The 144,179-nt window shown below is 33.9% G+C and overlaps 5 protein-coding genes across 12 annotated transcripts in view; 2 read left to right on the top strand and 3 right to left on the bottom strand.

The window, feature by feature from the left end:
* Positions 1-97,968: 97,968 nt before the first annotated feature.
* Positions 97,969-106,768, top strand: LOC132699229 (phenoloxidase-activating factor 3-like). The gene is made up of 8 exons (XM_060665835.1): positions 97,969-98,105; positions 99,935-100,113; positions 101,924-102,113; positions 103,421-103,514; positions 103,567-103,763; positions 104,726-104,818; positions 106,082-106,290; positions 106,393-106,768. The coding sequence occupies exons 1-8, from the start codon at positions 98,021-98,023 to the stop codon at positions 106,498-106,500; spliced, it is 1,155 nt and encodes a 384-aa protein (XP_060521818.1). The 5' UTR covers positions 97,969-98,020; the 3' UTR covers positions 106,501-106,768.
* A 657-nt stretch (positions 106,769-107,425) lies between these two features.
* LOC132697485 (serine protease grass-like) lies at positions 107,426-112,000 on the top strand. Its single transcript, XM_060663100.1, has 8 exons — positions 107,426-107,465; positions 107,541-107,630; positions 108,465-108,521; positions 109,319-109,427; positions 110,444-110,625; positions 110,681-110,782; positions 111,393-111,515; positions 111,786-112,000. The coding sequence occupies exons 1-8, from the start codon at positions 107,426-107,428 to the stop codon at positions 111,989-111,991; spliced, it is 909 nt and encodes a 302-aa protein (XP_060519083.1). The 3' UTR covers positions 111,992-112,000.
* Positions 112,001-112,337: 337 nt separating this feature from the next.
* On the bottom strand, positions 112,338-132,131 carry LOC132706302 (protein FAM161A-like). 5 transcript variants are annotated; one of them, XM_060677579.1, is made up of 9 exons: positions 131,813-132,131; positions 131,284-131,477; positions 130,481-130,717; positions 129,409-129,555; positions 127,408-127,641; positions 126,999-127,287; positions 113,088-113,224; positions 112,749-113,004; positions 112,338-112,686 (listed from the first exon to the last, which is right to left on the bottom strand). In XM_060677579.1, exons 1-9 carry the CDS (start codon positions 131,996-131,998, stop codon positions 112,453-112,455), a joined length of 1,914 nt encoding a protein of 637 aa, XP_060533562.1. In that variant the 5' UTR covers positions 131,999-132,131; the 3' UTR covers positions 112,338-112,452. The 5 variants fall into 5 exon arrangements, 2 of the variants coding, with proteins under 2 accessions (XP_060533562.1, XP_060533570.1); XM_060677587.1 differs by lacking the exon at positions 127,408-127,641; XR_009619577.1 differs by lacking the exons at positions 112,338-112,686; positions 112,749-113,004; positions 126,999-127,287; ... (3 more) ...; positions 131,284-131,477; positions 131,813-132,131 and adding exons at positions 117,090-117,387; positions 117,441-121,908 and having other exon boundaries at positions 113,203-113,224.
* A 766-nt stretch (positions 132,132-132,897) lies between these two features.
* On the bottom strand, positions 132,898-138,685 carry LOC132701693 (uncharacterized). 2 transcript variants are annotated; one of them, XM_060669810.1, is made up of 8 exons: positions 138,645-138,685; positions 138,111-138,307; positions 135,368-135,513; positions 135,122-135,315; positions 134,310-134,424; positions 134,082-134,257; positions 133,295-133,514; positions 132,898-133,122 (listed from the first exon to the last, which is right to left on the bottom strand). In XM_060669810.1, exons 2-8 carry the CDS (start codon positions 138,281-138,283, stop codon positions 132,932-132,934), a joined length of 1,215 nt encoding a protein of 404 aa, XP_060525793.1. In that variant the 5' UTR covers positions 138,284-138,307; positions 138,645-138,685; the 3' UTR covers positions 132,898-132,931. The 2 variants fall into 2 exon arrangements, with proteins under 2 accessions (XP_060525793.1, XP_060525802.1); XM_060669819.1 differs by having other exon boundaries at positions 138,111-138,341; positions 138,645-138,666.
* A 1,039-nt stretch (positions 138,686-139,724) lies between these two features.
* LOC132703264 (uncharacterized) overlaps positions 139,725-144,179 on the bottom strand; it is a 5,266-nt gene continuing 811 nt past the window's right edge. For all 3 annotated transcript variants that reach the window (XM_060672416.1, XM_060672432.1, XM_060672424.1), the window contains exons 3-7: positions 143,493-143,693; positions 141,804-141,962; positions 140,617-140,776; positions 139,972-140,109; positions 139,725-139,829 (exon numbers count right to left, since the gene is read on the bottom strand). In XM_060672416.1, coding sequence (XP_060528399.1) covers positions 139,763-139,829; positions 139,972-140,109; positions 140,617-140,776; positions 141,804-141,962; positions 143,493-143,693 — 725 coding nt within the window. In that variant the 3' untranslated portion in view covers positions 139,725-139,762. The remainder of the gene's footprint in view (positions 139,830-139,971; positions 140,110-140,616; positions 140,777-141,803; positions 141,963-143,492; positions 143,694-144,179) is intronic.

Below are 144,179 nucleotides of genomic sequence, written 5' to 3'. Positions count from 1 at the left end.
GTGCATAACACTGCTATTAAAGGCGAAACTGGTAAACCACGCTGGTTAAATTTTAATAGTTCTGGTTCCACTAATTTAATTAAATGTTCCATAACTACATTTTTACTGAATCTGTATCGACGTTTAAATTCGAAATCATTGTAAAATTGAACTGGGTTTTGCATATCTCTAATATATCTTTTAGGCATTCTTAAATTAATGTCATCATTTTCGTCGATTTCTGCATTTAGTCGGATAATATTATAAAGGTTTTCCATAACAGTTATAGCAAGTCTATGCTCTTAAATTCAACTGGCGAGTCACCCGGAGAATGTCGGGACATGCTCCAGTCGCCCGACGAAAGACAATTGGTTTAGCTTAAACAGCGCATGTGTTCTTTCCTCGAAATTCGACTATGAAACGAAAAAAATAAACTTATCCAATCGCCCGCCGGCGAGAGCTTAAGAACTTCAAAAGACCGTTCTGCGCAGGCGTCATTCGGAGGGCGCTCGACTATGAAATAAGAATGAACATTTTCAGGAAATCTGCAACCAGCGGGCGGCTGGCGCTCGACTATGAATACGAGTGATACACTCGTATTCATAGTCAATATAGCCAATATAGGCTTCACTGCCCACTATATCCGAGCCCCCTTTGATGCTTCGATGATAGATACAGAGGAGGACGAGCCCGCAGTAGGGGCTTGGCCCGGTGCCAGACTACCAAAAACTGAGTCTGGGCTGTCGGGTATCTCTAGGGGGGATCCTGCCCTAAGAGATTCGGTGGCGGATCTGGGGGTACGATATCTGGATGAGGTTCTGGGTCCAAGCATGTGGGAGAAGGGGTGGGGGATGATGCTGGGAGATTGTACACCTTTTCTTTCAAATAACCCCAAAGAAAAAAGTCCAACGGTGTCAAATCACATGATCTTGGCGGCCAATTGACATCGCCATTATGTGAGATAACACGACAATTGAATTTGTTGCGCAAAAGAGCCATTGTTTCGTTAGCTGTGTGGCAAGTGGCACCGTCCTGCTGAAACCACATATCGTCCACATCCATATCTTCCAATTCGGGCCATAAAAAGTTCGTTATCATCTCACGATAGCGAACACCATTCACAGTAACTGCCTGACCGGCCTCATTTTGGAAAAAATACGGCCCGATGATGCCGCCAGCCCATAAACCGCACCAAACAGTCACTCTTTGGGGGTGCATTGGTTTTTCGACAATCACTCTTGGATTCTCATTCGCCCAAATGCGGCAATTCTGTTTATTGACGAATCCACTGAGGTGAAAATGTGCCTCATCACGTCTAACAGCGCCTTGTTGCCGTGTCCTCAGGTGAACTCATCCTAGAGAACGCTACATAATACACTCGTATTCATAGTCGAGCGCCAGCCGCCCGCTGGTTGCAGATTTCCTGAAAATGTTCATTCTTATTTCATAGTCGAGCGCCCTCCGAATGACGCCTGCGCAGAACGGTCTTTTGAAGTTCTTAAGCTCTCGCCGGCGGGCGATTGGATAAGTTTATTTTTTTCGTTTCATAGTCGAATTTCGAGGAAAGAACACATGCGCTGTTTAAGCTAAACCAATTGTCTTTCGTCGGGCGACTGGAGCATGTCCCGACATTCTCCGGGTGACTCGCCAGTTGAATTTAAGAGCATAGACTTGCTATAACTGTTATGGAAAACCTTTATAATATTATCCGACTAAATGCAGAAATCGACGAAAATGATGACATTAATTTAAGAATGCCTAAAAGATATATTAGAGATATGCAAAACCCAGTTCAATTTTACAATGATTTCGAATTTAAACGTCGATACAGATTCAGTAAAAATGTAGTTATGGAACATTTAATTAAATTAGTGGAACCAGAACTATTAAAAGTTAACCAGCGTGGTTTACCAGTTTCGCCTTTAATAGCAGTGTTATGCACATTACGATTTTATGCATCTGGAAGTTTTCAGGTAAAGTATTTACTAATATCTATTATAAATATTAACAAGTTTTGAAATATAGTATTTCATCTTTTCGTAACTTAAAAAAGTTTCAGTTTTCACTTTTTCTTTCTGTTTTTATTTTTGTACAGTAAACATATTTAAATAAATGTATTTTTTTAATTGTATTAATATTTAATTTTTGCAGCTTACTTGTGGGGATCTTGGAGGAATCTCACAGTCAACTGTGAGTAGAATAGCAAAACAAATTTCAACAATATTTGCAGCTCAAAGTCGTAATTCTATTAAGATGCCCACAACACATGCAGAAGAACAACGTATATATGAACAATTTTACCAGATTGCGCACTTTCCTGAGGTAGTTGGCTGTATAGACTGTACGCACATACCAATCAAGAATCCTGTTGGTTTGGTTGCAGAATTATACCGAAATAGAAAACGTACATTCAGTATAAACGTTCAAGTTGTTGCTGGACCATCTATGAAAATTATGGACATTGTTGCAAGGTGGCCTGGAAGGGAACATGACAGCATGATTTTTAATAATAGTTCATTAAAAGCCAGATTTGAAGTTGGGCATTTGCATGGATATTTGTTAGGTGACAGTGGGTTCCCTTGTTTGCCATATCTTATGACTCCTCTACTGCACCCAGAAAACGACTCCGAAATTTTATACAATTCGAGCCAAATTAGAACAAGAAACGTTGTAGAAAGATTATTTGGAGTGTGGAAAAGACGTTTCCCTTGTTTGGCGAAAGGGCTAGGAACTAAATTAGAAACTACTTGCGTGATAGTAGTGGCTTGTGCGGTTTTATATAATATAGGAATTGATTTCGGAGAGAACCTAGATGAAGTTTTGGTGGAAGAATGAGATGCAAATATACCAGAAAACTTACAAATAAGGGGAAATGCGCGTCACTTTACAGAATGAAATAGTTTTATTATATTATGCTATTATACATATATAACTATATTGAAACCTATTAACTAACCAAAACTAACTTTATTACTTAAATATATGGCATATTAACAATTAGGCATTGCTTAATATAATTTAGAATATTTTTTTAATTAATAAATTGATAATAAATTAATCGTTTTTTAATAAAAGTTGACGTAATTCCTCCCTTTTTATTGATAACTCCACTTGCGCTATTTGACTTCTAATTTTCGCCTCTTCTCTTTTTTCAATAGCTTCTTGTTTGTTTATTTCGTGGATGTCTATTAAATGCTGTCTTTCTAATTTGGCATTAACAATCCTCTAATTAAAAAGAGCATTCAAGTCGCCACTCGATTTAGCAAAAACAACTTTATCTTTTTGCTTATTTAATATTTTTTTCTCATCCGGATATAGCCTTTTAAGAGAAATAGAATCGCTGCTTAAAGGTGTTGGAACTTGTATTTCACGTGAAGCTAGGCTAACAGATTTTGTCTGGATGGTGGAGGATGTGGATGGTGCATTATTATCTTCTGGTAATAATGACTGGTCTTTTGTTATTGTATGTGAAGGTTCGGATATAACTAAAAATATATGTAGTCTAAATTCGATTTTTTTAAATTATTTTGAATAAAAATAGTTGCGCATAATGAATTTAGTTTTACCTAGAAGTGTATAATCTTTTTCTGGTGATTCAAATTTGCCATCTGAATCAAAAGGATTTTCCACATGTTTCGTTAAATGTTTCTACTATTTCGGTTTTTGGAAGTTGTTCCTTGGCTTCTGGTGTTGGCTGTTGATTCGGTGTTTTTTTTTTCTGTCAGTTCGGTTGGTTGTGTGATTGTTTTTTGTGGCCCTTTGTTTTGCGGTTCCTGTGTGGCTTCTGTGGTTTTTGCTGTAGGCTGCGGATTTGGTGGTTTTTGTTTCGTGAGTTCTTTTGGTTTTTGTTCTACTGTTCTTTGTGGCTTTTAATTTTGCGGTTCCTGTGTGGATTCCGTGGTTTTTGTTGTCGGCTGCTGTTTCGTGGTTCCTTTGGTTTTTGTTCTACTGTTTTTTGTGGCTTTTGACTTTGCTATTCCAATGTGACCTCTGTGGTTTTTGTTGTCGCCTGCTGTTTTGGTGGTTTTTGTTTCGTGATCTCCTTTGGTTTTTGTTCTATTGTTTTTTGTGGGTTTTGATTTTGCGATTCCTGTGAGGCTTCTGTGGTTTTTGTTGTCGGCTGCTGTTTTGGTATTTTCTGTCCTGTGAGTTCTTTTTGTTGTTTTTCTAGCGTTTTTTGTGTTTCTTCGTTTTGCGGTTACTGTTTTATTTTTAATTTCCGCTTCTGTATTTATTGGTTGTATTTTTTCGTGGTTTTTTCTTTTCTACTGTTTTTTAGTGGTTTTTCTTTTGGATGCAATTCCTTCACGAGTTCTTCTAAGGTTGGTGAAGATTTTCGTTTTTCTCTGTTGTCCATTTTGTTTCACTTTAAGCACGTTCTGTTGATAGTAAATAAAAGTTCTTGTAAACTTTAACATGATTGAACCCAGAAGTCTCCTGAACGTCTTTGAATTGATTAAAGTTCTATACGAATCACCAATTCCCGTTTGTCCAGAGTTTCTAAAATTTCACTGGACATCTTGTCACATCGTCCTGCCTCGTTAAGCAAATTAACAACCCTTGACAAGCAACGCCTGCATTCATTAGATTGCGCATGACATAAACTCATTTATAAAATCGGTCCGTTGATTTTCTGTTTCTTCAATCATTCTCCTTAAAAAAATATGTATTTTGAACTATATAATTACAAATTATTTACAAAAAATAGTAAACGAATTCATTTAACCGATAAATAATCAAAAACAAAAATTTATTAATTTTTTAAAATTAAGAAAAAATCTTTTTTTCTTTATTTACAGTATTTTTCTTTGAAAAAGTGATTTCATTTTAATTTTTGTCTTTAAACTAAAAAAAAAATTGAAATCTTTTAATGACAATTTTATTACATATATGTAATTCCGCGTGTACTAATTACTAACACAATTTACCTTTAAACCATTTTTTATTATTTTTAATTACAATACGAATCGTACAATATGCGCGATACACACAATTTAAAAAAAAAACTTTTTATTCGTCCGTAAATTTAAATTCCGGATAATATTTCTCAATCTCCTTTTGAACTTTTACACTTTTTACTTTCAATTCCCTCGGTTGCTTTTCAATGGCACATTTGACAATTCCTAACCGCCGACAATCCGGCTTGTCATGGTCGAACAATTCTTCTTTTATTGACGCCCAATTTCTACGACCTCTTCCCTTCGTGGATTCTTATCAGTTAACCTAATCATCTTAGCTTTTACCCAAGCGCGGCCTCCTGTTTAGCCAGTTCCAGGTACCTTAGGCACCAAGGGCGCCTCGTCGTCCGAGTCGCTTCTTGACCTTTTGCTTGTGACCAATATAGGCTTCACTGCCCACTATATCCGAGCCCCCTTTGATGCTTCGATGATAGATACAGAGGAGGACGAGCCCGCAGTAGGGGCTTGGCCCGGTGCCAGACTACCAAAAACTGAGTCTGGGCTGTCGGGTATCTCTAGGGGGGATCCTGCCCTAAGAGATTCGGTGGCGGATCTGGGGGTACGATATCTGGATGAGGTTCTGGGTCCAAGCATGTGGGAGAAGGGGTGGGGGATGATGCTGGGAGATTGTACACCTTTTCTTTCAAATAACCCCAAAGAAAAAAGTCCAACGGTGTCAAATCACATGATCTTGGCGGCCAATTGACATCGCCATTATGTGAGATAACACGACAATTGAATTTGTTGCGCAAAAGAGCCATTGTTTCAAATTGAGTAAGTCTGAAATAGAGAAATGTCAAATAAAAATCGGAAAAAAACTTGGCGTTTAGGTGTGGTTCACATTCAACATCGGCCCTTACAATTTAACCACCCGATATATATATATATATATATATATATATATATATATATATATATATATATATATATATATATATATATATATATATATATATATATATATATATATATATATATATATATATATATATATATATATATATATATATATATATATATATATATATATATATATATATATATATATATATATATATATATATATATATATATATATATATATATATATATATATATATATATATATATATATATATATATATATATATATATATATATATATATATATATATATATATATATATGTGTGTGTGTGTTCGAAGTGTTTTCGGAGCGCGAGCATTGAAGATGCCAAGTGAGATTTTGGCGAAACGTCTGCAGGATTCCAGTCGGATGCAGGATTTACAGGATTCCAGTCGGAGTTCAACGAGCGAACGGATGATATCCCGGAATATAGTGTCATCATATATATATATATAGTAAGTTTTCCATCATGTAACATCATCAATGAAACAAGAAATAAAATGTGTTTTGTGGTTTTATTTTACGCAATCTATATTCTGCAACTGTGCATTGACGGCTGTTCAAAGCTATAGAACAAATGGTTTTAAAATAATAGGAGAAAGTCAACGACAAAAGCATTGTAACTAGAAGGCAGATTTAGAGATTATTTCTCACAGAATCCTACCTGACACTAATGGCGATCGTGCTCAAATATAACAATGCAGCTATCAATAACTGCTAATTTATATTTGTTTATATATGTTTCTCAGTGACAGCAAATACATATTTTTATAAGCGGGCATACGCGAGTCTAATAAAACCCTTTAATTAATACCGCAGGTAATTTATATGAAATAGCTATGCCTACGTGTTTTATTTAGATACAAATACTGTAAGTAGAAATATTAGGATTATTTTCCTTTTTTCACATAAAAAAAGTGCAATAATGAGTGGATATGAGTATTCAGAAATTGGATTGAATTATTGAAACACATGACAAAAAAAAAATGTACACACAATCGTGTATTATATATATGATAAACAAGATATTAGTCACGAGATTGTTTAGGCACAAGCGGAGCGAGTGTTTAATAAACGACTGCTATACCATTAGGTCGCGCAGGTAACAGTTTCCTGACACTGTCAACATTAATTAATCAGACAGTAATAATTTCTCTATGATTCTTACTGCCATTATTAATCTCAAAAATGTTTTTGTTCTCTACAGTGTGTCCCACGTAAGAATTGTACACTCTTTTAAAATCTTTGATTATGGTTTGATTTTGATAAAAAAAATTGTTGGATAGATCTCTCAAAAACTCACTAAAACCTTACGTTGCTTATTACATCAACCTGAAGTGAAGTGAAGTGATAAAAATCGAGAAGGGTATTAGGGATTTCTTAAGAATAAAGTATCAACGATTATTCAGAACTGCATTGAACCTAACTATACTAACTTCCATAAAACTCGAATACGGGGTGCTCCAAATATCGCGGGTGCCTCGTTTACCCACTACTACTGTAGAATTTTTTTATGGCTCAATTTTGATTTTTTTTCGGGTAGATTTTACTGAAAATTTTGTTATCAAAATCCAACCGTAATCAAAGATTTTTAAACGGGGCGCAAACGATATTTGAAACATTGTAGAAATTGGTATAGTTGGGTTCTAAGTATTCCCAAATAAGAATTTGTCAATTTATTCTTTAAAAAATCCCTAATACTACTTCTTCTTTCTGTTTTTTATTAAATAGTCCCAGTTGGGCATGAGTTTAGGCTGAAACTATAAGGAAAACAAGGTGTCATCGAACATCCATCTATCCAACAAAAAAATTATCAAAATCGAACCATAAATAAAGAGTTTACAATGGTGTGTGGTTCTTAAGTGGGACATACATTATATTCTTATGGACTTTTATTTAGTTTTATTGTATGTTTTCAAAACACATTTTCAACACAATTTTCAGTAATACCAAGGTTTTTTGGAGTTCATTTTTGACAAGAGACAAAAGAAACATCGAAGGAAAATTGAAGATATTAGATACAGCCCGAGAAATTATCTTCGAAGGAAAAATAGTATTGCATCTTTAAACATATACTTCGCATATTATGTATTTTTCATAGGTACTTTTAAACAAAATATACCTCGTGTTGTAACTACGCCGTTCCAAGAAACCGTAAGCAGTCATAAAACTTATAACCGGGCCAATTAAAACGATATAAAAATCTACAAATTGGGCGCATGAGACTTGTCGAATGAAGAGAAAAATGATGAGGTGCAGGTCTCAAATCTCTCACTATGTTTATGTTAGTATCGCGCCTAGAGACTGATGTGTGGAATGATATGCACTCCCGAATTCTGCGTATGTAAACTATACCTTCGACACATAGTCAGGCCGATGTACATGCTTTTCTTTTAGGAAAACTAATATCATATATAAAGATTATATATAAATTTAATAAATACCCTGCATTAGTAGCGCAACACCCGTGTTACTGGCCAACGCCGGGGTCCCAACCAAACCTTGATTCCTATCGACTGATAACTCATTGTTGTAGCCGTGTGAACAGTACGTTATCGTATATTTTGTGTTCAAAAGATGCCTAAAAGAAGTTAAAAAAAAAGAGACTCTGATAAGAATTAAAGAAAGTTAAGCATATTTTCAGAAAAACTTTAAGAAATTGACTCTGGTAAGTAAGGATAATATTAATGATTATTATTATTATTACTATGGTTGCCGTTGATATTAATATTGTTATTGCTACAATTCGCAATGCTTAGTGAAATAATTAAAATCGGAATCTACATGGCACCTCCCGAATTCCAATGTTGGTCATTCGGTCAACCCCTTGAGTTCAAACGGCTGATCTGACGTGTAGCTCAAGCGCGGGTATTAGAGGTATTTCTATTAGTAATGCAGGAAAATAATTTTTTCTCACCGCCTCCCGAACCCTAACATAGGATATGTTTTGTTAGGTTAAACTCTTGACTACAAAGGTGAACTGTTTCATGCCTAGCTCAAGTGCGGGTATTAGAAGTATCTATATTAGTTACGTAGGAAAATTATCTCTTTCCGACTGGGTTGAAAAGTACCTCCCGAATCGCTACTTTGGGCTTTTTCTGGGGCTTTCGCCACCAGAACTTAACTCAGAGGTGATTGGTTGTATTACGGAAATCCAGATTAAGCAAAACAATTTTGAAATTCAAGAACGAGTCACTACTGCAATATTTGGATTGGCGATACAGTTGAACTTTTAATTTGTGAAGCCTTCGGAGGCAACAGTCTTCGAGTTACAAAGTTTAGCCGATGCTATAAAACTATTGAGTGACGTAATATATTCGTTACCGTTACACAGAAGATAGTCATTTACAGGCCTATAGATAATTTTTTGTTCGGAGCAGATTGAGTTTGGAACTATAGAAAACACCTATTCAAAGCCCAAAGAATAAAACCCGAGGACCCTCGGCACATCTAAATAAAAATGAAATGAAAAATTGAAATGGAAAAAGTACCAGCGCCGATTAGACTACAGAAGAACAGATTCCTGGAAGATAAAATAGAGGCAATCTACACCGGCCAAGGCGATAGGTTCTCCGCAAACTGGCAATTACTCACCAACAATAAATTCTTTTTAGAGTGAGTCAAAAGAGACTCATGAAGCCGGTCAGGAGTTTTTGAGTTTCGGTATTATCTCAAATAGCAGTACAGAGAAGCGACAATTCTTTACTGTAGTGCTAAAGACCTCACACAGGCTTTCTTTGTAAGATTGACTTGAAAAACTCGTATTACTGAATTAAAATAACTAAGAAACATACAAAATAGATAAAATTTCAATATAGAGGCGAATATTTTTCGTTTAACTGCTTACCCTTTGGCTCCCTATGTATTTAGCAAAGTATTAAAGTCAGTAATTTAATATTAGTAATTAGTAGTAGTAGTAATTATATATATATATATATATATATATATATATATATATATATATATATATATATATATATATATATATATATATATATATATATATATATATATATATAATATATATATATATATATATATATATATATATATATATATATACATACATATATATATATATATATATATATATATATTATATATATCTGTGTGTGTGTGTGGGTGTGTGTTGTAAATTCTTCTATCAGCAGAGGAAAACCTCCACTTGGAGTCAGCCAGACTAGCGTTTCCTATTTCCTATGTAAAACTTTGCCAGTATGACCTTGAGGGTCTTAGCAACGTTCCTGCAAAATTTTCTAATGAAGTCCCAAGGTCGACCATTTATCCGTACAATGTCCACTTTTGTTCAGGCGTAGATCGTTGGCGCTCGCATCGCAATTCGCAATGTAATCTTGGTATGACTGTCGCATGTATTGACTTCCCTTTGAATCTCCGCGGCAAACCATACGTTAGGACTTCACAGTATGTTTAGTTGTAGTACTTTATGGCTTTAGAGTATATTAAGATAGCAACCAAGATATTATATTCAATAGGCTTCAGAATTAATAATCCAAAAAGCACAATACATCCCGTACATCAATGTAAATTTCTGGGATTTTTAACCATGCCCTAGACAAAAAATAACAGTCATGAATTTTTTACTAGAGTGCTATTAGCTATTCTTATGAGTATTTTGGTGGCAGCAGTTCAATATGGGTGGGCTGATATCAAACAATTAGAGAGAATAAAATTTTTAGCTCTAAAAAACAACCATAAAAAATTAAACTGATGGGTAAGCAATCACAATTACCCAGATCTCACTATAAGTGAACGCACTAATGATATAGAGAAGGAGAAGAAGTGCATATAAACACTCGAGTTAAAAGCATGGCTGAATGCACTTAAATCGTTTATAAAGAATTCACATAACATCAATGTTGTAATTGGTGTAGCTAATACTACAGTTCTTGCGTACATCAACAAGATGAGAGGAATTCGCGGAAATCCTAACAAAATTGCCCAGGTAATCGGGAACTATTGTGAAGAACAAAACATATAATATCTAATATATACATATAATAACATTGTAGAATTTGAGTAGAGCAACTTACACAGTGAAAATACCAGTAATAGATTTATCCGCGTCTCGATTAAATACTAAATGTAACATATATGTTTCGTGGAAACCGGACCCAGATTCCATCAGCGTAAACGCCTTCCTCAATTCATTGAAAAAAATGTTTTTTTACGCCTTTCCACCTATAAGTTCAATCAACAGAAATATAAAAAAAAGATAAAGCAACTGGAAACATTGATCCAAAATGGCCAAGTCAACCTCGGTAGTCTATTTTCAAAAACTTCTCATTTGTAACCCTATATATTTTTTGCCGGAAAGTGATCTTTTTTTTTTCCTTTAGGAAACCACACGCTATGTACCAACACCTTACCCAGGTAGGAGTCAAGTAATCAGGAGCGCTTTTGTCGTACGACAATTCCCAGCAGCTGATATAAAAGTAATCTTAAATTCTATAATCAAATAGCATGATACTTTAAGGATCCGAACTAAATTCACCGCAAAGTAAAGGCAACTAAAAATGCTGCTTGTGTATTTTCTTTTTATGAAATTCTAAATGTCAAAATTTTCATACACATTGAAACAAAGCATTTTGCTATTTTCACCCTGATTTGGAAGAAGAAGTCATATTTTGATTTAACACTGAACGGTACTAAAAATGAATTATTGATATATTAGAGGATGTTACCGTGAGTTAATTAGAATCTGCCAAATATTCATTAAATAATATTTATACATTTTTAAAATGAATTGCAAAGATATGTGGTAAACAGCGGAATTTTAGTTTCAATGAGTTCGAATACGTTCTACATGATACTGACAACAAAATATGTCTCAAACAAATATTAATTATTAAATATGTCTTTGACTTTCACTGGGGATGTCCAGAAAATACATGCTTTAATAATTATATAAACTAACATAGTCAGTCGTGTATAATTATTATCAACTATTATCAAATCCCAAACTGTGCTAAGAAGTTTCGCACACTGGGACCGCGAAGCTAATGTCGCACATAATATTTCCGGCCGTTGCCGACGTAGGCTGAGGCAGGGAGACGTAACGGAATTAAATGTTTACAATGCCGTTTTCTCTTTAAAATAACTCAAAGTTACTGGATAGTTTTTTATACAATGTCTACTTATAATAATCTGAAATATATTCTTGAAACTGCAGTTTAATGTTTATTTACTTGCACGATTGGCTCAAGGAAATAAAAGATTTACGGGAAGTTAAACCTTTTATTCAGAGTGTGCGATAAGGGCTTATAATTAATTAATGCATTTTTGTACGGAATTTCCAACTAAACGATTCTTGTTATTGAAACTTTTTCGAAGTCTGAATAGTAATTCATTCGCATTCTTTGGTATTTCTGGTGAAAAGATATATTATCTAAATACGACAAAAAAAAAGTTCGTATATACGATTACGTCTATTAAGATCGTATTATAGAAAATAATATGCTAAAGTGATGCCACTACTTGTAAAATATGATGCACCGGATTAATTTAGCAAATGGATCCAAGATGTCTAGATTAGTTTCTTACATAATGTAAAACATTTTTTCTTAGACTTCAACGCATACACTTCAGACATTTCATACATATGAAGTTTGTTTTTCTTAAAATGAGCTCACTTTAGTATTGACATAGCACAAAAAAAAAGCACCCTGTATTGGGCTTTAATGAATTTTGTCCACTTTCATATGGCTATTCGGGGTTCATCGATTTTCGCACAAAGTAAAAAAACACAAATAATTAATGTTCTATTTTCTCTTCTAACTTTGGAGTGTTTCCTCGAGCCGCCAGGCAACTTTTCCGTTTATCTTTCTGATGGATATAAAAATATTATATTACAGCTTATTAATCGTCGTAATCGTTTGCTGGTCAGCAATCTTTCGCCAATCTGAATGCATATTGTAGATTTCGCATATCCATATAATAGGCCTGTTATTAACCTTTCCAAGAAACTGACTCGGCCTTTGGTATCAACTTGCAATTCCGGACGAAATGTTATGAATAATTTCATTATTGAAATAAACCGCACTAAGCGTTTGTATTCCTATATTTTGTATAAAAGAGCAAAAATTAACAGTGTGAACAGAGAACGATCTAACGTTGAGCAAATGGAGGAAAACATTTTCAATTTCCAATTAAAATACTTCCACATTGACGAGGAAGCTATTTACGGTAAAAGTAAAGGTCCCGTTAATTTATGTTAGCTATATTTATACGTATCCTTAATTTCGTATTATTTTTTATTAAATTTCCCGCAGCTATTGCAGAAGTCATATTTCCAAATATTAAAACTATTACAGTCTGAAATGAAGACATATTGATAAATTACTTAATATAAATTAAAAAAAAAACTAAATTTAGGGATTTCCTACACATACCAAGATTTTGGCAAAAAATTATCAAACCGATCATAAAAAAATTTCATTGCAATATATTGTATTGTATTTCGTCGGATTGATTAAGCAATTAAATCTCTTAACGGAAAAACAAGACACAGTAAATACACCGTGTCTTTTAAAGAATAAGACATTAAATATTTAAGGGAGTTTTTGGTGTGATATGTGATAATTTGAGAAACTCATTTTTTAGATTTAAAATTTTATCAAAAACTATTCTTGTTTTCAAGGACCCCAAATTTTTTATTTAGATTTTGCATGGGTATGTGGGCAGTGAAGTTTATTTATTAAAAAGATAAGAACTTTAGTAATACAGTGACGTCATGTCTTGTAAAAAGGAACATACAGTTTATGATCAAATTTTGCAGATGGGGGTTTGAAAGGTTATCTATGTGCAGTCTCTTGAAAAATTAATATATATTAAAATTCAAGGATATAAAAAAATCATTACATCTAAATTTTGGAAGTGCAAGTGCTTTAGGGCTCACAAGAACCGGTATTCCGTATCATTTAAAAGAAAGGATGTATAAAAGATTCAAATAATATATAGGACTTTTCAAAAAAACATTAAAATGGCAAAATGGGATTCAAAAAATATCTTCGACTAATCAAAACTAAAAAAAAATCCTAAAGTCCATAAACTTTCACGTTGAGTTTTTTTGATAAAAGTAGTGTGTACACATGCTAAGAAAAAAGTGTAAAACATGCCGGCCTCCAGCAAATTCTAAATATTTTCGTACCAATGGTAAAACATTATTGGGTTAGTTATATACGAAAATTTTGGGTATATAACTTCGATATTTGCTGCTATTTCTGTCGAGAACACATAAACATACAACGAAATTAAAGGAAAGAGGAGCACATAATCTACTTTGCCGGAGTGGCCATTTTACCGAATAAACTTTAGTTGAAATGTATATTTTTATTGCTTTGTACACCACATGCAGCATAATTAATATTTCTCAAATCAGCAAATCGATGCGCATCAAGACACACACCATTAAACTTAAAACGCCAAATTGTTAGTCAAATCAATCAACACTTTGCTAAAACGAATAAAATATGGTATGACGTCGAATACGGAGTATTTTTGAAAGGAGACATACACTGACACATAATGTCGAACAAAACGAAAAAAAATTTCTAGTTAGAAGTAAAAGTTAAATTAGAGAAAAAAATTATCTTTTTAGAAGGTTAAAATAAATCTATTTAATGCTTAGTGTTTTTTTTTATTTCTTCGTGTTTTTTATTAATGTATTTTTGAAGATTTCGCCTTTTCTATTTTGACATAATAAATTTAAAACGTTGGAAAAGTAGATAAGAAGGAAAAAGTAAAATATACGTACAAATTATTTTCAAATCAACCGGAAAAAACTATTTTCTTGACTGATTTGTTATTTTTTTGAAGTATGTTTCAACAGTAGAAATTAGTTTACATTCTTTATGCTGGACGACTTATTGGGGGTGTGACGATTAGTATGAAAAGAGTCGAAATAAAAATAAACGCAAAACTCAGTGCACTTAATTGAATGTATAAGAGAACTCGGTCACAAGAACAAACCGTAAAATATCGTCTTCATCATTAAATATAATTTTTCTTAAAGCGCAACTTCACTAAATAAGCTGAAATACCTTTCCAAGCAGCAAATAACAAAGGCAAACACCGGCTGTCCATGATAACTAATACTTTTTTAACGTCTCTTTTCTTTTCTAACCACCAACCCATTTCACTTAGTTGCGATGATGCCAAATGTTTCGCTTACCTCGATATTTAAAAAACCGTCTTGTGAACTTGAGTTACTCAAATTTTGTGTAAACTTTTGGTAAGTACATTTGTATACATGTGAAGTATGCATGCTACCTGCGGTGCAACCTATACCACTAAGTTATGTTAGTTAAGTCGTGTCAAGTCAGCACGAACAACAATATTATCAGTGAAAAGTACATACATAAACTTCCTTGGATATCCATGTCACAACCGCCTAGATAGCTTAGATACCTACAGCTTTTTCATTGTGTTTTGGTAAATAGGCCGGCAAACATTAGACTATATGTCGTCGTTCTAATATTAAGCCTTAAAAATGATACCCACATGATAATTATAATATAACTGATTTTATTAAGAAAAAAGCAATTGAAAATGTTATGAAAATGAACTTGTTTTGTTGATAAATAATAATCAAATTACTTTGACCACAGTGGAAAAACTATCAAGGATGAGTTAAATGATGCAGTAACAATAATTATTATGCCTACTAATCAGCGTTAGAGCGTTACACTTAAATTTGACGCCCTGAGCTACCCTATTTCAGATAGATTAAGATAATACTCTCAAAGACCGTGTATTATTTTGACAATCAATAACTTTTTAACATTTTTCATTAAAGAAACATAAAAAAGTGTTCAGGACTTTCCAAATATAGCTTCCGTGAAAAAATGTTACGTTGATGTCATTTTTGTCAATTTTCAACTTGATTTTGACCTGATTATCAGTAATATTATAATATGTCAAAAACTACCTTTAAAATAGAACCTGAGTCCGTTCCAAAATACGCTTTGTGCTTTTATAGTTGCAAATTTAATACAAAAGTAGTAGTTACAGCCATACCGCAATATCCTTACTAACTTAAATATGGCCTGTAACAAACCAAATTTAAGAATTTACAGTATAGTTTGAAATAAACTCTGAAACTGAGTAAGGAGATTATTATTTCCGAAACGAAATTATGATTTTGGCAATACGACATGAAAATAAATTTCGTTTATAGCCCATATACATAGGTACGAAAAAAATTCTGATATCTTAAAATTACACTTTGGCATGGATAATTTCCAACAACTACCGACGATAATATACTACAGGAAAAGTGCAAAAAGTCATGAACGGTCGACCAGTACTGCCAGCGGCCATTTTGAACGCCACAATTGAAATGACTCGCGCATGTGCTCATTTTTTAATGGTCATTACTAAAGGAACTTATATTCAAATTACCTAGTATTTTTATGCTTTAGCCACAATACAACAAGAAATGAAAGTGTCTAGCAGCCAAATGTCATAAAACTGTTGCCAGGGCTTAAAATATTCTCGTCCCAGGAGGACACAATCGCTTTGTAAAACCTAGAAATTCGTCATAGATGATTCATGTGTTCGGACAACGCCTTGCTGTTTTGCCCTCCCTCCATTTTTTTTTATAAGCTAGCGCAGGTATCTTTGATGCCTGATGCGGCATCATGAGGTACTTACGGGATTTCATGTTATTGCACGAGAACACTTGTGGCGTAGTTTTTTTTGTTTAGTCAAATATACAATGATCACCTCAAGATATACCTAGACGATATTAGCAAGAGCTTTTTCTAATTCCCACTGATTTCTTTACGCCATAATACGACCTTGCCAACCTAAAAAAAACTCTATATATATATATATATATATATATATATATATATATATATATATATATATATATATATATATATATATATATATATATATATATATATATATATATATATATATATATATATATATATATATATATATATATATATATATATATATATATATATATATATATATATATATATATATATATATATATATATATATATATATATATATATATATATATATATATATATATATATATATATTCATATAGTAATATATATATATATATATATATATATATATATATATATATATATATATATATATATATATATATATATATATATATATATGTATATATATATATATATATATATATATATATATATATATATATATATATATATATATATATATATATATATATGAACACTTCGAAGTGTTTTCGGAGCGCGAGCATTGAAGATGCCAAATATATATATATATATATATATATATATATATATATATATATATATATATATATATATATATATATATATATATATATATATATATATAAATGTTTTGTTTTAGTCCTTCACGGATGGAACTATGTGTATTGGTGGTAATCCGGGTGTTTATCCGTTCGTTGTTTGACCCTGGAGTAGGATCATTTGCCTGACGTTTCGCCAAAATATCGCTTGGCATCTTCAGAGGCTGCGCGTCCATGTCACTCGTACTGCGTTTAAGTGCGGATATATATATCGTGACAAAGTGTGACACCTTATTTCAAGGGTGAAGGTAACCAATAAATAAATAAATAAATAAATAAATATATATATATATATATATATATATATATATATATATATATATATATATATATATATATATATATATATATATATATATATATATATATATATGTAGTGGGTGTTTTTTTTTTCGATGTATAGAACTTTAAGTTGGCATTACAGTTCAAGATGGCGATCGATTTAACAGCTGTCAAGTGATTTATTCTCATTTTGGTTTGGCAATTCATCATGAATAGACTCATGCCTGAACAACACTTGCTAATAGTGCAATAGTGCGGAATACGTATCGCGCACTACGTACATTTTATCGTCGACAAAATCGTCCAGCAGAGCAGTTAATTCGCATCCCCAGAAACGCCGTACGGTGCGTACAGAAGAAGCTATTGCTGCTGTAGAGCATTGAGGAAGAGCCGAATGAGCCCATACGCCATCGAGCACAGGAATTGGATCTGTGTCCATCCACTTTATGGAAGATTTTGCGGAAGGATTACGTTTACGTGCTTACAAAATCCAACTCGTGCAAGAATTGAAGCCAAACGATCATCAAGTAAAGCGTAGATTCGTCGAATGGGCCCAAAACGAGATTGCCGTTGTTCCCGACTTTCATAAGCGAATTTTGTTTAACGATGAAGCGCACTTCTGGTTGAATGGTTACGTCAACAAACAAAACTGCCGCATTTGGAGCGAAGGTAATCCTCAAGTGTATGTCGAAACACCGTTACATCCAGAAAAACTGACTGTTTGGTGCGCTTTATGGGCTGGTGGAATCATTGGTCCGTACTTCTTCAAAAACGATGATGGCCAGAACGTTACAGTCAATAGTGATCGGTATAGAGCTATGATTTCTAACTCTTTCATTCCTGAATTGAATAACCATGATGTCCAGGAGATGTGGTTTCAACAAGACAGCGCAACATGTCACACAGCTCGTGCCACAATCGATTTATTGAAAGACCCGTTTGGTGACCGCCTAATTTCACGTTTTGGACCTGTGATTTGGCCTCCAAGATCTTGTGATTTAACACCGCTAGACTACTTTCTGTGGGGCTATGTAAAATCATTAGTCTATGCGGATAAGCCACAAACGCTTGACCATTTGGGGGACAACATTCGCCATAAGATTATCTTTCGGATAAATAAAATTCATGTCAATCGAATAATCCATCGTTGTTTTATTGCAACTTAAGGTTATATACATCGAAAAAAACACCCCTTATATATATATATATATATATATATATATATATATATATATATATATATATATATATATAAGGGGTGTTTTTATATATATATATATATATATATATATATCTTTATATTTATATATATATATATATATATATATATATATATATATATATATATATATATATATATATTCTGATAAGGGCAAATAAATTTTAACAAATCAGGAGCGTTTACGCGTGGACTGGCAAAAATGAACAGTTGTTTCACATAGATTCAACTTCGCTATTTAAGTTTCGAATCGGCAACACTGTGAGAAACAACCGACTGAGCCTGTCTTCGACCAGCATGCCGATTAACAAATATTTATAAATCAAGTTTAGCCGAGACTAAGTGGAATGTCTTGTCAGGCGTTTGTTTCACCCGGTCAAACGAACTTTTTGGTTTCGTTGGTTATTTAAGAATAAATTCAATCATGGTAACCACTTCTTCTTAATGTTAATTGAATTTTTTATTTCGACTGTGCAGTGAAAACGGGGGCAAATCGACAGTGGACAAGCGGTAGTAAAACCGCACGAAACGAGTATAATATTTTAGCAAATTTGATATGACAAGTCTTAAATTAGTTGAAAATGGACTTGATCTACACTGCAATGGACCCAGAAATTCAGATAATGTCAGTTTTGCGAGACATATTTAATTTAGATATAGACGGGTAGTAATGAGTGGATTCTTTTCTTTGTCATACAGTGGCAGATAAGTGTAATAAGACCTTGTTTTACATTACTTCTCAATTTTCCTATACCATTTATAATTATATACTAGGTTCATAAAGAGTGTCAAAATTTTTGCTTGTGTGCAATCAACGCTTTCAAGACCCAGAAAAGTATTATTATGTGCATTCTCAACCTGCATCCCTGCAAACCGTATTGAGATACTTTAGGCATCCTTACTGTTCCTTGTCTATATATCCTGTCCCTGGTTATGTTCACGAAGAAAAATCTGAGTATCTTAACCAACAACTCTGACTTTTTTATCAACTCAGTATCCCAGTGCACAACTCCATATTATCGGGCAGTAAAGGCATATCAATCTGTATCTAGCAGCATAGTTAGGGATTGTCTATTGTAATCTTATCCTATTAGCTTATTTTTTTTAATTGTTAGGAACCTGTAAATGTTTAATTATGTTAGACCAAGTGATGCATTGATGACGTTTGTGCTTATTATTTAGAAATACCAAATAAATCAGAATTTTGGTATTTTTTATTAATTGATTAAGTTGTAAAATGTTAAAAGGACAGTTTAATATCTTTCGCTGCTTTAAGAAATAATAGTACAAGCAATAGAGTAGTCTTTTAAATCTTGATTTGGGATTGCAATTAATAATTGTTCTAACTAAATTTCCTTTCGACCCAAAATATTGCAAACCCATTTTAAAAAATCGAACTGTGACTGAACGCGACATTCGATTTAGATTTCACCATTCGATTCAGGGCAAAAAAGACACCGTCTAAAAAAATTGTAAATATATTTTATGAACGGAAATTACAAACCAGATCACCCCCTACGGAATATCTTATCCGGCCTTGTCTTGCAGTGAAAAAAAAAATAAAAAGCTTAAAACTGAATAATTTTTGTATATTCAACTTTAGTTAGTTAATTTGTTCTGGTTAACGATTCGTCAGATATTTTTAAATTAGCTGTAGCACTAGAGATTATAGTAAGAGCAAACCGGTGTCAATAGCGCGGATATCGTATCCACAAAAGAGTTTAATCAGCGAACTAAGTCGGAACCGCCGTGCTCGTAATGAACGAAAATTTAAGATTGGGCTCGATGCCCCTGGGGAGGGTTATTAATAAGAGAACCGCCCTCGTGAACAGCTGCAAATAGAGGGTTGCAGTTGGAAAAACGGTAATAGGAAGGAAGAATGTACGAGACATTTTTTAAAAGATATTTTTGTTAAGCTCATATTGTTTTAATATTTATTTACATTAATGTTTTTTTTTAATAATTAAATATGTCGAGTAATAAACGCAGTTTCGTTGTTGTTAGCTAGTTCTTTCGAATCAATGAAAAGACATAAAGTACATAAATTTGTTCAAAGTTTGGTTACAATGGTTTTTTTGTTTGCAAGGAAAAAGTTCACTATGGGTACTTCGAACTGACACATTGCGCAAGTGAATAGGTGTATTTCATTTTTTTTATTTTCGCAATTTAAAAGTATTTACTTCAAAAATGTTTTGATGCTACTGAAGTCTCACTACCTATGGTATTTCTATAAAAAGAAGTTTTATTTTGTTTTTTTGTATGAATCGTTTATTTCGGTGAATTTTTGAAATTGCTTCTCTTTTGAAATAAACAAAAAGTTATATTATGGACTAAAATATAAATTCATTAAAATGTAAAACTCCGTTCCCGACATAAAAAACTAAATATGGAAACTCTTTTATTTATTTATATGATACTACATTTGCACATTTTTGTAAACAAATTGTACAATGAGTCATGACATTTTTTTTGTATTTCATAATACAAATATGAGAGATAGGTATCCAAACTAAAAGATAAAAATTAAGATACTATATATTCTATATATATTCTGTAGATATTTGATTGATCTTAGATCAGTCAAAAAGGTTACGATTAGAGAAATTGTCAATGTTGCATTATTCATACAAAACTATGTTCTCTGGAAGGATATGTCCCAACTTTAGTGGCATACTAATATTATTTTTTTCGATTTATCACTTTAAAAATACTATGCAACAAGTTTAATGAAGTGAAGTGTGACGTAACCGTCAGAATTGGCAAATGTAAGGTACCGATGACTAAAGTATCGCATATGTCCGCAGTGGTACGCGACAATGGGTAACGAAGCTGACGTCTTGAAGTGACGCTTTCCACATGTTTGATCCATGCATAATAGGGTATTTTCGAGGAGAGGATAGAGAAAATATATTAACAATTACACAGTCTTTTTGAGATACATATTGTTTTCATTATTAACCTCCAAAGAAACGTAATATTTTAACAGAAGAATGTGTCGATAGCATATAAATAACATATAGTATAGCTATTTAAAAAAAACTTATATGAAAAATAGGAATATCATGGAAATCTAAATTAGTTACGGGCATAAAATTCCAGGGAGTATGCCAATGAATAACAATAATATTGTATTCTGGGTAATAATCGCTTAAAAAGAATGACAGAGGCAATAAATCACATAGTTTATTGGCCAATTGGATACGGTGGTACCGATGAATGGATAGTGCGTGCTTATGAGGGAGGATTTCTTAATGTCTGGTTATTGTTATGACTGATTGATGAGCAACTTTTATCTTCGTTCTTAGATTAACTTTTACATAAGATAAACTGTTGCCGGTTTGTTACACGGAGACCAAAATAACTCGTTTCAGAATTATTCTGTAGCCATCCTTTTTGCAAAATTTAATTATAATTATTTCGGTCAATTGACACAAAAAAATTTAAACGGGAAAATCCCAAAAATTGAATGAATGCACTCAACTTGGCCCTAACTGGAGAGATCCCAGTATTGAGAGTCGAATTTCAAAGACCCGAGATATTAACGGCAGTAGTCGAGGTTTGAATTAAATTGTTGCAAAAACCAATATTCCGATTTAGAGTTTTTTTATTTAAGTTTTTTTAAAATTAAATTTAATGTTTAGTGTGTAAATTTATTCGGAAAGTGTAAATCAATAATTTTGAAATATATACCTAAAAAACAAAAACGAAAATCTTCAAGTGGAGGCAAAAACCTCCTCGCCTGGTTCAGAAACCCAAAGAACCCTACGAACGACACGAACGGCGCTTTAAGTAGGTACCGGTCCGCTATAATAAAAATAAGAAGGATCCATTTGGGTTCGGGTTTGTAATTGGTACCGACAAGTCAAGGAACCGAAATAATCGATATAATTAATAATATGTATAACAAAATCGTATGAACTTCTTTGCAGTTATGATCCCAAATTAAAAATATTATTTTTATTTCTTTTTATTTCGTGGTAATAAAAAACCAACAGTCTTTAGAGGCTTGTATTGTAAATAACCTTTCTAGAGGTTCAGAATTATTTTAGGTACCTTAATTATCGATTTTTGTACCTACGTAATTCTGAAATGCATTTAGGTATGAAAAAGATGCTAATTTAATTTAATCAATAAGCCGTATATAGTAGTATATATTAGCTAATTTAAGAAACCCTTAGATGAAAACTTTAAAAACTTTATTTGCATTCCTAATAAAATTTATATATTCTATGTTCTTTTCTTCTTTCTATGTTTTTCCATCATTATATCATTAAAGTCCTTGAGTAGTTGATTAAAAAATACTATACTAATTCCTTCCATATTGCGTACAGAGTTTCTTCTTACAGTTGCACCAAAAGGTCTCCAATTTAGGAAATGTTTTTACAATTAAAAAGTTTTTCGATGGACAACAAAATTTTACTAAAAATTGAAAATCAAAATTGTTATATAAGAAAAATTGTTGATAAAACTACATACATATATGCAGTCGGACATTCTCTATAAGTAATCTTAGATTGTTCTGTAAAAGAAAAGTAAAGAAAAAAAAATCACACAAACTCCTGAATTTCAAACAATCAGAATGCGAGATAAACCACATCCCCAATTGTAAAATTCCAATCGTACCAAACTATTTAAATAAGCATATTTAATTAAAATTTGTGCCTTTGCGGGTGCGACGATGTGTACGAAGCAAAACATTTCTTCGAGTATGAGCGCCATTAGCTGTTAACATGTCTCATTAGCGCACTTTTACGCTATGGTCTTGAGCTATTCTTGGATCCGTTCACTTCTTAGGAAACCTTAAGAGCGATATAACAATTTTCAACAGAAATGTTCCGTTTTTGAACGAACGAAATATTGTCTGTGATGAAAAAATATCCTGCCTTGTATATCGGAGAACCTAAACGTACCAACCCAAAACACGCGTTTGAAAGTGGCGCGGCGGCATTTTCTCACAGGTCCGTTATCATTATAGTACTTTGGAGACCTGTTAATTTCATCTCTGAAAACATAAAAACCTCGCAGCTAATCCGACAAAGTGTCCAGATCTTAAAAACCTCAATATTCTTTATTGTTATTACTCTAACCGCGTTGAAAATACCTGTTAGCATTCTTCTGTATCTGGGCGGCCTTTTTGTGCCCTTATAGGTTGCCGACCGAAAACTACTTTTATACGGTGGCACCAAATATAGTGTGCATACAAATCAAATGGTTCAACATTTGAGCGTATATTTTGACATATTAACCGTGTGTGCAATAAATTAAAATCTCATTATCTAAATTCGACAGTAATAATAATAGATCCAACAATATAACGCAATTAGCTATTATCGCTTTGTTATATACAATACGTCAAAATATTGGGAAAATAGCTGTTTCGCTGTTCACAGTGGTTTGTATATATCGGCTTCAGGTTTTAGTCAATGCAATTTTTGTTGTAACCTCTTGGGATATGTCACATCTTTTACTCCATACAAAGTTTATTACATTTTTTAAATCCATTTCACTAAAGGGTCTTAATAAAATGAATGTATAAATAATAGAAATACGTACCAAAGTAGTCACGATACCCTTACAAATTGCTAGGAAAACAATTGAGTATAGATTCAAGTTCCATTTAATTTAACAAATCTTCGGTGGCGTTTTTGAATTTGACTGAAGCCAAGAAACACAAAATTTTTAAAATTTGTAAATAATACTACAGTAGTCTGTGGAAGTTTCTTAAAAAAAACATATCATGATAAACAACATATGATATTGTGTGGGCCACTATATAAAATAGCGGCATCTTTTAATGAAGGGCCTTATTTAGTGGCACCAGAACACAAAAGAAAATCTCTCTTTTTCTCTTGTCTACCTGTCTAAAATAAACGTGGAAGATGCATTCTTGCGCATGTCCCGTGTAATAACGCGTTAAATACATCTGGGTAAATCTCTAAACTTGGGATACTTGTGCGAAACGTGTATGAATAGATTTATTTTCCACCTTGTGAAATACTTTTATCCTATAAAATTTTGCTTTGCTTAAACTTTCTTTCATTTCCTTGTCCACTAGTATTTAGCAAATGCTACGGAAACAGTGCTTGTATGATATTGCAACAGTCAGGAACAAATGCAGAACCGTCAGAAATGGCAATCGTCAAAATAGCATCAAATCAAATCAGCATCGAATTTACTGAAAACTTTCGATCGTTCCTAAGCCGTCACTGAAGTACCAGAAAGTGGCTCGCGACATTGTTGAATAATGCTGACATTTTAGAGTGACACTTTGCGAATGCCTGGACAGTGCATAATTGACTATTTTAAAGTAGGGAGTAGAAAATATTACATTTTGCAACAAGTTTGATAAACGTCACTTTAGAGGAGTAAGTAGGTTTAGCAAGAGCGTAGCGAGTGTTTAATGAACAAATGATTCAACGTCAACGTGTTGTACACTATACTTTTTCTACAGTCATTAATTTTTGGGTACATTTTGGCAAAACATTATCAATATAATCATACATTTACTGAGTGACGTGCGACGCGACCATCAGAATGAACGACAAATATCAACATACTAGCGGTGGTTAAAATCTGCCGAAAACATTTGATCGCCCCCAACACTAAATTAGTTTGTAAGTAGTGGTAGAAATTCAACAGATTAGTGATTCGAATATTTTATTCGTAAAAAGAGGAACTGTTGGGAAAAATTACCTAGACTTATTAAATTTAAAGACTTGAGGTGAAAAGCAGCTCCCGTCGTAAAAATGAATAATGTTTTTAGTATTACGCCTTAACGTGTTTATTTCGATACATGAATACCACTAGTAAATGTGTGTGGCCAGGATCGTAAACGGAAAGTTGTAATCACCGCCGTTTTCCCCACACCATCTACACTGAACTTTCCTTTCAGAATATTTTGCCCCCGATGTTGATAAGTTCAAAGACATGCGAGATGTTTTCCCGATACGTGCGCCTCGAATACTGATCAACTTGACTGAATGAATTAAATTTAATTTAAAGGCAATTTTAATTTTGTTAATTTTGGCAACTCTTACATGTACCATTGGGTCATTCCGATGTAGAAATCAAATAAGATAATAAAAGGGTTTATTCTCTACCTGGTAAATACAAAATTAATATAAGGATTAACAACGAAAATGAAGACAGAAAATTATGAGTAATGAGCAATTAGAGACTAAAACTAAACCACAAACTACAATGATCTACATAAAATTTAATAGTTTCCGTAAAAAAACCGTAAGGAAGGAGGTGAGCAGAACAGCGCGTTCCATCCCACCTCGGTTAATTAATTTTTACTACAGAAATCGGGGGCATCGTTATCATTTGTTGATAACAGAATAGGAAATTTTTACGTTGTGTTATATTTAACAAACGCATAGAGATTGTCTCCGATTTAGAGAGTAAACACTATATTAATTTCTATCCTCTTTTCATTGGATTTTACAATTGTGCAGATAGGACTTCGTATATGCAATTGTTGGAATAAAAGTGACTGTCTTTGCTACTATAAAATTAAACGGTCCTTGTAAAGCATATGTACCTGGGTCAACAGGCGATTATTATTTCATAAAAAAAAACTTTGTGGATTTAAGGATTTTCGACGGGAATTTTATTTTTTTTTTTATCGTCATTCAGAATGAATTTCGACATTTTACATTACTAACCAAATGACAATGGTGCCCCAATCAGATGTAAATATGAATGTCCAGGTGAAAAATGGCACGATTCCGGTCATAAGCATTATTCGTAGGTTGCAGAAATAATTTTAAATGCTATTATGAATGAACGAACCGCTAAAACGCGAGATTGTTGAACTCTTTATGTTTTGGTAATAAAGTTTAATCATTATTCCGCTATAAAACCCATAAACTATTAAGAGCGTTGTAAATTTATTTGATTGGATTATTTGTGATGTTACCAACAGACAATTATAAACTAATTTAAATTATAATACGGCGTTTGCTTGACTGACGAAACCCTTTCAACAGCAGTTTAGAGGCTTTGCTCACTTTTGACCTAGGTAAATCCAAATCATTTTTATTAATGTTTTAGCCTTTAAAACTGGCTTTACACTCTTTCAATCTGGATGTTGTCTAGTGTGAAAACATTCAAAATGATCCACAAAATGTGTTAACGGAAACTTAAAATTATTGTTTAACACAAATCAGATGTGTTTTATTTTTCAAAATTGTAGGAAGAACAAAAAGGAGAAGAAACATAAGAGATTTTTCAAAGAAACTTCCATAGGGTACTGTAATACGATTTACGAATTTTCTGGAGTCCTCCTGCGACGATTGTTTATAAATCAAACTTGCTGACGTTTCACCAATCATCCTGTTGGCTTCTTCAGAGCTAAATTGAAACTGGCTCGCACTTTAAGAAACGATTCCTTCAGTGATTTCAAGACGAAAAATTCATAGAATCATAGGTCCAAGAATGCATATTTTTCAAGATATTCTTAAAGAAAAAAATGGCACGTCACTCCTTTTTCTGAAAACCAAAAATCCCCATTCAATTTGGAGCAAATTTGGTGCATGAACTTGCTTTCATACGACGCACGGTTTCGCTTAAAAAAATAAAAACCTTTTAAATGCATCTGCTATAAACCAAATCGCAATTTTGCAATTTTAATTTTTATGTAAAATCCGCTCTATTTGAAAGTTGGCACGTGTAATGGTATGACTAGTGCCCATAAAAAGAAATAAGTATAATTTGTGATAATCTAGTGATTCTTTTTTCACGGTCATGTCTTTTTTATCTCCCGTACTTGTTTTGCGACGACACCTATGATATCCGCGGTCCATTTTAGCTTTTTTTATTTATTGAAACTTGCTATGGCATCATCATTTTTAAATGTATTTTTTTTTATTCTCTCTCTCTCTTGAGGATTTCGAACGACAACAGTCCTCTATTACAACGATTTTGGCCAATGTTGAAGACGGGAGGCTAGACGAGCACAACGCCATTAGGAAAAGGTTCGATGACGACTATTATGAAATTCAAGCAATTTATTCTGAATTATTCGATAATACGCAGTGTAATACTCGTCAAATTAAACCTGATCCGTCTCCTAGTCATGCACATTTGCCAAAACTGGAAATAGGGAAGTTCGAAGGAAACTTCAATAATTGGAAAACATTTATTGACCTATTTAACTCCATGATTTACACTAGTAGTCAGTTGACTAATTCCGAAAAATTTTCCTACTTAATTAGTTGCTTTCAAGGTCCTCCGCTTGCTCTCGTCAAATGTACACCTTTGACCGACGCTAACTACTCCATCGCGTACGAATCGTTAGTTCGAAGATATAACAACACGCGGCTCATCTCAATAAGGCATTGGCGGGCAATAGAAAAGTCAAAAAGACTAACCAACGAAAACGATGTAGACAGCTTCAGATCTCTTATCGATTGCTTTTCGGAACATCTAGCTGCCTTGCAAAACTTAGGATACCCTGTAAAACAATGGGACTTTATATTGTTTTACCAATTATTTGATCGTCTTGATCCCAATACGGCTACACGATTCGAACGTGAATGCGGTAATGCCTTAGAGCTTCCCACGAACGTTTGAAAAAGTTTCACCATTCTCGAAGAATTCCTAAGAAAACAATGTCTCGCTTTAGATGCAGTATTCTATGCTAACCAAGCCAAGGGAAAAACCGGCCCTCAAAATTTCCCAAGTACCTTTAAAACGAAACCAGATTAACTGTCTCGGAATTAAACATAATTTTACCCAATGCTCCTCTCGAACGAAATGTAAAAAGTCTCAGAAGGCTCACCACTCTCTTTTGCATTTCGAAAAAAATCCAGAATATCAACAAACTTCAAATTCTCCCGAACTCACAACAGAACCTCAATAATCAACCTTCTACTTCTGTAGTGTTTACGAATTTGATTCCTATTAAGCACACCGTCCTCTTATTTACGGCTGAAGTCGATATTCAAGACGCGTTTGATGGTTACCAAAGGGATAGAGTTCTTCTCGATAGTGCAAGTCAGGCAAATTTTATAACCAATAAAGTCCGCAATAAGTTGGGTCTCACTCTTTCATCCCTATCATTGCCGATAAAAGGGCTAGGAGAAATGACTTCACACGCGTCTAATTCTGTTGTCTGCACTATGAGGCCTAAAACTTCAAAAAATCCTTCCTTCACGCTTGACTTTGGTGTTTTATCCAAAATATGCGAGGATATGCCTAGCTCTCAAATCTCTGAAGAACTATTTTTCAAATTCTCACATCTTAATCTCGCAGATCCTAAATTTAACATATGCTAATAGGAGCAGACATTTTTGCCCACATTTTAGAAAATGGAAAATTCATAGAATCAGTTAACGATCCCGTGGCCCAAAACACTTGCTTTGGTTTTATCATCTCTGGTCCCGTAAGTAACAATTACGCTAAGTCAATTCATTCACTCCACGTTTCGTGCGATTATTCCTTAGATGCTTCGATAAAAAAAATTTGGGAGCTAGATAACATTTCGTGTGCGTCCAAATTTTCCCCTGAAGAAATAGAGGCCGAAAATTCGTTTGTCGACACGCATACTCGGGATGAAATTGGTCGTTACATAGTTTCTTTACCTTTCCGAGATTCAACCTTTCCTACTTTCAAAAATTCCCGCGAAATCGCAATTCGAAGATTTTATAATCTGGAACGTAGGCTGCTCCGCAACCCTTCACTCCATACGCAATACTCTAATGTCTTATCCGAATACATTCATATGATCCAACCAATCTCCATCAGTATTATCTTCCACACCACAGTGTTCTACGTCCGGAAAGTTCAACCACTCCCTTACGTACGGTGTTCGACGCGTCCGCAAAAGACGCAAATAGCCTCTCGCTAAACGACACTATGGTAAATATTCTTGGGCTTCAATGGTCTCCAGCAATTGACAGTTTCACTTATAAAATTAACCTCCTCGAACAGGCTTGCACTCAAAGAAATTTATTGTCCCAGCTAGCTCGCGTCTTCGGCCCCCTCGGTTTTTTAACACCTGTCACCGTCTATATAAAACTCATTATTCAAAAACTCTGGTCTCTGGGTCTCGAATGGGATCACCCTGCTCCCCAAGAAATCGTCACAAAGCGGTCACAGTATAAAACAGAACTTCATCACCTCTCTTCTTTGTCGATACCGCGGCGAATGTCCGTAGCAAACATAACGTCATACCAAATGCATGGTTTTTGTGATTCATCTGAAAAGGCTTACGCCGCCGTCGTATATTTCCGCACGCAGACGACAAATTCCACAGTCAAGGTGCACTTTGTATGTTCAAAATCTAGAATAGCCCTTTGAAGAAAATCTCTATACCGCGCCTGGAACTTTGCGCTGCTGTGTTATTAGCTGACTTATTGCATTACATATTAGATAGTTAACATACTCCTCGCTAGGGTTTGAACAAAAATATCCCATTCTTTTAAAGGGTTCACATAGACTCACTACCCTACTAATTCTATACACCCATAATAAATATTTACACCCCGGATTGCAAACTACGCAGTATCTGCTAACTCAGAATTATTTGATAACATTTCCAAAACGCACCATACGAAAAGTGTTATCCTCCTGGTACCGATGCTTTCGCGACAAACCTCTCTCGTCTCAACCCTTAATGGGAGATTTACCGACAACTAGGTTAAATCAGATCAAACCTTTTTCCAAGGTAGGTATCGACTTCGGAGGCCCTTTTCGTATCACCCTGGGGAAGACTCGAAGCGTCAAAACTCTAAAATCTTACATTTGGCTTTTTGTCTGCATGGCTACCAAAGCTATCCATCTGGAGTTAGCCACAGAACTTTCTACTGATGCATTTCTCGGCGCCCTCCGCCGATTTTTATCATCGATTTATCGATTTTTATAACTTCGTCGGCGCGTCGAAACAAATTTCAGACACTTGGAAATCGATTTGCAGCCAAGAAAACATTAAGTGGCATTTTAACCCCCCAGCTGCTCCTAATTTCGGTGGTATTTTGGAGGCAGGTATTAAATCTGTCAAGGCTCACCTGGTGTGACTAGCGGGGGACCAAATTCTCACATATGAAGAATTCTATACAGTGCTTGTGCCCATAGAAAGTGTTCTTAATTCGCGCCCATTATGCCCAATAAGCTTGATCCTAACGATCTCAATGTGTTAACCCCCGGACATTGTCTTAATCTCAAACCTTTAAACGCGTTTCCTGAACCTAATCTGTCAGATATTAAATTAAATACACTTTCTCGGTGACAGTTAATGAAGCGCTTGCACCAAGATTTCTGGCGTCGCTGGCATACGGAGTACTTACATACTTTAATGCAAAGAAGTAAGTGGTACGATCCGGCGGTTCCAATCCAAAACAATACTCTTTTCCTGGTTAAAGAAGAACTTTTACCCCCACTTAAGTGGAAGCTAGGATGTATAATCCAAACACACCCCGGTCGCGATGGTGTGGTTAGGGTTATAACCATTAAAACCGCAACAGGTGCCATAAAAAGACCTGTGTCAAAGGTTTGTCCTTTGCCGCAGTGTTAAACCCTTTTTCTCGTCTCTTCTTTTTTCTCTTTTTTTTTAATTACGTTAATTTAGTTCTTAGTGTATATATTAATTTCAAACGTGGTGCTAAAATGTACCATTTTGGTGGGCGGTATGTATCGTCCCGATAAGGGATTTATGGGTTATGCAAACTCTTTTTTAAAATTACTATACATAATATTTCACGGTTTTTTCGCGCTCAAAATAATGACGACTCTTTTTCCTTGCGGCCGAAGACAAAGGTCAAAACTTTAACGATACAAACGGATTCTTTCTCTGATCGACCGTCGAACCGAACGCATCACGGACAATTCCAAGTGTAAATAAAGCAATTAAAAAAGTGCCGGTACGTGTAAAACCCGCGGGTGCAGAGAACCAGCAACCCCCTTCAAGGGATCAAGGTAGGCCGCACCCTTTCGGAGTCGTCATTATACCGTCGCTCTCGAAACTTTATTAAAGGGAAAATCAAAACATAGCAACCAGTCCAAATACAGTCCAATCAGATTTTCGTACTATATATATATATATGTATATATATATATATATATATATATATATATATATATATATATATATATATATATATATATATATATATATATATATATATATATATATATATATATATATATATATATATATATATATATATATATATATATATATATATATATATATATATATATATATATATATATATATATATATATATATATATATATATTAAAATTATATATATTCAACGAGCGAACGGATGATTGATATCCCGGAATATAGTGTCATCACATTTTTCCATCCGTGAATCAATACGTGAGAATATATATATATATATATATATATATATATATATATATATATATATATATATATATATATATATATATATATATATATATATATATATATATATATATATATATATATATATATATATATATATATATATATATATATATATTTATATATATATATATATATATATATATATATATATATATATATATATATATATATATATATATATATATATATATATATATATATATATATATATATATATATATATATATATATATATACACATCTCAATATAATTAGAGCGTCTTGGACAGGTAACATGCTTTGAGCGTCACCTTCGTATGTCCTTCCCAAAGCCCGCCATATAGCGCCAGTACACTTGAAAAACATTAGGGCGTCACTGGTATACTTTTTTCCATATACTTATTCGTTTTTAAAGCGTCAACAGCGTTGCCGCATTTGTTCTTGCAATAAGTGCCTACATTTTTTAGATATTCTCGACGTTCAACTTGTAACGTATTTATATGAGCTCCAGTTAAAAAATCCCTCCACAGAGTGTTGAAAATGAAATTTAGCAAAACTAAATAATTTTTCAAAGAAAATTCCAGAAACTACAACATCCTATTGGCTTCTTCCTGAAACTGGCTCGTATTTTATTTACTCTATACCTGCTTATAAATTGTTTGAGGGGTGGAGGAATTGAAGGAAGGGTATGAACAAACGTAATTTGGTCTTTGACTGATATAAGAGATTTTTGGACATGTGGTAAATCTAGTTTTGACTCTATATTTCTTAAAAACTTTTGATATGTTATCAGTAATTTTTTGAATGTGAAAGTCCGAAAGCAACCCTACACTTGCCGTTGTTGTCGTTCCTTACAACCAAAACATCCCTGGTCACATATTAAAAGTTAAGAAATATAACGTGAACTCCGGTAAATCGAGTTTAACATTTTTAAATTTTAATTAAAATTTTCATTCTGGAATTGGGACATCCAATTTTTGGAGTCTATTTAGATTTATAAGCATTACTTTTTATAGTTGAATAGCAGCTCACTTTAAAGAACACAACAATCGAAAAGTATAATTTTTAAGAAACACTAAAAACTAGTCAACGAAAAATGGAATGTTTTGTTGGTGCCAATAAGTATTTAGTATAGTTGTTAGTTTTTGGTTTTTAAAATGAACGATTCAGTAATTCGACACGTTTCAGTTATCTCAGGTGGCCCCCAATGAATGCACCAAAAGCCAATCCTAAATTAAACTCGCAAAAATAATGATTTTGAACCAAACGTGCTCTAGGAAAATGTCGCTCACTGAGTGTTAAAGTTTAGTTATCGACAGCAATTTTTAAAATATCGACAAGAAAACTTGGATCCGGAGGTTTTTCGAGAAGGTGAATAAGATCATATTCCAGTTTCTAAGATGATATGTAGAGAACTTTAGTTACAGTTAAGTGGTATAATGACGTTATTTTATCACTCATCTCCACAAAAAATCGGCAACAATGCTGTGTCACTAACTTTTATTATTAATTTGATTTGGGTATATACCAGGTGATACAATTTGCTAACAAATATTTTTATTATCCCTATGGCATATTAATCAGTGGAAGTAAGTTTTTATTCAGTTTCAAAAAGTATCTTTTACTTTAACTTATGCAAGTCAACGCTAATATCAATGTGAATGTGTTCATTTCTTCATTGAAGATTGAAAAAGGGAGAAAAAACTAATAGTGAATTGCGTTTCGGAAGCTGGACCTGCTTGCCGGAAAGCCGAAAGAACGCTCGGTCGTACCGGTCGCGTACTTGCGGATCGTATATTTAAAACATCTGAATTTTAGGCAAAAGTTTTGAGACAATATATTACAATAATTTATCCACACATACAAGTAAAATACCGCTTTCGATTGCTTTTTAGCGCATTAATTACGGACCACCCTAGATGGCAAATTATACTATTTATAAATCATTTTGTAATTGTACTAATTGATTTTTTTAATTTATGTATTATTTTATGATAACTACCATATTTTTGTTCCTTATTAGTTTAAGGGGAATGCTTATAGAAAAAGAATTATAAAGGAATTATGTGGCATTCCGTGGGAATCAAGTGGAATTCAGAGGATTTCCGAAAATTTATCACTCGAAGAAGAATTTTGGTGTACACATAAGGATTTTTAAATATATTTTTCAAAATCTTGAAGTTATACATATGTGTAGCAGAATAGAAAAAATTGTTCCATTTTGTCTGTCATTAGCGCTTGGCCTATTCTGGTTATTATATTTATTCTTGTGATTTCACACATCACACAAACACACACACACACACACACACATTAACTATTGAAACTAGTACTGTTCCACAAAAATATTATTTATTAGAAAAAAAACTAAAGCTAGAGACAAAACAAAATAAAATTTACAATTCCTTCATCAGTGATCTATCCATCTATAAAAGCATTTGCAAACAAAAAAGTTGCGATTTTACTTTAAACTCCTTTTCTTTATATATTCATTTTGAACGAAGGCTTCGATTTTTGGCCAGTCTTTATTGTCGAACAGTCCTGGATATTTTTCTTTCAGTGCTAAACATTCAAACTATTTGGGAGGTTGACATTTTTTTTAAATGTTTGTAAAAGTAATGAATGACTTCCCTTTTTTCTCAATTCTCAAGAAGCAAACTTTGTCCTTTCGCTTGGTGTAATTTATCCGATGTTCCCATGCATTTTTTCCTGTGACGCCAAAGCTGCTTTGAGGCAAAAAAACTTTGTCTATTATTGATATTTTAAAATTGTTTTAATTTTTATTAATTTAAAATTCCGAATATTTCGATTATAGTAGCACTTTCTATATATGATTGGTTACGATCTGAAAGTATCAACAAAAAAAAAGATTTTTATTTATTTATTACAGCAGTTGGGAATATACGTTCTTTGCGTGTAGATCGGTGTTTATTTTATCTTTTAAAAGTACCGTTCATACAAGATGTTCAGAAAAACAATATTTTTGAGCACGGCTAAGATTAGAGTAACACAGCTAAGCAAAGGTGTACTTTTGGAAAATAAATGACAATTTTTGCAGAATTATTTCTAGTATCTGTACAATTTTTTTTTCCAAAATTAACCATATTTTTGTGTATTCTGTATACAATTTTAATACAAACTTTTTGTTTTAGGTGATTTTGGGTGTGCTTGTGCCACCCGCTTTATTTATAAAAGACCAAATAACTTTTCATGTTTTGGGGTTTTTCTACGTTTCTCTATATAACAATTTGTTGTGTTCAAAATATGAAAGCTGCAAAGTACTGCAAGCTAAAAGCAAAAAACGAATAATTCTCTATATTTTTTTCAATATGCGGGTGCCATATGAAAGTGGGAATACGCCATAACTTTTAAAAACTTTTAAAACTTTCAATTTTTCGACAGTATGTAATTTTCAATTTTTGAGTAGCACACCTTATAATTTTTTGAAAGTTACTGTTTACCGAGCCACTCGGTGCTGGAGAAAATTCAATTTTTTTTTTTTTGCTTGACGATAACAAATTCGTCGTAACCGGCACTTTAGAAAATAAGTTCATAGGAAGAAGGAAACTAAAAACGTTTTCACACACACACACACACACACACACACACACACAAATAGTTGTGTACTTACCAGACCATTTACTTAGAAATCGCTCTTGTTCGTTTCTATCGGTGTCTTGTGATTGATATTTAGGAATTTCTAAAATGTCTAAACAATCACTATCAATCTTATTACGAGCAAGTATTATAATTTTGCTACTCCTATTCGTTCTAAAACAATCTAGAAATAGAACAGAAAAATGCCAAAAAATCACGACAATTTGAAAAGTCCCCATACTGGAAGAAAATTATACGTACCTACCACCTATTCGTCTTTAGACTTGACGCTTGCTACACTCAACGCACACCAGAACTGGCCATAATAACCGAAATAATAAAATAAGTTAATAATGACGCTTCATACGCGAATAAGTATATGATTAAAACAGATTTGTATATCTTTTACCCTTAACATTGATGCCAAGATGTGTGACGCTCTAGACGCGAACAAGTATCCATACAATATACTCAATGTAAATATACACATAATCTTCGGTAGCGCCCCGCACGGTCTACGCTAGGAACTAAATTATACTTTTCACGTTTATTCAGTGTTAAATATGGCGTCTTCGGATTATTCGTTCAATCTTCTTTTCATAGTGTAACAGTTGCGTTAGCAATGTTAAAACATCGCTAAAGCTTAGAGCGTTAATATACTGACGCTCCTTGCACACTGACGCTCTAGTGAATGTAATTTCACATAAGGATAGTAAGATAAATATATATATATATATATATATATATATATATATATATATATATATATATATATATATATATATATATATATATATATATATATATATATATATATATATATATATGTATATATATATGTATATATATATGTATATATATATATATGTATATATATATGTATATATATATATATATATATATATATATATATATATATATATATATATATATATATATATATATATATATATATATATATATATATATATATCCTTGTCCGGATTTTGTGCCACTTTTTTTTTGTTTTTGGTTTTTGTTCCTTCAAGTTTCAGTTTCTGGATTCCATATATTCGGAAAACCCCAGAGTTTGGTAGTCAGTATATATATATATATATATATATATATATATATATATATATATATATATATATATATATATATATATATATATATATATATATATATATATATATATATATATATATATATATATGTCAATTCAAAGGATATCGGGTAGCGGTCCGTGGTTGAGAGAAAAAAAAAACAAAGAAATAGAAAGCTCCTTTTTTCTTCAACACTCAATATTTCGTCAATTTATTTGTTGACTTGTTCAGGAGTGAACTAAAATTTAATGAAAACAACAGGTCAAACTATATAACAGACAATTAAAACAATCGTGAGAAATACTTACAAAATTAGAGTCTACCACATAGTTCCTCAAAAACTATACTTTACAGTTAAGGTAAATGAACGAAGCGACATAATGAAACAAACGGATAAACACTTAGTATACAATTCTTAATAATGGTAGGCAAAAGTTGCGCTAACGGGGGTAGCGAAAAAAAAAAAAAACAAAAAAAAAACAATAAAAAAAAAGAAAAAAAAACAATCGATCTAAATAATGACAAAAAAAAAGGCATCAAAATAACCTACTCCGTGGATCAACAGCGCAACGTGAATACGCTACTCGGTGGCCGAACATTACATTATCTGTGGTTTAACTGAAAAATGTTACAGTATATATTGCTTATTTGTTGTGTATCAGACTTGTAATTAATTGAATCTTTGTTTTTGTTAATATGCCACATTTCAAGAAACAATCGGGCTTTATAATTATTGACATATTGCAAAATTTTTGGATTGCTGTAGTCAAATTCATGTCCTGTTTTTATGTAATGCTCAACCACTGCACAAGTATTCTTATGAATACGGCAATCACTTTTGTGCTGTGTTAAATGTTGTTTTAACCACTGTGAGGTCTGTCCAATATAACAGCCTTGACAACCCAAACATGACAATCGATATATGACATTACAGTTATATAGTAGCGGAGTTGGATCTTTCACTCTAGAAAAAAGTTTAGAGACTTTTTCAGTATTATATTTAGCAATTTTTATTTCCTTGAATTCCCTGAAAATATTTATGATAGATTCTGTGAGGTTTTTAATATAAGGTATCTTTCTGTAACACATCCGAGCGTCTGGTTCCTCTGTTGAACCGTCAAATGTGTTGGAATTATAGATTAATCTCTTAAGTATATGTTTTGGATATCCGTTATTGACAAAAACGTTGAAAATTTTTTTCAGGTTATTTTGAACAAAACTGTCATGGCTCAAATGTGTAACTCTGTTTTTTATGCCTATAATTGTGTTATATTTTTGGTTCTGTGGATGAGAGGAATAATAATTAATAAATCTACCTGAGGCAGTTTCTTTCTGGTACCAATCCAAAATAATTTCATTTTTGTTAGTTCTAATAAGCTTGGTATCTAAGAAGGGGACATAGGAGTCTTTTTCATGTTCAATTGTGAATTGTAGGTTGGTGTTGAAAGAATTAAAAATACTCAAGGTTATATCTGTTTGGTCACATGGTACCGCACAAAGAAGATCGTCAACATATTTATAAATAAAAGGTAATTTGAAAGGTAATTTGGGTATAATTTGATCTAGTAAATGGTCCAATACTAGGGTAGCAATTATTGGACTGATGGGAGAACCCATTGGGGTACCAAAAATTTGTTTGTAGAATTTTGAATTGAAACTAAAATACGTGTCATCAAAAATAAATTTTATAAGTTTGAAAAAATTTGTCTTTGTAAGATTAGTGTGTTCTTTTATCTTTTTCCATTCATTATCCAAAATCTGATTTACCAAATCGAGAGGAATATTAGTAAAGAGCGATACGACATCCAATGAAATCAAAACATAATTGTCAGGGAGTACGTAACCGCTGATCATGTTGGCAAAGGTAAATGAATCTTTTACATTATAGTCATTTGTGTTTGTAAACGTAGTTTTAAGGATATTAGCCATAAATCTCGATATGTTGTACGTAACAGAGTTAATCGAGCTTACTATTGGTCTCAGGGGGATATCTGTTTTATGGATCTTAGGCAAACAGTACAACTTTGGAAAGGATGAATTATAGATCGATAGTTGTTTACATTCACTGTCAGAAAGCTCTCTCTTTGTTTTTAATGATTTAATTATCCTATTGTAAGTTAATTGTATCGAAGTAGTAGGGTCGCGGATAAGTCGTGTGTAGGTGGTCGAATCGTTTAATAATTCTATTGTTTTTTGAATATATGTGGTTTTGTCCATAGCAACAGTGCAACCACCCTTGTCCGCTTGCAGTATGTACAAGTCAGGATGTGCATTCAAAAAATGTTTAACTTCTTTAAACATTGTGTAGAAGCGAGAAGAACCATTACTATTATTGTTGTGCATGTAGTTTGTGAATGCATTTGCAACTTTTGCCCTCATAATATCTTTAGAATTGTCCGGTACAACATCAATAATATTTTCTATGTCAGCCAAAAAATTTTGATTTAGAAACTGATTATTATTGGCTGGTACGCTAAATTTGGGACCGAGTGATAAAAAGTCGGATATATTTTTTGGAATTTCAACACTAGAATAATTTTGGAACTATTTTTCATTGTTATAAAGTAATACACTTTGCGTAGATTGACATTTAAGAAGCAAATTGAATTTTTTTATGTTAAACTTTTTTACTTTATTGAAAACCTTCTTGTATATGAGTTCTAATCTACTCTTATAATCTTGTATAATATTGATAGGTATCAAGTTAGTTATAGATTGCTTTATATTCTGGATTGATTTGTTAATTTTCGAAATAATGTTACATGTCATTTTTATCTCAAGGGACAATATTTTAAAACTAATGTCAGATATAAACCTGTCTATCCTGTTTGCTGTCGATATATCATTACCAACAATTAATAGTCCATGTATCTTCTTTCCACTATCTTGAATGTGTCTAGGTGTCAATCTAGATTTTCTGCAACGTAAGAGGAAAATTCTTCTATTATTGTTCCTTGCTAAAACCGATATCCTTTGAATTCAAATAAGTTTAGTACGGTCGATATAAGAAGAAATTCCAACTGTATATATATATATATATATATATATATATATATATATATATATATATATATATATATATATATATATATATAAACATTAGCACAAACAATATTATTTTTCATTCCATTTTGTTTTGCCTCTGCTGGTTGAAAAATAATACGCAAATTGTTCACGGATCTCTGTTTGCTTTTCTCTCAATTCTCTTTACATTTAAAAATTTTCCTAAGGCTTATTGGAAATGGTTTCATTAAATTCTCCGGTGGAGGAAACGGATCGTCACACACAAACAGAAAAGGTATTGTTCTGTATTGTTGTCTTGGAAGTAGTTTTGCAGGATTTGCAGGATCCCACATTCGCATATAAAAATCTATATTTTGAAGATGCAAAATAAAATAGATATTAATGCCATAAAAGCAATACTGAAAGCGCCCTTGTAATTATAATATTCACTTCCACTTTTAAAAGGGGCTTGTAGTGCGACATATTTTCCATCAAAATTCCATAATTAAGGGCAACTGGAATCCACTCCTCGGGTGGTCTTTTGCTTTGACACCCGTCTAATAAATATAATTAACCGTTTCATGTCTTTATACAGGGTATTTTTATTTATATCTAACAGGAAGCCGATTAAAAAAGGACAGCTTTGCCGTATATGGCGAACACGTAGCAAATAAGTTAAGAACATGTAATAAACGTAAATAATAAAATCAATTTCCTTCTCCTTGACGCTGGTATGGAATTGCTCTCTACCAATCACAACAACAGTTGAAACAAAGGTCAACTTATTTGCCATCAGTATATCTAGTATAAGTTCCTCATCGTACCTATCATCATTTCCGTCGCTACATCCATCACAAAGCGTTCTACGTTCTGTGGAGCCGTAGTGACACTCTACTAGCATTTCAAAACCAACAGGGAGATAACTTTGATTTTTTTTTATCTGGATCTGATCCTTAAAAACTTCTATTAGCGCATCGCATACGTCCAAGATTATAGTATCAATTGTATTGTAGTTGTATCCATTCGAGAGAAGTTATTGAACATGTCGAACATGTGTTCTCTGTTAGCGAATGTATGTCTTTGCCACCACTTTCGATTTTTACGGCCTCTTCGCCATAATTTAATTTTTGTTAAATACGTACACGCCAGTACATCATCTTTTTCGTCACTTATTTTGGCCAACGGCAAACACCGATCAAACATTGGAGAAACTAGGTAGGTCGACGTTGACAAACAGTTTGTCGTGTTAAATACAAAAGATGTTTTTTATATAGGACATCTTATATCTATCTCACAGCACCTAACTTTCTTATTTTAAATGGAACACCCTGAATATTATTTAATTTGTGGATTTCTGAGAAAATTTCATGGTAGTTTCAAAGGAACATGCAGGGTTTCCCTATACTTAGTCGCAATAGTTTCTTAGATATTTTGATTAACTAAAGACTTTTTTTTAAGACGAAACACTAAAATTTTCTTTTGAAAATTGATTTATTGCTTACAGGCTGTCCAAAATTTACCAACTAATTACATCATTTTCCAAGAAGCAAAACTCCGTTTTTCAAAGATAGCGTATGTCATTATTAGGTGTGATGCACAATTTAATTATACATTTGACTTATTATGCCTTTGACTATTCTTAATTGTTTTAAAGGTTTTCTTGTTTTTTCGTGTTTACTATGAAAATTCAATGAAACCCAAAAAGTCCTTTCTACTTAACATTGATTTTGAACAAGTTTGGCATATTATTGGCTTTATTTACTTCGAAAGGGTTAAGGAACTCCGGAACTGTAGCTCTTAGATTTTCCACTACAAAGAACTAGGCCCGTATAAAATAGAGATTTGCGGATTATTGAATTTTGTTAAATCCAGTGGTGCAGGTTTATTATCAAAATAATACTATAGTTTGTGAATTGTTTGAACAAACATGTGGTTATATATAATGAATGAAGAAATACAAAAATAAGGTAGACCAAATAATTTAATTTTAATTTCTGATCAAATTTTGAACACCCTGTTTGTACGTCTTTGTATGGCACAAACAAGGCCGATCGATATATAATTGGATTTTGTATCACACCAGACAATATGTACCTTACTGCGTTTAAAATTCGCAGTACAAAAAATACAAATTATAAGTCAAGTATTTTATGTGAAATTTTTATAAGCTGCATCACACGTAAACAAACCAGTTTGCGGAAGAAGTATGTGAGTGATGACGACAAGACGGAAGCGTGTATGATCGAAATACTCAAAATCATTAATTGTTGTTAGAAAGAGTAAAACATAAAAAATTAAAGAATTAGCGAAAATTGGAAAAAATCAAAGATTCGGACATATGTAAGATATTTCTTCATTGATAATGTTCTCCTTTGTCTTCATTTGATTCAGGATACCCGGTACAAGCGGTGTTCTGATTTTGAATTCTGACAAACCTCGGGAACTCCATTGGTGTACACAAAATAAACCTGCAATATAGACACATGAATATCCATATATGTATCTACTAACTACATATGGCAGTAGTGAACTAAAAAAGCAGATCTATACCCGAAGCTAATGAAAACAAAAGTTACGTCTTATCTTTTTTTTAGAAAATCACTACGTGTAAATAAGGCTTAATATTAATATTCGAAAGAGAGGCTATACATCAAACAGAGTATCCCAATAATGTTCATCTTTTTACAAAATTCTACGAGGTTATACGAGTAATTTCCTAGGGAAACTTTTAAAAAGGACACTCAACGCGAATCACATTGTACAAGTAAAATAAGACATTTAAGTAAATATATTGTGCCTCTATATGCTTTTGCCACTAAAAAAATTTTACTTTCCGTCGCCGTCAGATAAAAACGTATCGATAAACTCACCAACAGTTCTTGTATATGTAGAAACAAAACGATTTCAATTAGCGACAACGCAACCTGTAGATTATAATACTTTGCGCATTAAAATGTTCTTCGGAAAGTCTGTACCGTTCAGCTGTGTATTTTTCTTAACTTACCACCAGTCGGCTTCAGCGACCTTCCAAATCATCATCCAAAGCATTAAAGCGGCTTTAGCTGCGACCTGAACGTCGCGGCTCTTCATTGGCGCCGTCGCTATGGCCACCAAACTCTTCGGACTTGGTGTCGACAGACGATAGTTATGGTTTCAATAGAAAATCACCGTAAATACTAGGTCACACCTTGTCTCAACGTTGCTACTTCCGCGGACCGTTTAAGACTGAAGTTGGAACGTTCGACGGGGGACACAAAAAGCGGGGGCGGTCCCAAACCCCGCCTTTTGGCAGTGTGGTGAGGCTAAGCGCCGCCCGAAAACCACGTGTTGCAGCGTCGTGACGCCGTTATTCTAATCCAAGTAAGTTAGTTAGAGTTAATGCACAAAAGTTTTGATAAAGCACGTGATCAATTCGCATATCTGTCGGGTAAATAGTGACAGAACCAAAATCCTTTGGTTGAATTTTTTTGGTATCAGCTGGGTATATACAACAAGGCGCTCAGTAAGAAAGTTTATAAATATACAAAAACGCTCCCAAATATTGTTAGGCTGTTTTTCTATAATTTGAGTTTATATTTGGATGTTTAAAATAATTAATGAGCCATTTTTGCGTATTGTTATTGTAAATTAAAATTTTTGTAAAGTTAAACCTAAATCAAAAAACAAATTTGCTCCTTGTATAACATGTAATAAATAGGTACATCATAAATTTCCGTTATTGGTCAAAAAATGTCACACGACAAACATTCTATATTTAATTTACCATATACAAAACAATGACATAATGTCTGTGTGGATTATAGATACTTTTCTCCGCCCAACTTGTTTATTAAATCCCTGTTTTTAAATATTTGGTACAGGTTTAACTAATAACAAAAAAATACCTTTGAAAGCTGTTATAAACAAATATGGATCACATTAAACTAATATACATATGTTTTAGAGACTAAAAACAAAACTAAACCGGATAAATTCGACAACACTTTTGCTCCATACCTAATTGGGAAATCGTTAGTACAATAATGAATTTTTCAACGAAACTTCCACAAGCTACTGTAATACCATTTATAAATCTTCTCGATTTCTAATGTATCGGTTGTTGATGAACTGAACTTGCTTTTCATCAGTTAATCATCAGGAGTTACCCTGTATATTCCACAAGAGATTATTTAACAATTTGATTTTGTTTTATTTACCACGATACATTGACTTCGGTTTCATTAATGCTTTTATAAAGACATCTATGCGTTCCCAAATTCATGGAAATTGTAAATGTTCGACGTATATCACACCGAAGCCAACAAATTCCTAACGTTTGGGCGGTGCTTTGATATTTCTCTGATTATTTAACTATGCAAGGGCTTTGTGATGTTTTGTTTGACTTCTTTAAGCTGTTTGCTCATAAAAACGGACAGATGGGATATGTTCGTATTTAGATTCGATTTATTTTTTGTAAAGCGCTATCATGACATCCCGTTTATTTTAAAGTATTTGTAAACAACCCTAATAAATTTCAACTATTAGAACAGAGATTTATTTGTTTGTTGTTGTTTGATTTTATATTCGAGACAATTTTTGCCATAAAACTGGAACTCATTGAAAAAACATAAACCTTTGGAAGTTGGATGCCAAAGCTACTGATGGCAAAAAATTATTGGAATTGACTGTGGTGTGATTGGATTTGATGGGACAGTATGTATTTACATATATGTATATATGTTTATTTAAACTCCAATTTTGTTTATATTGATTGCTTAGAAATGTAGAGGCAACCAACCAACATAAAGAAAAGTCTCGAAATATACTGTACATCAAATGTCCTTAACATTTTGGATTAAGTGAGAGTATCCCGCACAAGCGCATCTATATTTGTAATGGCAATCGAGTGGCTATCCAAGTTCTCGACGCCGGAAAGATGAACTCAGGACTTCTACTTAACGGCCGAGAACATTGAGCAGGCTAGCAATGACAAGGCAGAGTTTTCCGTTGGAATGGCAGACAGCGGGTTGAATAAATGGATTGGAAGGATAGTTCTTTCTGCATTAGTAAATTTGATCGGGATTGAGCCAGTCGAAGATCATCTCTACGCTTCAGAGCTCAAAGTTGACTGTCACGAAAGCTTCCATATCGATATCATGGGGGTAGGGGAATAAAGTTAAAAGTCCATGGATCAAAATACAGTAAATTCTAGTGCTATCTGTAGTTTGTCATCCACAATAATATTTGAGAAGTGAAAAGAATTGTGTACAAGGTGGACAGGTTACTTGCCACCAATGAAAATGTTATCATACAGTGAAACTTATTTTCAATACCTGATAATATAATGCATTAATCACGGAATTATTTATATACTTTTCCACAGTTAAGGAAGCACGTATACTGTATAAAAATAGCCACATGACATAATGAAAAAAAAATCGTAGCTAGTAATAATCAAATAATGACAACTGTTAAAGTGCGAAAGAGATTTTTATACTATTTAGACTAGTAGCACCATCTAACGTCAAATAGTTGATTACTTAAAATTTTGAAAAGGATGATTCAGATCTCAATGAATTTATCTTAAGGAAAGATCAGATTGTTATGGCTTATGAACAATATTGTATGGGCCAAAATCAATTGGAGCTCGATCCAGTGAAAGAAAGGGATAGGGAAGACACAGAAAATCGGTATTTCAGTTTATTGGCAAAAATTTGCAGTTTTAATAAAGGGGTAGTAAATCGCACAATAATGTTTCAATTTCTTCAGGTAGTGATTTAAGTCAAAACATTTCAATAAACATTTACAACACAATCTGAATGATTCGACAATTGTAACCAAATTTATTATTATTCATTTGCCTAAATGTTCGAGGAAATATGTGAATGGTTTTATAGATTTATTTTCTACTATAATTGACAAAAATGAGCAACTATCAAAAGCACAAAAATTAGCGTATTTAAAAACTTCCTTCCAAAAGGAGCCGCCCACGTTAATTAACAATTTATCGTTATCGGATGGAAATTATAATACTGCTATGAAATTACTTAAAGTTTGTTATGACAACAATTTAGTTATAACAAATTCACACTTAATAGGCATTTTTGACATTCCTCAGTTATTAAAAGGAAACGCGTTACAACTAAGAACTTGTTTATCTACCATATGATAACATATAAATTCGTTGCGTCCTTTGAAATTACTCATAGATAGTTGAGCTGTAATTTTTGTTTTTATTGTTACGAAAAAGTTAGACTTTTAGACACAAAAATGGTACGAATTTCAGACAGATTAAAAAACGTTGCGTAGTTTAGAATTGCTATTTCAAACACAAATAAGTATGGGCAGACAAAAAAATTGGGTGTTTGTATTGTAAATTGGACAATCAAATTAAATGTTCAAAATTTCCGACAGTTTCGCTAGAACAAAAGCGCGAATTTTTATTATTATTATTACAAAGAATAAAGTGCAGAGGAAAACCTATTATGCACATTGATATAAATATTTAATTATTGCTGTGAAACAATACACTGTCCAAGCGACGTTTAAATACAGACAAGTTCAGCGCACACACAACATCTGGGGGTAAACTGTTCCAATAATCACAAGTCCTGTTACTTATAAAATGCAGGCAATGTGAAGTCCTGAATTGTTTCTTTCTTATGTTAAATGGATGACCACGTAGGCGTTCATCGTTGCTTAAGACCACAAGGGGCACGTCAGATGGAAATTGGTCATGCGTAAACCTATACATTTGGATGAGGTCCTCTCGCAGCCGACGCTGACTCAATGTTGGCAGACTAAGTATTTTGAGACGGTCATCGTATCGTATGGTGTATGTTTAAGCTGAAGTGGCCAGCGCGTAGCGTTGCACTCTTTTCAGAACATCACAGTCTAGCCATGGGTTCCAGACTGGGGAAGCAAATTCCAGGATGGGGCGAATGTAAGTGGTGAAAAGCCTGCAAGCGATGCGAGGACTAGGATTTTTTAAAGTCTTTTTTAACAAAAATAAAGCGCAGTTTGCTTTCTTTGCAATATTTGATACATGTACAGACCACGCAAGATCATTAGTTACTGTCACACCTAGGTCCATCTGAGAATCGACACTTGACACAAAGTTTCCATTGATATAATAATTCAATTCGGGATTGTTCTTGCCAACATGCAGCACAGAGCACTTTTGAGCATTCAGCGGCAATAGCCAAGTTGAACACCACTTGGAAATAGTATTCAAGTCTCTCTGCAATACGTCCGCATGTGTTGAAGGATTTCCAAATAATTTAGTGTCATCAACATAAGCGCTCACATGAGAATAAATGCTGGAGAGCAAATCCATGGTGTACACTAAGAATAGCACTGGTCCCTGGGGAACACCACTAGGCAGTAAAAAAGCGTTACCAATTCGAACTCTGAACGACCGGTGGCTTAAGAACGCCGCTATTCACTCTAGCAGTTTACTCCCACTCCAACCTTTTCAAGGTTGAATAACAAGCGTCGATGTGGCACTTTGTCGAAGGCTTTGCTGAAGTCGAGGTAAATAATATCCACCGGATTACCTGAGTCAAGAGATGATGTCCAGTGATTCAAGCATGTCAATGTATTTGACATGACAGATCTGCTGGGAACAAAGCCATGCTGCGATGTAGGTATAATATGGCAGTCGATCAAAAACGGTAGCAGCTGATTTACTATAAGGCGTTCAAGAACCTTACATATAATACACACAAGGCTGATAGGGCGGTAATTTGAAACATCGAGCTTATCACCCTTTTTGTAAATCGGTGTTACATTTGCGGATAACCAGTGGGTTGGGAGTGTGGCAGAGTCCAAAGATTTTCTCAAAATAATATAAATAGGCTCTACAAGCACAGGGGCACACGCTTTTAAGATATTACTGGAAATTCCATCAGGTCCGGGAGCAGAATATTCTTTTATCTCAGAAAGAGTTTTCTTCACGTCCTCTTGGTCAAAGTGAATGTCTTCTAATAAATCTGAATTTATAGGACCCTCATAGTGAGACGGTGGATCAGCTGGTTCATCAGCAAAGACACTTGCAAAATATGAAGCAAATTCATTTGAAATGAAGTCCTGGTTGCAGGAGACCTCTCCCCAGGTATCTCTAATGACAGGAAGGGACACCTTAGAGGATACGTATTGTCTGACATAAGAATAAAACCCTTTGGGCCGATTGAGGAGGTTATTTTCGAATGCTCCAAGGATAAACTATTAGAAACTCTTCTGTGCAAAGCATAATCGGAAGCAGAGCCAGAGGCCTTAAATCTACGCCACAGAGCTCTCTTATGTTTTATTTGTTTGAATAGATGTCCAGTTAACCAAGGTTTCTCAGAATTGAACTTCACAAAATGTAGGTTATGTAACAATTATTTTGGCTCAAGACATTCGAGTTTTGATTGTCTTGTGTGCAAAACAAAACACAACATGCTAATTCATTCGGAAAATCCGCAAAATCAAAATGAAACTAATCAATTCCAAAGCGGGACTTCTCAACAAAAGGAAAGGAAAATATTCAGAAGTTTTGCTAGTCACCGCAATTTTAAATATAATTACAAAAGCGGGGACAAAAGTAGAGCACGAGCGTTAATAGACTTTGCAAGTCAAACACTTGTCATAATAAAAGATTTGTTTTCTCGATTAAACATTAACAGTTATACAGAACGTACTTCTATTGGAGGCATTGATAATTCGGTTACACTATCAATGCTTTGGCCAAACTTAAGGTAGAGGCATTAACACAAACATATCGGTCTCATATGACAAATTTCGCCTTTTTGATTAAAATCACTTAGATTTTACCGCATGCAATATTAGACAGACAAGGTATACGTTTAGCAGATCCCGAATACCACAAATCTACACAATTCGATATTTTAATCGGTGCAGATATTTGTTATGAACTAATTTCACCGCAAATAATAATGATAGGAAAAATTTGCCAATTCTACGAGGTTAATCGGGGGTAATGAGCCAACGCAACAAAAGGTTTCACATTTATCGGTTGAAATTTCAGTTGAGATTTATTACCAAGATTTTGATAGTCAAGAGACCTTGTGGACATTTTTTTTAAGAGGCAGTAATAAGGTTAGATAATGATTCTTTTCGTACAAATATGTCTTTTAAATTGAAAAATGAAAATTTCAAATTAGGAGATCCTTTAACTTAAGAACTTTAACTTTAAGAAATAGAATCAGATTACCGAAAAACAAAATTTTACATCAGGGTTGCACTCAGTTCATTAATGAATATATCGAATTGGGACAAGCCAAATATGAAAATTTGGACTTTACAAATAACACAGAGCATGGTTATTTTTTGCCACATCGTTGCGTAAAACGGGAGTTCAATCAAACTAACAAACTAAGTGTAGTATTTGACGGGTCAGCAAAAACCTCAACAGGACGATCGTTAAATGATACTCTGTATAGGGTGGGCCGTTTATCTTGGGATATCTCAGAAACTATAGGGGATGGAGCCAAAAGGTAAATAAAAAAGTTAATTGAGATATTACTAACCTTTAATTTATTTTAATTTTGTATCGCCTTTAATTTGTCGTGGGCGAATATCAACTTTTTTATTTTAAGTGGAACACTTATTATATTGCTTCATTTTGGAATTCTATACATAATTCTAGACATGTTTTGCGTATAATGTCCTATACCTAAGTCTAACCGTTTAATTTTTTATACGAAAAATGACGTTTGCAAGACGCAAAATATCTGCCAGTTTTTTCATTCGGAAGTGTTTATTGTTTCCCTTGAAAAAGTTTTGTTGTAGATAAAGGACTCGAATAACGGATTTTATAAGAAATTTCAATACAGGGTGGGCGAAAATAAAGATTGAAAATGAAATTAAAAAAACTGCCAAAAAACGTTTTTTTTAATGGACACGACCTATTTTTATAATCTTTTCATATTTTGCATTAAAAATTAAGGTCATTTTGTATAATGTTGTATATGCTTAATATTTTTACTTTTTGGAATATGTCCTTTTAAACACAAATAATATGCTGTTGCCATATAGGTTCAGTTAGACTAAGGTGGCTATGACGGTGTTTGAACAAAATAAGTGCTAAAGTGCTGCCACTATGATTTACAATTTCATTTCATAGTTGAGCATAATCTTGCCGATGGGCTTACGAAGATCCAAATGTATGTATGCATTATTTATACTGAATAAGACCGAGGATACGCGATAACGTAGGTGAATATTTTATTAACGAACGACCAATAAAAAATTAATTTCTTACAAAGGTAATAATTATTGTAACAGTTGTTCAATATACTTTGGGCAATACAAGTAGTATAATGTGTTTCTAAATACATAATGGCATTTCTCACATGTTCCCTTTTAAATATCCGTTGACGGTTTGCGTTTTTAAAGTAAATGTTTAAGTGTACCCCATAGAAAAAAATCTAGGGGAGTTAAGTCAGAGCTCCGTGGAGGCCAAGCGTAACTACTATGATCCCCAATCCATTCTCTATAGTGTGTATTTAAATAAGTGCTAATTTTTTGCCTTCTGTGATAAGGAGCGCCATCCTGCTGTCAAATTAAATTTCGTTTTTCAATTTCAAGCACTTCATTATCAACAAATTGATGGATAATATTTAAGAGCTCTAAATGGTCTTGGGAATTTAAATTCTCTTCCACAGAAGTTCTACCAGATCTTGTAACTTCCATACGTTTTTTATTATTCTTATTGCTCCAGTAATGAATATTTTTCCAAATAAAAATTTTAGTCAGCTCTTCAGATAATATTAGCAAATATATTTTCTGAAAAGTGTCTCTCCATAAGATTGTTGCAAAAATCTAACCTAATGTTGTAATCCCGTTGCTCTAATTTCTGCATTGCACAGAATTTATAGGACTTCCAGTGTTTATTTGAAGGAACGTTCGAAGATATCTTCGAAGAACGTTCTTTTGATATCTAAATCTAAAGACGAATTTCAAGTTGAATCTTCAGAGGTCTCTGCAAAATGCAACAAAATAATTAAGTTGCTCTTCATCATTCAAAATTAGACAACATCTATCTTTTTCGTTCTTCAAGGTTTCATATATTCTAAAGTTTTGCTAAATCCTTTTTTTTTGGCGTCTGCTTAAGAGCCAGTCGATATGTAACTTCAATAAACAAATAAACAAATAACAACAATAAACAAATCAATAACGTATCAAAAAATATTTGAATTATGACAGTAATCAACGACAAAACCCGCGTCCAAAGAGACAGCGTTCTAGCACTTGTTTTGTTTACACGCTATCAAAGCCACCTTACACTAACAGCATATTATTTGTGATAGACAAATGTTTAAAAAGAATTATTTGAAAAAGTAAAAGTATTAGGCCTATACAACCTTCTATAAAATTGTCTTAATTTTATATGTTAAATATGACAAGATTAGATTTTTTTTTTTGCATTTTTTTAAATTTCATTTTTAATCTTAATTTTCGCGTATCCTGCATTAATATGTATCGAAATTTCTTATGAAACCCGTTATTCGATTCCTTTGTCTACAACAAAACTTACTCAAGTGAAACATTAAATGCTTCCGAATGAAGAAACTGACAGATATTTTACGTCTTGCAAACGTAATTTTTGCCATAAAAAAGCAGCAGCAAGTAGCAACTCGAGTTCTCAATGTTTTGGCGACCGAAGAAGCTTTACGTTTTCCTCTAGCTTCAAAAGCTGTTAAGTTACGTTATGAATTGATAGCTTTATTAAAACCTGAAGGTTTTAATTTACGCAAATGGTGTTCGAACGATCATAGTCTTTTACCGGGAAAAAATTGGATTAAATTGACTGAAAATAATGTAGCTATCGCAGATATTGAAAAATTGAAAAGGACACATTCAAAGTTACACTTCCTAAATGAAATGTAACTTAAGCTTTTACTAAACGTTTAGTACTTTCGGATTAATATATCCAATAATTATTGTACGTGCAAAAATATTCATGCAGGAATTTGTGGTTGAGAAAACTTGATTTATAAATTTTCTGATATATTAATTTCACGTCGGTCATAGTGCGATAAGCAATTATTCGCAGAAGGTGGTTTAATTTTAACAACATCAAGATTAGCTCCTGTAAAAACGGTGGACTCTCTAGATTGGATTGGTAGAGCTTTGCTTCTTTCACGACTTGTACTTGTATTGGTTAAATTCATCTCCTCCACGTCGGACAACATTCGTTGCTAATCGTATTTCGAAAATTCAAAAGCTTACATCAAATTATGAATGGATCATATAAAATCTCCGGAAAATTCTGCTGATTATATATTGAGGCAAAGAGAAATTAATGGGGATTGTCTCTGTAAACGAATTTAAAATTTCCCTAATGACAATATTAAAACTTATACAGGACGAATCTTAGTCAAGAAATTTTGAAAATTAAAAACGGACATTTATTTATTGATAAATATGACATTTTTCGAGTAAATAATATTAAGAAAACTGATTTAACAATGCAACAAAAATATCCTATAATCTTACCTCATCGAAATTATGTAGGACGTCTACTAATTAAACTAGAACATTTAAAGCTAGCTCATACAAGCCTACAAGCTGTCTTAGGCAATATGGGTCTTAGATAATTCATGGTTTACGAAAAGCTAAATTTGTAATAAAACAATGAGTAATTTGTTACAGATTTAAAGCACAAATATCTAAACAGTTTGTGGGATCATTACTACTTGATCGTATGACAATCGAGCATTCTTAAATGCAGGTTTACTTTTGGTGGTCCAATTTTAATAAGCAACTTTAAAGGCGCCAGCAATCATCTAAATGAAATTTACAAGTTTTTAGGAAAGATGAAAACTTAACTACTGTTCAGAATTTTTTCACACAAAAAAGAAATACAATGGAAATTAATTCCTCCTAGTAGTAGTTTTTAGTAGTCCAGATTGATGAGGTCTAGCGGAAACTGAGGTGAGGTCCAAATAAAAGTAGTTTTAAATTATACACCATTGTGTCCACTTTCAACAGATCCATCAGACTTATCTTATTTTCCACCATCTCGTTTTCTAATTGGTGAAACACTCTCCTCATTTTCAGAAAAGACTAATTCTTCAAAAACATGTGAATGTTTTTGGAAAAAAATATCATTAGAATAAATTCATAATTTGCAAACGCTCTAGAGAACTTAACTGAAGGAATAGTAGTTGTTAAAAATGAAAATCTTTTACCACTTTGCTGGCTCGAATTGTGTCAGTTGGGTGGTTGTACAAAAGGTTTATTTTGAAGACCTATTACAAAACCTTGTGCATTGCCTTTTAGAAATTGAAGGTTACGCTCATTGCGGAGGAGGATGTTAGAGATATTTTTTTATACTTTTTAGACTAACGTCAAATAGTTGATTTAGCGGACCTAACCGTGATCCTAAGCTCAACAAGTAGAGACCCGAGCGGTTCGTAGAACACGCACGCTCTCCAGTTGTATTTTGTTATCCGAAGTTTCTTCCTTTCAAGCTATTAATACTAAGTTCATCAATAGTGTAAAACGTGAAACATTAAATTTATCAGAACTAGCAGCAGTATTTATTTGGAAACAGTCCAATGGTACGATTAGGAATCAAACGCAAACAACTACTTTTTAAGTCGAGTTTCGGGTTAAGCATTTTTCTATGCTTATTATTAATCATTTATATTTTCTGAGCCCAGATTTTAATTAAGTTTCGTGTACAGCATTGCTATTATTTCTTTCATCAAAACAGCACCAAATTCAAACCGAATTAATTACATAGTAATTCTGATAATTATTCAAATGTATTACTATTATTCTTTAACTTTTTTTTTAGATTTTCAAACACTTTCTCTTTCTTCGTGCAAAAATAATAAGGTTGATCAAAAAGGAATCTAAAGGGCATTTCTATACCAAAGAAAAGTTATTCAGAATGATAAAATTCATCGTAATTAATAATATCAAGTAACTTTGCAAAATTCTACGAGGTGGTGAATGAAATTTCGTATGTAGAATTTGGCAATTCTGTAAAAAAGTCTGGATTTCATTTTGCAACTTATAGGAAACTAAAACCGTTGGTAATACAAATGACAATAGGCTATCGATATTTAAATTAAATGACCTGGTTTTTGTCTCAGACTTGCTATACTTTTACGTTTCTCATAAGAAAATTAAGATCTTATTTATATAGTATCCCTAAATCATAATAACAAACAAATAGATCCCAAAATATTTAACATGTTCATGACATTGTAGAACTGGGTCATTAATCATATAGACGAATTCAATCTCTTTGTATAGGCCATCACACTATTCTCGAGCTGGCAGCTCTCTCGCAAAAAATACAATTGAACCACACTAATGTGTTGGTATACTGAAATCATCAACAAACACTATAAAAGTTCAAAATACAAAATACCGATCTGCATGACGATATATTTGTTTGAATTTATAATTTATTTTTATTTACATTTACGCTATGTATTTCATAAACTATAAAATTTTGATTTGTTTTGAAATTAAATTTAGACCTTACGTTTTGGTTTAGAAAAATAATACAACGATTTTTTTTTAGGCAAAATTACAACTTTTTTGAAGTTTAATATTTGTAGCAGGATAAAGTCAAAAACTTAAATTTAAAATAAAAAGGAACAACTTCACTTAGTCAAGAAAATAAAAGTTTAACAAATAACTCTATTTTCGGCAATTGATTAAAAAAATACCTAACTGTTAACGAATGGCATGTAACCTCGGCCAATTTAGATTCTTTTCCTTTTTTTAACCGAAAATTAGAGCTCTGAAAGACAGTGTAGAGAGCTGCCATCGGACAAAAGTAAAAACATTAAGTTAAAATCACGAAAGGACATCTATCCCACGCTATAGGTTGCGTCCCTTGCTCTGGCTACCTGCCGACAGATGTCAGACCACTACTCCTGTTTCTGACTGCATCACGCTTATACTCGTGCCAAATCAAACTCGTGACTAAAATACCCTTTATTAAACTTGTTGCTGTACTATGCACTATTATTACCTACAACACTTTACTTATACAAAATGAGAATTCCTTCTATTACATAATACAAAAGCTTAAATTAACTTACTGTAATATGTCGGTCAACATATGTGACATAAGTTACTTCATTTTCTACACATGTTCGATTGAAGATTAAAAATCGTCATCAAACTTTTTAAAATTTTGCTTTTCTTAATCAATCATTACCGATTTCATTAACTTACTTTGACATATGTCTTTACCAGAGGAATAATCGAAAGCCAAACACCTATAAAAACTGTATTTTAGTAGTATATAATGTAACGAGTGCGGTAAACGACATTAGAGTCACGAGTTTCTTTGACACTAGCGGAGCGAGTGTTTAATGAACAAGTGACTTAAAAAGTTTACCAAATGTGTTGCGTACTATACTTTTCTTCGACAGTTAGTTTTTGGCAACATTTTTTTAAAAACAACACGAATAGATTCACTGACGAGTTTGGGAGCAATCAGTTTTGCGCAATATTACCCACGGCTTGTATTTTGACGTTTGTCAATTCTGACGGTTATGTCAGTGAATGTATCCGTGTTGTTTTGCAAAAATATACCCAATAACTAATGGTCGTAGTAAAAGTATGGTATGCAACACGTTTGGTAAACTTTTTAAGTCGCTAGTTTGCTCAGATGCAGGTTACTACTCTTGTTGGATAATACATTATTGGATCTTCTCTTTCCTTAAATATTCTAAGCAACAAAATGCTTTTTATGAATACGAAGTTCAGATTACCGTTATATCTCACTCACACTTAATTCACAAACTTTGATTTGAGTTAAGGTTGTTTAACGATTATTTGTTTATCCAGTAAGAAAATTTTAAAAGCAACCTAGTTTTATGAATGAGTATGGTAATTACGTCCAAGGGTCATCATTCCTGGAACTCTATAATAATTTTCAGCAATTTCTTTTGGGCGATTTATTTAATAATTTTTTGTTCATTTCTGGGATCAACCGTTTCCTTATTACTCTCTTACCCCGTTGCATATATTGGTACACCTGGTATAAAACATGTTAAACTTGGTAGGAGTAACGGAGTTTTCTTAGTTTCACTTTTTAAAATATTAGATTAAATTACTGATCATCGTCGCTTGGACATACTTGGCGCAGTCGGTAGTTTGTACCCTTGGTAATTGAAATCCGAAAAGTTAAATTCGTGTATGTACGTCGCATCGTGCAGAAAGGTGACACTTACCAGATCAGAAGTGACTTCAACCACTACAGCGCAATCCAATTATGGCAATCCAAAGTTGGCGAACCCTTAGAAGGCTTCTCGTAGGCGGAAAGCAACGGAGGTATTACGGAAGAGGAAAAGAGTTAGTGCAAATATTCCTTTCGTCCCTTTAAGATTCTCCGTTTAAGGCTTTCAATAGGGATAAATTTTAGCTAGACGTATCGGACGTCAATTAGTTAGGGAAACAAAAACACATTTTCCCTCGATAACTTGTTTCTGTCAAATTGTGAATCAGAAACAAGTTGTAAATATTTCAAAACATTTAATATCAGGAAAAATGAACAGAACAAGTAAATTGGAATTTATTCAAATCAAAATTACAAAAACATTGAACCCTATGAAGGTGATAACAATCCCTTAAATAAGTTTATCAACAGATGGGAAAGTCTAATTAATGGTTACGCTTTCGAGAAAAACTGGTGGGCAGAGCCGCAGCCTTAGTAGGGAATCGCATTGAAATTGGTGATTGGAAAACGTTGAAATTTGCATTGACTCAACGTTTTTCGGAACGCCGAGATCTGAATTGCTCATTTTAAGAATTAGTAAGGACTAGGCCCAATAAAAACGAGCACTTAATAAATTTTGGAAGTAGACTTCAATTGTTAAGGAGCGATATTGCACAGTGTATAAGTAACGACTCTAAATATTCGCCAGAAGAAAAGCTTTCATACATTAAACATTATGATCAAACATACTTTTACAGCAGGGTACACTGGCGCCTTACAAAGTAACATGCATTTGAAAACACCCAAAAAAATGATTTCGAAAATTTTGAAATTGTTACCGCTTAGTAATAATGCGTTTGTAATACCCGCTCAGTTATCAAACCTACAATTTGGTAACTCAACATAATTTGGCAACCCAATACAATTCGGTCACCAATAGTTAAATCAAAATTACACGACAAAGTCTTTCTAACTGTTCCAATGGACGTAAGACCCAGCCAATTCAAAAACAATTTACCAACAGTCAAATTTTCGGCAAACCAACAAATGTATCAAGTTCGGACAAATTAACCCACATCGATTTTCCCAAATCTGAACCTGACATAACGTCTAGGATACCTTCTATGAGACGAGACCAAAATCAAAACCGAACCCACTGCTTTGGATTGAGCCCAAAAGAGCGAAGTAAATTTATCTTCGAATGATGTGACAGACTTCGTCGACCAATACATCCAAGACTACGCGGATAATTCAGGTTTTAATGACCCGCGAGTTACGTGTGTTGGTCAGAGAAACACTTTATTAAAAAACTTTAATTTGTTTAAAGAATTTTATTGACGTTAAAAACGGGAACAGTTTATAACAACAAAAGCGAGTTGACTGCCTGAAGTTAAGAACACAACTAACTAAACCTTTCGTCTCAAAATTATCTTAACGTTAAGTTGCATACAATTACATGAACGGGATTAAGCGATATATAAATGCATACGATGCATGCGATTAAATTATACTAGGGTAAGCAGTTTATTGGCATGTAACTCCTCCCCTCATAAGTGTGAGCAACTCTGCTGAAGGGGGTGAACCATGTCCATCAGGTATTCTTCACCTTCGTGTGATCCTTCTTTTTAAATAACCTAACTAACATAACAGCAAAATACAATTATTAATACATAAAAGATTATTGTCCAGATGCTGATCTCTTATTTTAATAGGGTTGGTTAACTCTTTGATCTCTTGAGTCTGTAACCTAAGGGTGGCTCGAATCGTAGTGCAGTTGAATATCGTCTAAGATGAGTGATTCAATCTTTCCATTTTTAGGGCTGTAAAGTTTATCGACGGGAGTTCAATATTTTTATGTCGTATCTCTAACTTTATTTGGCACTCTCGCACCAATTCCAGTAAATACGGACCTTCTAGGGGAATACTTTCTTGTTCCTTGCCCCACGTTTGAACGCTAACGCACGTTTTTTTTTCGGAGACACTATTAGAAATTTATTGTTCTACAGTTCTTGGATCTTGCACTCCGACATTAACACTGGGAAAAGTTTACAGTTCGACACATTTTGTTTGAATTGGAGAAGCTGAACTTATAACTTATCAATCTGTGTTGGATTGCCATTATTACAAATAAATTCTTCTTCGCTAATTTTTTTACAGGATATGTTCGTTAAGATGTATTTATTTTCACTTATCCCTAGGAATCGGGCCAGAGGAAGGATTGATTTGTAGGAATCTGTTTTAATAGGCAAGGGGATTAATTGGAAGTAATCGTAGTTTTCGTTTTCTCTTGATGGGATTTCAATAAAAGTTACTTTATTTAGTTTTGAATAGCCCTTTATATTAGTTATTTTTTCAAAAAGAAAAATATTCTCAAGTTGAGATTCAAATGGCAATTTATTATTTTGACTTAAAGTCTTTTCGATTGTTTTCATTTCATCTATCAAGTTTCAATTAAAGCATTATGCAATGTGCCTAGTTTAAAGAATGTTATTGATGTTTCTAAATTTCCATAATTTGCAGAATAGTTTGAAATTGAGTCACAACTTGCGAAATTACTATTTCTATAATCAAAAGGTTAAAAGTATCAATATTATGGATATTTGTTTTCTTAATACTATTACTACTATACTATTAGTAATAACTTACTTTCTAGCATAATTTGATTATGTGCCAATGAACTATTTGTTTTGTTAAATCTATTACTGAGTTATATAGGATAGAAATCTGATTGATAATTAAAGATTTAATTTTATTTTGATTAGATGACCGTTTCAATAGCTTTATCATAACGTTCGGCAGCGTCGTTATCTAGGTTGATCTAGCTGCCAGTTTAATAATAGAGCCTAGACCATTTATAATTCCACGTTTTCCTCTACGTTGTGCTATAGAATATTGAGGATTTATTTGTGAGATTCCAAGTTTGATTTTATTTTCTAATATAGTTATTAAATGATACGAATTATAAAATTCTGCTTTAAAGTCAGCACTATTATTATGCTTTTCAAAAGCTTCTCTTAATTTTTTCGCTGAGTTAGATATATCATGATATTCTTTAATTAGATTTGTTATATCGAAAATTTGAACAAATGTCCAGTGGTCAATTTAGTTTTGTGCATTACCTAGTTTAAAGGGGAATAATCCTGGATTATTCTCAATCTTATGAAATTTTGGGTATCTTTGTTCTGCCATCAATCCGCAGTAGAAAAGGAGGAATCTGTAACAGAAACAGGTTTCCTTAGTTCCTTTATATGTATTATTCCGTTTTATTTTTATTACTTTTTAGTTTGACTTTATTATTAGGTAGAATTTCGACAATTTCGAAAGGTCCTTAAATTTATTTTCTTTTTTATTTCTTCTATTGTTACTGTTATAAACATTTTGCCCTATTTTAAACTGGAATTGTTTTGGTCCTTTATTATTGTGACGTTCTAAAACTTATTCTTTTTGTCCTTCTTGATTTTCGGTAACCTTTTGGTATAAAGATTGCAGTTTAGTTTAATGATTATTAACGTATTCAGAAAAGACGTACTATTTAGTAATCCTTGGGGGTCCCGAGATGCTGTATGCCCTAATATTAGTTCATAATTCGTAAATTTAGTTGCTGAATGCTATTATAAGCGACTATAGCGTATTCCACAAGATTTGTTTCGTTTTTAAATCTATTTTTTAACAACCTTAAATGTTCTAATAGTGTAGAATGGAAACGTTGTATTGGTGAGTTGCTTTCGTGATGACCAGGGGTAGTAAAGTGAATGTATATTTTATGAATTTTTAGGAGTTCTTTTACTGTTTCGTTATTGAATTCGGTACCATTATCAGCTATAATTTTTTCTGGTATTCCGTAGAATGTGAAATAGTGCATTAAAGAGTTACAAATTTCAATTGCATTTTTGCTAGTAATTTTAAATGCTTGAACTAATTTAGAAAATGTATCAATTATTGTTAAGTAATTCTGACCGTTGAATTTAAAAACGTCTATGTGCAAAATTTGAAATGGTTTACTCGGGATTTCGGTTAAAGTCAATGGACTGTAAGATTTGTCTGGAGCGTATTTTGCCACCTGACATATTTCGCATGCATCAATATAATTATCAATATCATGTTTCATTCCTGGCCAATAATAATTTCTTTTTAAATGCTCAATGGTTTCTATAATACCTCTATGATTTGTTTTTCCCTCTTGATGAAATTTGATTAGCATTGTCTGCTCTTCTTTTTCTCCAACCGTATTTATTAATTTTGTACATTTAATGGGTTCTAGTCCTTTTTTATAAAAATGATTACGATACACATTATTAAACTCACTATACTGGGAGTCGTCGTGAAAGTAAATATAAAATTTAGTTCCTAGAGACGTGTGCTTTTTCAATAAATCTAGAATAAAGGTTTCATTATGTTTTGGAATTTTTACTTCTAGAATTTTAAGTTTTTGGAAATCGTTTTGATTTATTATTAATTCGGATTCCTTTATTTGCTACTTCCTGATTACTGTCAGAATGTACAGTGTCTATTAGTTCGACAGGGGTTTGATTTTCGATATTTAAATTTTGTTGGCTTGTACTGGGCGTTATCGGGTTGTCGTTTATAACATTTTCGGATAAGTGTCGTAAATAGTCAGCTATGTGCTCGTTTATATTCCCAGGTTCATTCAATATAATTTCACTTTCAAGGGCGTTAACCTGAATTTGCGATAGGGCGTTGGCGTTCGCGTTCAATTTTCCTGGTTTATAGATTACTTCATAATCAAATTCTTGGAGACGAAGTCGCCAGCGTACTAACTTGTTATTCGGTTCTTTTAAATTAAAAAGCCATGACAATGGTCGGTGGTCTGCATAGATTTAAAAAATTTTTCCGTACAAGTATGGCCTAAAATATTTGCAGGCCCACCCTATTGCTAGCAGTTCCTTCTCGGTTGCAGAATACTTTGTTTCACTATTATTTTATGTTCGAGAAACATAAGCTATAGGTTTATCATTAGGAAAATCTCCTTGGGAGAGCACTGCAATAATGGCAAAGTTACTAGCGTCGGTAGTTAAGTTGAATGGTTTTTCGAAGCTAGGATATTGGAGAATAGGCGAGTTCATTAACATATCTTTACAGGTTTCGAAAGATTGTATAAATTCAGACGAATGAATCACTTTCGCTTCTTTTTTAAGACAAAGAGTAAGGGGGTTTAGTTAATTTTGCAAAGTTTCTAATAAAGCGTCTATAATAACCACTTTTAATTTCTTTATGAGTAGTGGGTATTGGAAAGTTCTTAATTGCGTGTATTTTATCTGGGCTTGGTTTAACACCATTAGGCGTGATAACATGTCCTAAGTACTGAACTTCCTTCCTAAGGAATTCCGGTTTATCAAGTTGTACCTTTAGATTAGCTTCTCTTAAACGATTAAAAATTTGTCTAAGTCTTAGAATATGTTCTTCGAGCGATACTGAGAATATATATTGTCAAGATAGACCGAACAAATTTCGTTATGCAAACTTCTAAGGATATTGTCCATGACCCTTTGAAAGCTGGCTGGTGCTCCTTTCAAATCAAAAGGCATTCTTTTAAAATGAAAATGTCCGTGAGGTGTGGCAAATCCGGTGTTAGAAACGTCATTGGGGTCTACCTCGATCTGGTGGAAGTCAGAGGCTAAATTCAAAGTGGTGGAGTAATTTGACTGGGTAACGATCATCGATTGTTCTCTCATTTAATTTACGGGAGTCAAAATAAGAGGAATTTCTGCGCAATCAAAAAATGTGTCGATATTCTAAGCATAATTTTCTAATTGCATTTTTTTCTTCCTAATTGCGGTGACTTAATCTAAGGTTTTTTAATTTTTTTTTCAAAATCTTATCTTGGGAAGTGCTTAAACAATTTTCTTCAATCTCCATTTTATCAATAAAGTTTGTCTCTGCTATATTAAGATTTTCGATTTCTAATGGACCATTAAAGTTTATTTTCACAGGGTTTTCATTAGAATTAGTAGCAATAGTCAATGCAAAGTTATTTTCAATATTTACTAGAGCTCGGAATATTTCTACTTTGCTACCTAAGTTAGTATAGTCCAAAATCCCTAAATCAGAGGGACTTTTATTACTTTTTAGGATCTACCGGGTACAGTTACTGAATTTGAGAAATTTTGAAACGGTTCTGACCTATTATTTTGTATAGGCTCTTGTGTGTTTTCGAAAATCATTAGTATTTCAGTTTTTGTGGTTCTTAACACTTTTTTGTTAAAGTCGATACTTGTGTTTATTTGTTTTAAAAGGTCGGCACTTAATAAACCGTCGTTTTTTTCAGAAAATTTAAAAAGATAAAGTTTTATAATTTCATTTGTTTTAAATATTTTAAATACTGGAATTTGTAACTCCATGTTGAGAAATTGCGTGGGCAGTTTTGATAAAAAAGTTTTCGAGAGCAATGTTCGATTTAAAATATTTTTCTGCATTTTGCGGATTTATTAACGATCTAGAACTACCTGTATCTATTAAAAAATATGAGTTAATTTCTGGCATATAAATATAGGGTAAATCAAGTCTGTGGTGGTTTATATCAATCACGTTTATTGATTGGTATTGACCTGTTAGGTATTGTTGTTGATAGAAGCATCCATTTGAAAATTTTGGTCATATGATTTGAGATTATCGGGTTGGTAGTCGTAGTACTCGTATGGGTTAGCAGGATAATCCATATAGTTTGGGTCAAAATGGATTTCATGTAGATTAGCAGTATATTCTACTGTATTTTCGTAATTTTCAAATTGTTGGATTGTGTTTCCTTGTTGAGGGGGATAATTCAATTCTGATGTTGATTGATTAGGAATATTACCACTACATTTCACGGATTGTGCGAATTACTCTTGAGCTACACAATTAGGTTTCGGAAACATACGTGTATTTCCTGAGCTCCTATCCATAAGTTCTGGATGATTATTTTTTGGAATATTTTGGTTTCTAGCGGTTTGATTTCTTAACATTGCACTTGCACGCTGATTAGCCAAAATCGGATGTTGTTGATTAGGAAGTCTATTGTATAGTTCAAGTAATGGGTCTTGGTTGATTCTGTGGCGGAGCTTGGAATGGTCTAAACATTGGTTTATAGTTAAATTGCTATTATGACCTGTTTTAAAATATACGAAATTTTCTTCTTCACTTACATAGGCCAATGCTTGTTCTAAACTACCGGGATTCTTTAAACGAGTTACTAGTTGCAGATGGTATGGTAATTCATTAATATAAGTTTTTAATGCAAAATTGTCATAATGTTTAATTTTAATATTTCGTTCATTTGATTCTTGAATTTCTGAACTCAATTTAGAAAACAAAATGCTTCTAGTATCCTGGATTCGCATGCCGAATTGGAGAGGTGTTTCAGATTTTAGCGGTTCATACTAATTCAATCTTGAATCAAACAATCAATACTTCTCTGATCACTAAATGTGTGAGTTAAAACGTTTTTAATTAATTGTCAAGAATTTAGTTCACTTAGGCTACAAATCAAATCAGCGGCTCTATTACATAATTTACTTCTAATTGCATCGAGAATTATTATATTTACATTATTTTGATCTGGTGTATTACGACATGCTAGTAAAAGATTTTCGCAAGAAGTAACGAATCTAATTAATAATTTCCGATTGCCATCAAATGCGGCAATGTTATCAGTTTGGAATCTTATTAAAGGAAGATTTAATGCCATTTTATTACTTCGAGATGTATTACCAAGTTGTTCGTCTAAGCTAACGTCTAGGAAATTTCGGATCAGTACGTCTATACTATCGAAAGTTATTGACATAAAACAGTACGAAGGTAAAATTGGGGTTTAAACGAATCTCTTATAACTACAATTACTACTGTAACGATGGAAAATGGGAAATTGAAATGTTTGACTTACAATAATGGAATTTTCATTGCTTTACTAGTGCAAGATTTTTGAGCGGAAAAGATGATAATTAATCCGAGCTATAACAAAAGGACATACGAAAATGATATAGCTTTGATAAGATTAGACTATAATTCAATGATCAATTGACTTACCTTAAGGAGAATTGATCCATATTATATAAATATTGGCGTTCGAAGAATTACAATAACTAGTTATAGATGTTTAAGGAGAAAGATCTAGAATTTCCCTTTTTATAAAAGAAAACAAAGGTGGAAAACGAAACAAAACAAAAAATTACATATTTGTTCATAATGCATAAACATATTAATATTAAAGGAAAAAATAACATTTTAAATACCTATGTAAATACCTAAAACTAAATACGGGTATGATCCACAGAGCCCCCCCGCCCTTGAGCAAATGTCAAAGGCCGATTATAAAATCTCGCAAACATGTTGGACTTTTGAGTCCAGCCTGCCACTATCTAAAATTCTAATTTCCATTCTATCTGGTAATATAACGATATTCTGCAAACGGATGTTTGTCGGAGCTTGTAGTCTGTAGTCTGTGACTAATGTTAATAAAGTAAATAAAGCCAGCTTCATCGTTCAATGTAGTCTAGAAATATCGGATAGAGGAAATAAACTGGCCAGATATAACAGCTTATCTGAATTGTCTACCGAAAAAAGCAAAACTATGCATGCTGCGAGTTAATTGTTGAATATGATGCAATGTCATGAAATTGGGTACTTAAAACGTCAGTATCAAATTTAGGGAGTATTCAAAAGGGTTATGCCTATTTGTGCTGCAAAACTCTGAACTGTAATGTTTTAAAGTAGATGAACCTAGCGATAATTTAATAGACGGAAGTTCTACTGCTGGGACCCCTCTTCTACGAAAAGCCTTCCGGATGATATTCCAGAAAGTTGAAAAAAGGAGAGTGTAGTGTAAGAACTAATGGTTTCGTTGCAAGAAGTTTACAAAAGACAAAAACCCAGGGCTGGGTATCCCACTACTATTCCTTGGACTTTTTCAGCAATAGTTTTTTGTAAACACTTTAATATAAGACTAAATAGTGAAAAGTTCATCCTTTCAAGAAACTGTAAAGGCATCTACAGCCACGGACGTAAAATGTGCGGCAGTTAAAAAAATATTTCTATTTTCACACCACAGCAAAATTTTCCTATCATGTCATTAAGATTTTTAAATCTTACGCTACCCATACGATTGATGCACGCCATGGCTGTCATGTTAATTATTCAAAGCAAAATAGCACAATTCGAACGACCTGACGCAAATGATCTATGTCATTTAAATGTCAAAAACCATGCGTAACATTATTTATACAATTGGCACCCCACACCAAGCGCCAAAAAATATTTCCAGAGCAAATATTAAATTTGTCACTATACAAGGACCCTTGTTCTGACTTACAGCCTGGTACCACCAACGTAGCTCCCATTTTATACAGTCTGAGAGCAATCGGATTGCATGATAATCCTTGTTACTAGAGCATAACGATAAATACTTTTTTCGCTCTAATATTTCAAGTGAACCCAACCATATTTAACAATGAGGCGCAGCGACAAATTTTGCTATAATTTGAGCCTGGAATATAATTGCGCACCTATACTTCGGCAATTTGAACGAAACGAAAGATCTTTCTCTCTATTGGTAAAAAACTTAAAAACACATTTTGTAGTTTGACAGTCTATCCTAGCAGCTTCTATAGTCCGGCTGATGATGAGAATGTCATCTAAATAAATAACACAGACAATGCCGTTAGATCTTAAAAATTTTACTACAGGCTTCATGATCTTTGTAAAGACGAAACGCGCTGTGCAAAGACCAAAATGTAAACAGTTAAAGGCATAATAAGTAATTTCTTTTCGCGGAGTAACCACCGATATGAAAAGAAAATGGGCGGCGAGCTCGGAAGAGCTTTAAAGTGGACTGTAGGCTTTAAAAATTTAGAAATACTACTGATCGCCAAACGGGCCGCTAAAGAACTTTAAGGTCTCACCTTAAGCGCAAGCCTCCGTCTCCTCAGCAGGCCTGCTTCCTCTTTGCTGTAAGTTTTGCTACTCAATTCGCAGAACTTACTGGTGTTACGCCACGGACAACATAAAAACGCACAACGAGAATCTTTAGAATTAAAGTTCCCTTCGCGGAAAACGCGCAACAGATCTCGCTGCTGCCGCACACTGAATGTTAATGCACTCCCGATCGGCTTGACCCAAAAAAAAAATTTTAACGGCAATACCGCGGTAAAAAATGTTCCAGCAACTTAAATTTTTATTTGAGTACGCACAAAATTATTTGTCCCAAAAACCCGACTAAACATAAGAAAACTTTCTCTCTTTGCAAATTACCAAAAAATAAAATAATAAAAAAAATTATATATATACAAGGACAGACGTGCGATCTGTCCATAACCGCCCACCACAATACGCAGTATTGTCATGGGTTGATAGGCAAGGGACACAACTTAATCACGGGGCGTTTGAAAACGCCAGTGCTTGTCCGGACGGTAGCCACTCGGACGACACCATCAGGTCCGGGATGGACTTCGCTTAAACGAGCAATGGGCCATTGTAAAGGAGGTGAGTTGCTCTGTTTTATAATCACTAAAGCGCCCGGTTTTACATTTGGAGAGAGACTGTTCCATTTGGCTCTTTGTTGGAGCGTATGGAGATATTCTTTAGACCATCGAGTCCAGATCTGTTGGTGAAATTTGGAGAGAAGCTGCCAACGAGAAAGGCGATTGTTCGGGACGTGTTGCACGAGGTCCTCGGGAGGAGCGTTCATAGGCTCCATTGTGAGGAAGTGCCCGGGCGTTAAAACATTCAAGTCGTCCGGATCCTCACTTAGAGGGCATAACGGACGCGAATTCATTATCGCTCCGACTTGGGTGAATAAAGTGTAGAGTTCCTCAAAAGTTAATACCTGTTCCCCAATCGTACGGGCTATGTGACCCTTAACCGTTGTGATGTTGGACTCCAATAGTCCTCCAAAGTGTGGAGATGAGGGGGGAATAAAGTGCCACTTAATGTAGCGGTGATTGGCGGCGGTTTCAGCCAGCCTGTTTAATTCTTTACTTGCCCCAGAAAAGTTTGTGCCGTTGTCGCTATGAATGTGATCGCATCTGCCGCGGCGGCTGACAAATCGTTTGAAGGCAGCTAAGAATGCGCTCGTGGACAGATCCGAAACTAGCTCCAGGTGAACAGCCTTGGTGGAGAAACAAATAAAGAGTGCTAGGTATGCTTTAAGGATCGGTGCCTTTCGAATCCTGGACATTACAATTGGGAAAGGTCCTGCGAAATCGACGCCCACGATGCTGAAGGGCTTAAGTTCGGAAATGCGCGCTATGAGTAAGTTTCCCATTAAAGGAGCAGGCGACGTGGGGTTTACTCGAAAGCATTTGACGCATTTGGACAAAACCCTTCGGATTGCTCGTTTTGGAGAAAGAATCCAGAAACGCTGGGAAATTAGATATTGGACAGTTTGGATGCCGGCGTGTAAATACTGTACAGTTAATCGGCACTGGCTAGGAAGTAACGCAGGAAATTTACGTTCGTAGGAAATGGTTGCTTGGCTTAATCGTCCACGCACTCTCAAAGTTCCAGCATCGTCAAGAAATGGCGATAGTTTCCTGAAATTTTTAGCAAGAGGTTTACCATCCTTAAGAAGACGGAGTTCGTGACTAAAAAATAGGTCCTGCGAGCGTCTTACGAAAATTAACAGAGAATTGTAAGTCTCGGAGGATGTCAGAAAACCGGTTTCCAATTTATTCGATTTACGCAAGTAATGCACGTAACGTACCAAATAACTCAGCGACCCAATACATTTGTTTAAGGATGAAGAGTTCTCGAGCATGGTGTCTAGAAAATTTGTGGAAGCTTGGGTGGTATGGAGGTTTAAGGTGCGAGCCTCTAATTCGTGGTCGTGGACGTCGGTGGGGTCACGTTCTAAAATAATGGGATTGCAATGCAAAAAGGATGGCCCCGCCCACCATAGAGAACTGTTCACTAACTCGGAAGGTAAACAACCACGGGATCCAAGGTCAGCGGGGTTCTCTCTAGATGAAACATAATGCCAACTGGAAGGATTAACTCTTTCCTGAACAAAAGACACCCTGTTACTGACGAAAGTCTTCCAACGGTGCGGAGAGGATCTCAACCAACCCAGAGTAACCGTGGAATCAGAGTAACAGAAAATATCCGTAACTTCGATATCGGATGACTTAATAGCCGTGGCCACAAATGACACCAAGGGAGCCGGCGGCACATAATTCCAGACGCGGAATTGATACTATTTTCTTGACAGGCGCGACTTTAGATTTAGCCGTTACGAAATGAAGGACGGGTGAGGCTGACGACGTTAAACATCGAAAGTATAACACAGCGCAGTAACCTATTTCGCTAGCGTCGCCAAAGCAGTGAGTTTCCAATTTGGCTATCTCATTAGGTAAAAGGCGTCTCGCAATATTTAGATTTCCAAGGACAGAAATTTCGGATAGATACTTCTCCCACCAACGAACCACATCGTTAGAGGGTTTGTCGTCCCAACCGATTTTTTGAGACCAAATTTTTTGAATGATATGCTTAATGAGGAGAGTGACGGGAGATAGAAAACCTAAGGGGTCGAATATCCGTGCTAAGTTGGACAAAAGGAGTCGCGTTGTGCAACCGGAATCAAAAGCCTTCACTTTAAATCGGAAGGTATCGGATGGAGCATCCCATTCTAATCCTAAAACCCTTAGAGTCGAGGAAGACAGTTTGCTTACAAATTCAAGGGGGTTAATCGCCAGATCGGATGTCAGAATTCCCTCCAATACGGCGGGACTGTTACTGGACCATTTCTTTAACTCGAAACCGCCCGTGTTTAATAATGCGATGAGTTCATCGCGCAAAGCTAAAGCGGTTTGGATCGAACAACAAGAGACGACAATATCGTCAACGTAGGTGTTCCTTTTAAGGGCTTTGGCAGCTAGGGGATATTTATGCCTTTCCTCGACCGCCAATTGGTGCAGACATCGTATTGCGAGGTAAGGCGAACAAGAAAGACCGTACACGACTCGGTTTATTCGAAAGTCCTTTACAGGCTCGTTAGGCGTGTTGCGCCAAAGAACTCGTTGGTAGTCCGTATGAAGCGGATTAACCAAAATTTGACGATACATTTTGGAAATGTCGGCGGTCAGAATACAACTGAATAAACGAAAATTTAATAATATTGTAGATATATCACTCTGGAGTTTTGGACCGGTGAATAGTTTATCATTGAGGAAAAGCTGGTTGGGAAGGTGTGCGGAACCGTTAAAAACCACCCTTAGTTGACTGGTTAAACTTTCCGGCCTTAAAACACAATGGTGGGATAGATAATAACAGTGAGGGGAACTGAACGAATCGTCTGGAATAGATTCCATGTGGTTAAGCGCAATAAATTCGTTCATGAAATTGCGGTATTGCGAGTAAATCTCAGGCTGCTTCTGAAGTCTCCGCTCAAGGGAATAAAACCTCTGTAAAGCCAGAGATCGGATATTTGGGAAGATAGGGGCTTCTTCCTTAAAAGGTAAGTCGACGATGAACCGACCAGACGGCTGGTCTCGCCGGTGTGTGCTGACAAATGTTTGTTCCCCCTTAATGTCATCGGGAGATAGACGAGGTGCATCAGGAACTGTCTCTAATTCCCAGAATTTGTCCAATTGTTGATCAAGGGAAACCGTGTCCTCAAGATGACAAAACAACGTAGCGAGTGCAGGCGCTTTGAAATGATTTATTTTCCCCATAAGGACATAGCCGAAGATTGTATTAATTGCGTCGGGCTGGTCTTTAGATCCAGGGATGCGTCCGTCCAACAGAATTTTAGAAACGACGTCGGCACCCAGAAGGAGGTCTATAGGTCCCCTGCGGGAAAATTGGTCATCGGCCAAGTGTAAATTAGTTAAGTGGGACCAGTGACTATGTTTAATATCCAAAGCAGGCTGGTCTTCGCAAATTTTTTTCAGAATTAAAGCGTCAGTGGTTAAAACAGGATGAGTTTGATACATCGGTCTAAAAGATATAGTTACTCCACCTAAATCAGCTTGCGAATGCATGGCGCCTAACCCGTTTATACGAACCTCTAGGGGAGACGGTCGTAAACCTAACCGGCCAACTGTTTTTTGAGTTATGAATGACGACATACTTCCTGAATCGAGTAAGCATCGTATCGGCTGGTAGATTCGGCGACCGTCGAGTATTTCGACAAAAGCAGTGGAAAGTAAAACGCTCGAATTGGCTGAAGAAAAACCTGCAGTTACGGTCGATGGATTTATGTGGTCAGAGAGCTTAAGCGAATCATTGTTAGCGGGGGGTGACTGAAAGTGAAGTAATGTGTAATGTTTTTTGTGGCACATATGACAACTCCACGTAGTGGTACAGGTACTAAAACGGTGAGAGCCTAAACAATTTACGCACATTTTTCCCCTCTTAACCAGATTGTACCGCTCTGCGGGAGATTTTTCCAAAAACTCGCTGCATTTATAAATAAAATGAGAATTTTTACAAACAGGACATTTTGGTGGATTTTCAGTTTGAGCCAGCATTGCTGTAGATTTGGAGAAAGTTGGCTTTTTGAGAAAAATTTGCTTTGTTTTAGTTTGAAAATTAATATTGTCCAACGCCAGACAATTTTTACTTAAAAATTGCTTTAATTTAGCATAACTTGGAATAGTACTGTCGTTGTGATGAAGTTCAAATCGTGTAACTAGAGAAACCGTGAGTCTTTTCAGCATCATTTGAACAAGTATAAAATCCCAGTGTTCCGTGGGTAACCCTAGTTTTTGCAAAGCTGCGACATTTTTTGAAAACGTATCTAATAAAGAGCGTAACTCTTTTGAATTATCTGAGGTAAGTTTGGGTGAGCTTTCGAGGTTATTCCATAAATTTGAAGCAATAACTCTCACATTATTGAACCTTTCTTTTAGTAAATCGTAAGCAATTGTGTAATTATCTGCTGTGATATCCAAATGGTCGACAGCGTCCCGAGCGACACCTTTCAAGCAAGAAACTAATAGGTTAAATTTGTCAATCGCTTTTAAGTGGGAGACCGTGTGAACACGCGCATCAAATTGATCAAGAAAACTCCGAAACTCGGTAACTTCTCCGCTAAATGTCGGTAACTCAGGCTTGGGTAAATTTAAATATGCAGAGATGGGCAATTGTTCACCCGGTATAGCAACAGATTGCGTCGTCGGCTTCATTAAACGTTGCGTATAAATAGCTTGAATTCTATAATATTGAATATCGAATTTTTTCCGAAAATCATCCTCAATCTTGAATAGTTCATCCGCATTTTCCTTATCACATATGATTGATATAATTTTATTGTGAATTTTATAAAAATTTGTTCGAGTTTCCTCAAGTTCTTTATACATAGCTTCAAGAATGGGATAAAAACTTTCATCTTCAGTATTAACTTTCAGAGCAACATCGTATATTTCGTCCAATTTATGAATTTCAGTCGACCGGAGTACTTTATTCTTTTTATAATCACCCATTTTTCTTTTCCCGGTGAGTAAAAAATAAACGGTTCAAACCTAATAAAAACTGGTCAAACTCTTCACACACTAATATTAAATTATGTGCCCTGCTCTATTTACCTGACTAAAAATTAAATTATCTAAAATGAACAACTGCGTATTGTATGGACGAAAGGTACATAAAACGGAATGCGAAGGTCATCGATTTTTTTGTTTTGCTCAAGAATTAGATCTTGACAGAAAATGTTTAAATCCAATTTCAAGTAACTTAATTAAAATTGAGCCCTCTCCGTGGTAATAATCGAAATCAAAATAATGCGGATTGAAATAATGAATTTATTTTAATTTCTGTAAGAGAGAAATGTTTTCCGTTGCGTAGCTAAGGCTAAAAACTGCCGAATCCGGATCGTTAGGACCAAATAATTTCTTTTCGCGGAGTAACCACCGATATGAAAAGAAAATGGGCGGCGAGCTCGGAAGAGCTTTAAAGTGGACTGTAGGCTTTAAAAATTTAGAAATACTACCGATCGCCAAACGGGCCGCTAAAGAACTTTAAGGTCTCACCTTAAGCGCACGCCTCCGTCTCCTCAGCAGGCCTGCTTCCTCTTTGCTGTAAGTTTTGCTACTCAATTCGCAGAACTTACTGGTGTTACGCCACGGACAACATAAAAGCGCACAACGAGAATCTTTAGAATTAAAGTTCCCTTCGCGGAACACGCGCAACAGATCTCGCTGCTGCCGCACACTGAATGTTAATGCACTCCCGATCGGCTTGACCCAAAAAAAAAACTTTAACGGCAATACCGCGGTAAAAAATGTTCCAGCAACTTAAATTTTTATTTGAGCACGCACAAAATTATTTGTCCGAAAAACCCGACTAAACATAAGAAAACTTTCTCTCTTTGTAAATTACCAAAAAATAAAATAATAAAAAAAATTATATATATACAAGGACAGACGTGCGATCTGTCCAATAAGAACCATTAAAAGAAAAAGATAAATATTTTTTAGGTAGATATGTTTGCACTGGCTTTTTGCTGAAAGGAATCTTATAACCAGAAATCCAAGAGAAGACAATATGGTCATTAGTGATTAGAGTCCATTTATCTAAATAATTAGAAACTCGACCTGCTTCTGGAAGTTCTACTAGGGGCGAGCATATGCGCCCTTGGGACGATATCTCCCCTCCTCCTTTTTCATGCGGCCCCGTAACTGGGAGCGCCCGGAGTTTTTCTTTTTGAAGAAAATGATTAGGTAAACTTATTCTTCTTTTTAATGGTAAAATCAAAGCGTTGCGTTTCTTTGGAGCTTTTTAAATGACGATACAGAGATAGGGCGTGAAAAACACCCGGCGGATTACACCTCTTTTCCAGCTCCTCTGATTCTTCCGTCGCATTGAAGCAATTACCGACGAGCCTGCAAAAATATCAGACCATAAAAAACTCGAATTTCAAGATAAAAACAGTCGATCGATAAGCCTCGACCGCTTGTTCATATAACAAACGTTTGAAACGAGCGCGAAAATATTCATTGAAAAAAATATTGAAAAAATTAATGTTATTTGTCGCGTCACGCTTCCGAAAAAACCTATCCGATCTTATCCGCGCAACAAGGTTCGGATAATAATACAAATTAACTTTTGGCAATGACTATATTAGTGAAAACACAAATAATACGCCCGAAAAAATGCAACATATCGCGCAACAAAATCTAATGCACGACGACTTGTAAAACATATCGAAAACGCCGCCAAAGTTCCCTCCGAACAACTCGGCAGCAAAAAACAAAACCCTTATTAAAATCTAAAAATAGGCGCCGACTTTCGCACATATGATCGGGCCGGCTAAGACCGCAGGATAGTATAAAAAACGGCGGATTTCTTTTTGTGCGTCTCCAACATCCTCCCACCTTAAGGAGCGATTATCATTAAATTAGCGTGACTCAAAAACAAAAATTGGGAGAGATGAACGCAAATACTCACCTTAAAATTAAACAGAAACCTTATGGGCGGTTTTGTCACGCGACAACTACGCGTAACCTTAACGGGTACTCTGTTTTTAATAGGCACTCCCGCACTTCCCCTCTTGTTGGGGGAAAGAAAGTCTTCTTTAACTTCGACTGCACCTTTTGAGCCATCCTCTTGTACGCTGAATCAACACATTCGAGTGGCTAGAGACGTTGCACACGTCTCAATAGTTGACCCTTAGAGGTGACCAATCGGACTAGACGGATCTGCTTGTGTTTACCCGGAATTAGTTCGATGATGCGCCCAACCGGCCAGTCAATGCATTTATCTCTCTCCAGTCGTTGCTCGATTCCGAGCGTCGTGACTTATTCATGGTGCAAGCCTTCTCCATGCTTCTCTATCCTCTACGGTTCTCATAACTTCCGCTACTGACACGTTTGTAAGGTCCTTGATCTGGTCTATAAATCTAACTGGCCTCTTGTTGTTTTGCCGTCCACTTTCCCTTGAATTGCAATCTTCTCCATACCATCCTTCCGTATCACGTGACAATAGTATTTTAATATACGCTTCTAGATTGTTTTAACCAGCCTTTCATAATCCCGAATATTTAGTTCACTGCGTATGGAAATGTTTCTATTCTCCTGCGGCATGCTGTATTTAATGTCCAAGATTCCGATCCATAAGTTGCGATGGAGAATATTAGGGCTTTGAGAGGTCTCATCTTGGTCATTTTCTGAATGTTGTGGTGTTTCCAGATTTTAGCCAGTCTACCCAAAGCGTCTTCTAAAATCCAAATCCTTCCCTTCATGTCTGCCACGGAGCCTCCTATGCTAGTTATTTTTGCCCCAAGATAGATGACAGTGTCCCTGGTTTCCATACCATGAATGTGTCGAAGTGGTATTGGGATTGTCTGAGATCTATCCAGAATCAGCAGGCAGCAAGTGGACTTATTCAGACGTAGGTCTGATTCCAAACAAGCAACTTCAAAGTTCAAACATTTCTTGTTCAGTTTGTGCCATAACTATCGTGTCATCCGTATATCGTAAGTTTAACACTTTCTTCCCGTCAATAGAGACGATGCCATCACAGTTTTCTAGAAACCATCTAATGATTCATTCTCCATAAATATGAAAGAGAAGTGGGGAGAGCATGCAATCCTTTCTAACGCTTTTTCCTACATTAAATCCTGTTGAGAATTGCCCTTCTACTTATATGTATGCTCTCTTTTTGTCATATAGGGCTTTTATTATATATATGAGATGTTTCGGGACCCCCATATTGCTCAAGATGTTTCATAGTCGACTCCACTGTACTGTGTCAAATGCCTTGGTGTAGTCGAAGAAACAGAACATAGCTGGTACATTGCAATCGTACATTTTTTCTATTATTTCTTGTATGTTCATAAGTTGGTCTCGCATTCCACGACCTGGCACAAACCCTGCCTGTTCTGGGAGGATCTGCTGTAGAAGAAGATTCTTCAATCGTTCCTATATGATTTGCAAGAGAACTTTACCGACATGACTGATCAGAACGATAGTTCTATAATTGCTGCAATCGTCTTTAGCTCCTTTTTTATACAGAGGAATGTAGATTGATCCGGTCCATCTTTCGGGCCATTTACCATTTCTGTGCCTTTCTTACCCCTGTTCTTTAGCATTTCAGCGACGATATTGTCTGATCCAGGATTCCAGTACAGGATAGGATAAAAAACGGCGAATTACTTTTCGTGCGTCTCCAACATTATTGCTCTGCATTTGACTACGCCAAACAAAAAATTCATCTGAATTCTGCACGAAAAAATAAAGTTAAGGGTATTATATTCAATTTTATTATGTATGTGAATACTATATTGAAAGAAATATTTTTTTGCACTGCATTTGACGGTGCCAAACAGTAGAATTCATATGAATTCTCTATGAAAAACTAACATTACGGGTATTACATATGTAAACCCTCCTGAATATATGAAGTAATTTCTTCAATTTTTTCTTCTGCTTATTGGCGGTGCAGGTTATTGTGGTCAAAATTTGAATCTAGTTTTATATTAATTTTACTGATGTGCAAATTATTTCAGCTAATATTCAACCGATATGTCTTCCAGTGAGTGAAATTAATGACGATCTAACAGCAAAATCGACTATTGTATGCGGATGGGGTGCTACGGAAAAAGGTACAGTTTACAGTTATTAGCAAACTCCGGATAAACCACTGTTACAGCTATTTTGACAAAAAAATCAAATATTGACTATGCAGTAATTATAATTTTGGTGTTAGTAATTTAGTCTTGAGATTAATATTGGACTATAGAATAATTGAAACCAAAACTTAAGAAGACCTAAAATTCTTGCCGAAAGGTGGTATTTTTATTTAAGCCAATTTCTTTAGAAAGGCTTCCAAATACTAAATCAACAAACATTTCTCGCATTCCGTTACAAAAAACTTCTGCAGATTTAAATGTCCCATTAATACTAATATTAATTCCATCGTTCGCCATTATGTTCCGTACTTCTTATATGTATTAAAAGTATCAGTATCAGTGTTGTCGCTGCCTGTTTGCCATAAGGTGTACGGTACGGAATTGTATCATTTGGCCCGTGCGGGGCCGATGGACTATTGGGAATTTACACGGTTTGATCCGTACTTAAATGCTTATTATGTGTTAAATGTGTTAAAAAGTAATATTTTTCCTTTCATTCTCTAATTCTCAATATTTTCATAATTATTGAGCTTTGGAAATGTGATTTCAATATCAATACTTTTTTCGGGATATTTTATATATTTTATATCACATCAGTTTTTGTGATATCAAAAAGATGACTTATTGAAAGATTAAATTTAATGAAAGTAAATGTTAATAACTGCGGAATAACAGTCTTTTCAGGTTACCAAGATTTCCCGAACGGATTGATTTGGATTTTTTGAGCTCTAGAGCGCGTTTTCCAACATCTCTATGTCTCTATAAAATTTATGAAAAAAAAATCCATCGCTATAACTTTTACTACAATAAAAGATCGATAGAAAAAAGTTTAACACGCTCACCTATTCTATAATGGTAAAATTTAATTTAATTTAATTCAACTTAAATTTTCAACAATTACTTACACTATTTAATATGCCTCACATCATTATGGAAGAAAACTCGAAATAATGTCGCATGTTTGAGAAAAATTTCAATATACCTTGTTATCACTTCAACAGCTAGTTGGTGACGTGGTTGGGTAAAATATAAGTAAGATTAGAGATTTTGGCGCCACCCGTTTTTCATTGGACGTAGCTCCTCGAATAGTGAAAAACTGATTATCACAAAACAGGAAAAGAGGAGTATTAGCTACAAAAAAAAGCTCTTAAGTTAACAACAAGCGTCTATTGTTATTAAAGAAAAGGAAAAATCTAAAGTACCAGTTTGGTGTTATATAAAGCATAAGCTTCCAAAGAAATGGTTATAAACAATCGTTTCAGCATTACGGTTTTGAGCGCTCAATCCTTACACAAGCCGGCCGCATAACAATCATGTAATACACAAAAGCCCAAAATCAAAACAATTCGCTTTAGAAAAGTATAAATTACTGACAAATAGCAAATTTTAGTGCTATTGCTTTATACTGAATCAACCTTAAAATATGGGTACGAAACTCCGATGGGTGATATCCGCGTTAGCGTTCTAAATCAAAAAGAGCCCGATACGAGCTTTTAATATTGAAAATACCAAAAAATAGACAAAAAGAATTCATTGGTCGAGGAAAAGCATCTAACCGATTTAATATTCCCTGGCGATGACAGACGGGTGCTACTGTGGTCAATTCCTGGCGAATTGAACGTTATTGATTGACATTTGGGTTGCGATCGATTAAAATATTTTCGTGTATGAAAGATGATTTTTATTGGAGAAAAATCCCGAATCAAATGGATCAATTAATCAATCAATCAAATTAAAAGTTCTAACCTTAATAACGTTTGTTTACATTGTAGCTGAGATAAGTGAGAATTAAACAGGGATTTCCATCGCGAACCTATTTTGAAAGTACGACTAGTGATTCCAGGAGAAGGTAACGCAACTGGTAATTTAAATTTGCTTCTTAACGTAGTTAATGTTATAAACATGCTTTCTATTTTTTCTTGTGTTTTACTGGCGCATGTACCATTTGTGCTCAGAAGGACGGCAAGTAAGGACGAGGCGTGAGCTGGAGAGGAGCTAAAACTAGTTACTATCCCTTTCATATCTGTGTGTATGCCTATTATTTGTTACCTGTTGAAAATTATGTTAATTAATATCGTAATATTGTAATCTAGCCTGTAACAACCTGCCATTATTAAATTTTAATTTTTGTTTTTTTAGCAAAATATATATAAAATTACTGTTAAAATATCAACATTATATTTAAAATCCGTTCGCAACCTTTCAGTGTGTTGCGGCAGCACTCATTGTTATTACAATATATTTTTTAATAAATTGGTCTATGTCAAGATCACACATCTGGCATTAAAACCGCAAAAATCTGAATGTTTTATCTGTGTTAATCATATGGAAATTAGTATCAATTATTACTGAAATTTTAAATATTTTATTTGTCGTTTTAATTTCTTTTGCTGATGTTACAGGTTAGGAAAAGGGATATCTCGCATGTTGGGCCAACACGACCTCTATAACAAGGCGGTGAAACGTTAGACTGTAAACAATCGATGTTATATGTTCGTTTATACTTTTTAATTCAGTTATTTGAAACTAAAAAGTGACAAATTAAAAAAAAACAGTATGGGCGAACACGTCTAAATAGTTAGTTTAGCCGTCGGTATCAATATAAGAATTAGTGTGTGAGATCAAAATATTTGTGTTATTTTTTTGAGTGTTTTTGTGTGCGAGATAATCCCTAATTATTTAAACTAGAGACTGTTCTTAATAAATGTTAAAAAGCCTTATTATTTGTGTGTTACTATATTTTTTTGCTGTAATTAGGAAAAACACACCCTGTGTTCCGAAGTATGAAGAGAATTGTAAGCATGAATAAAAATTGACAATTTTCTCATTCCCACAAGCGGAGGCCAACGAAAAGGTGAGTCTTACCGATATAATTTTCGATAAGTGTAAAATCTAAGTACTACAAGATGGGCTAGCAAGTTAAACATTTTCTAATCTTTTTATTTTATGGTATGTGAGCTTCATTTTTAATCCCATGAAGCTAAAAGACTTGCAACCTGCACTGTTGAATCAACGGGAGAAGCTAACAGCCAAGTTAAAAACATCTGATTTGATCAAAAGCAGTTTTTATTAAGTAATTTTGTTTTTCCGTGCTAATAATGTAATCTCTACTGACGATGCAGAACTCTCTGTTTTACATGGTGGTCCGAGTTATTTACCTGAGCCCGAATGTAGTCACAGAGAAAGAAAGAAATTTTTAAAATATTTGTACTATATTTTCAACATTTTTTGTCTTCTTTCACCCATAGTTAATGGTTGATTCCTGAATGTGATGGCTTGTATTTCAGCGTGTCATGGTCTTGCGTACCTGGTGTTAGACTAGTATTTGGATATCATTTTTTGCAATAATAGTGATGTCGATGCATTTTTGGGAAAATATATTTTATATTTGTAATGTATCAATGGTGTCCATTTTGGCTATTTGCAATATAAGATTATTCTTCAAATAATTCTTCTTTCCATCTTACTTTTCCATATCCATCAGGAAAAGAGAAACTGTAATTTTTATAAAAAAAAAATCCAAACGTCCAACTTAAAATCTCTACGCTACCTTGTAGAGCTTAAAAAGTGACAAGGAGAAAGTGACCTTTATTTTTTTACCTAGTTAAATAATACAAGAAAAAAATAAAAACTAAATCGGAAGCAGCGCTTTATAAATCTTTAAAATCTGAAACTTGTTCCCAGTTTAACCGTCTTCGTATCTCTTATAATTTATAGTAGCCGCATCACAGACATCGTTATCTTAGACACCCTGTATATTTTTCAATTTCTTTTTGTGTCACCTACAGAACGAAGAACGATGTCGTTAACGGAATTTCTAATTTATATATCTGGTATCGAAAACTAAATACCCTCACCACTAGGCGGCACTTCTGGGATCGAGCTTAAGATTTCTATTATAAACTACTTTTTATTGAAAATACACATCGTCGGAGAAATCTAGAAGAGGTGTATCTACAAACTCTACAGGCTACTAAAGTTTCTTTTGAAAATTTACATTTCATTGAATTTATTAAATTATTCAGTTCACTTTCTCTTTTTCTTTGGTCTCAATTTTCTACGCGCTAAGGTCGGTTAACTAGCAGTAAATTTTGTGGTCTTTTATTGACATCAAAATATACTAACAGTAAATATATTTTTCTACTCCCTCCTGTAAAATTCCTAATTATACACCAATTTAGCGTGCGGGAAGCGTCACTTTACCACGTGAGCGTCTTGTCCCACGGATCTGAGCCACTTTGGACATTTCATAGTATATTATGCAACAAGTGCGGTAAACGGCATTTGACTCACGAGTTTATTTGACACGAGCGGAGCGAGTGTTTAATAAACGAGTGAGTTAAAAAGTTTACCGAACGTGTTGCATACTAGACTTTTTCTACGACCGTTAGTTTTTGGGTACATTTTCGCAAAACACGAATACATTCACTGACATTGCTGTCAGAATTGACAAATGTCAAAATTCAAATCGTGGGAAATATCTCCGAAAACATTCGATTGCTCCCAAACCCGTGCGGTAAAATCCGGAAATGTCCGAAGTCAAGCGACGCTTCCCGTACGCTAGATCGGTGCGTAATTAGGTATTTTACAGATGGGAGTAGAAAAAGAATATTACCGCACGGGTTTGGGAAGAATCAGATGGTTTCGGAGATTTTACCGCACTGCTTGCCAATTATGACTTTCATGTCGGTGAATGTATTCTTGTTATTTTGCGCTCCGCTCGTACCAAATAAACTCGTGGCTCAAATGCCGTTTACCGCCACATTTCTTGCATAATATATTTATTCATATATATGTAACCAATAGAAAATATTGCAATGAAGTCATTCTGCACAGTGTAGCTGAAGAGCCACTCTACTGAAGAAGACATTACATGTTTAATAAAAAAAATAATTTCGACGCATTTACGAAAAATATTAGATGTTATAGCCAGTATTTATTGACCAACTAAGGGGTAGCTATTTCGCTTACTTTTATGAAACAGTTTTCGTTAGTTGCAAAATATATAACTTAATCCGGACACAAAATGATTTTTTTATATTTATATTTAATGTTTTTGACATTAACTCCTATAGAAGACACTAAAATATAACAACGCACTCCGTTATAAGAAAAACTGCGACGAAACATTGCGTTGTAATAATGTGGTTTCACCGTATCTCCAATATTAGAATCAATTGTAAGCTTAAAATTGGACGCTCGCGAACAGAACTAGAAGCAGAGCAGCTACCTATAGTATAACAGACGAAGAAACGTTGCATTTTTTATGCGAACAAAATTCCCATGCTTTGGTCCATAAACCTGTAATTTAGCTACTCGTATTTCAGGAATAGTAAAATAAATTTTCCTACACTGTTGGTTAATACTTATTACGCATTTTTAATATACACGAGCTTCTGACTAATAGGAAATCCATATCTAATGGGAACGTGGTGGACATTTTTTCTAAGAATAAGTATTAGATTTAAGGCTTCGCTTTTTAATGTCTTTTCACGGGATATACAGCGCGAAAATATTAAGAAGCCCTATATATTACTGCGACCCTACTTATTGTTTATTTTAGTCACATTTCAGGAAAAAACATATTGACGTTCCCCGTGGTAAAAAATATGAAAACTAGTATTTATAAATCTTCTGGATTCCTTCTGCGTCGGTTGTTGTTGAATGTGACTTGCTGAAACAGAAAGTTTCTTTGAAAAATTATATGAGGACTGTGGAATGTTTAACTTATCATTTCATGAAGTATATAATTAAAATAATTTTAAATATTAAAAAGTTCCAGAATAAATGGAAAATATTTCTTTTGGAAAAATAAGGGGACAAAACGAACTAAAATAAAATTTTGATTTATAAGGTTGATACACGCTATTTCACTAGTTAACTTTTACTATACTATAGCATACTTTTTCTTCGGCCGGTAGTTTTTGGGTCGCGAACGGGGGTAACGAAGTGAAATTTTCTCACGTTTGATCAGTGCACAATTGACAATTTTAGAGCAGAAAGTAAAAAACAGATCTTTAGATCACCATTCGGATAATAGTATACTGGATAATAGTATTGTTGTATACTATAATTTTTCTACGACCCTTAATTTTTGGGTACATTTTTGCAAAACAGCACGAATACATGCATTAACATATGAGAATTGACAAACGTCAAAATTCAAACCGCGAGAAATATCTCCGAAAACATCCGATTCCTGCAAAACCTGTGAGGAAAATCCCGGAAATGTCCGAAGTGACTCGAAGCTGTAGGAAACAAAATTGACCCGGTAAAATGACACTTTCCGCACGTTAGATAGCTGTATAATTCGGTATTTTAGAGAAGGGAGTAGGAAAAAAAATACTGCTGAATGTATAAAACAATCTTTAAAAAACAAAAATTGAGGATATATTATAATGGAAAGCAAGCATATAAATTCAAAAAGATACAATCTATTTATTTACTTATTTTCATAATTTTCTCAGTATTCAGTTAGTTCAACTATTTTATGATAGTTCTAATAGTACTACCTAATAGTCGATCGACTGTTAGGTAGTACGGTTTTTGTAATTCGACTTCATAAAACGAAGCTTTGATTGAACGCCCCTCCATATCTTCCAAAATATACGTAAGAGGGAAGGAACCACTTACTGTAACAATCTTGAAATTTTCGGGGTGTCCAATTAATTTCATAGCTTTTGTCAAAAACAGATTTTGTGCGACTTTTGCTCACTGCATCGCCAACTTTGAACTTTGACTTTTTCACTGCAAATTTTTTTTTGGTAAATTATATACGAGAATCTCCGTTGTAGGGGTAATTTCTGAAGGTTTCATTCCTGTGGTACTATGTTTTGTTTGATTATATTTTGTTGTTTTTTTTTTCTTTAATAAAGTTATTTTAGGCAATTACTTGTTTTTTTTTTACTTTTTTTATGGGGGGGGTAAGGATAAAACATACACACACAATGAATTTTAAAAAACATTTATTATTATTAGTTTACAGGAAAATTTCTATTAAAACACAGGTATGTCCCATGCTATCCTTTTGTTGATATCTTGTTTTATCTGCATTTTTCCAAAACGCATATAGTCCTCCATGCAGTAGCTCTGCTCACTCTCTTCTGTAGAACATAAATATTATATATGCGGAAAGATTTTGGCGTCTTCCAGCAAATTTTCATGTATAGTCAAATACAATATTCTATCGTAGTACTCGTAAAAGTTCAAACGAGACAGTACTCGTATTCTTTTAAATACCAATTTGCTTATGGTAATTAATTCCTGTACCCAGTCTTTCGAAATATAGAGTAAACCCTCGCCATTTTCAATCCTGACCAAGACTTCACCATCACATTGTAGACAGCTGAGTTTAAAGCAGGTTAAATACATAACTTTACCAGTCGGGCCTGCTGACAATATCAGTGGAAGCTGTTGTATTAATTCTGTGAAATCTATCTCGTCGAACGAAATGCTTCTTTTCTCCGACAAAGCGTAAGGGAGAAAGCTTACTTTCACTGCCGGAGCGAAGATTCTTGCTGGGCTAAGACCTGAGGTAATTTCTAGTAAGAAATTCCGGCAGCGTAATTGCTGCCTCGTAAATGTATTTTTGTTCGCGGATTATTTCCGCATTGACCACAAATCTTCCCCACGAATCCATTGCTTGCGTTGGATAATTTTAGACTTCGGACATTTTTCTCACTCTGCACTTATCACGAAATTGTATGAGTGGAAACTGAATAAAAATTTAAAATTTCTTATAGCTTATATATGTATAACCCCCACCCGTTCCCCAGATCCAAAGCGAACGCCTCACATACTTGTTTCGACAGGAAAAAAACCTGACGGAGTACCTCCATCCATCCCGCTTTTTTTTTTTAGACAAGCTCTGACAAGAAAAAAGTACGTATCAAATAATCCGCCATTTTAAAAGGGGACATATTATCAATAGTGAAATAATTTATAAACTATTTATATTAAGATATTTTATCCTCTTTGCAAATAATTTTCTACTCGCTCACCGGTAGGATCATGAAGATCCTTCAATATTTTGTTGCACCGGGTAGTTAGCTTAGCCTAGAATTATTTTGAAAAATTAATATTATTTTTAAAAAAGGCGCGCGCTAGATCAGTTGCCGTTTTAGCGATATTTCCTTGTTTCCCATGTCGGAGTTTATCTCTTTTCTTTTGTGCATATTCTTGTTTAATTAAATCTTGATTATCTTTTTATGCCAATTTTGACGATCATCTAATTTTTTGTAACTAAAATTAATTCAATAGAAACAATTAAGACGAGATGATGCCCGGGATCTGTTGTATTAGGTATGAAAAAGTCCATTTGGATGAAGGAGATGCTTCTTTTGTCCCGACAATGTACAAGAATAAACCTGTCTAACCATAGCAAAATGGGGCCCAAAACTGTGACACTAGGCGAGAGTATGCGTTATTTGGAAGTTAAATTTTAAAAATCCTTTGCAAAATATTCACGGGCAGGGTGTCAAGGCGCCAATTTTTATAAAAATCGGAGGTCAGTGTCGGAGAAATAAGGGTTCTTCCCTTTTCTCCTCGTCTGTTTTTAACTCCGTTTTGAGTAATTTGTAATAATTTGAGAAAAAAAATTCAGTACCCGAAAATGGACACACATTTGCAAGCAAAACAAAAAATAGGATACAAAAAAAACTATAAAATATAGGCGCCAATGCAGGCAATAGTTTAAATACGGGAAGTTACATTTTTAAACATAAATTCAGATTTTCGGTGGCAATATAACTCTATTTTTTGTGTTTGTTATGATTTATATACATAATATCAAACCAGCCTTTGGAAACGTCTGGTTAATGGCCACAGGCCATTAGCTTCTAAATAAACGCGAGATATTATGAAAACCGAAAAAGTTTGAATGGAATCTAACGTTTTCTTTTGTTTCTCAAAGTAGTAATTAAGCGGAAAAGTACTCGTAGTATATTGATTAATTGTAGAAATGTCACATTTTCTACATAACAACTTAAGTTAAATAAAATGCAAATTAAATTATTAAAAATTACCGCTTTGTTGTATTCGTTATTTATTATGCCCGAACCTACGACGACACTGGAGGGTAGCTTAAATTTGACCTGCTTGGTTTACCTGCCTTTCATAGGAATGCGGGTTGTTTCACGTGTCAGTCGAAGTTTAAAGAAGCGTTTGTGTTAAGGGTTTGTTTCTGTTATCCACGTTTATTGCTTAATGCAATATCGCCAACGAGTGTAAGTTTTGTGTTCATTGTGTATTTCATATACGGATAAATAAAACAAAAAAGACTGGAAAAAGATAGGTAAGAAGGTTTCGGATTTGTGACTTTAATGAGTAACCGCGTAACATTTTGACCTAGTATTATGTATATATTCGACGAGGTTTCTATACTTAATTAAAAGAAAAATTGGGGAGTGATCAAAGGAGGCTGAGGTCGGAGATACGGATCTTGTTTAGTATCCATTTTTGTTTAATAAAACAACCAAAAATGCTCGCTTACGTTTTTGAAGTAGGTAAAAAGGAAACAGAATTTTAATAGAAATAACGCACGATATATCTCCCAAAAAATTCAGCCATATGAACATCGCGAAGAAGTTAAGCAGATAAAATTTTACAAGATTCTTGGGGACAAAGTGTATATTCGGATTGTGGAAAGAAACAGATAGAGAGAATGAGTTAGGAGATAATAAATAATATTCGCTAGTTTTTTTTTGCATGTATTGAGTGAAGTTCGGAATAGAAATATATCAATAGTAACAATTTAAATATGGTAATTTTTGGGGATTGTCATACGTCCGCCAGCGTAATGAAAATATGTTTTTAGGGGTTAGAACTTTTTATGTTTAAAATTTTTGTATTCCGAAGCTTCTGTTGTTTATTAATTTATAGACACTGGAAAATATAATAATAAAACATCCTACAGCTGACGATACGTGTCCGCTTAAACTCGAAAAGAGCTAATTTATCTTAGAAGAGCACGTATTTTTGGTAAAATAGATATTTTTTTATTTAATATTTGACAGATCGACGTAATTCGTCAAGCAGAAACCGAGAAGAAAAGTGACGCTTGTGCTGTTAGCTGACAATCCGACCCTGCTTCGTGTACAAATGCAATGACATTTCGGCAGGGCTATAGGCTACGAAACCTTTCAAACTCGAAAAGGACGAACTATTTTAAAGAAAAAAGGTACTTCATTTCTGGTAAAAGTAATAGATAATTTTTTTACGCTAAATATTCGACAGATCGATGTAACTCGTCAAGCAGAACCCGAGAAGAAAAGTGACGGGGGTGGGGGGTGCTGCTTGCTGACAATCCGACCCTGCTTCGTGTACAATTGCATAGCGGGAAGACCTGAAAGATTTCGAAACTGCGTGCGTGCGTGGAAGGCTGCGTTGGGGCGAATTTTGAAAATTACTGAAAGTTCAACGATTTTGGACAATTGGCAGACGATATAGACTACGAAACCTTCCGAACTCGAAAAGGACGAACTATTTTAAAGAAAAAAGGTACTTCATTTTTGGTAAAAGTAATAGATAATTTTTTTTTTTATGCTAAATATTCCACAGATCGATGTAATTCTTCAAGCAGAAACCGAGAAGAAAAGTGACGCTTGTGCTGTTTGCTGACAATCCGACCCTGCTTCGTGTACAAATGCAATGACATTTCGGCAGGGCTATAGACTACGAAACCTTTCGAACTCGAAAAGGCTATTTTGAATAGGTACTTAATATTGGGGTAAAAGTAATAGATCAGATTGTTTTACATTAAATATTTGACAGATCGATGTAATTCGTCAAGCAGAATCTGAGGAGAAAAGTGACGGGGGGTGCTGTTTGCTGATAGTCCAGCCCTGCTTCGTGTACAAATGCATGGCGGGGAGACCTGAAAGTTTTCGAAACTGCGTGCGTGCGTGGAAGGCTGCGTTGGACAAATTTTGAAAATATCTGAAGGTTCGTTTTGGAGAATTCGACAGAGCTACAGACTACGAAACCTTCCGCACTCGAAAAGGACGAACTATTTTAAGGAAAAAAGGTACTTCATTTTTGGTAAAAGTAATAGATAATTTTGTTTTTCGCTAAATATTTGACAGATCGATGTAGCTCGTCAAGCAGAATCCGAGAAGAAAAATGACGGATGTGCTGTTTGCTGATAGTCCAACCCTGCTTCGTGTACAAATGCATGGCGGGGAGACCTGAAAGTTTTCGAAACTGCGTGAGTGGGAGTCTGCGTTGGACAAATTTTGAAAATATCTGAAGGTTTAACGAATTTTGGAGAATTCGACAGAGCTACAGACTACGAAACCTTTAGAAACGAACACACGTGTCCTGTTGAACTTGAAAAAGACGAAATTATTTTTAAAAAGTTATATTGTTGCTAAATAATAGATTTTTTTTAATTAAAATATTTGACAGATCATGGTAACTCGTGAAGCAACATCTCAGAATTGAATCGGCGAGTTGTGTATTTGCTGACCATCCGAGCCTGCTCCGTTTAGATTTCCATAACGAGGAATCAAAAATTTTCAAAACTGCCATCGCGGAATTCCTGGTTGAATGAACTTTGTTTTCGTCGAACCTCTAAAGGTTAACGATTCGGATCATTTTGGAAGATACATACGCCGCGTTTTTGAAAACAGACAGACGTGCCCTTGTCCAACTTGATAAAGGCGGAATTATTTTAGGAAAGGTATATTATTTGTAAAAAAAATATACATTTTTTTAAGTAACATATTTGACAGACCATGGCAACTAGTAAAGCAGAATCCGAGAATTCAATCGGCGGCTGTATGTTGACTGACAAGAATATAATTGCTGTTAATCCGGCCCTGCTTCGTGTACAAATGCATAGCGGCGAGACATGAACATTTTTCGAAATAGCGGACCTATCCTCTTGGGAGTCTACGTTGGACAAATTCTGAAAACGACCCTAGAAATATAATTGGTGAGAAAATAGTTTTTTTTTGTTTGTTAACAGTTAACAATTTTTTTTATTTTGGAAATAAGGGGTTTCAGTATGTACTGGGATTAGTGAATCAATTTAATGACCACAGCATCTCTAAACCCCCATCTTGAGACGAGTTAACGATCCGGATCGAGTTACATCGAGTAATTATGTCACTTTTTTTCATTAAATTAAAAAATAAAAGAGATGTACCTACCATACTTTAGGAACCCCTACTCCCCTTTGGAGGTGATGAAATAAGTTTTGGCATAAAATATAAGTTCCTCATATTACTTTGATATGATAAGTACAAGTCTTGCCTGTTTTTTTTAAAGGAGGTTCAAACCCGTGCGAGGTGAGCTTTCATATATGAAACTGGCCAGTCATGGGGACACGAGATATGGAAAGTTTAAGCGTAGTCGTCGCCACATTGCTGCCAACACGGCATATATAAGGAATCACGAACTATTCAGGTAAAATTTTGAAAAAACATATTGTTGAGTTCAAAATTATGTGAATTTCTTTTTAATTTTGTGTATCTTAAACATGCCGGACATTTCAGTCAATGTGACAACAGGGCGTTGTACGCCAAACCGGCAAGATCTACGTTTCTGCTAGGCTAGTAACAATTTTGTAGCGTTACGGGGTAGACGTTCACGGCATGGGTCGCGACGTCGCCGCAAAGTGAGATACAGTCCATTTATAGAAAAGAAAAATTCAATAAATATTAAGTGATTGAGGAAACGCTTGTATTATTGAAGAAACATAGTGGTCCATCGAACGGGATTGTGATCCATCGAGTGGAGAGTTTTCAATTGCGAGAATTATTGAGTGTTCCACAAAAGTGAAAAACGAGGAAATTGCGAAGTACAGATTGTTGGATCATCTGTATTCGCAAAGAAAATTGTGTGAAAATTGTGAGGGAAACGTTTACGAGTCCGTAAACGAACGCCGGCAAGCAAAAAAGCGCAGCTGAGACAAGGCGGAGCGGCGCGGTGCACAAGGCATTGTTTGAAGGTCGTCGTTGGGGTGCCGTGGAGTTTATCGGCGAGCGCGGCGCGGCGTTGAAAATTGTACGTGCGGGCCGTACGATCACGCAGCGTTGCTACGACGCGACGCAAGACGAGACAGTAAGGGCCGGACTTAGAAAAAAAGTCGCCGTTAACCTGTAAGTCGATCCTTTTCAAACCTTTGTTGGATTTTGTAGTTTGTGGTTTCTATTTTGTGTGAAAAAAATCAGCAAAATGGCTGAGCAATTAAACCAATTAATTAGAAAGCGAGCTAGTGTAAAAGCGAGCTTATCTCAATTTAAAAGGTATTTAACAAATTTCAATGTGCAAACTGAAAGCGCATCTTCAGAAAAAGAAGTGTTTATGCAATTGCAATTTAGAACAGAGAAAATAATCGAGTTATTAGATATTTTTGAACAATATCAAAGTGAAATTGAGTCATTATGTTCGGAAACAGATTTAGAGAGCCAATTTAATGAAAGGGAAATTTTCCAAACAGAATTTTATAATATTGTCGCAAAGGCAAAAAATATTTTGGGTCATTTTAATGATACGAACAACAAAAATGAGTGTTTGCAAAATATTACGCATTCGGATTCCAACTCTGTCATTTTTCAGGAAAATTTACGGCCAAATTCTAATGAAACGATGGGTGTACGATTACCTTTAATAAACTTACCAACGATTGCTGGAAACTACTCAAAGTGGTTGGAATTTAGAGACACGTTTGATAGTTTAATTCACAAGAATAAGTCGATTGGCGACATTCAAAAGTTTCACTATTTGCGTGCATCACTTGAGGCTCCAGCAAAGGAGGTAATTCAGTCATTAGAATTTAGCGCTTCAAATTATGAGATCGCGTGGGACATTTTGTGCAAAAGATATGACAACAAGCGTATTTTGGTGCAGAATCATATTACGGGGATTTACGATATACAGCCCATAAAATATGAATCTTCTTCTAGTTTGAGAAATTTAATTGATAACGTAGACAGGAACTTACGAGCCTTGGAAAATTTGGGAGAACCTGTTAAATTTTGGGACACGTTAATTTTGTATCATTTAGGCACTAAACTTGATCGCGTAACATTAAAGGAGTGGGAATCTTTTAAAATAAAAACAGAGATGCCTGAGTTAAAAGATTTTAAGCAATTTCAAAAAAGCCGTGCAGACTTGTTAGAGACCTTGGAAAACAATTCCCGGACAAAATTGAAGGAAAATTTAACCGGGCAAAAACAAAGGGTTTTTGTTGCTGGGGTTGAAAAAAGCAAGTGTGTTGTTTGTAAAAGCGGTCATGACATCAGCGAGTGTAAGAAATTTTTGGAGTTAACAACCAGCCAGAGAATTGCGCAAATAAAACGAAACAAATTATGCATGTGTTGTTTTTCGAACAAGCATTTTAGTTTTAATTGTCAAGGGAAAAAATGTTCGCAGTGTGGTTTAGGGCATAATGTTCTATTACATTTTTATAACCAACGCCAAACTGAACATGGCAGTGTTGAAAGTGCCCCAATTGCTGACGTACAAAAGGCTGTAGAAGCGTCTTCAAAGGAAGGGAGTAAAACCTCTGTGGCGCTATCGAGTAGAAATTGTGGGACTCAAGGTCAGGTGTTACTTTCTACAGCGATTGTCAAAATAAAAGATGTGAGTGGCAATGTGCATCATTGCAAGGTTTTGTTAGATTCAGCTTCAATGAGCAATTTTATCACTGAAAAAATGTGTGACAGACTTCAGTTAAAAACAAAAGATGCGAATGTGTGTGTGGTTGGGATTGGTCAAAACACTGAAAAGATTTCGAAACGGTGTGAAGTAGAAATCAGTTCTCAGAAAGGTGATTTCAAAATTCCTATCAGTTGTTTAATCATTCCAAAAATTAGTGATGAGATTCCTTTGTGTGAAATTGAGTTAGGGCCAATAAATATTCCAGGAAATATTTGTCTATCAAACAGTGAATTTCATTTGCCTGATGAAGTGGATATGTTAATTGGTGCAGGTGTGTTCTGGAAACTCATAAGAGTAGGAAGAATCGAATTAGGGGAAAACAAACCTGTCTTACAAAACACTTGGTTAGGATGGGTAGTAGCGGGCTACATCAGTGGACAAGGATCTCGAGTCAAACCTAAGAAAACGGTGTGCAACCTAAGTATTTGTACAGAGGTACAAGACCAACTGGCCAAGTTTTGGGAACTAGAAGAGCCAGGTGGAAGTCAAATCGAGGGAATGACACGGGATGAAGTTCATTGTGAAAATTTGTTTATGTCAACAACAAGACGTAATCAGGATGGTCGATTTGTTGTTGCAATCCCATTGAAAATGAGTATTGAAAAGTTGGGAGATTCTCGAGAGATGGCATTGAGGAGATTTTACTCTTTGGAGAGGAAATTTGCCAGGGCCAAGCAACCACATGTAGATTATTGTGAATACATGAGAGAGTATGAACAAGTAGGTCACATGACTCAAGTAAGTGAGGACATCACGAATGAAAGGTGTTATTACTTACCACATCATGCTGTGAAAAATGAAATAAGTTCTACAACAAGGTTAAGGGTTGTGTATGACGGCTCTGCACAATCAGACTCGGGTGTGTCACTTAACGATTTGCAATTTTCGGGGCCAAGAATTCAAGAGGATATCATTTCAATTTTGTTGAGGTTTAGACAACATGAAGTAGCATTCTGCGCAGATATCGCCAAAATATACCGACAAGTATGGGTTAGGGAAGATCAACGCCATTTACAAAGGATACTGTGGAGAGAAAATCCAGCAGAAGAAGTCAAGGTCTACAATTTAAACACGATGATGTTTGGATTAACCTCAAGTCCATTTTTAGCGGTAAGGTGTTTGCAAGAACTGGCAAAAAATTGCGAACAAACGCAGATTTCAAAGGTAATTGGCAAGGATTTCTACGTTGACGATTTGATATCAGGGGCCTCGTCGATTCAAGAGGCACTTCAGATATTTAAGGGTGTTTGTGAGGTTTTAAAATCTGGTGGGTTTGAGCTCAGAAAATTCAGTTCGAACAAGAAAGAGTTCTTGGAACAATTTGGAGTAAGGCCCAAGGCAGAATTACAAACTCTTAATCTAGGAGAGCATCAACACAAAACTTTGGGATTGTATTGGGACTGTCAGGCAGATATCTTTACCTACAGGGTGAGGGAATTTACAAATAATTCAAGTACCACAAAACGGAAGATTCTGTCAGAAATTGCCCAGCTGTTCGATCCACTTGGGTTAGTCAGCCCATGTGTCGTCATTCCCAAAATTATTTTACAAAGATTGTGGATTCTCAAGTTGGATTGGGACGATGAAGTACCGACCAATATTGCCCAAGAGTGGAAACAATTTAAGCAAGAAATGGTGAAATTAAATATGCTGCATATTCCAAGACATGTAGGTAGCAACAATTCAGAGGATATCGAACTTCATTAATTTTGTGATGCTGCACAAGAAGCGTTTGGAGCATGTGTCTATGTCAGAATTGTCACGAAGGATGGAAGTGTAGTCGTTCGCTTATTGTGTGCAAAAAGTAAAGTTGCCCCGATAAAGGCACTAACTATACCGAAATTGGAATTGTCAGGTGCATTATTACTTTCAAGGTTGATAAAAGAAGTACAAACTTCCATGACGTTAAATTTCAGGAAACTGTTTTTGTGGAGCGATTCTACAGTAACATTAAATTGGATAAAATCACCAGCATGCATACAGGCCCTCAATTAGTGCTCAGTTCATTAAGGGAAATTTATTGGCCACTAAAGGGCAGAAATGTTGTGAGAAAGATGGTGCATGAATGTGTTGTGTGTTCGAAGGTTCAACCTAGGTCCTTTGAAATACAGATGGGAAACCTACCTAAGGCACGAGTGATCCCACAATTTCCATTCAATACCACAGGGGTTGATTATACAGGGCCGTTCAATTTTAAAATAGCTTTGGGACGGGGCACGCGTTTGTACAAGGGGTATGTTTGTTTATTTATTTGTTTTTGCACACGTGCAATACATTTAGAGGCTGTAACAAGTCTGTCTACGCAAGCATTTGTTGCAACCTTCAGGAGATTCGTGTCTAGGAGGGGCAAACCAGAAAAAATGTTTTCAGACAATGGTAAAAATTTTGTGGGTGCTCAGACAGAACTGAGAGAGTTGGGAAAATTTTTGCGTAATAATCATGTCAGTTTAAAGACATTGATTGCGACAGAAGGAGTTAACTGGGCTTTTATTCCGGCATATTCGCCTCATTTTGGGGGTTTATGGGAGTCAGGGGTAAAAAGTGTAAAATACCATTTAAAAAGAGCTGTGGGCAAGGCAAATTTGACTTATGAGGATTTTTCTACTTTGTTGTGTCAAATAGAGGCCATTTTAAACTCACGTCCTCTCACTCCAATGTCCTCTGATCCTTCTGACTTGGACGTTTTAACCCCATCCCATTTCCTGATCGGAAGAAGGGCAACCTCATTACCGGACCCACGATTGCTCGAGCAACCTGAAAATAGGCTTGCTAGCTATCAACGTATTCAACAATACCAACAAGGTTTTTGGTCTCGATGGTCACTGGAATACATCGCTGAACTTCAGAGGCGCGTCAAATGGAAGGCTGGCGGGGACACTCTGCAGGAAGGGACATTGGTGCTCGTGAAAGAAGAAAATGTGCCTCCCTTGTGTTGGAAAATGGGACGCATCGTTCAGTTATACCCAGGAAAGGACAACATTAGTCGGGTGGCTGATGTAAAAACGAGTGAAGGTGTCATCAAACGTTCATTCGCAAAATTGTGTCCATTGTTTCACGAAAGTGGGTGAGAAAAAAACTCAGTTCAAGTGGTTTCAAAGGTTGTCTAAGACAACTTGATTTTCAAGAAATGTTTGTTTTGTTGTTTTTTTTTTGAAAGAAGGTTCTTTCAAGGCTGGGGGTATGTTGAGTTCAAAATTATGTGAATTTCTTTTTAATTTTGTGTATCTTAAACATGCCGGACATTTCAGTCAATGTGACATTAGGGCGTTGTACGCTAAACCGGCAAGGTCTACGTTTCTGCTAGGCTAGTAACAATTTTGTAGCGTTACGGGGTAGACGTTCACGGCATGGGTCGCGACGTCGCCGCAAAGTGAGATACAGTCCATTTATAGAAAAGAAAAATTCAATAAATATTAAGTGATTGAGGAAACGCTTGTATTATTGAAGAAACACATATTTATGGCAATATAGAACCACTCTTTTTTTAACAGGAATATTGAGACGTAGACCAGTATCTTTTTAAGTCGGCATGTGGCGTAAAGAAGACGGAGAAGCTTCAGTCGGGTACCATCGGTAACGTAGGCGATTGATTTATTTCCACCACTACATAAGTTGGATTGGAATTTCCCATTTGATGCTTTGACTGACTAAATGAGAAAACTTGGAGGTAAGCTCTTATATTGTTGCATTACTCTGTCTTCCACTCAGTTTCACATAAACTTTGCACGTATTATAGAAATGCCACCTATTTTTTTTTGTTAATAGTAGTGAAAGTAGTAGCTGGTAGCTGTAGTCGTAAGCCCAGAGGGTGTCTGTTTTGAACATAATACACAAAATGGGCGTTCAATAACTCTGATTGCTTAGACTGCATGGCTTTTAGAGTGGGAGTAAACTATGGTCATATACCTGGATCAAATTCAGAACTGGAAAATCGTTGTGTCACTGCATTAAAAATAATAGTAAAATTTATTGTAGGCACCTAGTAGAGTCTCGAAAATTTCCATTTTTGTGCCAAATTGGTTACTCCAGTAAGTTCCAACTGTTCTAATTTTTTTAAAGAATTTATGATGTTAGTGAGTTTCATTTAAATTATTTGTTACTTAAATTTTCTGCGTGTTAAACCTTACTTAATAATACGCTATTCGTTAACGCAGGTAGAATTAATGACGCTGACTAATCTGATTTTGTACAAGGGGGGGCGTAGTACGGTAGTTTGTACTGTGATGTTTGGTAGTTTGGCAGTGAGCTCTCATTTATAAAACTGGGAAAAGTTTCGATATCTTCAAATCGTAAACACGTATCATTAGAATTATATTTTCAAAATATTGATTAGGACATGTACTGAGTAACTAAATGCTCTAGCAAAAATATTCACACACATTGCGGAAAACGTATAACTTTATATTAGAGAAAAATAACTATTTTTAGAGGTTGGTTTTTCAAAAAGGCGGGGATTTAGTTAAAGAACAGATATAGACTAAAGGGAAGCTCTATGAGAAAAGTTAGAATTAAAAAAATCGATGTTTTCATGTCATAGCGAAAGATGGATTATTATTAAAAATAATACTTGCATTAATTGTTGTCATCATTTGTGAAAAATATGGAAAATATCCTCTAGGTTCGCATACCTTTTTTTAATTTTTTTTAAGGTGACTAACAAAATACACAGACAGAAATGTTCAGATACTGCTCGTTAATGTAGCGCATAGAAAAAAATTAGAAAAGAGAACGTTTCGTGTATGGCATACGTAGTTAGTACGGAATATTAATCTGAAGGCTGCAAGACAGTGAAAGAGTGATGCGCTTAAGTGTGGTTCAGAGAGGTTATTTGGGCTGTAGAAGTTTTTCTTTGAACGGAGTTCAAATAGCGTCTCCTAGAGCGTTAGCATAGAAGAGTATTCCAGTATTTAGTATAAGCGTCCAGATTTCATTGTTGTTGAGATTGCCATAGAAACACACTTTCATGTAGTAGTCGCAGCAGCTTTAAAGTATATAACTTTTTAGTTAAGATGCCTTTCGAGTTTGTTTCATGGGTTGATAGGAAATTAAAGGGTAGATACAGATAAGTTACGAAAAAAAAAAGTATGTACACTATCCTCAAAGATCAGCAATAAATAAAAGAAATTGATGAAATAGTAAAGTTGACTGCGATATCTTAAAATCATTAATAAGATAGATAAATTAATTTTGAAAATATTAAATAATAAAAACAAATAATAAAATAGCAAAGAAAACCAAAATCATCAATAAGATAGATAAATTAATTTTGTAAATATTAAATAATAAAAATAAAATCATAATAGCAAAAAAACCTACCACGGCCACTTACACATAATATTTTCGACATACGAACTTTTCCCAGATAAATAGTCAAATATTTCACGATACCTTAAAACAGAAAAATGCGGAAATATGTATGAAGTTAACGCACGGTAGATGGCTTAGTAAATTAGTAATGTATATGGTTTCTAATATCCTACTTTATTAATGAAAATTTTAACCATGTTTTTGTTTTTGCAGATATTATTGGTGGTGCCTGCCAGCTTCCAGTTCCGAAAAAAGAAATCCAACACTTTTCGTCATTATTTCTCCTGTCCTTTGTGCGCAATAGTAAAAAGTACAGTTTGTACCCGCGAGGGTAACATTCGCAGAACTATATGTTTTTAAAATAAATGCTTTGGTCAATATTCACTAGGTGGGGTTACCTTATTAAAGAAAATCTTATTTCAAGAGGGGACACTAGTTTACATTCGAACCGCTAGAGGGTGCAGATGGTCACGCGAACAATATGATCAAGTCTCATTGACGCCATTGCTTTTCTTACGGGTGGGAAAATATCTGGGCTCTGATTGGCTTCGCCGCCATCGCAAACTAGAGGAGGGGGATTGATTAAACCCCACATTTCGGGTTGCTTATCCAATGGGGGCCAGTTTCAAGGGATTATGGGTAAAGGGGGAGGAGCTAGAGAGTCGTGGGGAAGGAGGACAGGCCCACAAAAAGGGAGAGGAGTGGGGGTGACCTATAGTGTACCTTTATTCTACTTCTAATATAGTATAATATAATTTGTGATAACTTAATCGGCAATAAAATTCCAAACAGAATAAAATAGATTGTTCATCGTACTTCCACGTATATTTTAACAGATGTTGTTCCGCCCTAAATGTTTTTATTACAATTTATTATAATTTATTACAATTATGTTACTTGGAAGTAAGAGAGACAGAATCAGTTCTACTTGGCATTTATTAATTGATATAGTACGCCCATACTCAGAAATGCATTCATGCATTTTCTATGTAATAATATATCAGGGTGTTCGTTAATGATATGCGAATATTTAAGTAGGTGAATCTACATGAAAAAATTTTGATAATTTGTTAAATAAAATATTGTCCGAAAACTCTTAAAACTTGATAACCATTTTAGCAATTATTTCGTCTCTAGCACATGGCAAGCTTGTTTTGTAATTTTTGACGATTTTTAGTTTTTTTATTTTTTTCTTTAATTTTTTCGTAATTGTGACATATTCTCAGACATTCGTTTTTCAAAGATATTTGGGAGATCAAGAATGTGGTTGTTAAAGCAGAATGGGTAAGTCAACTATTAAAGGTGGAAAACTTCTTAACCGGTTTGCAAGGTTGTGTCTCCGGATAATTGTATCTGGAGTATCTTTCTGGTATCAAGCTTATAGGGAGTGAAAATAACTCTTCCATTTAAAGCAGTTTTATCGGAAAGATGTTTTTTTTTTATGGATGATCATTATTCCAATTAATAAAATACTCTCTAAAAAATATAAAGGTAAAAAATGACTTGATAAATTGGTTAAGGCTTTCGCGGCCCGTTGATAAGCTATTATCTTGATTCGGGTTTAAAGGCCGTCGTCGGTAGGAATTACTTCCTAACGTTTCGCTAGCACGAGTGGCGAGCTTCTTCAGAGGTCCTTCCATCTCCGATGTTGGACGTAGACTGTCTACGTCCAACATCGGACGTCTGAAGAAGCTCGCCACTCGTGCTAGCGAAACGTTAGGAAATAATTCCAACCGACGACGGCCTTTAAACCCGAATGAAGATAATAGCTTATGACTTGATAAAATGTAAATTTTCCCTATTACTTCCCGAAAAAATGCAATTTTTGTCGCGAAATAAGAAAAATTGTGGACAAGAGTTTGATTTTATAAAATTTAAAATAAAATGTAATGTTTTTTGGAAAAGCAAATAGCTTTAACATTGAATCGCATTACTAAATATCTCCATCAACAATCGAAACAAGCAAATCAGACAAGAACATAAATATTTACGATAGTTACGAATGGACAAAAATTAGTAATAGATAGCAAACCAAACATTATTGTGATGACGTTTCACCAACACAAACTTTTGCTGGCATTGAATTCAAATACGATGGAGGAAATAATACTCGGTCCTAGTAATTTTGATTATGGAAGTTGTAAATTATGAGTAAAATAACTTTTGAGCTGGTTTTGTGCCTGAACAAATCGACAAATATGGAAACCATTTTGCGGAAAGTGTTACCGAATTATGGCAATGTGCAAAAATCCGTGAACTATAGAAAACAGTTTTCTCCCAACAAATGAAATTTGTAGTATATTATTTTAGACCTTTTTCAAAACACAATAATACAGATCCAAAAATTCAAGGAAAACCGGTTGCAGTGTAGCTACATTATATTGTATTATAAAATTGTAGATCCAGGGTTTTTTTATCGGATAAAAATTTTAGGAACCTATTATAGCACAAAGTCAACAATTAACGGTATTTCTAGTACATTTTAGGAAATTCCTTCCCGGAACAATTCAATTGAGCTCAGTGACTTTACTCTGCATAAAATTCACGTTAATTAAAGTCACTAGGCATTCCGGTTCGATGCGATGCGATGTTAGTTCGTGTCGGTTGATTCTTTGTGGCGGACATGAAGTACTTAACTCGGCCAAGAGAATTTAGTTGCGTGTTATGTTTTGTGTATTTTGTATCTGGGATCGGTCTGGTCAGTTCGCGTAAGTGGCGATTTAAAATTTAAAGATTCAATTAAACAAAATAAAATTTCAATTAAGCGCAGTACATTTGCCAAATGGTATGGTTGTTGGAAATGGCACGGGGAAAGTCTTTCAAATCGACACTAAACTGTTATGATTTAAAATGTTATTATGTTGCTCCTTTTGCTAAAAACTGAAAATATAATAAGTGGATTAGTGGGGTTAGGAACATATGCTGCTCCCTCAATATGTTCGACAAAAAATATGCTAAAGCGCAATAAACAAATCGAAGAAACGAATGAGAAATGAGCGGGAATACAAGTTATGCTTAATATTAATGTTTTATAATATAAGGAAGAAATTTTTTTAAGACAAAAATCCTACATTAAAAAGATTGCGAGGTTCTAACTTCCAATAAACTCAAATTCCTTTTCATGTAAGAAAATTTCATGGAGCATGTCCCTAATTTGAGATATGGCGTCGACCATATTTTTTATTTATTGATTACTTATTTTTTTAATCCTTTAATATTCTTACTTTTTGTTCCTTGTCATTTAAAATATAAAAAAAAAACATCAAACTCAACTCAATTAAATTTGTATCCCCTATTTAGTTTATCCTATATTTAATATCCTATACATATTATAAAGGTGTAAGTTTCACTTACGTGAAACCCACCAGGTTGAAATATAAAATTATGTTATTCATTTATCTACTAGACTAAACAAAAAAATTAGAAACTTGGCACTCATGTGGAACTTGATTTACCCTTTTAAAATAGTTATGGAAAAAATAGGGCTCCTATTTGAAAAAATAGCTGCTGCAGCGGAACGTGTGTCCAAGCATTTTGCGAAAAAAAAACTTTGCTTTATTTACTGAAGTTAGACACTCGCATTGTATCCACAGGAACTTCGTTACCGAGATGTCAAAGTTTAAAGATTTTGGATTGATTTGATGATCCTGAAGAAACATCAAAAAATGTGTAGTTAATTGGATTAAAGGGGAAGGCAAGTAATGTATTCATAAAATCTGTCACTACTCATGCGTTATGTAAAATGTTATGTACGCATAAAGCAAATAACTAATTACCAAAATGAAGAAAAAAAAAGTGCCTACCTTAATTGTATACTGCAATGCATTTTAGATCTGAATAAAATCAATCAATTCATACATAGTGCCAGATATAAATTTGGAAATGTGGTCGCCAAAATAATAATATGGATAGGCAGTCAAAGAAAAATATTTGAAATTTTTTGCATCCTCTCAATGTTTAAGAGGATTAGGATTTAGTATAGTATAGTATATATAATTTTTCAAATTAAACAGTGAAAATAACTGTTTAGAAGATATCAGAGATGGTGTGGAAAATAGCTTAATAGTTTCAAATATTGAGTTGTTGAATTGTAAATTTCAATTCATTAATTTTTGTCCGATTAAGCTTAAAAAAATTACATTTTCTATAAAATTTTGAAACCAAGTGTGTTGGCTTGTGTGTGGTTATTTGTTGTTTTTCTTGTATTGAAGAACAGAAGGTACCATTTTCTATTAAATATTTAAATGACGTATTGGAAGTATCCCCGTTGAAAGGACAAAACATTTTTTAACTAATACATGTCATTATGCATTATTGCAATCCTTATCAGTAGAAGGTGTGAGTTTATTACGGTCTATTTAGTTTATCAATTTCTCTGCAAAATACGAATATATGAGTTTAAATCACAGTCAGTTTAGCTTGAAATTCGTTCACAGATGATTCCTTATGAATATAAACTTTGCAGATATAAACAAAAACAATCCCCAATGTCACCCTGAGAACAATTAAAAGACTCATTTGCATATTTACTTTTCAGAATGGTTAGTTGATGACGAAGGTTGCCGAACACCTGATAGGGGTTCTGGCGTGTGTATGCCAGTAAAAAAATGCGCGCCAATGGTAACACTGCTCCAAACCATTAAGAGACCAATCTCCTCTGCAGTACTTCAAAGAATTCAATCGTATACTTGTGGCGTTAATGAAGATGGTGTTAAAGTAAGTTTGTTATCAAAAAATACTCGGAATTATTCATTGAGACAAGACTTTAAAAAAAATCCTCTCAACATCAACCGGAATATGAAAATATTTATTAATCAGAAAGCTCTATAAACAATGTGAGGTTTATAAAAATATATACCATCTATACAATCAACGGTAGGGAGCCGTTGTTTTACCAATATTCTTTAGGCAATAAAGCAAACAACTTTCTAGCTATTCATGTGACCTTGGTAACAACCAACTCTGCCTGTAAGTGAAACAAATATGGTAAGCAAATTTGTTTTCTTTCTTCGATCCATGTTACAACGTTGCAAGCGAATTTATATATCTCCAAAATTACGCAATATTGAATAAAAAATTGTGTCATATCACCAAACATGACCACAACCCACTGCTGCTAAGGAGACCTACGTTTTTTATTTTTTGATGTGGTTATTGGTCACAAAATGTAATGAATGAATGTCAATTTTCTGAATCCGATTTTAATAACATGATACGTTTTTAATATATTTCTTCTGTTACCTACTCTAAAATAACCAATTATCCATTATTCAGGCGTGCGCAAAGTGTAACTTTAAAACATCACCTTCATTAATTACTGTCAAGAATCAATTAGAACCTTTTCGCTCCTTTATGCAACACATTTATAAAGTCCTTTAGACACTCATTTATTAATGATTATTAATGAGTAGAAAAAAATATGTTAAAACAAACATAACACTAAAGTCGGATTCATAACAATCACCTGTGTATTTCTTGAAAAATACGATTATATATTATATATACTGGGAATCCAAAAAAAAAAACGTCGAACAAAACCAAGCATGTTTGTAGCATAGAGTCCGAATCTATAATAAAAAAAGTAATTCTCGAGATATTCCAATGTTTCCGGACTTTATGGGCTCCCGGTATATTTACATTTAATGCAAAGGAATTGAGCACAGAGTTAGAAAACAACTGTATATCCTATAAGCGAAGAGAGTTAACTAATTTTTTTTCCAATTCCCACAAAGAGAAAATGCATATTCATATGTGTATATTTCTTCGCGGTTGGTTTTAAATTCATAATTTAGTGTTTATGCATCAAAGCAGTCAATAATCTCATTTCCTATGGTATTTCGGAACAGGTCAAAGATGTGAAATCACAAAAACCAAACAGTTTTTACAAACTCTAGCATGATTTTTTATTTATTTGGGAACTTTAGGAACCGAAACAGTGGTTTTGGAAATCAAATTTTAGATTTGTTTTAAAATTCACAAACCATTTAACAGCTAAACAGCAAATGCGAAAAATTGCCAAAATTTAAACACGCTGTGGTAGATGTTCGAAACCTTTTAAGTTTTCTGTTAGTTAATTACTAAATCAGATTTACATTATTTTTTCAGTTTATCTGTTCATTAAGTGTAAACTTGGATAATGCAATCTACAGGTCACCTAATCTAATGAATTCAGTAGTAATCAGTTTATCAATATTTAAATTTTAGTTTGCGTTTTTTGCATTATGATGCATATCCTAATGGATTTTGTCAATATATTGATATATTTAACCTGATTATAGCTATTCGGAAGAATGAATTAACTAGTGATTGGAAGTTTGCTAATTTGCTAAAGGTTACTTGTTTTAAATAATAAGAAAAATAGGTTTTTACATTTTTATTATTTCAATTTTTTTAGTGTACCAAAAAGAAAAGAAAAGTGTTCTTGGATAAGTTGCTCTATTTAATAGGAAATTTAATAAAACAAAAATCGCGAGTACTTTGATGATTTTACTATCCACTGATAATGTAATATCCTATTTCATTTAAGGTGTGTTGTCCTTCCGGGCCAATTAATATTGGTGACAATTTACAAGAACCGCCTGACGTTTCTAACCACAGAAATATTAATCTTCTTCCTTCCGATTGCGGATACCTGGATACCACTGATAAAATAATCAACGGAGAAGATGCTCTACTGAACGAATTTCCGTGGATGGCACTGTTATCATATCAAACAAGTAAGATATTGACTCTTGTTGCTTTGTTTGTTTGACTTAGTTAACAATTACAATTACATTTTTTATTGGTATGGCAATGAAGAACTAGTGAATAAAATATAAAAACCTGTAGTTTTACTACTGCAATAAAAGATTTTGCTTCAACATAAAAGTGCCCAAGCAATTAGCAGCGATAAGAATGTTGCATTTTGCCACTACGCTTGCTTATAAATTTCCTCTTGACTTCTTTATCGCACTGTTTTTTTACTGTTCGAAGTTAACCTTGACTGTGGTATCGTGTTGCTTCCTGTATGCTGTAAAAGATACGCCACATTTAATTGGGTTTTTACGTAACGCTCCTTTATCCTGTGTTCTTAATTAAATATGAATTATATGGTTCGCGTTTATTTCACCCTTATCCCACCTGCCTCATATGACTTGATTTGGCTGCGGTGTTTGCAACTTTGGTTAAGCAGTAAACGGTCTTCTTTAGAAGCATATCCTACACATCAAATATAGTTCGTTGGGAAAAATAGGGTTTCATGTTTTAATTCCTCGAACCGTGACTACAAAAAAAGATTTTGGTACTTAAACTTCGTTCCAAACATTGCAAGTAACGATCAATTTTTTTAATAGCTCGTGGAAAGAGTGCAAACGCACCCCAGGCTCAAATTTTTATGTTTGTAATCCAGGATTACACATTTTGATAATATCACCGAAACATTAGATTTGTGCAATACAGAATGTTTTAGAACAATTTCTTTTTGTAATGTTTTACAGTTCGACAAAAAAATTGTAAATCCCAAGAAAAAATGTCAGTATTAATTGTGAATGCCTATTTTAGGGAAAGAGCCCCTACTTCCATAAATGTTTATATGATATTATATTTTAGATAATTTTTCTACTCTTTACTCTAAAATAAATAATTATGAATCGATCAAGTGCGTTAAAGTGTTAGTTTTGGATGTCATCTTCGTTACATTCGGCCGCGAACCCCTTCTGACCTTACCGGCCCTTCAATCACGGGTTTGGAAGCGATCGGATATGTTTTTTTAGATTTTAGTTAGATTTTAGCGACGGATTGTATTTTGTCGTTTTGTAGTTCTTTTGGCCACTTCAGTCGTCACTCAGTGCTCTGCTGTTTTACAAAAATTTAAGAAACGTTTTATGCAACACGTTGATGATATTCTTCAGTCTTTCGCTTAACAAACAAATACTCGCTCGGCTCGTGCCAAAACCAACTCGCTAAAGTATGCTTTATTAAACTTGTTCCATAATAGACTTGTATACATATAATGCATACTGTTATTAATTAGACGTTTTTGTAGGGACTGGTCCGACATTCAGATGTGGGGGTAGCATAATAAACAAAAACTATATATTGACAGCTGCCCATTGCATAACAAATTTAAAGGACAAATTGTAAATTTTTACATCATTCTGAAATTAAAAGGTTATAGATTTCATATTTTAGGTTTGGCATCAGAGTTGGAGAACATAGTATTCGTAATTCAACAGACTGCGAATTGCAACCAAACAATTCTATTAAATGTGCACCCCCTGTACAAGATTTAGATATCGAGGAAGTGATTCCGCACCCGTCTTACAACGCTGCCAGTTTTACGAATGATATCGGTCTTCTCAGAGTTTCTTCAATGAACTTCGGCGTAGGTAGGTTCATATGCAGTTGCGATTTATGCGGTACAAAATACACTAACCAAAAATCTGCTAAATAAACGAAATCGCGGTAATTAAATAAATACTGAATAGTCGTGAAATCAATCAACTATTCTTGATAGCGAATTACACGAAAACACAGTTACTAATTGCAATTGTAGTTATTGTTTACACATATCGCCACTAGATAATAAAACTTCAAGAATTTTTGTTGGCCCAGTGATCTAGATGAATTGATGCGAAGTGGACTGCATATTTTTAACTATTTATTTTGAAATAAAATACAAATGTATTCGGAAGAAAGGCAGGCGTATTGTTATTCGTACGTCAGACGGCGGTCAGTCTGGTCGTTTCTGGCTTTCTCTATTCCTGTGTGCCAACTGGTGTTGTTGCCAAATGTAAATACATACAAAAGTGGGTAAATTAATATCCTCCAAATAAAATAGCAAGCTCTTTGTCCAATGCAATGTTTAATTTTTTATTGATCTCTTTTATCTGATTTCAAATACAGTAGCAGCCCTTAACTTTGGGAACTCATTCAATGAGAAAGGAACGTTATGTGAATCTTGGTTAATTGGAGTCCATTTGGATGTCAGGCCAAACTAATTTGTCCATATGAGAAATAATGACATGTTCAAAAACTAATTAAAACGTTTAGTTTAGTGCTTAATGGTTCCTTTTTTTTTCTGTCTTGACCTAGGACACACTAGAGTGGTCAGAAGTCTGGTTTGGTCAGTAATTTGTATAAAGTATGCAAAACATTAAACAACATCATTATTAAACATTATACAATTATTAACATTATTAAACATTATACAAAAATAAAACTTCAATATGTTGTTGTAAATGATAAAAGTTGCCTTTGGTAGTTTCGGAAATATGATGAGAAAATCAAAATTTTCGTTATTCCTGAAAAGTAAGATGATGTGTGCTATTAATTTGTTATATTGTTCCAGAAAATGTAAGGCCAATTTGTTTACCCCTAGGAAGTCAAAGAAACCCCAATTTTAAGAACGTTGTGGTTACTGGATGGGGCATAACTGGAAACGGTAAGTTTGATACATATTTAGCAGTATTTTGTTTGATAAAGGGAAAAAATAATTAAATACGCTAACTCTCTGAAATTTAGTCTTTTCTTAAGCTATGTAGATTAAAGCTTTAGGACCATCATCCCAACCGACGGTAAAAAATTGAGAAATAATATAAACCTCTTAGTACAGTTATTTGAAAGTCATGTTTATGACAAAGAAAACCATCTACCATTACTACTCATCTCACTCTAAATAATATTTGCCTCACAAAATCAATATTTGCTACATTACCGGAACAAGTCCAGTTTAGATCGGGTTCACTAAGGGTGAGTAGTTCGGTGTAATGAAAGACACAGTAAATCAAGATTTTTTAGTTTTGAATAAAGTTGCCTTATAGGGCGAGACGAAATAAATATATTTCTGATATTTGTGATTGCAAAATATAGTTATTAAACAGGTATTAAACTTGTTTTCGGCAGTTTTGGAAATCTCAAATTCTCTTTTTTTTTGTATAATGTCAACATTGTTTTGTAACACATAGATTCATGCTCATACGATATTTATAAAGAAATAGAAATTCGAAATTTTATTTGAATTAAGAGTGATTGGAACATGTCGCGTATGTGTGTTGACAGACCCTTCCCTAAAAAGTAATTGCAACCATCATACCCATTGTTACTCGATAAACCTAAGAACCAATAATTTATTCATAGGAAAGTGACAAGACAGGAACGCGTCAGATAGATGTTGCCCACTGCTCCGTTTTAACAACCGTTTCGAAAAATCTTCTTGCGTTTCCGTTTCCTTACAATAGACAAAAAACAAGTGGCAATGGAATCACACAAATTGTACACTTGTAGATTTAAGTACCTTCAGGAAAATAAAAAGTTAGCTCTGAAAACAGATGCTTACTTAGACACAGATACAACGTCTTCGTCTATGTTATTGTATTTTTGGATCTCATAGAACATTTGTGGCACCAAATAATATCAAATATGAGAGCATAAAATGTTACTCGTCTTCTTTAAATCCAAGTGCGATAAATTTAATTAAAAATGTCATTAATATTATACCTGTTGAGAGCTTAATCTTTATCTTTTTCAAGCACCTGATACAATACCGAGTGGTTAAGTGGTTTATTGCCATCACCGTTTCATATTTATATAAATAAATAAAATAAATTGTTGTACATGTTAAGAGAATACGCTAAAATGTTCGTTTACGTTATCTGTGTATCTATAATGCTGCAATCAGATGTTGTTTTAAAAAAAATATTTTTAGGGACATCTAGTGACATTTTACAGAAAGTAGAACTTCCTATTGCGGATAAAACGAAATGTGCCGCAGTGTATTCCAATTACAATATCAAGCTAAATGTAAGGCAGGTTTGTGCTGGTGGAGTAAAGAATAAAGATTCTTGCCCGGGAGATAGCGGTGGTCCAATGCAGATTGCTGCTTGGGTCGATGGAGAATCGAAATACATACAGCAGGTATTTAACCAAATTTAGTTATACAAAGTATAATCATTTTTAACCTTTTTTTTTCTTAATTTTCTGGTTCGTCATTTTATTGCGTATTTTTTTCATCCACAGGGAATTGTTTCATTTGGTCCACGATATTGCGGACTGCCTGGTTATCCAGGAGTTTATACACTAATACCCTATTATATGGATTGGTTACTAGATACTATGAGACCTTAAGGTAGTAATGTGTGTAAAAACATATCCCAAAGACTGGTATTATTTCGAATTTGTAGATACTATACTTAGTATTTATAAAGGCGTCTACTCAATTTTATGTACTGTGATTTAATAAAATATATATTAAGCGTTGTTTAGTTCAATATATAATGTGTACAAGTTATTACCATTGTGCTGTTTTAGAAAAAACAACATTATATTTACTGTTAGTTTGTTCCTTTATTTTAAACTTTTTTGTGACATAATATATCAGGAACAAATAAATGATTCGCCTTCCCTGCTCTTTCATTTCTTTATAACTTTTTTGCTTAACGGTGTATTATACTTACTTTATTCCAAAAATGTCAATATCGTAGTTTCTAATCGCCGTTATCTTAACACATTCTTACAGACTTACAGCACTAAAAGACGGACGTGCGATTCTCTTGTCGTGGATCAGATTTTAGGAAGTTTTTTTTTAAATTTGAGTCTTAATAATAAATAAATAATATATTGTGAGTGAACCGTCATTGCGTAAATTTCATTACTCACTCCCATATAGCTGGGAGATATACGTTGAAGTCAACATTAAAAAAATGTTGAGAAGGGACATTCATTATGAGCATGCACAAGTCATTTCAAATCAAACTTTCTCTTAATATGACAATTAACATTACCGCTGAGAATTTGTCAATTTAACATTTTCAATTTCTATGAGGCACTTTTTCTGATATATTATTTTTTTATTCAACCGAAAGGATCACTCGGGTCATTAAGATTAAAACTTGTCTTGGAAAGTCATTGCACTCCACCTGAAGAAACTGGATGTACTGCCAATAACTGTACTATTTTCGCCATCGACAAGTTGCACACGTTCATGGTCACCGATCTTAGATCAAGGGCCCTTCATAAACGTTATCTGAACAAACCTGCGTGCTATTCTGCAATGCGGTTTATGTTGCTCATGTGTGTTTTTTGTCATATTGGTAAGATATTCGTAATTTTTTCTGTTTTTTACATACACAAGCAAATATTTAAATTACTTGTTTATCCCCACAAAGAATGTATTAAGAAACCTCCGATGAATACAAACATTGAAGACGTATTTTCAGAAGATTGCGGATTTTTGAACACTGGAAATAAAATCACTGGTAAGTTGAAGGTAATTCCATTTTGGTTAGTTTTGGTGGTTTGGTTGCTTCCGTTTGGTAAAAATACAGCCACAATTCAAACAAAATGAAAGCGGTGAGATTTTACGGTAAACTTATAAACCATTAAGGAGTAGGCTAAATGGTTGTATATTTTGTTACCAAAAAGTATAAAAATTAAATTAGTAACCAAGTTGTTACATTTTCATATTTGCTTCCTAGTACATTGATTTTCAATTTTACAAAAAACATTATACAAAACTTTTATAGTTCGAAATGAGCTTTTTCGTAATCCGCTGTTATCTACAGGGTATCCCAATTTTTATTTTAAGACTATTCCAATTTTAATTTTTTTTTATAAAACAAATAACACTACGAATAGAAACACAAATTTAGGGTGGTATATTTAGTATTTCAATGTGTGTAGTAGTAGTTCAAAATAGGTACACCCTGTAAACAAAACAAGTGAACTCGGAAGTATTTCATTTGAAAGTCAGAACTTTTATAAAACTTTTTCGTGCAAAGTTGCCATCGCTAATAATATAATTTGGTTAGCTTCTAACTCGTTGATGGTTTAGAATTGTACGCGAAGATAATTAATATTTCGCAATTGCAGTTTGACTTTTTTAACGCAATGTTTGGTTCAATATTTAAAAAAAAATGTTTTTTCGCTCATTTTGTTTGGATTCTGGTTCTCTACAATTCTAGTAGTTGAAAAACATTGAAAATATGAAAATTTAATTGAATAAGAAAAATATTGTCAATTTTCTGATATAACTGGAAATACTCCGTATAGGTACATTTAAAAACAAAAATTACTTTTATTAAAACTTTCAGGCGGCAACGAAGCTGATTTAGGTCAACTACCATGGATGGCACTTTTAGGATATAAACGTTAGTCCGCAAAAGGTGATGAGGTGGATTTCAGAACATAGTAGACGAATTTTGCTATCTTTTAAATACATGTAAAGATAGATGCGGAAGTTTGTTCGTAACGAGAAAATAAAAACGAAAATTAATTAACAGACAATCTGTAAGAACAGCATTTACATGACCTCTTGACCTCATAATACAATACGATATAGATACATTCTTTGTAATCCCCACAGTTATTGAGAAATGTGATCCAAGAAGGTTAGATTTTAAGATCAGCCGAGCTGTGAGCTTGATTATTATTATTAGTATAATTACTATTAAGTTTTCAAGTTATAAATGTGCCTTTTAAATGAAAATAACCAAAGAATTCTTCATTTCAAATTAGTCCTTTGATTTTAAAGAACTTGCTAACGTTTCGCCAATCATCTTGTTGGCTTCTTCAGAGCTTAACTGAAACGGTGCTCTGCGCCTGCTTATATATTTTTTGGGGGGCGGAGCTAAATGAGGGGCATAAACATTGTCTCTGATGACTGATTCCTATATTGGTGACCGGTAAAGACCTGAGTGACGGTTAAAATTATTAGGTTGCAACCTAACTCAGGTCTTTACCTTTCACCAAAATAAGAATCAGAAGCGGTGGAATACAGAAGTTTTGTAAATGGCCTATAAAATTCATTTTGTAAAATATTTTTAATATGTTTCTCAACTCAAACACAATAATTTGTCTATTTAAAAGGATAGCATAAGACATGAAAGAGACTACCAAAGATTCTGAAATCTGCAATATTTCTATAATTATAATTCGCCGTTTTTAGAAAAGGACATAAATATAACAGAATTTCTTTGTGGTGGTACCCTTATTACGAAACGGAATGTATTAACCGCAGCTCATTGTTTTCTAGGTTCCCAAAACTACCATAAGCCGTAAGTTTTGTACAGTTTAAGTTATGTAAAATATGGATAACAAATTTTTGAGATATCTTTGAAGAAACCTCTCGTTAAGTGACCCATCCAGATTGATTTCAGTGTATCATGTACATTTAACATTTTAGGGAGGTCTATTTTAATCAAAACTAAATAAATAAATCCAAAGTTAAATAAATAGGTTGCGATAAGTATATTAGGTATTATCCTATTAACCAATCCAAATCTGATATATATAATAAACGCAAAGAACACCTGAGAATGCATTGACCAGTTGCCAAGCATAAACAAAAGATTGCGAATTCTGAATTTGTTCTTTATCTGTGAAAACTGAGGTTAGGATCAACAGTTTTATTCCAAGCGCTAATCAACGCAAATGCATTTTGACTAAAACAACCAGAATTTATTATATTTTTTATGTTAAAATTAGTTCAAGAGAAATAATATTGGATTTTTGATTGTTAGATTTGAAAAAGAAATCTAAAATTAAAGAAAGTTCAGTGGCTTAAATTTTTTTGTCCAATGAGTGCGAAGAAGCCTGGCAGAATACCACTTGAAATTAAGCTGCCAATTGTCAATAAAATTGGATACATTTAATTTTATTCCTGTTTTCCGATGCAGGGTGATTTTGAATGTTGGTGTTTATAAATGCAAAATTTGTAATATCACCCTATATTATTATATTTATTGGGTCAGAAAAGCTACAACACGCTAGCTTTATTAATAGGGGAGATCCGCAGTAATATCATCAAATATGGGCTTTTTTCGTTGATATTACGGGATATAGTCTAAATGGTAAGAGATAAAATCGAAATAAGTATTCGGCTGTCTTTTTTCGTGTTCAGTGGGTTAGAAGGTACAGGCTACTTTTAAAATTTTTTAATAAACAGTATTATTTAACAAACGATGTTAGGAAACACCCCGTATATACAGGCTGGAACGCTAATGACTTCTTAGGTCTTCTTTTAAAGAACGCTAACAACCCATAAATAATAACTTTTTAGATTGATTGTTAGATTGGGAGAACACAATTTAAATACCGATATAGACTGTATAATAATAGCAAAAACCAAAATATGTGCTGATCGCCACATAGACGTACCAATAGCTGCTTATTTTACTCACCCTGAGTATGATTCAAACACGTTAATAAATGATATCGGCTTAGTCAAAATGCAGTACTCAGTCGAATTTACTGGTACGTCTTATTGGTTTTATTTTAATAAGCTTATTCAACTGTAATATTGATTTAGAATACATTCACCCGATTTGCCTCCCGCTGCAAAGTGACTTAAAACGATTGTATGAACCTGGACAACAATTTTTCGTATCGGGCTGGGGTAAGATAAGTTCGAGTAAGTGAACCCCTTTTCGTACAATATTAGCAACGATAAAATCAGTTGGTCTCCATTGGCGCGCCAAAACATTGCCGATTTCCCTATTCTTCCTTACTCTTGAAGCTCTTTTGTTTATTATGGTTGATTCGAAACGGGATTGTATATATTATGCAATGCGTGCTTTTGCTTATTAAAGTGGTATGCCTAAATGTCTACAACATTAAATAAGAAATCGGAAGATCATTTTTTCGATGCAAGAATAAAAAGGCGGATAACAATTGTCGATTTGCACTTGTCTTAAAAATATGTTTTTTCCAATATTCTTGCGACTTTGTGCAAAAGAAGTGAGAATATTTTTTTAAATGAAAGTTCGTAATTATGATATTAAATTTCGAATTACAGCAAAAATACATAACATACAAAAAAAGAAGAAAAATTCATTGTTCATTCAGTGTGCTAGATAGAACGGGACATTATTTAATCAGGTAAAATATCTCCGGATTGGAATTGATCACCGGTCATTTTTTACTGTTTGATTTAAGGGCAAAACTCAACTGTCTCTTTTTAACTTTGCCAATTTTCGGTGCCCTGGTGTGCCAGAAAATTACTTAAGATCACCGTTTTTTAGGGAAATTAGGTGGTTCAATGACGCTTCAAATAGCGGGTATTTTTCTGTGGAACCAAACGAAATGCCACGAAATTATTCCAAAGTATAGTGGCAAATTCTTAGAAAGTCAACTATGTGCAAATGGTAAGAAAGTGGGCGTACCGTTTGTATTCGTATGGGAGTTTTCATTTTACACAACCAAAACAGGATCCTGAATAACTTAACGAACTACGGCAAAAGTCGACACAGGGTTTGTTAGCTAGGAATAAAATTTCTCTAATTTTTTGAGTTTATAAAAATTCGGAATACCAACGGAAATTTAACGAAAAACTTTGTATTCCTGGTTTCAATACCAACATATCAGTTCTTCCGCTATATCGATCTAATCTAATCTGCCCTACAATGTTGTTGCAGGTGAAAACCAAGATGCATGCAAAGGCGACAGTGGAGGACCCATGTTTGCTATCACTACTGATTCAGCGTTGGAACTAAAATATTTTCAGATAGGAATCGTATCATTTGCACCATCGTTAAGTTGCGGTACAGCAGATCTACCTTCTATCTATACAAGGGTGGACAGTTTTCTGAAATGGATTCTGGAGATTGTTAGCTCCAATTGAATTGGTCAATTAAATATTAGATAGCATATTGTATTATTATTAATCCTCCACTTATCTCCCAATTACAAGGGCCCATTTTTTAATTTTAAATTTCTACCTTGGGTCAGCATCCAATTAATATCAAAAATATTAAATCGCAGAGCAAGTAGAATCTTATATACAATTTTTAATAATTAGTAAAATAGGAATGAGAAAATCTTGGGACGCAATTGATAGGGTTCAATAATATAATTGGGATATATGATAAATTCTGCATAAATTAATCTGAGACCATCCGTTCATTTGTTGAACTTCTAACTGAACTAAGTTCTTCTAAAAAATCTCCAAGGCTGTAGGATTCCTTTTTGTAAATATGTTTTTAATTTAAATAACAAGTAAACTGTACATGATGACAAAAGAACTATTATCTATTTTCTCCGTTCTTTAATGTATCCTACATATATGCAGGCTTCATCAACTGGTCATATGTTGACTTCGTCACTGACGGAATTTTTTTTGCTTCTGCTTGGTGTTTCCGATTCCTTACTTTCTCTGTTAGTTTCCTCCAGTCTGTTAAAAATTGTTTGAATTGCCTCGTCTTTCGTTTCAGTTAGGCGTTTGATGTCAGAAAGATCACTAAAACTTCGATTAAGATGCTTTCTATCAGACGTGTCAAAATTCCTGCGGAGCACAATTTTAGTTTTGGGAAGTTTTAACTAAAAATAAAATTCATAGCATTATGAAACAGAACCAATGTTACTTCGAGAACCAAGCATACTTCAGATTGTCTTTCAAACAGCGTGGGTTGTTGATTAACTCTTCCGAGCATCAATTGCATTCTAGTTTTATGTTCCTCATTCCTAAATCGGTCTTCGTCTCTTCTTAGCTGCAATCTCAGGGCCAAATCTTCCTCATGATTATAAGCTAGTGCTTGAAAAACCGGTTTCTTCCTCATTATTTTTTCTCTCCATCGGGCCTCCTCTTTTAGCTTTGCCTCTTCCAACTTTTTCGTCATTTCCATTTCTAAACGGTTTCTAAAATTTAATTTTTAGTCTACTATATTTTTGAGACTATTCTCAAAGATGACAGTTGTTTTGAATTAACTACTTTTTAATACCTCGCCGATTGTATTCTTAATACTGCAGCTAAATTTGACCTGTTTACCGAAGAAAGGTCTAATGAAGATGGTGTTCTGATGTCGTAGTAACTGCTTCTACTACTAGCAGATGAATGTCTATGAGAATGTCTCTTACTCTGTAAATAATGTATTCTGGTTATGTCGAATTAAGTCCTATTTAAATCAATTAATAATTCCATAAATGCGTTTTGACACCTGAGTAATAAAGAAATTAACCATTAAGGTCAGGGCACACAAGTTGATTGGATATGTTTCGAGCCACACTATCAGATCTTGTCGGAATATGCTCTGCACCATATTTTTTAACATTGCACAACGAAGCTGGTTGAATTTATTTTTACTTTTTTTTGGGTTTGCCCTAACGTCAATGGTCTATTACATAGGATGAAGATGGAAAAACTGATAGCCACGAAATAATTCAACTTTGACCAAAATTGTTACATTTCTGAGTGGTCATTATTTACTTTAACCATATTCTTCCCCTTGCAAATAAAATATCCTGTGTAGGAATTTTTTTTCCACCCCCTTCTGTAAAATACCCAATTATACACTGATCCTACGTGCGGAAAGTATCATTTTACCGCGCCAGTTCCGTTTCCCACCGATGTTACGGAACTATAACACGCCACCGCCACTAGGATTATGAAACTAGGTGTGGAAGGAAGAGATAGTTTCCGACTTTTTGCTACCTAATATGAATATCGCTTTTTATCTGTATCACTTTTTAACTACATAGCATTTTCTCGTACTTTATCTCTTAATAAAGGTGCACTACTGCATTTTTTCCAAATTCTATCAGTATATGGGGACGAGTCTGTAATATTACTGTTATTTATTATCTTGCACCATATTTTATCTTAACTAATGCAACTTAATATCTTAGGTGTTCCCTATATAACGTTGAAATAATGGTATTCTCCGTCTTGTAGTTTTTGTTACCAGCTTTCGTAATTGAATAAATCACGAATTGATCACTTTTCAGTTTGATAGAGTTATAACAAAAACAGAACAAACAACGAAGTTTGAAACGAAGAACGTAACCGACGCAGTGAGTAGGATAGTCGCCTATGAGAAGTGAACATAGTGGATAGTGTTTACACGCACTGGTAATTCTCAAATCTCTCGGAACCGAATTCCCTTGTCAAGTCACACATCATTCAGAGGACTGTATATCCCCAGCTTAGCTAGAGGACCATATATCCCTGGAACGCCACAATCGAAAGAAAATACCAAAATCAAAGGTTAGTCAATTTTTCTCATTTTCCTTTGTATTAAATTAACAAAGCATTGGGTTGCGTCTATCCTTAGATATTATTCCAATTTTTGATGGTGATCCATGTGAACTTACGAAGAAGTAAATGTGAATTCCGATAAAAAAAATATTTTTAGAGCTATTATTGGAAAGCTTCGTGGCAAAGTCTTAAATATTAGGATCAAGTAGAATTCAGTTAACTAATTGGAAAAGAGTTAGTCAAAATGTGGAGCTAAGTTTCACAGATCAACGGTCATTTACATGTCTTTTACATAAACTACATAGTATGAAACCAAATCTTAAAGAATCTCTTCATACTTTTCGCGTTCCATGTCAATGTACAAGAAGTTTAATATTTAATATAAATAATGGTTCTACAATGTCTCAGAGTGAGAAAATTGCACAAATTATATTGAAAAATTAATTTTGGCCTTATTCCTAAAATATTTTCCACCAAATATCCAAACAGGAGTTAAACTTAAAAATCCAAGTTGTTTAGAAAGTGGAAAGCAATTTATAAGTAAAGAAGAAAATTTCTATCTTTGTTTAACGAATCCAAATGAAATTAATTTCAACACATCCCCTCCACAACTTTAAAACACCCATGGCTCAAGGAGAAATTTCAATGCAACGAAATCTCTACATCTACTTCAAATTATTTTGTTCAGCAAATACACTCTAAAAAAGGATCACCTAATTTTTGAAATCAACCATTTCCTAGCGGACCGATTTCAATTCTCCAAGACAAATTCCTCAAAGGAAATTCTTTATAAATTGACAAGTCTTTGGGAAACAACGAACTTTTAATATTAACTAACCAAAACTAACTTGATAAGTATTTAAAGACAAACCAACACTCGCGTCGAAAGTATCTAGACAGTCAATTATTCAAAGGAATACTTTCCTATCGCAACAAAATTCCCAAAGGAATACTTTCGAATCACAACAAAATTTCTAAAGGAATAGTTTTCAATCAGAACCCTATTTTCCAAGGAACGGTTTGAAAACCACAATCGAGACCAACATTTCAAGTTGAAGAATTATATCAAACAGCGGGACTTTTCTCATAGCAACAATATTTCGAAACCAATAATAAATTTTCGAACCCAATTTTTGGAACGCCTAATACATCCGAAAATTGCCCAATTATTCAAAATGAAACAACAGAATCTTATTTCAAGGGCACCAATCAACCAAATGAAATATTTTATATACCAACCTCTATAACAGAAATCGCTCATTGATTCTGGCAGTCATAATTCTTTGACAGTATGTTTAGCAAAAAATATTTCCCTAACTAAATCCGATATTCTAAAAACATCTTGTGGGCTAAATGCCCTAAATATGAAATAATGTTATTGTTTCTGTACAACATTGTTCACCTATGGACTATAACTGTTAAAACATTACATTAAATGAACACGAAGTATTAAGGAATAAAATACCTACTAATAAAAATACTGACAGAACTTACTATAAACCGCATGTCAAGATTAATGACCATTGTTTCACAGCGGAGTCATTTGTAAAGGGCGGACAAGCCATTGTTGAAATACATAATGTCAGTATCGAAGATACATACGTTAACCTAAAATATTCATTAGAAGTATTCCCAATAGATGATTATGAAATATGCGAAGCAGAAGTACTTAATACTGAACCACATATTGAACAGCGGGAAATTGTAAGTTTATTAAGAATAAATAACTTGGATGAAGAAGAGAAAACAAGCTTAACTAAACTTTATAACAAATATTATACGATATTTCAACAGCCCAACTAACTAGCCAAAACTAAAGTCAACACATACTGAACGCGTAACACGCACAAGTGAAGAAGAACCCGTATATGCTAAATCTTGCAGATTTCCAGAAGTACTCAAAGAAGAAGTCGGATATGAAAAATTCTTGAAGACGGAATTATAAGAGTCCATGGTCAAGCCCAATAAGGATTGTACTCAAAAGAGTGATGCAAGTGGACCTAGGAAGTGGAGAATTGTGGTTATATATAGTAGATATAAGGAAGTTGAATAATAAGACTGTTTTGAACAAAAATTTAGTTCGAGAAAAATTAAGAGAAACGTGTACGCAGAATTCACTTACCCCTGAACGTGGTAACGATCGGCACAATCCAGCAAAAACGCGGTAGCAGTTAACGCGCACACTTGTAGCTTCAGAGCGAGATAGAGTAGTCAAGAGAACGACAACTACTAAGTCATTTTGATAAGCGCGCGACTCGCGAGACCAAAGGGGACTTATCCCAGTCTATGAGTACCGCGCATAGGCAATAATACTTAAATACTATTATTCGAGCAAAAAAATATAAATTTAATATATCAAAATTAAATTGCAACTAAACTTAATCTAATAATAATATATGTGCGCGGTTGTAACAAAGGCAATCAACAGATCACAATATTTTACAATATTAGATCCTGCAAACGAATTCCACCAACTCCACCAGTATTTAGAAAACAGCGTTTTCTACAGACTAGGGGCATTATGAATTATGAAGGAATCCATTTGGCTTGCGAAATGCTCCAGCGATATTCCAGAAGATGATCAATGAAGTTTTAAAAGGACTAATTAATAAAATTTGTGTCGTATATATGGACTACGTGATTATCTTCTCCATATTCGTAATTTAAAGTATTTGACACACAGTCTAAAAGTGCGATTAGACAATTGCGAATTTATGAACAAAGAAATTGAATTTCTGGGACACATTACCTGAACAGAGTTTTTTCAATAATACAAGCGTTTCCTCAATCATTTAATATTTATTGAATTTTCGTTTTCTATAAATGGACTATATCTCACTTTGCGGCGACGTCGCGATCAATGCCGTGAACGTCTCCCCTGTAACGCTTCAAAATTGTTACTGGTCTAGCAAAAACGTAGACCTTGCCGGTTTGGCGTGCAACGCCCTGTTGTTGAAATGTCCGGCATGTTTAAGATAAACAAAATTAAAAAGCAATTTACATAATTTTGAAGTCAACATACCCCCAGCCTTGAAAGAACCCTCTTTCTAAAAAAACAACAAAACAAACATTTTTTGAAAATCAATTTGTCTTAGACAACCTTTGAAACCACTTGAACTGAGTTTTTTTTTTCACCCACTTTCGTGAAACAATGGACACAATTTTGCGAATGAACGTTTGATGACACCTTCACTCGTTTTTACATCAGCCACTCGACTAATGTTGTCCTTTCCTGGGTATAACTGAACGATGCGTCCCATTTTCCAACACAAGGGAAGCACATTTTCTTCTTTCACGATCACCAATGTCCCTTCCAGCAGAGTGTCCCCGCCAGCCTTCCATCTGACGCACCTCTGAAGTTCAGCGATGTATTCCTGTGACCAACAAGACCAAAAATCTTGATGGTATTGTTGAATATGTTGATAGCTAGCAAGCCTATTTTCAGGTTGCTCGAGCAATCGTGGGTCCGGTAATGAGGTTGCCCTTCTTCCGATCAGGAAATGGGATGGGGTTAAAACGTCCAAGTCAGAAGGATCAGATGACATTGGAGTGAGAGGACGTGATTTTAAAATGGCCTCTATTTGACACAACAAGTGGAAAAGTCCTCATATGTCAAATTTGCCTTGCCCACAGCTCTTTTTAAATGGTATTTAACACTTTTTACCCCTGACTCCCATAAACCCCCGAAATGAGGCGAATATGCCTGAATAAAAGACCAATTAACACCTTCTGTCGCAATCAATGTCTTTAAAATGACATGATTATTACGCAAAAATTTTGTCTGACAACATTTTTTCTGGTTTGCCCCTCCTAGACACGAATCTCCTGAAAGTTGCAACAAATGGTTGCGTAGACAGACTTGTTACAGCCTCTAAATGTATTGCACGTGTGCAAAAACAAATAAATAAACCAACATACCCCTTGTACAAACGCGTGCCCCGTCCCAGAGCTATTTTAAAATTGAACGGCCCTGAATAATCAACCCCTGTGGTATTGAATGGAAATTGTGGGATCACTCGTGACTTAGGTAGATCTCCCAGCTGTATTTCAAAGGACCTAGGTTGAACCTTCGAACACACAACACATTCATGCACCACCCTTCTCACAACATTTCTGCCCTTTAGTGGCCAATAATTTTCCCTTAATGAACTGAGAACTAATTGAGGGCCTGCATGCAGTAGTCTCAAATGCTCTGCCTTAACAATCAATTTTGGACATGGATGTTTTGGGTCTAACACAATTGGGAATTTTTTGTCAAATTTAAATTCTGAAAGCGCTAGTCTTCCGGCTACTCTGATTAATCCGTCGGCATCTAGAAACGGATTTAAATTTGACAAGCAACCCTTTTTTATCTTCTCACCGGTCTCCAAGATTTTCTTCTCATTTACGAAACATTCATCTTGTGATAACTTTATTAACATTCCTTTCTCTGTCAAATTCTTTGATTCGGGACTATCCAATTTTCTGCAACGTGCTGTAAACCTTAAGCAATATGCAAATACACGTTTCAATTTTGTCCAACTGGAATATCTGGAAAAAATCTCTAAAATACTCTTCTCTGAATTCAAAAAGGCTTTTACTCGCTTCCTCCTTTCTGGAAGTTCCTCTAAAGGGACATCTACAGCCTGATTTGGAAAGAAATCTTGTGGCAACCATTGTGGACCTTCAAACCATAATTTATTTCCACACAATTTGGAAGGAAAAAGTTCCCGGGATACTAAGTCTGCGGGGTTTTCTTCTGACCGCACATAATGCCAATTGTCTTGATCCGTCATAGACTGAATTTGCGATACTCTATTTGCGACAAAAGCTTGGATTTGATTTGCTGGTGATTTTATCCAACTTAATGTTACTGTAGAATCGCTCCACAAAAACAGTTTCCTGAAATTTAACGTCATGGAAGTTTGTACTTCTTTTATCAACCTTGAAAGTAATAATGCACCCGACAATTCCAATTTCGGTATAGTTAGTGCCTTTATCCGGGCAACTTTACTTTTTGCACACAATAAGCGAACGACTACACTTCCATCCTTCTTGACATTTCTGACATAGATACATGCTCCAAACGCTTCTTGTGCAGCATCACAAAATCCATGAAGTTCGATGTTCTCTGAATTGTTGCTACCTACATGTCTTGCATGTTTAATTTCACCATTTCTTGCTTAAATTGTTCCCACTCTTGGGCAATATTGTTCGGTACTTCATCGTCCCAATCCAACTTGAGAATCCACAATCATTGTAAAATAATCTTGGGAATGACGACACATGGGCTAACTAACCCAAGTGGATCGAACAGCTGGGCAATTTCTGACAGAATCTTCCGTTTTGTGGTACTTGAATTACTTGAAAATTCCGTCACCCTGTAGGTAAAGATATCTGCCTGATAGTCCCAATACAATCCCAAAGTTTTGTGTTGATGCTCTCCTAGATTAAGAGTTTATAATTCTGCCTTGGGCCTTACTCCAAATTGTTCCAAGAACTCCTCCTTGTTCGAACTGAACTTTCTGAGCTCAAACCCACCAGATTTTAAAACCTCACAAACACCCTTACATATCTGAAGTGCCTCTTGAATCGAGGAGGCCCCTGATATCAAATTATCAACGTAGAAGTCCTTGCCAATTACCTTTGAAATCTGTGTTTGTTCGCAATTTTTAGTCAGTTCCTGCAAACACCTTACCGCTAAAAATGGACTTGAGGTTAATCCAAACGTCACCGTGTTTAAATTGTAGACCTTGACTTCTTCTGCTGGATTTTCTCTCCACAGTATCCTTTGTAGATGGCGTTGATCTTCCCTAACCCATACTTGTCGGTACATTTTGGCGATATTTGCGCAGAATGCCACTTCATGTTGTCTAAACCTCAACAAAATTGAAATAATATCCTCTTGAATTCTTGGCCCCAAAAATTGCAAATCGTTACGTGACACACCCGAGTCTGATTGTGCAGAGCCGTCATACATTTTCAATGGGATTGCAACAACAAATCGACCATCCTGATCACGTCTTTTTGTTGACACAAAGAAATTTTCACAATCAACTTCATCCCGTGTCATTCCCTCGATTTGACCTCCACCTGGCTCTTCTAGTTCCCAAAACTTGGCCATTTGGTCTTGTACCTCTGTACCAATACTTAGGTTGCACACCGTTTTCTTAGGTTTGACTCGAGATCCTTGTCCACTGATGTACCCCGCTACTACCCATCCTAACCAAGTGTTTTGTAAGAAAGGTTTGTTATGAGTTATAAGTTTCCAGAACACACCTGCACCAATTAACATATCCACTTCATCAGGCAAATGAAATTCACTGTTTGCTAGACAAATATTTCCTGGAATGTTTATTGGTCCTAACTCAATTTCACACAAAGGAATCTCATCACTAATTTTCAGAATGATTAAACAACTGATAGGAATTAGGAAATCACCTTTCTGAGAACTGATTTCTACTTTACACCGTTTCGAAATCTTTTCAGTGTTTTGACCAATCCCAACCACACACACATTCGCATCTTTTGTTTTTAACTGAAGTTTGTCACACATTTTTTCAGTGATAAAATTGCTCATTGAAGCTGAATCTAACAAAACCTTGCGATGATGCAAATTTCCACTCACATCTTTTAATTTGACAATCGTTGTAGAAAGTAACACCTGACCTTGAGTCCCACAATTTCTACTCGATAGCACCACAGAGGTTTTACTTCCTTCCTTTGAAGACGCTTCTACAGCCTTTTGTACGTCAGCAATTGGGGCACTTTCAACACTGACCTGTTCAGTTTGGCGTTGGTTATAAAAATGTAATAGAACATCATGCCCTAAACCACACGGCGAACATTTTTTCCCTTGACAATTAAAACTAAAATGCTTGTTCGAAAAACAACACATACATAATTTATTTCGTTTTATTTGCGCAATTCTCTGGCTGGTTGTTAACTCCAAAAATTTCTTACACTCACTGATGTCATGACCGCTTTTACAAATAACACACTTGCTTTTTTCAACCCCAGCTACAAAAACCCTTTGTTTTTGCCCGATAAAATTTTCCTTCAATTTTGTCCGGGAATTGTTTTCCAAGGTCTCAAGTGATGCACGCAAATAGTGAAACTTTTGAATGTCGCCAATCGACTTATTCTTGTGAATTAAACTATCAAACGTGTCTCTAAATTCCAACCACTTTGAGTAGTTTCCAGCAAACGTTGGTAAATTTATTAAAGGTAATCGTACACCCATCGTTTCATTCGAATTTGGCCGTAAATTTTCCTGAAAAATGACAGAGTTGGAATCCGAATGCGTAATTTTTTGCAAACACCCATTTTTGTTGTTCGTATCATTAAAATCACCCAAAATATTTTTTGCCTTTGCGACAATATGGTAGAATTCTGTTTGGAAAACTTCCCTCTCATTAAATTGGCTGTCTAAATCTTCACACTTCTTTTTCTGAAGATCTTTCACTTTGCACATTGAAATTTGTTAAATACCTTTTAAATTGAGATAAGCTCGCTTTCTAATTAATTAGTTTAATTGCTCAGCCATTTTGCTGATTTTTGACACATAAAATAGAGACCACAAACTACAAAATCCAACAAAGGTTTGAAAAGGATCGACTTACAGTTTAACGGCGACTTTTTTCCGGCACGTACTGTCTCGTCCTCCGTCGCGTCGCAGCAACGCTGCCCAATCGTACGGCCCCGCACGTACAATTTCCAACGCCGCGCCGCACTCGCCGATAAACTCCACGGCACCGCAACGACGACCTTCAAACAATCCTTTGTGCACCGCGCCGCGCCGCCTTGACTCAGCTGCGCTTTGTTGCTTGCCGACGTTCGTTTACGGACACGTAAACGTTTCCCTCACAATTTTTACACAATTTTCTTTGCGAATACAGATGATCCAACAATCTGTATTTCGCAATTTCCTCGTTTTTCACTTTTGCGGAACACCCAATAATTCTCGCAAGTGAAAACTCTCCATTCAATGGATCACAATCCCGTTCGATGGACCACTATGTTTTTTCAATAATACAAGCGTTTTCTCAATCACTTAATATTTATTGAATTTTCGTTTTCTATAAATGGACTGTATCTCACTTTGCGACGACGTCGCGACCCATGCCGTGAACGTCTACCCCGTAACGCTACAAAATTGTTACTGGTCTAGCAAAAATGTAGACCTTGTCGGTTTGGCGTGGAACGCCCTGATGTCACATTGACTGAAATGTCCGGCATGTTTAAGATAAACAAAATTAAAAAGCAATTTACATAATTTTGAACTCAACAGTATTGTTAATTTCCCATTTCCAAAAACACACAAACAAATAAGCAGTTTTTTAGGAGTGATTGGTTACTATAGGAATCGTATAGGCAATTTTGCAAAAGTTAAAAAACTTTGTTTAAAACAGGTTAAAAAAATAGAGCACATTGAACATCGTGCAACGGATTGGTACATCCAGATTTAAAAAAAAAACCATAACAGATGCCAGCAAGTATGGAATTGGAGCCTGTATGTTATGCAAGTAGAAATTTAAATCCAGCTGAAGAAAATTTAGCATTTATAGAAAGATAATTACTGCTAATAATCTGGAAAATTTACTTTCGACCATACCTGTTTGGACGACATTTAAGTAAAATCCTCTTAAATGGTTACACAACTGGAAAGATGAGATGGAAACTGACTTGAGCAGAATATAGTACTAAATCAACAAATCAAAAAAGGAAAAGAAAACTCTGTAGCCGGTGTATTGTCCAGAAACCCCAATACGCACCGACAACAATGGAAAGTGACTCATTAATAAATGAAATAGGTGACGCCGATATCAATATAGAAAATTTCCCATACTGAAACAAGCCGCTTAGTTTTCATAAAAATCAAGTAATTACTAAATCAGCTGACGATCTCCAGTCCAATGTGCATTCGAGAAACAATTTTTGGAAATAAACATTTTTTTATAAACCTTAGAGTTATCACTTATCTTTTTTATTTTATAGGTATTATAGGTATTTAAAAACAAAAGAAACTTAGACGTAACTATATTAATAATTGTGTAATTTCTCAAAGATCAAAATATGAAAGGCAGGCTAATAAATTGGAATTCCAGTCAATCCCTATAGATTCAAAGTTATTCGAAAGAATACACTTATACATTATCAATTACAAAAGAAAATTTTTTGACAATTATAGATATATTCTCTAAATTCGCCCAAGCTTATTTAATCGCAGGCGTAAACTCTATAAATATTTTGGATGCTTTGCTAGTATTCATTTCTCATTATGGGCTTCCACCTATTATTGTATGTGATAATGGAGTCGAATTCAATAATTAAAACTTTTAGACTTTTGCAACCTCCACAAAATAAAAACACACTTTACTACTGCCAAAAATTGAAATTCAAATAGCTAAATTGAAAGGTTTCATTCTACATGAACCAATGAAAATGAAAGTCACAATGATCAGGTATACCTTAAAAAACAACCAAGAGACGAATTAGGTTATAAATTAACTAAAATTAACCAGATCGCACCAACCCGTAATAAAGTTAGAACGAATATATCCAAATATTCCAAACCCAATTTAAAGGAGCGTAAAAACCATTCATTTGTTTTTTCTTATTAGATGAAATGGATACTTTTTTTTAAACTTCCGCAGGCTACTGTAATACTTTTTACAAAACTTTTGGATTCCTCCTGCGTCGGTTTTTGTTGAATCGAACTTGTTAACGTTTCGCTAATCATCCTGTTCGCTTTTTCAGAACTTGACTGAAACTGAATCGTATTTTACTCTGTACCTGCTTATATAGTGTTTGGGGGGGGGCGGGGCTAAATGAACTACATAAACAACGTCTCGGATGACTGATTTCCATAGTGACAGGTAAAGATCTTAGTGTAACGTGGTATTATGAATCTAGCCCGCTATTTAACTACACCATTTTGCTCGTACTTTATCTGTTTTTTCATGTTTCATGACTATGTGTGGTTGAGTCTGTAATATTAGCGTTGTTTACCATATTGTACCATATTTTATCTTAAATAATGTAGGTTAATATTTTAGGTGTTCAATATATAAAGTTGAAATAATTGTATTTCGGGTAGAATATAATTATCTGTCTTGTAGTTTCATCACTATTCAGTTTGATAGAGTAATAACATAAACTGACGAAACAGCGAAGTTTGGAACGAACAACGTAACTCGGAGTCGGCCACTTTGGACATTTCGGCGATATTACCCCACGGATTTGGAAGCAATCGGATGATTTCGGAGATATTATGGCACGGCTGGAATTTTGACGTTTGCCAATTATGACTTTCATGTCATTTCCGTGAGGTTACTGCACGAGTTTGGGAGCACTCAGTTTTCCGCAATATTACCCACGGCTTGTATGTTGACGTTTGTCAATTCTGACGGCCATATCAGTGAATGCATTGTGTTGTTTTACAAAAATTTACCCAAATATTAACTGAGGTTGAAAAAGCATAGTATGCAACATATTTGGTAAACTTTTTGAGTCACTCATTTATTAAACCTTGCTACGCTGCGGTCTGCGGTCGTGCCAAATAAACACGAGACTCAAATGCCGTTTACCACCCTTGTTGCATAATATGCTACTATGCGACATAGCCCTATAGCCTATTTCCATTTTTGCTAAAATTCCCAAAATGTAATACGAGCCCTAACAACTAATTGTTCGGACGATGTACGAAATAATAAGAAAACATATTTATACTTATTTTAAATTGTTTTTTTTTGCCTTTTCGATTGAAAAATGAAATCACGCACTTATTTTTATACCAAAAAGTGCTATCGTAATGAATTATTTTTTTATTTCACATAAATTACATAACAAAATATCAAAAACATACCGAATTTGCTGACAAATAAATATTCGGACGCATTTAAATCTTTTACTTACACCTTTCGCGGCAATAAGAGCTTTTATGCGTTTTGGCATGGAATCTACCAAAGTCTTACAATATTCGGGGGTGAAAGTGTTCCAAAGATCGGTGATTTTTGCCTTTAATGCTGGAGCTGTACGCTGAGGATGGTTACGCAAAGTCTTTTTCATCCGATGCCATAAAGTTTCAATAATATTCAAGTCGGGGCTACTTGATGGCCACGATAAAACTTTCATATTATGGTCCCCAAACCACTTTTTTGTTGTTTTCGCAGTATGGCAGAATGCACTGTCTTGTCTCCAAAAGTTCGCTCTATTGATGGAATCAAACTTCTTTGATAAAATTTGTTGCTATTTTTCTGCATTTACAGTACCATCAATGAATTCTTAGTTGCCAACCCCTTTACCACTCATACACCCCCCATATCATAACATCCTGCGGAAATTTTACCGTGCGCTTTAGACAATCTTTGTGAAAGGCTTCTGATTTTGTACGAATCACCCTTTTTCAAAAATCGCCTACACACACATCAAATTTTGATTTGTCGCTGAAGATAACGTTACTCCACATTTCCGTTGTCCAGAATATTTTAGATTTTGCGCAATCCAAACGTTTTTTCTTCTGAATAGACGTTAGTCATCATAGTTTTTCCTTTGCCTTTAACAAAAGTAGATCATAGAATATTCATAATTTTTATATTGAAAAACGAAAAATTGTAAACTTACCTTATAAAAAGTCAAACCAGACTTATGCATCCATTGTCTACAACATTCCCTCTAGATATTTAAGTTTGCCTCGTGATTCCATTGCGCTTGAATTTGTCGTAAGACGCTTCGTCTGCTAGTTTTACAAATCTTAACCAGAATACGACGATCTCTTTCAGTGATTTTACGGGGTCGGCCTGAACTTTTACCACGAACGCTAACACTAGCTGTCTCTCCATATTTTTTTATAATATCCCTGGCTGTTGATTTTGCAATACTCAAGTCATTTGAAATTTTTTGCGTCGATTTACCTCTGAAGTACTGAGATATGATAACACACACCACGCGTCATTTTCTTATCAACTATTATACAAATTTGAAAAATACAACCCGAACTGACATCTCATTTATCTAAACACACTACATTTTAGCATCAATGCATGGGTAACATTAATTTCTTCGTCAATAAACATTCGCGTCCCAATATTTATTTGTCAGCAAATTTGGTATGTTTCCGTTATTTTGCTATGTAATTCATGTGAAATAAAAAATAATTCATTACGATAGCACAGAAAGTGCTATCGTAAAGTGCGTAAATTGAATATTCAATCGACAAAGCAATTTTTTTTTTAAATAGATATAAGAATTATTGCAAATAATAATAATAATAAATTAAAAAAATTCATCCATATGGTTCTAGTCTCACTAACAATTCCTTGAAAGCTTTCTTAAATTTTCTGATTCTTTGACATATTCCACAGAACTTGATAGTATGTAATAAATATAAAATAAACCAAGCAAAACATTTAAATGAAATTCCCTGAATTTTATGATGTTAACTAAATGATAGAGATGAAAAGATAAAATAAGATGAATAAATGAATTAATAAATAAATAATTAAAATTGTCTAAAGATTGAAATATATGGTGAGCAATATAAACAACGGTTAATGCTTAAAAAATTCCTGGGAAACTCAATATTTAATTTTAAAATCGCTGACGACATATATTGCGTAAAAAAGTTCCATGTTGTTTGACTTCTACTTAATCCGTTAGTCCTAAAAGTGATAATTACCTTTTTATCTCTTTTGCACGATTGAGGCGCAAATTGTCGCAGACTGCTTGATATAAATTCATCTTTAAGCTCTTGTAGTTCCCTTTCATGTTGTTGTTGTATGTATTTATAGTTTTTGTTAGTTTTTATACATTTAGGCGATGCGTTTTTTTTATCAGTAATTGAAACTTCTTTATATAATCTCGGACAAACGTTTAACTTCGGGCGACATTTTTCTCTTTTGGCCATCGATGGTGGTAGAGAAGCCTGTTTCAGCATTTCCTCAGCCCTAACTTTTTTCTGCAGCATTCTGTAATATGGAATCAAGGCTAAATAACCGCAAAAAATACCTAAACATAAATAAAAGTTTGCTGGCTCCAGAATATAAGGAAACAAGCCGAAACTAACATCAATGTTTCGAGAGTTATACCTATAAAACTCGTCCTCGTGCATTTTTTTATAAATGTAGTTGCTAAATAAATTTTTCGGGATGGGTTTTGCTTTAAATTTGGTAACTTTTATGGGCTCTTCATCATACACGCATGGTAGCGATTTTGAGAATTTTTTTGTAAGTTCTTGAATTTCTTCGTCCCTTCTTGTAAATGAAAATGGTTTCATTTGGGCGTGCAATACTGCTTTGCGTTTCTCTTTAACCATTCGACTTCTGCAAAATGCGACACTTAGAATGTAATTTGCCAAATTATTAAGTGTTGAAACTAAAAGAACTTCCAATGTTGTCAGATTCACCACTTTTACGCTACACATCATAATTTTTTTATTTTAAATATAATGCCTTATTTATTTTTGTTGCAATGAATTGCTCACGTCGAATTTACTAAGGTCAAATAATTTTATGTTTTTTGTCTGCTTATTACTGAGCTACGGCAACACAACCTTTTCAGTAAAAAGTACCGGAACGCTTAAATAGCTCCAAAATTGCACAAGTTGGAAAGATAAAATTCAATATCTGGGGGTTTTGAACATGCGGAATTCAAAAATGCCAACAGCAAGGTTGTCAGATTTTGCGATAATATTCATAATTCTGATAACTTTTCACATGTCATAATTTTTGTATTGTAAACAGAATGCCTTATTTATTTTTGTTGCAATGAATTGCGCACGTTGAATTTAGTAAGGTCACATAATTCTAAATTTTTCCTTTGCTTATTACTGAGATACGGCAACACAACTCTTTCAGTAAGAAGTACCGGAACGTTTAAATATTTAGAAAATTGCACAAGTTGGAACGATAAAATTCAATATCTGGGGGTTTTGAACATGCAGAATTCAAAAATGCCAAGGTTGTCTTGTTTAGCTCCTCCTCCCGCAATAATATTTATAATTCTGATAACCTTTTACTGACACACTTCAAAAATTTAATATTATATAATTAATTAATTAATTAATTATTAATTAATATTAATAATTAAAATATTCAAAAAACTCCAAAATTCTGCGATTATAAGATTTTTTTAAATAATAGTGCTAAATCTTGCGTCTTTGTTCTTGGCTGTGTCTTCCTCAGGTGAGCGGATTATTGAGTCTGTTTTGTAACTGGTCCTAATTATATTGAAAGTTTAACCATTCTGGAGCAAATTTTGTCTGGCATTATTGAATTCATTAAATATTAACAACGTTGTCTGCGACCAATGCTCGAAAATATCAACGATTTGCGTGTCGTTTTTAGTGGACCTTTTTAGCGTTGACAGTACCAAACTTTTTACGAATGGCCTTTATAGGCATCTAAATGTAATTGATTATAAATTTATATTTTCAAATTTTTTTGGTTAGCGTTGGTTAGCTTTGGTTACTTTTGGTTAGTTTATATCCCTGCTCTGATTATTGATTAATAATTCCACTTTGGTAGCAAAGTTCACCGGCTGGCTAGACATTAATGTATATTGGAGCAGTAGTATTTGGAGTAATTTTGGTCTATCCTTGATAGCGGGCATAGTGGTCCATCTGCCCGAAACCTAATTAAGTAAAAATAAAGAAAATGGACGTTCGAAATTCTTTTGGTTTCAACGCTAAAACATTGCTTCCCAAAAAAGTGACGTAAGAATGAATATTTTCAATATGCTATGTGCTCCCAAAAATATGTGGCCAAATTATTCTACTTTTGCAACAGACAAAAAGATGGCCAGCAGATGATATGATTTATTTGGTCGTCTGGCATATCATATGTTACTGCTCATTCTTCTGATTCCATTTTGCAGACAGGAACGTCATGAAGTAGAATTAACAGAATACTGCTACGGTGTTTTTATTAAAATTTAGAATGATCCGGCAGAATCAGAATACTGGGGTGAAATTTAGAATTTATAATTTTATAAAGGCAGACAAATACGCATTTTTGGGAGCGCTGCATGTACATATAACATTAAACAAACTTGGAAAAAGCTCACGTCAATCGGCTAAAAGTTTTTCTTACCTTCGCTCTTGATCAGCTACGATTTTGTGAAAAAGTGGAATTTGAGATTCAATGGGGATATTGTGCGCTTTGAACTGGTCAGGTTTTTCTCTTTCCGGTTTATTGATTTTCCAAAACAATTCTTCTACCAATTTGTTCTCTTCATCCCTGGAAGGAACACAATAATGGAATTTATTGAAATTAATGTCATACTAGTTACAAAACTTCTGGATTCTTTCTGCGTCGGTTATTGTTAAATCGAACTTGCTGACGTTTCGCCAATCATCTTGTTGGCTTCTTCAGAGTTTAACTCCAAGTGTCTCACATTCTAATCTCTATCAGCTTATATATTGTTTGAAGGGGGCGGAACTTAGGGAGGGATGTGAACATTGTCTTATATGACTGATTCTTATATTGATGAGAAGTAAAAACCTTAGTCGCTGTTAACATTGTTTGGTTGCTTATAGATTTCTATAGATAGATTATACTCTCCAATCAATCAACCAGCGAAAAATCCGAGACTCTATAGAAATCTGTAAGCAATCAAACAATCTTAACCGCGACTCAGGTCTTTACCTGTCACCAATATGGGAATCAGTCATCCTAGACAATGTTCATGACCCTGCTTTAACTCCTCACCCCTCAAACAATATACAGGTACAAAGTAGAATGCGAGACAGTTTCAGCTAAGCTCTGAAAAAGCCAACAGGATGATTGGCTAAATGTCAGCAAGTTTGATTCAACAACAAACGACACAGGAGGAATCAACAAGTTTTGTAAATAGTATTACAGTAGCCTGTGGAAGTGTCTTTGAGAAATTAATTCTACCATGTATAATGCAAACCTACTTTTCTATTTGTCATACATTGGTGCTTCGTATGCTACCCTCACCTTTCGCATTTCCAAAACTGTAAGAAATGCGGGTCGATCAAAATCCGAAAATTCCAATTGTTGTGCTTTATGCTGCAAGGTATCAAGAAGAATTTAAATTTTTAAACAGAATGCTATTAGAATTTGCTATATAAAAAGTTTTGCATTATGGCATGGGAGAAAGTTTTCTAATATTTTTTTACATGGAAAAAGTAACCATTACCTGACAGTCATTTGAAACGGTTCCGGAATGGTAATGCCAATGTATTCGCATACTTCATTTGTTTTAATAACCCTTAGTGGGCTATTAGGTGCACTTCGGGTTTCAATAGGAGTAGGGTTGGACTCATTCCAGTTACTTTCCTTTTCCCTTGAGACATAATTACGCGAACTGCATCCAAATGGCTCCGGCGATGTATCTTGAGATGGTTTCTCGCTGGGAGTTTCAATTCTTACCGATCTACGAAAGTTAAAATAAATTGAGAACATTTTAACTGTATCAGCCTATTAATTGAAAGATATTTGACTAATTTATCGATAAAAAATCATATTATGAAAAGATTATATTATTTTTTATTCTCTATCTTCTTCCATAATTAGAATCAAATATCTACAAGGCATATACAAAATAATGTTATTTTAATTTGCTGGAATCTAAATTGAGTTAGCTATATTAATAAGCATATTGTTGGACTGGATTTTAACATAAATGTTACTTAGTTACCACAATTAAAATTTCAACAAATTAAAGAAACAAAGAACTTAAGGTTAACGGTATTAAACGTTTTAAAGTAATCCAGTATGTAATGAGTAAGTGAGTAAAATGTAGCAAAGGAAATGAGCAATGTAATTGTATTTATTATTGGCGAATTTCGTATTTTCATATTATTCTGTCATTTACATTAAATTATGTTATATTCGTGGAGGGAAACTATAAAATGGATAAACCGTTGGTTGTCCCAATTAATTGTTATTGAAAGTTGTATATAAGTGCTAAAAACTGAAGAATTTTTATTTTTTTTCTACCTTCGTGACGGCGGTTTAAAAACAAATTCCTTGTCGGAAAGTGAAAGATCATCATCATCAAATAAGTTGTCCTGACACTGCTTTTTGGGAAGCGGCGTTGCGCAAAATGGCTTTATGGAAGATTTCTTCTTCTTCCTTTCTTTGTGCGGATTTTCTTCTCCATGTTTTTTGTAGTTTTCGAACCATTTAGTATCCTTAGGAACAAGCATTCAACGTATAAAGTTATCTGCCGTACTATAAGTTCTGTTTCATTTTTACTAAATTTTTTAATAAATTATGAATTTTGGATGTTTCTGTTTATGAAGATTGGGAATCAATCCAGTGACCTAATTAAATTTGTTTTTTAAAGTTTATATAACGTTAAGAATTTTTTATTGCAAAATTTTCAACACAAAATCGTTACGTATGTGTAAGGCAGTACTCAACATTAATTTTATATATAAATTAAATTATTAAAAGTAAGTTTAAACAGGTACTTGTTTTACTAATTCTACTCTATGATAATTCTAGATTAATTAACTAATTTTACCTCTTTTTCAACATTCAGTTTCCTCAAATTTTCGCAAAGGCTTTTCTGCACTTCCTTCAATTTTTTTAGTTTCTTATAAAACTCTTTATTAGATAGATGATTGATATCATCGTATTCTGGAATACTATCAAAAAAGTCGACGAAAATCTTCACTTCGTTATTACTCCCCAGAACATTCGTTTTCATCTTTTCTTTCAAATTTTTAGTAACCTCATTATGCAAGTCTTCAAGGTCCTTTTGGGTGTACAAACATGCCGAATGATTTCTTTTTATACCGCCTGGTAATTTTATGCAATTATTGATATATACTGAAGACCTGTGGTCATACATTGCAATATCAATAGTGTTTACTTGAACCTTAAAGCATTACCATGGAAACCCTTACAAATATCGATCCCGATAGTTTTTTTGTGAATTTAACTGGGTTCGGAAATAAACGGTGTTGAACAGAAATCGTAAACAAATTTGACGCAGAGTGTTTCTACACATTCTGGTAGTGGAAGTGTTGCTCTTGTTTTCTTATTGTGAGGTACAAAAAAAAGACTGCACACTATTTTAGATGTTTGTTATTTATGAGTCATCATGATAGATATGTCATAATATTCAACATTTCTTTCAAATGTTTTTGGATACAATATGAAATCTCTTCGAATTTCACTTATATTATTTTTAAAACATATTTATTTTAACAACATATTTTCATTTTAAATTTAGAGAATATGTTCAAAGTTAAGGATTTAAATGTTTAGTGTATAGCTAATAATCATAATGTTGATACATAATTTGTTTATGTATGTATACGTGCAAATTTGTATTTTTGAAATAGAAAATGAAAACAATAAAATGCTGTCAAAAAATTAATGAAACAAATGTGATACTTTTATCTACTTCTTTTTAATACATGTATTGTATCAAGTTTTTCATACAACTAAATTTGTAATTGTCTTATTCGGTCACGTTGGAAACGATTGATTCCTTCAAAATTTTCAATTTTCGAACTCTTTGATTTTTAAACTCTAACGAATAAAACACATTTATTATTATGATTTATTGAATTAGTTAACAAAAGTAATCACCACAAATAAACTATAGTAACATAATCCGGTTTAGTGATTTGCCTTAATCAAGAATCCCGAAGCTATCATAATAGGGTAGAAGATGTTCCATATGTTTTCTGTATCTCTCATTGTTGTAGGCGTGATATCTAAATCCTTCTTTACTTTCGTCAATTATAATATTCTCGAAAGAGGCGTCTTTGCGACCCTCGGCTGCTTTAACAAAAGCTAATACTGTAGCTGCTCCCATTAAGCCTGAAAATAATAAATAAAGGCGAAAAAGTCATTTCGCAAAAAACAAACATGTAGAAACAAACTTGTTATTAAGCAAAAAGTTAGAAAGAGTTAAAGAGATTTTATGAATGTTTGACGACCAACTGCACCCCTTCTATAACGAGTATGAACCCAGTAGTAGTAGAATATTTACCGTAGAATGCTCTGTAGTTGTAATCCTTCTTAAACTGTTCCCTCGTTGGCACGCGTTCTAAGGAGTATTGCATTTTGGCAAGATTTGCAATCAACTGGGCGTAATAATGATCCAGTATGATTTCTATATGATCAAGTTTCACTTCAATTTTCGTACTAGTTGCTATAAAGTAGTGCAAATCTATAGCCGGGCTTGTAAATATATTCATTTGAAAGTCAATCTAAAAATCATTATTTGTTTGTTATTGTAAATATTTTTATATTAATTATAATTAAAGCAAGTAAAGTTTTTCGGGTTGCTTCATTTCATTTTACTAAAAGAATTGAAAAGTACAAATGAGGTTTAAACATTTTAAATTTGAAAAAAATTCGTTTCTAGGTCTGCATTTTAGCGGAGAAGCAGATTTACTCGTTATCGCAAAATAAAGAATCAAGAATCTTAAAACCAAAAATGTTCATAAAAGTAGGCATTTGGCTTAAGTTTTAAATTTAAATTCCTCTAACATATTTTTATCGTTTGTTATTATGAAATAAAATGCTATTATAATTGTCTAGTTTGAATTCTTGGTTAATTTTACTGAGGGCCTTAAAAATCCAACTTACAGTCATGCCGTCATAGATAGTCATGATCGCTCTAAAAACGCTGAGAGATTTAAAAATATGTAATATTACTGAACCATACATGCCTTGCCAATAAAAAAAATTGCACTTAAACAAATAAATCTTAAAGTGTGACAAGATTAGATGCAATACATTCCAAAAAGAACACATATTTTAAAATAACTTACAAATCGCAAATCTTTAAGCTTGCTATCTGTGTAATACGAGAACATCATGTTATTAACCCAGAGGTCACCGTGATTTAAAACGTTAAAACCCCCTAATTTTCTTTTTTGTGCTTGAAAGCCTCTCTCCAGAGCCTCGTCCCCCAGCGCTTGCAGCTTGTAGCCATATTTCTCGAAACCTGTAACAGAGTTTTAAAGTATTTCGACTTTATGACCTTTCAACAATCTCACCAGACCATCTTGAACAGGCATCGATTAAACCTTTATAGCCAGCCGAAACCCATTGCCTAACTAAATGATTATCTCCGTACAGTCCTTCGGAGTATAGTTTCACTAATGATGGATCCTAGTAAGAATTATATATCAATTAGGCACCATTTAAAACACAATGCAACCTCATGAATTACACTAATGTGTTGTAATGACATAGCATATTATTAAGTATTGTACTTGTTAGTATGTTGGCCATAGTGAGGTTTAACTGAAGAACATAAAATGTACTATAATTAATGTTTTGCTTTCCAAATGAATGTGGTTTTTTACGCCAAAGTATTGGTCGTTATATATTTTCCTGTAATACTCGTCTTATACAGTTTTGTTTTATTATATACGTAAGTTGTAATTTGTTACGTGATTGTTTTCTGACGAAACATCTAGCGCACTTGTGCCGCAATTTGTTGTTGTTGTTGTTATATTTTTTATTCACAGAAAATCCAAAGTCCTTAATTGGTAAAACATCTATCTTTTCTGGACTTTCCATTAATCTTTCTATAATTTTGTAATTAAGCAATATGTAATTTGGGTTTTGCATGTGATGAGTCTTTTATGTGGCACCTTTAAGCTAAGACGATACGTATAATGTATAATGAATTATACAGCGGCTTGTTTTTTTTTAAGACGATAAAATCATAATCTGCATAAATCTGCAATTAATTGGTGTTTCGACTAGGTGATTCGTTTAATGATGTAGCAATCGTATACAAAAGAAAATTAAATTTCGGACCTTACAACCGGTCGCACGAAGTTTTACAAAAACAATTTACCTTTTCATACATTATAACGGATGCCGCGTGCATCTGGGCCATCTTTTCAACAACCCGAAAGCAGTGCTCTAAATCGAAGCCGATGTGCCTTGGAAGTACTTTGAAACCCAAAGTCGTTAAGTCTTCGAGAATAATAATTGAATGAGGATTGAGGCATGAGTACAAGCACTGAGAAGAAAGCGTATAATACTCTCCTAAAATTGGATGCAAGTTCGCAAAAGCTCTCATAATTTGCATTCTACGGACCGAGAATGTCATACATTGCTGGAAAAGTGCGTCCAAACATTTCAGCTTCCTTTTCAAATAGGTGTAATTTATTTGCTAGGTCTTGTTTCACTCCCCCGTCCTCGTTGCCTACTTTTACAATAACGGATAATTTCTCTGTACGGTGCCTAAAATGTGTTCCGGCAAGGCGGTAGAGTAATTAAGAGTAATTGATTAATTCTAAAAGCATTATAGAGTCTCCGAAAGGTCAGTCCTTCATTGGCCATATATTTCGAAAAGGAAAAGTGGTGGTTACCAACAGGTATGGTCTGTTCATAGATATAAGAAAGTGACCAATTGCTTTTGAATGCGATTATCCAAGGGTGGTCATTAACATACAATGCAACAAGATTATTACCTAAAGTTTCGGATTTTAAATTAAGGTAAAATTGTGGTCCGTAATAGAAAATAATTTTATACCTACCTCTGTGTAATATTCTTTGGTTTGGTATTCTACATAGTTTAAGTTTATTAGTAATCATTCTTATTTCGTGTGTAATACAGCGTGTGGTGAATCGTGTTCGAATTATTCAAAATTAGTGCGAATCTAGTGTATCTCAGGAGATGCTCCCGCCCAAATGCAGGAAACACTATTCTATTGAGACTAAGGAAGTTATAAACAACGTTTATTTGACTGTCAATGAACGTGGTGCCAGCAAGCAAGCATCTTTAGAAGAAACGGCCACATTGACGAAAATTCCAATATCAACTGTATGGAAAAATGTGAATAATCCCATTTCAGCGAGGAAAAAAAAGAAGCGATGCTGACATTTTCTCGAGTGTAGTGATCAAGATATAATACGGCGTAAAATTTACCAGTTATACGGGGAACAAAGCGTGGCTACATTAATATCTTAATTAGGAGGCTTGAAAAAGATGAAACCGGTGTTAAATGTTGCAGAACTACCTTGTGGAAGTGTATTGAACACATGGGTTTTAGATTTAAAAAAAATTACAAAAGGCAAGTTTTAATGGAATCTTTTAGAATTCGGAAATAGCGACTGGAATATCTAGAAAAAAATAGGATTTACAGAGAACAACAAAGGCCAATTATTTACTTGAATGAAACCTGTTCGACACTTATGATACCCCGGAAAAGGGTTAGGTTGACTCAACTGATAAGTGCAAAACAAACGCGCCATCAAAAAGAGGTAAAAGAATAACTATTTTCATGCTGGCTCTAAAGATGGTTGGATTCCAAATGGACCTTCTCTGTCTGCAAAAAATATTAAAGATTCTTCTCTGCATTACCATGAAGATACCACTGCTGATTTATTTAAAAGTTGGTTTAAAAACTGTAGTTCCAAACACTTCTCCTAATAGCGTAATTGTAATGGACAATGCAAGTTATCACAGTAGACAGTTGACTAAAACCCCTTCCTCGTGTGACACAATAGCAACAATAATACGTAATACATAATAACGACATTTATTTTTACTAAGATTATACCAACAAGCAATTAATTGAGGTTCTACAAAGCTTGAACCTACAAAAGTACAGTTTACAGTACACAGTTTTAAGGCTTCCACCTTACCACCGAAGTTTTTAACATCCCTCCACAAAGTTGGATAAATTCTGTTAGAAAATGCAGGACAATCGTATATCCATATTGCAAATAATATAGAACAAATAATAATTAGAACAGGCCATTATAGCGATAGTGATGCTGCTATATTATGTGAATAATTTTAAGTAATTTAAGTAGGTAATAAAAATAATTTGTAATTTTATTTTAGATTTAAACATAAATAAATAAATATTGTTTAGTATCTTTCCTAACAAAACCCCAAATAATTAAATACTAAGCAAAGTACGGACTTGTTCGGCCATATTTCATTCTTACAGCTTGCCCGGGTCTTTCCTTGATTCGTGTCAGTTAGTCACTTTCTCTATGAACAGACTTTACTAAGTGAAGAGACATTTTATTTATTAATAATACTTAACTATTTATATATTTTTTTCACTAAATACCTGAATCCCACTTCGATAAAAACCAGTCATCTGTAGTTTTGATTTTTGCATAGTTATCTACTACCTCAGTTTTATAATTATTTTTTATTTAAAATTGTCAAATATGGTTTCCATATTACACAAGAGATTAAGTGACATTACATATAAAACAGCCCCTTCGATATTTTTATAAAAAAAAATTCCCTAATAAGTTCATTACATCAATTTTATTATTGGTGTTAAACTGAAGTAAGTATTGATTGAAATATTTGGGGCATCCATAATTGGTTTTAATGCTGTGGTGACTTTAATGTCTATATTGAGTATGTGCCATATTAATATGGTTTAAAAGTCACACACGAAAATGCCTATTCCCTCAGCATTATTGCTGGTCATTTAGGGTCGTATTTATTTTCGTTCCTCGTTTTATAATAATGGCTTGAAAACTTTACAATTTAGAATGAACATGATGCATTTGTCAAGTTATTTAAGATAGCCCATTCTAATATCTTGCTTGGCCTATTAATCCTCAAATAGCGACTATAAATTCCATAATTAGTGGTGTAGTAGTATACATGACGTGTCTGGTTAACTTATTGACGTTAGCAGTCTTTTTAAAAGATTTGAAACGAAATTATTTTTGTTTCAACCCGCACGGTTTTTCAGTCCTGATCATGTAATCATGTAATGTACTTAATCATTATCTTTCAAATCGCATTAATTTCAAAAATTACTTTCTTATTTCACTGCTACATTTTAATCAACAAAACATACCCCTGTTCTTTTCTAAAGATCATAGTTGTCCGAAATAGATCACTAGTGTAGTTTTCTCCTGCCGGTATGGCATCTTCAGTAGTGAACGAAATAATCTGCACCTTATCATTTTTCAGAAAGTTTCGAAGGGCTTTTAAAAAAAAGTCCTTTGTCATCCATGCCGGAATCTGCATCGCCCAACTATTTTAGTATTGTCACTAAAACCATTCACGCATCTCAATAATGGGCGAACTATGAATGGTCAAAAACGGAAAAGAGTAACGGATTTAAGTTATTAAGTTAAAGATAATACTCCCAATACCCTCCTTTCTAAATTTTCAAATCCAAGCAATATTAAAAAAAATCTTTGACTTGCTGCGAAAACTACTTTAGTATGTAAATAGTTCGTTCAGCATCTCAATATGAGCGCACTATGAATGGTCAAAAACGGAAAAGAGTAACGGATTTAAATTATTAAGTTAAAGATAATACTCCCAATACCCCCCTTTCTAAATTTTCAAATCCAAGCAATATTAAAAAAAAAATTTGACCTACCTTGCTACGAAAACCACTTTAGTATGTAAAATAGTTCGTTTGAACCATAGAACTGCTATATATATATATATATATATATATATATATATATATATATATATATATATATATATATATATATATATATATATATATATATATATATATATATATATATATATATATATATATATATATTGCCATTTTCCATTGCGTGACAAAAGTATCAAAAAATAAATTGATTGAAAATTATCTAGGCCCTTAATTACAGTGATTTTTATAGCCAGAGTAATAGATGCAAAAAATGACTGGCGTAGGTGCGAATTAATCTGCAGAATTATATGTTATTTCCTTGCTGATGCTAAATGAGTTATAATTTTGTAGAAAATTTATTAAACAATCTTACACAACAAGTTTTATTAGATATTGTTGTTTGTACTCTTAATAAGTTGCATGGGATTGATAAATGACCAGAAATTTAGTAAATTTTCTGCATTTCTACGTTTTTATTATCTTTAGTTGATGTTAAATTTAATTATCAGTTTTAAAAAAAATTGATCCTTACTTCTTACCAAGTGTACCATGTTTTCAAGAACATTAGGTGACGATATTCTTTTATTTAGTTCCATAGTTTTTCCTCCTTACGTTCCAGTGATCTCGTTGGTGTCTAACAACATTATGCTTAATTAGGTAACTGTACAGATACAGTTTTATTTTAATTAATATAAAAATTCTAAGGCAATCTGTTTGAGAAAACATCTATTAATATAAATATGCATATAATATACAATATTTTCCTTATGTTATAGGTACACAGTCCACGGAAGTTTTTAAAAAAAAAATTCTTTATGTGCAATTATATACTTACTAAATTTTATAGTCTGTGATTGTATCTTTCACAATAAATTTGGTTTATCTGGTTTTGATGGTGTGGGAGGAAACTTTTTTTTTAATTATTAATGCATTTGTCGAATATATGTCGATATTGTCTTGAATTGAATTAAGTAATTTTTTAGTTGACTTGCCGAGTGATCAATTGGTCAGCATTCAGATTACGCGTAATGCAATGTAGCTATAAGTATTCTTTTTAAAATAAAAGTGTTTTTAGCTTTAAATAATTTATTTAATACAAAGAATATTTAATATTGTGGATTGTCAGACCATTGGTACTCGAATCCTTGTTTTAAGCCAGTTCTGCAAGTTACACTGAAACAAAGACACAAATAATATTGTTGTCAATCGCAAGCTACCGCTGCAGATTTTGCGTTGCAACGCTTTATGTTTTCAGCTTTTTAATAAAAATTACATTTTTACACCATTTAATCTTTAAAATACCGGACGGACTTACTTTTGTTGACTACAGTCCACTTTTAAAAAGCATTGAGGTCCCAAAATCGTAAAATAAGTATAGCCAACTTGATCTGATGCCGGAGATTTTACCCTTTTGAGGCAATTGTAAAAATCGCCGTCACATTTACACGACGATCTGGAAAAGTAGAAGCTGATAAATAGACAACCAATAAGCCAAAAATATGTTATGATTTGAATTTCCCATCAATTAGCGCCTTAAATTCAATCTGCAGATACAATTAGAGATTAATATTTTTATGTTAATATTTGGTGTTTGGTCTAGCAATTAGAAAACTTTAATTTTTATGGTTTATTTGATTAAGCAGGTTTTTTTATTGCTCTAAGAATCTAGTGACTTAAAACTTGTGCTATCTGAAAGTTAAGCAGGAGCAAATTGTGAAAACATTTTTTTGTACAAATATTGGAATTACAGATGTTTTTTTATTTTATTTTATAAATAACTAATATCAATCTCAACAAAAATTATGATTTATTTTACATAACAAAATAGAAAAACAGTCAATTTCGGTCCCAAATGGTTTTAAATTTAAGTATTTACAAAATCACTACTACTTTTCAAGAAATATTAAAAATTAATATAACACTTTAATACATCTTTTTAAGTATCATAAAATGTACTTACCTTCTGAAAAGTCCATTATTTTTTAGACCAAACCGTACTTTTCCTGGTAATATAAAATCCAAACAATTATCATGATCTTTGCAACAATTATCTGAGCCAGAGAAAGCTCCTAAGTCATTCTGTGATTCGGCCACGTTCCCCTTGCCGCACCATTTTGTACCTATTTACGCATATCGTTTTTTCATCGATATGGTTATATTTATTAGTTACTCAAAGAATAAAGGTTTAGCAAACAAAATTAATTGTTCAACTTTAATAAATAATTAGCTGCTTTACACTTACAGGCTTCTAGATTAATTCTAAAATAATGTTTTTTCCACAAACAAAAGCATTCTGAAATTTCAACGGTTTTTTTGTTCTTAAAAATGGCATAATCTAAGAAAGTATCTGACCATATACTTTAAAATTTAGAGGTGAAATACATTTTCTTTGCCAAAAAAGTCATCAACTCCTTATTGTTCTTTTCACAAATATAAGCCTGTCATGTCTGATAATATCCGGTAAAATAACAGACTTAACTCCTCCCAATTCATAACACGCTTCATACTGTTAAATGCAAGTTACTGATTTTAAACCCTAAAGGGGCGTATGGAATTAGTTTTTTAGTTTTTTTTTTCTAATTATTATCATTATTGGAACTGTGTGTTTATTATCGAAAAAGTATGAAATATTACAATTTTATGACTACAAATTCAAAAAATGTTTTAATAGGCACACTACCACCCAAAGAGCGCTTTTAAGCGTTACCTTTTTCATAAAAAAAAATATTATTTCAAGAAAATAACCTACCACAAATAAAAATAAAATCGCTCACCAACAAACACAAAATGCCACAACTATCTAAATAAACAAAAATTCACAGTCGTTTTGCAATGCATATCATCTCATTATAAAAAATAAAGGTTTTTAGAGTGTTTTCGTCATTAATAAGTCGTCTAAAAAATCTATTCGTATTTTCTAATCAATTTAGAAGCTTTGTAAGTCAAGATCTTTGAAATAATATCGTGTTATGTTGAGATAAAAGTAACAACTCTTTTTCCTTGTACTAGTACTACTTTAGCATTTTACATAAATAAGACGGCTGATTGGGTTTTAACGTTTTGCAAGAGTGAAATGACGGAATAATGGTTGTTATACAGAAATTAAAGGACATGTTACAAAACAAACAATATTGAGGATTGTATTACCGGGGTAAATTCCCTGCACCTTGGCCTTGAAACTTAGAATCGCGCCATGGAAAAACGAATTATTTGTGTCTAGACCTGAAGTTTCCGGTATCAGCCCCACTTTCTCAGCAATTGCTGCTGTCTCTTTCACCGGCGCTAATGCAATTCCGAAAAGATGAACTAAAATGCAAATATTAAGTAATTATTAACATTTTACAGATATAAAATTTGTGATTTAAATAAGTGGAGATTTTTAATTTTGAAACATATTTTTATGATAAACGCATCAAGCATATCGTATTGAGTATCATAAGTATATGAAAAGACAAAAGAATATGAGATATAGTAGACTCGAAAATTAATTGGAAAATCCGAAATTTTCTTTTGGAGGTTATAGGGAATCTAAGAATACGTTCTCAGCTAGACTTTTGACTTTTATATTTTGTTATGATAACTTTGCTACTTTGTTGCGAAAATACTTTGGGAAAACTGATATTTCCGGTTTTCACTTCATTCTATGATGCAATACGTAAAGCAACGTAAAAGGTTATTGATTAAATGATTACGTATGACCTGTCTCAAATTCTTGGCTTTTGACGACAATTATTGAAATAACCTGCCGACAGCAATAAAGCACCTGACCAGATAAAATGACAGATGTAATAGAAAATACGATAATACTAAATATATACAAATCAGCAACAATCACTTAAATAAGTACGTTTTTATTCAAAAACTAATCCTATTTAACTCTGGGAGTGGTAACCATGGGCTCTATGTTATTTTGTATGCGCACGTAAAAGTCTTCAAGTTTTAAAATGTACAATTTTTCCACCTCTCGACAAGTATATTATTAATTACATTTTTAAATAAATTTATTGCATTTGTACTTAAAGTAGGAGAGTAATATTTTCCCCTCTCACATTTGAATTTATTTGTTTTTTAAAAGCATGTGAACAACACTTAACAAAGTTTCTTTCTTGCAAATGGATTTAAAATAAATATCATTTTGAGTTTCAGTTTTTGAACTTGATGAACCCGGAATATGTTCTAAAAGATAATTTTGAAACCAATTCTCAAAAAGTTGTGCACTTGTATCATCATGAAAGTCCAAGAGTCCTTAATATTCTTTTCAGTCAACAGCAAGCAGTTTGAAGTAAAAAAAAAAACGCTATCTAATACTTATAATAAAATTATAAATTGGTAATCGATAGGTCGAGAAAATTCAAATTTTGTTCCAGACTTTTACATTTTTAAATGTAATTAAATCCACCTTTTATATTTTAACGCATCTGATCGTAGTTTTACTTACGACTTTTTTCTCATTCTGCATTTTTTGATTTTTATTGTTAAGCACAATTAGTTTTGAGAAATAAAGAAATCTTTCACTAACTTTCTTTAAAAAAGTCTTGATGCAAAATAATATTTTTAAATGGTAATGCGGTTTTAAGCAAAGTACCTTTAAGTTAGTTATTTGAGTACCCAAGTTTTTTATATTATTCACATCGATTTATTAGTGAATAGTGCATTTAATAAATATATTAGACTTCTATTTTATCTAAATATTTTTAACACTTTATAATTAGATTTTCTTGACCAGTGGGCATGGAGAGAGCTTGTAGCCTTACAAGAAATTTTATTTTTATGCGGCAAGTGGAGAAATTTATTACTTGATCATGCAAAATTATATTAGATTTGCAAATTACTTACGGATAAAACGGAGTATAGCTCTGCGAAATCCAGACCATCTTCCATGTTCGTTGGGATTTGGTTTACTGATTATCTTCACGAACTTTTTCTTGACAGCATCATAAATATTTCTTTTAGGTGCAGTCACATTCGTTTCTTTTTTATTGTTTAGCAAACTTAAAGTGACTTTCGGGATATCTTCTATAATTTTGGGTAAAGTAACTGAAAACAGTTATTTAACTAGCAAGAGACATTGCGCAAAATGTACCAAAATCAAACGTAAAAGAAAAACTATGAAATAAGAAAATATTTGAACTACACTGAACAGTGACTTATTGTTATAATATTGATTATACAATTTATTTAATAAAGAATTAGAATGAGCAGATATCGATAGAAACCATCTAATATGAGTACTCAGGATACTTACAGGTCGAAAAACGTACATCTAATATACTATTTTCAAATCTTCTGGATTCCTCCAGGGTCGGTTGTTGATGAATCGAACTTACTGGGGGCGGAGATATATATACAATATATAAGCAGGTGGAGAGTAGAATGCGAACCAGTTTCAATTGAGCTCATAGGAAGTCAACAGGATGATTAACGAAAAGTCAGAAAGTTCGACTCATCAACAATCGATGCAGGAGGAATCCAGAAGATTTGTAAATAGTATTACAGTAGCCCGTGGAAGTTTCTTTGAAAATT

Source organism: Cylas formicarius, unplaced genomic scaffold, assembly GCF_029955315.1.
Source record: "Cylas formicarius isolate icCylForm1 unplaced genomic scaffold, icCylForm1.1 PGA_scaffold_10__41_contigs__length_53128322, whole genome shotgun sequence".
Taxonomy (NCBI): domain Eukaryota; kingdom Metazoa; phylum Arthropoda; class Insecta; order Coleoptera; family Brentidae; genus Cylas; species Cylas formicarius.
Note: the sequence above shows the minus strand (reverse complement) of the source record. Positions and strands in the feature narration are given on the sequence as shown.

Excerpts from the sequence above, each read along its gene's own strand:
- LOC132699229 (XM_060665835.1), top strand. The coding sequence starts at position 98,021 with ATGAAGTACTTAACTCGGCCAAGAGAATTTAGTTGCGTGTTATGTTTT. Across the intron at positions 98,106-99,934 it reads GATCGGTCTGGTCAGTTCGC|AATGGTTAGTTGATGACGAA; the intron begins GTAAGTGGCGAT and ends TTTACTTTTCAG. Across the intron at positions 104,819-106,081 it reads ATGGGGCATAACTGGAAACG|GGACATCTAGTGACATTTTA; the intron begins GTAAGTTTGATA and ends AAATATTTTTAG.
- LOC132697485 (XM_060663100.1), top strand. The coding sequence starts at position 107,426 with ATGCGGTTTATGTTGCTCATGTGTGTTTTTTGTCATATTG. Across the intron at positions 107,631-108,464 it reads CACTGGAAATAAAATCACTG|GCGGCAACGAAGCTGATTTA; the intron begins GTAAGTTGAAGG and ends TAAAACTTTCAG. Across the intron at positions 110,783-111,392 it reads CTGGGGTAAGATAAGTTCGA|GGAAATTAGGTGGTTCAATG; the intron begins GTAAGTGAACCC and ends ACCGTTTTTTAG.
- LOC132706302 (XM_060677579.1), bottom strand. The coding sequence starts at position 131,998 with ATGAAAACGAATGTTCTGGGGAGTAATAACGAAGTGAAGATTTTCGTC. Across the intron at positions 127,288-127,407 it reads CACGAGGACGAGTTTTATAG|AATGCTGCAGAAAAAAGTTA; the intron begins GTATAACTCTCG and ends TCCATATTACAG. Across the intron at positions 113,225-126,998 it reads CGTGCAAAAGAGATAAAAAG|AGTAAGAGACATTCTCATAG; the intron begins GTAATTATCACT and ends CATTATTTACAG.
- LOC132701693 (XM_060669810.1), bottom strand. The coding sequence starts at position 138,283 with ATGCAGATTCCGGCATGGATGACAAAGGACTTTTTTTTAAAAGCCCTT. Across the intron at positions 135,316-135,367 it reads AGCAATGTATGACATTCTCG|GAGAGTATTATACGCTTTCT; the intron begins GTCCGTAGAATG and ends ATCCAATTTTAG. Across the intron at positions 133,123-133,294 it reads CAACTACAGAGCATTCTACG|GCTTAATGGGAGCAGCTACA; the intron begins GTAAATATTCTA and ends TATTATTTTCAG.